The sequence below is a fragment of the Pyrus communis genome, chromosome 12 (genome assembly GCF_963583255.1).
Source record: "Pyrus communis chromosome 12, drPyrComm1.1, whole genome shotgun sequence".
NCBI classification, from domain to species: domain Eukaryota; kingdom Viridiplantae; phylum Streptophyta; class Magnoliopsida; order Rosales; family Rosaceae; genus Pyrus; species Pyrus communis.
In genome coordinates, this window is record NC_084814.1 from 20,606,232 (window position 1) to 20,748,791 (window position 142,560).

At 36.8% G+C, this 142,560-nt stretch overlaps 15 protein-coding genes and 1 pseudogene across 24 annotated transcripts in view; 8 read left to right on the plus strand and 8 right to left on the minus strand.

Annotated features, from left to right (window-relative positions):
- Window positions 1–12,236: 12,236 nt before the first annotated feature.
- LOC137710147 (uncharacterized) lies at window positions 12,237–12,929 on the plus strand. Its single transcript, XM_068449097.1, has one exon. It carries the CDS (start codon window positions 12,237–12,239, stop codon window positions 12,927–12,929), a length of 693 nt encoding a protein of 230 aa, XP_068305198.1.
- Window positions 12,930–24,050: 11,121 nt separating this feature from the next.
- Window positions 24,051–26,123, minus strand: LOC137711157 (cytochrome P450 CYP749A22-like). Its single transcript, XM_068450365.1, has 5 exons — window positions 25,835–26,123; window positions 25,509–25,738; window positions 25,199–25,431; window positions 24,739–25,117; window positions 24,051–24,637 (listed from the first exon to the last, which is right to left on the minus strand). Exons 1-5 carry the CDS (start codon window positions 26,115–26,117, stop codon window positions 24,209–24,211), a joined length of 1,554 nt encoding a protein of 517 aa, XP_068306466.1. The 5' UTR covers window positions 26,118–26,123; the 3' UTR covers window positions 24,051–24,208.
- A 3,593-nt stretch (window positions 26,124–29,716) lies between these two features.
- Window positions 29,717–32,903, plus strand: LOC137710149 (beta-glucosidase 13-like). Its single transcript, XM_068449098.1, has 10 exons — window positions 29,717–29,789; window positions 29,903–30,096; window positions 30,187–30,256; window positions 30,339–30,397; window positions 30,484–30,559; window positions 30,650–30,727; window positions 30,813–30,900; window positions 31,039–31,339; window positions 31,434–31,549; window positions 31,667–32,903. Exons 1-10 carry the CDS (start codon window positions 29,717–29,719, stop codon window positions 31,911–31,913), a joined length of 1,302 nt encoding a protein of 433 aa, XP_068305199.1. The 3' UTR covers window positions 31,914–32,903.
- Window positions 32,904–32,924: 21 nt separating this feature from the next.
- On the minus strand, window positions 32,925–33,359 carry LOC137710150 (cytochrome P450 CYP749A22-like). Its single transcript, XM_068449099.1, has one exon. It carries the CDS (start codon window positions 33,357–33,359, stop codon window positions 32,925–32,927), a length of 435 nt encoding a protein of 144 aa, XP_068305200.1.
- A 953-nt stretch (window positions 33,360–34,312) lies between these two features.
- Window positions 34,313–37,000, minus strand: LOC137711596 (cytochrome P450 CYP749A22-like). Its single transcript, XM_068450851.1, has 5 exons — window positions 36,699–37,000; window positions 36,373–36,602; window positions 36,063–36,295; window positions 35,603–35,981; window positions 34,313–35,501 (listed from the first exon to the last, which is right to left on the minus strand). Exons 1-5 carry the CDS (start codon window positions 36,979–36,981, stop codon window positions 35,073–35,075), a joined length of 1,554 nt encoding a protein of 517 aa, XP_068306952.1. The 5' UTR covers window positions 36,982–37,000; the 3' UTR covers window positions 34,313–35,072.
- Window positions 37,001–42,919: 5,919 nt separating this feature from the next.
- LOC137710988 (cytochrome P450 CYP749A22-like) lies at window positions 42,920–46,764 on the minus strand. The gene is made up of 6 exons (XM_068450176.1): window positions 46,443–46,764; window positions 46,117–46,346; window positions 45,807–46,039; window positions 45,347–45,725; window positions 44,838–45,245; window positions 42,920–43,210 (listed from the first exon to the last, which is right to left on the minus strand). Exons 1-6 carry the CDS (start codon window positions 46,723–46,725, stop codon window positions 43,160–43,162), a joined length of 1,584 nt encoding a protein of 527 aa, XP_068306277.1. The 5' UTR covers window positions 46,726–46,764; the 3' UTR covers window positions 42,920–43,159.
- Window positions 46,765–48,673: 1,909 nt separating this feature from the next.
- Window positions 48,674–50,744, minus strand: LOC137711171 (cytochrome P450 CYP749A22-like). Its single transcript, XM_068450379.1, has 5 exons — window positions 50,458–50,744; window positions 50,132–50,361; window positions 49,822–50,054; window positions 49,362–49,740; window positions 48,674–49,260 (listed from the first exon to the last, which is right to left on the minus strand). Exons 1-5 carry the CDS (start codon window positions 50,738–50,740, stop codon window positions 48,832–48,834), a joined length of 1,554 nt encoding a protein of 517 aa, XP_068306480.1. The 5' UTR covers window positions 50,741–50,744; the 3' UTR covers window positions 48,674–48,831.
- A 4,610-nt stretch (window positions 50,745–55,354) lies between these two features.
- LOC137710151 (beta-glucosidase 13-like) lies at window positions 55,355–57,890 on the plus strand. The gene is made up of 10 exons (XM_068449100.1): window positions 55,355–55,427; window positions 55,541–55,734; window positions 55,825–55,894; window positions 55,977–56,035; window positions 56,123–56,198; window positions 56,289–56,366; window positions 56,452–56,539; window positions 56,678–56,978; window positions 57,073–57,188; window positions 57,306–57,890. The coding sequence occupies exons 1-10, from the start codon at window positions 55,355–55,357 to the stop codon at window positions 57,550–57,552; spliced, it is 1,302 nt and encodes a 433-aa protein (XP_068305201.1). The 3' UTR covers window positions 57,553–57,890.
- LOC137710152 (beta-glucosidase 29-like) lies at window positions 57,756–58,308 on the plus strand. Its single transcript, XM_068449102.1, has 3 exons — window positions 57,756–57,855; window positions 57,963–58,047; window positions 58,146–58,308. The coding sequence occupies exons 1-3, from the start codon at window positions 57,756–57,758 to the stop codon at window positions 58,306–58,308; spliced, it is 348 nt and encodes a 115-aa protein (XP_068305203.1).
- Window positions 58,309–59,814: 1,506 nt separating this feature from the next.
- LOC137710639 (mitochondrial pyruvate carrier 1-like) lies at window positions 59,815–61,647 on the plus strand. Of its 2 annotated transcripts, none has more exons than XM_068449718.1 (5): window positions 59,815–59,987; window positions 60,821–60,925; window positions 61,031–61,085; window positions 61,177–61,312; window positions 61,448–61,647. In XM_068449718.1, the coding sequence occupies exons 2-5, from the start codon at window positions 60,833–60,835 to the stop codon at window positions 61,485–61,487; spliced, it is 324 nt and encodes a 107-aa protein (XP_068305819.1). In that variant the 5' UTR covers window positions 59,815–59,987; window positions 60,821–60,832; the 3' UTR covers window positions 61,488–61,647. The 2 variants fall into 2 exon arrangements, with proteins under 2 accessions (XP_068305819.1, XP_068305818.1); XM_068449717.1 differs by having other exon boundaries at window positions 59,818–59,987; window positions 60,808–60,925.
- Window positions 61,648–61,780: 133 nt separating this feature from the next.
- On the minus strand, window positions 61,781–67,171 carry LOC137710638 (uncharacterized). Its single transcript, XM_068449715.1, has 12 exons — window positions 66,998–67,171; window positions 66,772–66,890; window positions 66,189–66,218; window positions 65,938–66,074; window positions 65,261–65,440; window positions 65,066–65,129; window positions 64,829–64,936; window positions 64,382–64,535; window positions 63,644–63,733; window positions 63,430–63,485; window positions 62,511–62,565; window positions 61,781–62,420 (listed from the first exon to the last, which is right to left on the minus strand). Exons 1-12 carry the CDS (start codon window positions 67,077–67,079, stop codon window positions 62,044–62,046), a joined length of 1,452 nt encoding a protein of 483 aa, XP_068305816.1. The 5' UTR covers window positions 67,080–67,171; the 3' UTR covers window positions 61,781–62,043.
- Window positions 67,172–77,567: 10,396 nt separating this feature from the next.
- LOC137711545 (4-coumarate--CoA ligase-like 9) lies at window positions 77,568–80,698 on the plus strand (annotated as a pseudogene).
- Window positions 80,699–82,560: 1,862 nt separating this feature from the next.
- LOC137711543 (cyclin-dependent kinase G-2-like) lies at window positions 82,561–87,395 on the minus strand. Of its 9 annotated transcripts, none has more exons than XR_011065073.1 (4): window positions 85,055–87,395; window positions 84,228–84,934; window positions 83,524–83,606; window positions 82,561–82,960 (listed from the first exon to the last, which is right to left on the minus strand). XR_011065073.1 is itself a non-coding variant. In XM_068450792.1 (2 exons), exons 1-2 carry the CDS (start codon window positions 86,899–86,901, stop codon window positions 84,673–84,675), a joined length of 2,109 nt encoding a protein of 702 aa, XP_068306893.1. In that variant the 5' UTR covers window positions 86,902–87,395; the 3' UTR covers window positions 82,561–84,672. The 9 variants fall into 9 exon arrangements, 1 of the variants encoding a protein (XP_068306893.1); XR_011065072.1 differs by having other exon boundaries at window positions 82,561–82,992; XR_011065074.1 differs by having other exon boundaries at window positions 82,561–82,763; window positions 82,882–82,960; window positions 83,524–84,934.
- Window positions 87,396–89,110: 1,715 nt separating this feature from the next.
- Window positions 89,111–92,877, plus strand: LOC137709681 (malate synthase, glyoxysomal). The gene is made up of 4 exons (XM_068448667.1): window positions 89,111–89,551; window positions 90,239–90,567; window positions 91,059–91,389; window positions 91,914–92,877. The coding sequence occupies exons 1-4, from the start codon at window positions 89,153–89,155 to the stop codon at window positions 92,571–92,573; spliced, it is 1,719 nt and encodes a 572-aa protein (XP_068304768.1). The 5' UTR covers window positions 89,111–89,152; the 3' UTR covers window positions 92,574–92,877.
- A 7,081-nt stretch (window positions 92,878–99,958) lies between these two features.
- Window positions 99,959–100,882, minus strand: LOC137710153 (uncharacterized). The gene has a single exon (XM_068449103.1). The coding sequence runs from the start codon at window positions 100,880–100,882 to the stop codon at window positions 99,959–99,961; it is 924 nt and encodes a 307-aa protein (XP_068305204.1).
- A 40,336-nt stretch (window positions 100,883–141,218) lies between these two features.
- Window positions 141,219–142,560, plus strand: part of LOC137710441 (transcription factor GTE10-like) — a 6,177-nt gene continuing 4,835 nt past the window's right edge. Inside the window, exons 1-2 of the mRNA XM_068449463.1 lie at window positions 141,219–141,560; window positions 141,894–142,560. The exon at window positions 141,894–142,560 is cut by the window's right edge and continues 771 nt beyond it. Coding sequence (XP_068305564.1) covers window positions 142,006–142,560 — 555 coding nt within the window. The 5' untranslated portion in view covers window positions 141,219–141,560; window positions 141,894–142,005. The remainder of the gene's footprint in view (window positions 141,561–141,893) is intronic.

Here is a 142,560-nt window from a genome sequence, read left to right on the forward strand (position 1 = left end):
TTGGGCCGAGCAGCAGGATGTGCTCGACCCAAGGCTGTGTCAAATACTATGGGCCGAATGATAAATCCCGGGCCAGTTGGCAGGGTCGGTCAAGTCCTATCCTAAGAAGTAGTCCGGATAAATAGAAAAGGTCGAGGAAGTTCTGGAGCGACCAAGATTCCCGACCGGCAAAGAATAAAGCCTCGAAAAAGGGGAAAGTTCAAAGTCCTAGTGGGAGTAGGCTTGTTCGAGGTAGAGTTGAAACGGGACAAGGACTCCCAATCCAGATAAGGATGTAATTCGGTCTCAAGGAATGGGGTGCTATAAATACAAGAAATCATGCAACAGAAAGTGTTCAATTTCAGCATACAATTGCCCTGCGCAAAACCTCTCAAATACCTTGAGATTTTTCCTTCTCTTTTTTCTGCCGACATACCTTCAGTTTGGATAAACAGCACTGTGGAGGCACCCGGCGAGCACCTTCAGTTTGGATAAACAGCATTGCTGCCGCAGAATCAGCCGACTGAGAAGCATCTTCAGTTTGGATAAACAGCACTGCGTCGAGGCCGACCGATTACCTATCTAAGTCTCGGCCGAGAAGGGTTTTCGAACCCTTGTTGGTAGAGGTCACCTTGCTAGCCTTCTCGGCATAGTCAGGTGTTACGAATTGTGTTACTCGGCGTACTGGATGCCGAGTGATTTTATGATTGGATACTCGCAAGTAAGTTTCAGGGTTCGGCATTCCGACGGCCGAACTACATTTACCATAAAGACATACATCACGTTTGAGTACCTGTGCCTATACAGTTTGGTCTCGATTCGACGTGCTTATACTCTTACGAATATAATCACAGTGACCGAATCGGGCTCCGACGATTTGTGAACTCCGCAGAATTAGTAGCCTTGTCTTCAGGCTATAGAACCCAGAGACCGAAAGTGTTCCTTCCTCGGTCGCAATCGTAAGATAGAGAAGTCAACGACGCGCTCAACGCGACATCAACAAATTTTACTCCTCGGCCAAGCTCGGCCGACGAGTTGGCACGCCCCGCATTCAACCGAAGGACGTAGTTAGCTTATTAGTTACTCGACCTGCGCGCCACGTAGGTTTTGTAATTTTTAGAGCCAACAATATGCAGTCAACTTCCTTTCTTCTTTTTAACTTTTTATTTCCTTTATTATTGAATATTAATCTTGATTATTCAATGTATGGGTGGCTACACCTTATATTTCATGGGTACAACTTTATTTGACATGTTATTTCATTCAAATTTATCTATTGGTACAATATGTTTTGTGACTACAATTTCGTTATACATATTGATATGGGTACAATGTTTTTTGGAGAAAATTATGTTTTTTTTGGAGAAAGTTAGGTAAAATGGTTTTGGTTGTTGGATTTTTATGTACCCATGCATATGCATGCTTACAAAACAATGTGGTACATTCTTTTCCATGAGTTTTAACATGTACTGACACACCCCGACCCAGAAAGTCCACTTGGACCCTGAATCGAGTTGTGCTGGCCGACACCTGGAAGGTGACGAAGCCATAAAATGTGATAGTATATAAAAAGTGAATAAATTTGAATCTAAAAGTGTCTAAGTACCAGAGTGCGCTACGAGTGGGAGCGAACCCATCTCACACGCGATTTCAGAGCATAAGCAAGGTACAGTAGTGTGGGTAAGAATCATACCCTCAGAAATATCCGACAATACTAAGATTCGCCACAGATTCTTGTCGATACAAACTCAGCAACTAAAACCTGGAGGGCACCAAACAGAAGGTGTGAGTAAGCAATAAAACCAATCTTCCCAAAGTTATTACCTCTCTAAAAGTAATGCCCCTAAATGTAAAACCCGTATCGTTTTCCATAAGACAGTACAACATATATGCATATATCCAAACCATACTCAGAAATGACTAAAACCACGGTTTGCCATCAACTCCACCATACATTAATAAGTAGGCCAAATGAACTAAATCAATACAAGGTGATACATCAGTCAGAGTCATCTAAAATAACATGTACAACTTATCCATATCTCATCAATTCTGGCTAGCATATAAGTCGGAGTCACCTATAGTGACCTGTACGACTTATCCATATCTCATCAATCCTGGCTAGCATATAAGTCGGAGTCACCTATAGTGACCTGTACGACTTATCCATATCTCATCAATTCTGGCTAGCATATAAGTCGGAGTCACCTATAGTGACCTGTACGACTTATCCATATCTCATCAATCCTGGCTAGCCAATAGCTCAATAAGTATACCTGCACACGAGTCGGAACCACCTAAAGTGGTCTGTACGACAGGACTGGGTGTAAATAAGTCCTACGATCACGTGAAGACTGAGCGAATAATCGCGGGTCACCTACGAGTCGGAACCACCTAAAGTGGTCTGTACGACAGGACTGTGCACCTACCTTGAATCCAAGGTGAGCGTAAGGTGCGGGAGGTGAACATCACGTGAAGGACTATGCCCTGGCCACGGGCGGGAGCACTAACACCGGGGTGCAGGTTTATGAGCTATGCTATATCTCAACACAATCGTACTCACTACCATCACTAACATCAACATGTACTCACCTGAAGCTTACCTGGGTGTCCTGCGTCCACCTTTGCACTTGAAAGCATTCCCAATAATTATATGCAAGTAATATACATATGGATATACCATGATGCAATCTAACACTCAACCATGTTGTAGCATTTTCAATTATAAACTATACAGTGTGAAATGTACAATCAATAACGTTCTACTCCCGAACTACTTATTTTCAAGGATAATTATCCATAATAACCCAATTAACACTAATTAACTAACTAATTCACAAAACTAAAACTTGTCTTTATCAATTTCCTTCGCATTACTCAATTTCTCAAACAAGGCTTTTGTCTCAAATATTTTATGGATGCATCTAACGTCTCGTTAGACTGCCTACGTACCCTAAACAGGGATCAAGCCATTCGTAGTTCATATAGTACTTCAAGCATTCACAATAATTATATATGAAAGTAATATGCCTAATCAATTTAAAAGTGTCGATAGAACTCTCAACAATATGTACGATAAAAAGGAAAAGATCCACTCACCAGAAGTCCACGCTATGATTCTCTAGCGCACGCATCGAGGCATCCTGAATGATTGGTCCCTGCCACGAAGTCCAAAAGTGGACGGAAGATGGTCAATTTTGCCCACAAAGCCGGCGGGTGCCTAAAAATTCCCGACGTCAATTCGTCGTCTACGGTGGTCCAACGGGGTCAAGGTTGGTCGAGTTTTGCTCCTGGGATGATGGGCTACAAAGCCCAAGTGGTGGCATCGGCCATCGCTTTGCCGATTTGCCGGAAAATCGAAAAGGGTGGCCGGAGCACCATTGATTTTCGTCAACTTTCGTGGCCTCAAACCACCTCATACCATGGTTAATCAAGGTGGTTCTTGGGTGGGTTTTGTAGAGGGGAATGAGAGCTTCAAGATGGTGGTGGTGGCATTGAAAAACTCCACCGGAGTTGGCCGGAATCGGCCTTGGAAAATGGATGGTCGTGCATACGGGTCACGGTTTTGGGGGGGAGCTTTCCCTTCTTTTTTTTTTCTTTTTCTTTTCCTCTTTCTTTTTGATTGGCTGCCAACTTTACTTCCTCTTTCCTCCCTCCATTTTCTGATTGGGCTTCCCCCACAAAGTGGGGATTTAATTTAAATAAACATTAAATCTTAAATAACCAATTTCGAACGTCCATAACTATACCGTTATAATCCGGACTCGCAAACGGCTTTCGCCTATACGTTCGTACCAATGAGTACTACGAGGATATGCTAAAAGAATAAGTTCCACATCTCTCAAATCGATGGTCTACGGAAGTCAAAGTCCTTGTCTCTAGGGCAATTTCGTAAATTCACGTTTTTAAAATAAAATAAAAACGTAAAATTTGGAACGGGTTGTCACATGTACCCATAGTTTTTTTGCTCTTATATTTATTTTTATTTGGGTACAATGTTAATTATAATTTTCTTGTAAATTTAGTATATGGACCCATTGGTATTGTGTGTTTTGGGTACGTAAATTTTTCTATGTTCAATATTGGTACTTTTTTTTTGTCAAGTTCATGGGTACATTGTTCTTTTATGTACCCATAATAAATTTAATGGCGTACATAAATTTTGCAGAAGTATGTGGACGATTTTTTATTGTATGCATTTCTCATAATCCATGAAATTTGTAAGATCCATGAGATTTGTAAAATCCATAATCCCATAAATTTGGGGATTTTTTACAATTTCATAATTTTTTATATTTGATGATTGATTGAATTTCATGACTAGAATTTTGAATTACATTAATTCTTGAATTTAAATCCCTTGAACGTTGTTAATTAGAGTAATTTTGAAATGAAAAAGACAACAAGGCAGATTGTTTTAAATGCTAGACTGTAATCAACAATTTTAAATTTAAAAAAAAATGACATGGAAAGATAATAAATGGAAAAATTAGTATCCGGTCCTTAGTTTTAATGTTCATTGATTAAGACCTTATCAGTTTTCAAATTTTAATTAAAGTCCCTAGCATTAGTATATTTGACATACCCCAATCCGGAATGTCCACTAGGACCCCAAATCGAGCTGTGTTGGCCGACACCTAGAAGGTGACGAAGCCATAAAGTGTGATAGTGTATAAAATGTGAATAAATTTGAACCTAAAAGTGTCTAAATACCAGAGTGCACTATGAGTGGGAGCGAACCCATTTCACACGCGATGTCAGAGCATAAGTAAAGTGCAGTAGTTTGGGTAAGAATCATACCCTTAAAAGTAGCCACCAATACTAAGATTAGCCATAGATCCTCGTCAATACGGACTTAGCGGTTATAACCTGGAGGGGTGCAAAATAGAAAGTGTGAGTAAGTAGTAAAACCAAGTTTCCCAAAACTATTACCTTTCTAACAGTAATAACCCCTCACTGTAAATCCCTTATCGTTTTCTATAAAACAGTACTACATATATATATATATATATATATATCTATATATATATCTATATATCCACCCATGCTAAAAAAAAATGGCCAAAACCATGGGTATGCCATGTCCATAGACTCTACAATGCATTAACAAGTAGGCTAAATGAACTTAATCAATATAAAATGATACATCAGCCGGAATCACCTAACGTGACCTGTACAACTGTACTCATATCACATCAATCAATGCTAGCATATGGAGTCACCTCTAGTGACCTGTACGACTTATCCATATCTCATCAATCATCCACGCACACGAGTCGGAACCACCTCTAGTGGTCTGTACAATAGGACTGTGTGTAAATAAATACGCTCAAGTGCTACGATCACGTGAAGACTAGAGGAATAATCGCAGGTCACCTACGAGTCGGAACCACCTATAGTGGTCTGTACGACAGGCTTGTGCACCTACCTTGAGTCCAAGGTGAGCGTAAGGTGCGAAAGGTGAACATCATGTGAAGGACTGTGCCCTGACCACGAGCGGGAGCACTAACACCGGGGTGCAGGTATCCATATCTCATCAATCAATACTAGTATACAAGTCAGGAGTCACCTATAATGACCTATACGACTTAATCTATAGCTCATCAAACATCCCTGCACACGAGTCAGAACCACTTCTAGTAGTCTGTACGACAGGACTGGGTGTAATATGACACGCCCCGACCCCGATATTCCCCGAATACCAGGATAGGCACGTACTGACCGACACCCGAGGGTGACGAAGCCATTTATTGAGTGTAAATACTGAAAACAAAGGATAAATAAGGTTTATAAATATAAAAGAATAATGAATATGCAAATAAAGACCGTGTTCAGAGCACACCTCTAATCTAGAACACTAAAGAAAATAATATAAAATTGAATGAAACCAAGGAGTGGGTCCTACACCGAGAGAACTCGAAGATGCCGATGCGGAAGTGCCTGGATGTCGGGATTGTATGCCTCGATTCTAAGTCCTGAAGGGGGCGCAAAACAAACATGAGTGGACCAAGTTGATATATATATAATAAAACAGTTATCAACATACTAACCCCCAGGTTTTATGAAAACACATATATAATGATAAACATAGGTTTTCCGAACCTAGCATGTCGTGCAATGTCTCAAATCATAATTCGCATAAATAATAAACACTAGTGAATGTCCGATATAACTCTTCAGGCCCCATGCCGACTCCCCGTCTCTGAGCAGACAGTCAGAGGAAAATACACTTCAGGCCCTATGTCGGCTCCCCGTCTCTGAGCAGACAGTCAGAGGAAAACACACTCCAGGCCCTATGCCAACACCAAACCGTCGCCCGGGACGGACCGGATCTATCCCTACGTCCCGTAGCGGAAATGACCACTAGGTAAGTACAAAACCAGTGAACATACATATATTGAAAATCAACTTCATAGTATAAAGTCATCCATCATCTATACTATACAGAGGTGTTCTAAACATGTTCTAAATATCATATCGTCATCCATCAGATATTCTATAAGAACATGGGTTATAGGAAAAATAGTATAATTCAAACTAGCCTCACTAAGCATGTTATCTCGTAAAACGTTTCATAAAACATAATCATCAAATCATGCTTTTCATGTATGCATTTATACTATCAAAACATGCATTTTTAGAAGGGGTCCACTCACAGTACTTCGTCGTCGAAAAGCCAGGTCATCTAGCGAAGAAGGAAACGCCACAGATAATCGCCCCTAAGCACATAAAGGGTACACTTAGTCAAACTCTACTCAAACGATTAAATTTGGGAAAACGGACATCGGAAACGGGTTCAAGACGTCAAAATTAGCCTAGGAGGGGTCTCGCACGAAAACCCAAAAAGTCAACGGGTCAAAGTCAACGGGTCGGGGTCACAGGTCAACGGGTCACTGGTTTGGGCTTTAGGATTTTGAGGTTAGGGTAATTGGGTTAGGTTTTAGGTGGGTTGGGTTTGGGTTAGAAGGAAAATGGGTTTAGGTTTGAAACCTCACGGCCCAATGGCCTAATTAAAAGGGTAATGGGTTTGGGCTTGGCAGGAAAGGCCCAAAGGCCTTGGGTATTCGCTGGATTCCAAGAAGGGAGAAGGTCGGTTTTTGGCTAGAGAATTCCCAAGCTCCGATGGAGCTCAAAACTCAACCAAAACATGTCATTCAATATACCAAATTGAAGCCCCAAAGGTAAGGAATCGAAATATACCCTTGGTTCCCATCATCGTAGTCGGAGTTGGCCGGAAAACAGCCTGGAAGCCACGGGTGTCCGCCGGAAACTGGGTAAGATTCAAACGAGTATAACTTCTTCAATACTCAATGAAATTGGGTGAAACAAAATGAAATTGGGTGAAACAAAAAGGAAAGTTGTAGTACTCAGTGAGACGAAGAGATTGATACCTTGCACTCCGACCAACTCGCCGTGGTTTGGCCAGAAATTGCCTCAAAAGGGGGCGGTGCTCGCTGGAAAACTGGGAAATGTCTCCGAGGTGGTTTCTTCGTGATTTGACGTCCAAAACACAACGACGGGGTTAGAAAAGAGTTATAGGTGTGAGCATGGGTGTGTGTGTGTGTGTGTTCTTGTCGGAGAAAATAGCACCGAGATGGGGGATGAAGAAATCACAGAGGAAGAAAGAGAGAAGAGAGAAGAAAGACTTTTCAGAAAAAAAAAATAAAAGAAGAGGGAAAGGGAAAGGAACCAGGGAACAAAACAGGGGGTGGGCCCCTTGGGCTCACCAAATAAGGCTCAAACACAATTTTAAAAAGGAAGGTATCCCCCAAACTTAGTGAAAATACAAAAATACCCATTTTCTTCCGTAAATCCTAGGACGGGTTATTACATAATAAGTACGCTCAAGTGCTACGATCACGTGAAGACTGGGCGAATAATTACGGGTCACCTACGAGTCGGAACCACCTATAGTGGTCTGTATGACAGACATGTGCACCTACCTTGAGTCCAAGGTGAGCGTAAGGTGCGGGTGGTGAACATCACATGAAGGACGTGCCCTGGCCACGGGCTGGAGCACTAACACCGGGGTGCAGGTTTATGAGCTCTCAATGCATCTCAATATAACATTTACAACTTATGGGCAAACAGTACGACAGTATCGGAGTTGCTTAACACATAAATCTAGTCATGCTATAACTCCATCGATTCAACTAATATCATAAACTCACCTGAACTTACCTGGGTGTCCTGCGTTCACCTTTGCACTTCAAAGCATTCACAATAATTATGTGCAAGTAATATACATATGGATATACCATGATGCAACCAAATACTCAACCATGTCGTAGCATTTTAAATTATATACAATACGGTGTAAAATGTACAATCAATAACGCCCTACTCCCGAACTACTTATTTTCAGGGATAATTATCCGTGACAAGCCCAATTAACACTAATTTAACTAACTAATTCACAAAACTAAAACTTGCATTTACCAATTTCCTTCGCATTACTCAATTTCCCAAATAAGGCTTTTGTCTCAAATATATTATGGTTGCATCTAACGTCTCGTTAGACTGCCTACGTACCCTAAATAGGGATCAAGTCATTCGTAGTTCATATAGTACTTCAAGCATTCACAATAAACCATCCTGGGAGGTTCTCGTGTGAGTTCCCAGAAACAAAACCGTGAGGGCGTGGTCGGGGCCCAAAACGGACAATATCGTGCTACGGTGGCGAAGTGGGACGGGGAAGTGGTCCCCCCCCCCCCGGGCCGGGATGTGACAATATTAATGAATTACATGTCAGTTACATAATTTTTTAAAATAAAAATTAGTAATTGATTTAGAGTTTTAATACTCACACCCTTATTAAACTCCTAATTAATTTTCAATTCAAACATTTCCAAAATATAAAAAATAAAATTAGAATAAGTTTGTACCAATTAAATTTTTATCTTATATGTACCCATTCATATAAATTTTCAATTTTTTCTAATCTTAAATGCAGGGGTGGGCATGGTCCGGTTCAGCCCGGTTCCATCCTCAAAATGGAACTGGAACTGGAAAATTTCAACGATTCAGTTCAGTTGTTCCGCTTAAATTTATTACTAAAACCGTATAATTCGGTTCATGCTGGTTTACGGTTCTAACCAAAATTATATATATATTTTTTCTAATTTTCTACTTCTAATACCAAACACATATTTAAACCATAAATTCAAGTAAATTGGAGTTTCCACTATTAGATCTACAAGATTTATGACCAGAAGATGGAAAGTGTGCATAAAAATATAAATCAAAAGATAGAAAGGTTCATATCAAGACCAAAGTGTAGATATCAAACTAAAACTAAAATGTACATAATGCATAATATACTGGAAAAAAATGGAGAAAAATAATGTAGGGGGAGAAAAGTGATAAAACAACAAAGGAGGGGGAGAGAAGTGAAGAAAAATATTGGGTTTATGCACATGGTCTTCTTGGAAAAATGCCTTCTTTATATAAAAATAATAATAAAACAATAATTTATATTAAAAGCGGTTCGTTCGGTCCGGTTCCTCCAGTTCTTAATATTTCAAACCGGAATCATTTGTGTGGCATACCACATCGCCCAGGGGAGTGATCCTTAAATGTATATTCTCATCTCTACCTAGCACGAGGCTTTTTGGAAGCTCACTGGCTTCGGGTTTCGTAGGAACTCCGAAGTTAAGCGAGAAGGGGGCTACAGCAATCCCATGATGGGTGACCCACTGGGAAGTTGCTCGTGAGTTCCCAAAAACAAAACCGTGAGGGACTGGTAAGCCCAAAGCGGACAATATCGTGCTACGGTGGTGGAGCGGGCCCGGGAAGTGATCCGCCCCGAGCCGGGATGTGACAATTTGGTATCAAAGCCTAACCCTGGTCGCGTGTGTGTCGACGAGGACGTTGGGCCCCTAAGGGGGGTGGATTGTGGCATCCCACATCGGCCAGGGGAATGATCCTTAAATGTATATTTCCATCTCTACCTAGCACGAGGCCTTTTGGGAGCTCACTGGCTTCGGGTTCCGTAGGAACTCCGAAGTTAAGTGAGAAGGGGGCTAGAGCAATCCCATGATGGGTGACCCACTGGGAAGTTGCTTGTGAGTTCCCAAAAACAAAACCGTGAGGGAATGGTAAGCCCAAAGCGGACAATATCGTGCTACGGTGGTGGAGCGGGCTCGGGAAGTGATCTGCCCCGGGGCGGGATGTGACAGTTTGAAATGGTTCGGTTCGGTTTTTGTTTCGGTTTTGACTTTTTGGTCAACGTAGTTTTTTACGGTTTTTTTTTTTTTTGTCACAGTTCGATTCAATTTTTTGGTTTGGCGGTTTTTATGCCCACCCCTATTTAAATGTACCCATTCTTAAATATATCAATTTGTTATATGAAATATGTACCCTTTTTTAAATAAAATTCATTTAATCTTTTCTCTAATCTATTTTTTAAACTTATAAGGGTACATTCTATTTCGTTGATTTGAGAATGTATCCATGTCAAGTTTAATAGAAGAAATTTAATAATGTTATTAAGCCTAATATCATTTTTTTGTGTTTTTGAAAAATGTACCCATATTTTGGTACAATAATATTTTGGTTAGTTTTGATGAACATACCAATGTATATATATACCCAATATATTGGAGAGTATAATTTATCTTTAATATTTTTTAAATCCCATAAATTATGGGTTTTATATAAAATCTCATTAATATAAATAACTACAAAATTCATTTTAATTTAAAAATATTATAACCTACATAGAAATACATTATTACATTAATATCAGGGACTTCGATCAGAAAATGAAAACCACAAAGGTTTTAGTCAAAGAATATTGGTATTTAGGGACCGCATCCAAAGTATCCCATAATAAATATTAAAATGCTGAAGTGTACAAAGTCCAAGAACTTTGATCAAAAATTGAAAAACATTAAGGTTTCAATCTAACAATTGAGATGATCAGGGACCGCAACCAAAGTAACCGTTTTTTTTTACCTTTTATTTGTACCCATTTTTTTACAAAATGTACCATTTTGTTATATATAAAATGTATCCCTTTTTTTTTTTTTTTTTTTTTTTGTGTTGTTGTTGTAAGTACCATTTTTTATGTAAAATGTACCCATTTTTTAATGTAAAATTTATTTTAATCTAAAACGTACCATTGTTTTTTAAATATAAAATGTACCCATTATTTTTTATATAAAATGTACCATGTTTTTATGTAAATGTACCAATTATATATATATATATATATATGTATATATATATTGTTGAAAACATTGTCATTATTATGAATGCCCACACACACACACACATTTTCAATGCCTATACATATTGAAATTCACTTTAGGGATGCAGGAGATCATATTTTCCAAAAGGGTGCTATAAATTTTCAATTTATAATTAATGCATCAGTATTGGAGTTGCTCTATAAATAGAGCACTCCGTATGCTTTCAAAAACACAGACAAAAAGAAAGAATGATCAATAACATCATCTATTCCTCTGTCTTTTATTTTTTATCTTTTTGTGTTATAGTTTCAGTGTGACATTTTACACCTACTTCGCTCCATTTACTAAAAAGGTTATCTCTCTAACTTTTACATATTTATAACTCGTTATCAACACGACTCTCTAAAATCTAATCATTCTCTCATTTCTCTTCGCCGAACGAAAAAAATCTTTCCTCTAAGGTTTTTACTGCTCATCTTCTTCCTCTGCCTCAACTACGTGATATACCCTTGCGACGAACTGTTTGCTCCATGCCTGCTCTTAGTTCTTAACCTAACAGTTACATACATCTTTGATTTCTTGTTTGGTGTAGATCTTGATTACTAACCCAGTATTTATTTATGTTAATTTTACTGTAATCCAAGATGGTGAGGTACAATCACCTATCTTGAACTACAAATTTAATCTTACTGCGATCCAAGATGGTGCGGTATCATCGCCTATCTTGGACTGCAGATCTAATTTTACTGCAAATTTTAGGTGGAGCGGTATTATCGCCCATCTTAGTCTGCATATTTAAATTTGCCTGCTATTTAATTTCATTGCAATTTTAGGTGGAGCGGTACAATCGCCCACCTTGCTTTGCGTATTTAAATTTTCCTGCTACTTGAGTGGTGCAGAATAATCGCCCATTCTATGTTATATTATTTCAATAAGAATGGTGCGGTATAATCACCCTCCTCATTCACCCTGAAAATCTCGAGTCAGAAGTTTCAAGTGCTTATCATTTTAGCCTGAAAATCACTCATTCTGTCTTATATATCTCATTTTTCTTCAGAAAAGAAAATGGCGAACTTGGCAAAACTTGATTATGCTGCCTTGGACATTACCAGGAAGAATTACCTTACATGGGTACTGGATACCAAGATCCATTTAGAAGCAGAAAATCTTGGAAATACCAGTAGGGAAGAGAACAACTTATCCTCTCAAGAGCGGGCGAATGCCATGATCTTTATTCGTCGCCATCTTGATGAGGGACTAAAGAGTGAGTACTTAACAGTTGATGATCCGTTAGCTCTTTGGAAGGCCTTGAGAAACAAATACAATCACCAGACAACGGTGATTCTTCCAAGGGCTCGCTATGAGTGGACTCACCTAAGGATCCAGGATTTCAAGTCAGTGGCTGAGTACAATTCTGCGTTGTTCAGAATTACCTCTCAGATGAAGCTCTGTAAGGAAACTATTACTAATGAAGATTTGCTGGAAAAAACTTTCAGCACATTTTATGCCTCTAACGTGCTCCTGCCGCAGCAGTACAGAGCGCGATGCTTCATTGAATACAACCAGCTGATATCTGTGCTCCTGGTAGCTAAACAGAATAATGAGCTCCTGATGAAAAACCATCATTCCCGACCTATTGGATCTGCACCATTCCTAGAAGTGAATACTACTTCCCTCGAAGTGAACGCCACATCCTCTAGTGGCGATAATCATAAGCTAGATCAGTGGAACAGGAAAGGCAAGAACCATGGTGGTTAGTTTCACAACCAGGTTCCAAGGCATAATTCAGGCCCGAGCTTCAAAAATGTGAATCGCCACAAAGGCAAAGCTCATATGAACAATGCTCCTAGGAACTCTGAATGAGCTTGCCATAGGTGTGGTGGCAATGGGTATTGAGCGCGTACTTTTCGTACCCAAAACATCTGATGGATTTGTATCAAACCTTCCTCAAGGAGAAGGTTGTCGAGACCAATTTTCTCGACCAGGCTAAACCAATAGATATACCTGATCCAGTGTGTGACTTATCAGGGCAGTTGAACACAACCCACCTAAATGTTTCAAACTTTATTGTGGAAAGGGGAAATGAAGTATACCAGTCCGATTGAATCGTTTATATTTGATGTACTTTTATTATGCTGAACTTGTAGTTTAAAACTAGCATTTCAAATTCAATAAAAGTGGCATGTAAATTTCTTGTTATAACTTGCTTTTAACTCTGATTTCCTTACTCAGAGAGCATGGATAAAAAATATGGTCATTCTCAAAACATAAGAAATGGCGAAGATATTTGTCTTGTAGATTACGCAACTACGCATACAATCCTTCAAGATCGAAAGTATTTCTCAAGATTGATGCTTACAAAAGTAAAGGTAACAACAATATCAGGACCTTCAGATGTAATTGAAGGCTTAGGGAAAGCCCAGATAATGTTACCAAATGTTACAATATTGTCCATATAGAATGCATTGTATGCTACTCGATCTACTCAAAATTTGTTGAATTTGAAAGACATACGTTTAAATGGATACCACATTGAAACAAAAAGTGCAAAAAATGTGGAGTATCTATGCATTACCTCCAATGATACCCAGAAGTGTATATTGGAGAAGTTGCATGGTTTGTCGAGTGGATTGTATTATACATACATAAAGACAGTTGAATCATATAATGTCATGAACTAGAAGTTCATTGATTCAAAAGTTTACATGCTTTGGCATGACCATTTGGGTCACCCAGGATCTATCATGATACGTAGAATCATTACCAACTTTAATGGACATCCATTATTGAGTAAACATATTGTTATCTTAAATGATAACCCTTGCAAGGCTTGTTCTCAAGGGAAGTTGGTAATTAGACCATCACAACTAAAGGTTGATGCTAAATCCCCATCATTTCTGCAAAGAATTCAAGGGGATATTTGTGGGCCTATTCAACCATCTTGTGGACCATTTTGATATTTTATGGTTTTGGTTGATGCATCTACCCGATGGTCACATGTTTGTCTCTTGTTTACTCGAAATGTAGTTTTTGCGAGACTTCTTGCTCAGATAATTAAGTTACGAGCACAGTTCCCAAATTACCCCATTAAGTTAATCAAACTTGATGACGCTGGTGAATTTACATCTCAAACTTTTGATGATTACTGCATGACATTGGGCATCGATGTTGAACCCCTCATTCCTCATGTCCATACTCAAAATGGTTTAGCAAAAACATTGATTGAACAGCTTCAGTTAATAGCCCGCACTTTGCTTATGAAAACAAAATTGCCAGTTTCTACATGGGGACATGCCATCTTACATGTTGCATCATTGGTTCGATTGAGACCTATAGCCAACCACCAATACTCCTCAGTTCGTGTTTGGACATCAGCCAAACATTTCACATTTACGAGTTTTTGGTTGTGCTGTTTATGTACCTATTGCACCACCATAACGCACTAAAATGGGAACCCAGCGCCGACTGGGAATTTATGTGGGTTTTGATTCACCATCTATCATTAGATATTTGGAACCCCTGACAGGTGATATGTTTACAGCTCGTTTTGCTGATTGTCACTTTGATGAAACAGTCTTCCCGTCGTTAGAGAGAGAAAAGACCGTTCCAGAAAAACGGCAAGAGCTGCCATGGGTTGTACCCACCTTGTCTCATTTTGATCCTTGAAGCATTTAATGTGAAAATGAAGTGAAAATGATCGTTCATCTTCAAAGTATTGCCAATCAAATGCCAGATGCATTTAATGATGCTATGAAAGTGACAAAATCACATATACCAGCTGCAAATGCACCTGCAAGAATTGATGTCCCTGTTGGACAAAATAAAGTGGCAGCGAATGATTCATTTGGTGCACACCTGAAGCGTGGTAGACCCCCAGGTTCAAAAGATTAAGCCCCTCGAAAGAGAAAGTCGAGGGCATAACTAAATCCAAATGAAATCATTCACGAAGAAAAAATGAATGACAAATCCATAATTCATGATTCTGTACTTTCAGAAGAAAAAAAAATGTCTTTGATGAGACATATGTACCTGAAGAAACAGAGGTACATGAAAGCAAAGAAATCTCCATAAATTATGCTTGTTCTAATGAATTGTGGGATCAAAATAAAATAATTATCAATGACATGTTCGCATTTGCAGTTGCCACTGAAATCATATTAAGTGATGATATTGAGCCCCGCTCTGTTGATGAATGTAAACAGGGACAAAATTGGCCTAAGTGGAAAGATGCAATCCATATAGAATCAAATTCCTTGGAAAGGCGAAATGTTTTTGGACCAGTAGTCCAAACCCTACCTAGTGTAAATCCTGTGGGTTACAAATGGGTATTCACAAGGAAACGCAATAAGAAAAACGAGATTGCAAGATATAAAGTACGACTCATTGCACAAGGCTTTTCGCAAATACCTGGAATTGATTATGAGGAGACATACTCTCCTGTAATGGACGCAATTACGTTCCGTTACTTAATAAGTTTAGTGGTTTCAGAGAAACTTGACATGCGACTTATGAATGTCATCACCATGTATCTATATGGAGAATTAGATGCTGACATATACATGAAAGTCCCAAAAGGACTTAAGTTGCCTGAAACAACTAACAAACCACGAGGTATGCTTTCGATCAAATTAAGGCGATCATTGTATGGGCTACAACAATCTGGACGAATGTGGTATAATCGTCTCAGTAAATATTTGATCAAAGAAGGGTATATCAACAATGTTATTTGCCCTTGTGTGTTCATTAAGAAATCTAACTCTGGATTTATTATAGTAATAATATATGTTGATGATATGAACCTAGTTGGAACTCCTGAAGAGCTCAATAAAACTGTTGAATATCTGAAAAGCAAATTTGAAATGAAAGACCTTAGGAAAACAAAATATTGTCTCGGCCTACAGATCAAGTATTGTGCTAATGGAATTTTGGTCCACCAATCAGCTTACATTAAAAGAATTCTGAAGCGATTTGGCATGTACAAGGCTTATCCACTTAGCACGTCAATGGTCGTTCTTTCTTTGGACATTAAGAAAGATCTATTTCGTCCAAAAGAAGATGATGAACTGGTCATTGGTCTAGAAGTACCATATTTGAGTGCAATAGGTGCTTTATTGTATTTAGCACAATGTACTAGACCAAATATAGCTTTTTTAGTTAACTTGTTAGTAAGGTATAGCTTTGCTCCAACAATTCGTCATTGAAAGGGTATCAAAGATGTATTGCGAAACCTTCGTGGGACAACAGACATGGGTCTCTTTTACTCAAAGAACTCCATAAATGACCAGGTCCTTGTTGGATATGCAGATGCTGGTTTTCTCTCTGATCCGCATAAAGCCCGTTCACAAACTGTATATGTGTTTAAGAATGAAGATACAACAATCTAATGGCACTCAACCAAGAAAACATTAGTTGCTACATCTTCAAATCATTCAGAAATACTTGATTTACATGAAGCAAGTCGTGAATGTTCTTGGTTAAGATCAATGATCTATCATATCTGAAATTCATGTGGTCTAACTTCGAAGACAGATAATCCAACTGTCATTCACGAAGATAATGCAGCCTGTGTTGCCCAAATGAAGAAAGGATTTGGCGATAAAACTAAACATATATCTCCAAAGTTTTTCATTACACATGAGTTTCAGAAGGCTAAAGTTATTGAAGTCAGACAAATACGTTCCAATAAAAATCTGGCAGATTTGTTCACCGAATCTCTACCAAAATGCACGTTTCAGAAGTTAGTGCAAAGTATCGGATTACGTTGACTTACCAAACAACTAAATTTGGAGAATGCGGAATCAGGGTGAGCATCCATGATACATGCATGTTGTACTTTTTTTCCTTCGATTAGGATTTTTCCCACTGGGTTTTTCCTATCAAGGTTTTAACGGGGCAACACAAGCATAGTTAACACTATATTAACAATTTAGGAAAAGTTGTACTCTTTTTCCTTCGCTATGGTTTTTTTCCCACTGGGTTTTTCCAAGCAAGGTTTTAACGATGCAACTGATGTTGGTATGTGGGCATCCAAGGGGGAGTGTTGAAAACATTGGCATCATTATGAATGCCCACACACACACACATTTTCAATGCCCATACATATTGAAATTGACTTTGAGGATGCATGAGATCATATTTTCCAAAAGGGTGCTGTAAATTTTCAATGTATAATTAATGCATCAGTATTGGAGTTGCTCTATAAATAGAGCACTCTGTATGCTTTCAAAAACACAGACAGAAAGAAAGAAAGATCAATAACATTATCTATTCCTTGGTCTTTTATTTGTTATCGACTTGCGCTATAGTTTCAGTATGACATTTTACACCTACTTCGCTCCATTCACTAAAAATGTTATCTCTCTAGCTTTTACATATTTATAACATATATATATATATATATATAATGTAACCAAATTTTATTATATAAATGAACTCATTTTATAAAATTAAAATAAATAAAATAAAATCCCTTTTTTTTTTTAATAATCTAGAATGCACCCATAAGCAATTATTATTATTTTTATTTTTATCAAAACCCATAAGAAATTTTGAATAATTAAATTGGTACTGTAAATGAAAGAAAAAAAAAACAGTTGAGTCTTTAGTGGTATTATTGCATCTCTTTTATCATTATGTCATTTATGTAGCAGGAGAGGGATTTCAATAAAAAATCTAAAATGCATACGGTTTGAGTCTATAACAGTTAGGAATCAGGGACCACAACTAAACTATCCCATTTAAAGAAAAAAGAACATTAATCAACTAATTAAACTTACTTTAAAAATTAATTTGTTATGCTAAAAATAATAATTTATTATTTTAGAGATACGACAACCTACTAACAAGATTGTATGTTATTTTTTTATATTTTATTTTATGCCACAAGACTATTAATTAATCTCGCAAATGTGATCACAACTAAAAGTTGAAAAAAGGAAAACGCAATTTTTTTCCACAGTTGAAGAAGGGAAGAATCTCACATCTAAATATTATTTAAATATTATAAAATAGCCAACAAGGGTTGTTGAAGGAAGAGGATCCTTTCTCAGGATGGGGATCCTCCTGATCACGAAATTCAGACCGTTCAATTTTAATTCAACGGTTACAATTATTATAACTTTTAGAGGACCCTCCTATTTGGAACCGTTGAATTAATTTTGAACGGCCCGGATTTCGTGATCAGGAGGATTCTCATCCTGAGCTCAGGAGAGGATCCTCTTCCGTTGTTGAATTGATAAGGACAAAGATCTAGATTCTAGTTCTGCAGTCCGGCCATTTTAGTGGGCGATCTGTAAAAACAAAAACAAAAAAATGATGTTAAATTTTAATCATAAAATTTGAAATTGACAGCCTATGCTACATTTTGACATCTTTCAAAATTTTACTCTCTATCCTGTATGTCAAATTAAATATTATTTTATTACACTATTTTCTTTTCTTTTTATTTTATTACACTGTTTCTTCAACTCAATTCATAAAGTTTCAATCTTTGTGCAATTCTACGTCTGGGATTTGCTAAAATCCAACTTCTGATCCCAACCCTCAAATGTGGCGGCCGTGGAGCAAATCAATGGTTCAAATGTACGGCACGTCATCCCCATCCTCCCCTCCTCCTTCTCCTCCTTCAAAGACATCCAAACACTCTGCGCCGACGAAACCGACGACCACTCCCAGCATCCGACAACCGGAGCCGCCACCAAAAAAGCCTCCGCTATTTTCCATCGCGTCCGACTTGCCAACTCGCTCCTCCACGCCTGGTCAGCCACCCAGCCCTTCACATCCTCACACCTCAAACCTCAACTCGTTTGAAATTCGGAGCCTTTGGCGGGTCCTGGGCTTGGACCCAAGATGGTTGAGAGCTTAAGGACAGGGGCGAAATAGGAAGATGACGGCTTGGGAAAAGAGTGAGAGGGGTAGGGGGTGTTGACGAAAAGGGTGGCCATGGATGCCATTGAAGGAGGTGACCAAGGTCCAGAGGCCTTTGTTTTTAATCCGAGTTCCTCCAAACGCTTCATTTCAAGGATTCACATCTTTCGAAATGGAGTCTTACATTTGGGTTTTAGGTTGAGATCGTGAAGTTAGTTTCTGGGTTTGGTTTTGAGAAAAGGGAAGAAGAAGGACGAGCAGGGGGGAGAGGAGAGTTGTAGATCTGATAAGAAAAATTAATAAAAAAATATTTGACAATTTGACATGTCATGCCCCCATCAAATTTAATTTTTCGGTTAAAAAATATTGCATATGTCTACTTTTACTGTTATTACTGATTTGAACATTTTAACATCTTCTTTAGAAATTCTCTTATGGCCTTTAGAGAAGTTCTTATGGCCTCCTCACCCTAAACATTTTTGTACAAACAAAAAAAGTATAATAAAATATATAACAAATGGTTTGCTAATTACAATTAATAACACTTTTTGTGACACAACACCTAACACCTATTAACAAAGACTCCATTTACTGTAATTTTATAAGAAATGGTGGGTTGCTTTTCGGCTTTTAACGTCTTTCCATCTTCTGAGCTCCACGGCTCCCCTCCCAATTTGACTTAAAAATCCCGGCATTGAACTCGTGGTAGATGTATCCGCCATCCCGAGCTTTCCTCCAGTTTCGAGTGCCAAAGTCAATGCCATGGAGAAATCTGCCATTCGTTGTGAGCTCCTACCTCCTCTCCCATGAGCAACAATCTGACTCGAACCCTCTTGGATAATTCATAATTGGAGTTATGCCACCTCCTCTGGAGCCGATATATCTGCAGTAGTTGGAAAGATAAGAAAACATTTTGGACCCAATTAACGAAGTTAATTCAGTCCCGATTTCTCAAATTAACGAAGTTTATTCTTGGATTAAGTATCCAAAACTCCTCAATATTTTAGTGTATTCATGTCAAGTTTCATAGAAGAAATTTAATAATGTTATTAAGCCTAATATCTTCGGGTTTTTTTTTTTTTTAATTTTTTTTTTTTGTGCTTTTGAAAAATGTACCTATATTTTGGTACAATAATTTTTTGGTTAGTTTTGATGGACATACCCATGGTGTGTGTGTACAATATATTGGAGAGTATAATTCATCCTTAATATTTTTAATCCCATAATTATGGACTTTATTTAAAATCTCGTTAATATAAATAACTACAAATTTTATTTTTAATTTAAAAATATAATAACCTACATAGAAATACATTATTACTTTAATGTCAAGGACTTCGATAAAAAACTAAAAACCACAAAGTTTCAATCAAAGAACATTGGTAGTTATGGACCACATCCAAAGTGTCTCTATAAAAAAAATAAGCCAACTCCTCATGGGATTTTTTTTTTTTTTTTTTTTTGAAGGAGGATCATATATTATAAATTGGGCGATAAGAACGCCAAACATAATCATACTATAGTATGCCTAGGCAAGCTTAATGGAGCACCTCTGAAAAAGCCTGACCTGGATAGAACCACGTATTAAAAACTCAAGGGAAGGAAAAAAGGGCCGAGCATGCCAACATAGACCAAAACACAAACATTAGATCACTACAGTCTCCGAATTAATAACCTCTCCATAAGCCATGGGGGCCCTACGCCGGTCCAAAATCCAAAACCTTGTCCATGAATCCGTATCTCGCAGCACAATGCACACCATTCGCATTGCTGGAGCTTTCGTGCATGGACCTGAGGATGAATTTCACGAGCGAACTTTTAGTGTCTACGTTCTGCAAGGGAACCTTGTCATGTGCATGCTTTCTAATTACGAATTGTTTGTGAATCTGAAGGTGCGAAAAGCCGCCTGTCATGCGTTGAGGACGCCGGCCATACTCTCTGCCATGCTTGTTGGAGAAGCCTTAAACTTATTAATAGATGTACTGAATGACTCAATACTTGTTCGGTTACAAGCTTTTGAAACTATGCATCAAATGGCTACCCTTGACCATCTGAAGGTGCAAGAAACACACATGCATACATATGGTAATCTTTGAGTCCATTATTAATCATCTAACTATACATAATAAGTGACAAAACATATGATTCACCTACTGCTTATGGATGCAAAAGCATCTTATACTTTGAGGTGGCAGTGACATGGGCCATTTAAACACTTCTATGTATCAGATTAGTGTCTTCATGAAATCGACTTAAAAGAAACATGAGTTGACATTCATAAATCCTGAAAAATGACTTCTAGTTTAAAGTTTGGGTTATTTATAGAACTACAGCAAAAAAACGTACATTGTTTTAGGAAGAGAACAAAATAAACATTCTTTTTGAAACGACAGCAAAATACCCACATTATTTCTGAAACTAAACCAAAATAACCTACATTATTTATAGAACTACAGCAAAATAATACATACTATTTCTGAAACTAAACAAAAATAACCCACTACTTCTGGATACAGCAAAATTACACATTATTTCTGCAGAATCAAAATAACGCACAATATTTATGGAAAGGAACAAAATAAACACTATTTTGGAACTATTGCAAATAACTCACTCTTTCTGAAACTTAACCAAAATAACTCATACTATTTCTGAAACAACAGCAAAATAACTCATATTATTCTTGAAACTAAACCATATATAATAACTCACATTATTTCTAGAAGAGAACAAAATAAACATTATTTCTGAAACTAAACAAAATAACTAACACTATTTTTCAAATTGACCGAATTGGTTTGAGCATGATTTAAGTCTCAGTACAGTTGGATATTTGTTTGTTCACACAAATTTTTTGTGCATACCTTGATGCGGTTTTATATAGAAATTACTGGATTTATTCATCCTGAATTCACTTTTGTATAATTCCACCTACATGCCGTGTTTTAATGATTAGAAAAATGGATTTTGTTAAAAGTGTTACATATGTAAAGATTGAATACATTGAGGAGTCACTCTTCTGTATCTGGTGAAGAGGAATTACAATAACTCATGAAAGTGGCCATGACGTTTGAGGAAAATTTTTACTTCTGCCACAAGTCAAGTACTTTTCTAAAACATATTTAATTAACTTGATTGTCTATGTTGCCACTCTGTTTGCGTTATGAATATCAATGAATTCTAAGTTTAGCATGTTTTTTTTTTTTACTCCCACAGCTACAATTCTCTAAGCATGCTTACAATGGAAACCATGATTCAGAACAGTGTGTATATGCCTTTGCAAGTTGATCCTACCGGTAATAGAACTATGTCCTTTATCTCTGCTTGCATGCTTTTTAACATGGAGAAAAATTGAATTTGTATGTTAGAATTAGCATTCTTCTTGGTGTTCAACTGGTTGGAAAGGGTTCTTGAGATTGTATTTTGGAATTAGTGTTTTTGATTAAGAACAAAAGGTCAATAATTCCCTTCCTAAATTCCACATGTACGCAACTAGTATTGCTTATTGTACATAATTTTACAAATTTTACATGTTTTATATTGTTTTAAAAAGAATTACCCTATAACCTCCCCCACCCCTCTCCTCTTTCTGATCCTAGGCCTATGCTTACGTGGTTATTTATGAAAACTTTCTGATAGGCACTAAGTTCAGACATGCAAGATTGTGTGATCAGACCTCAAGAAGAGAGCTAGAGTAGGGATTTATACCAAGGCATAGTCTTGGGAGCTCCAAAGGAGCAACTTGAGGAATGTGACAATAAAAACTTTTGTATATAACAATCTACCAAATGTTTTCAATGTAAATAGTATTAATGTTGGGAAGTGTTATTGGCACTTCAAAATTCTCATTTTACACTCCTCACAAGTGTATTTTTCTTTCCTAATATAGAAAGTTTGGAGTGTGGAATGAGATTTTTGGAGTGCTAATAACAATTCCCTTAATGTTTTGCAACAAAATCTTTTATATCTTGCACACGTAATCTTTCATACAGTTTTCAATCTTACAGCAACGCATGGGTACAAATTTCTAGTCTTACTCTAAACCCTAAGGACGTATGGACGACAATCATAATTTCCACAGTAAAAGGATTCAAATTTTCACATTCACTAGTTCAATAACACGTATTGGATGGCGGCCCATCATAATCATATCTTACTCATGACGTGTTGGTGTGGCTTTGTTTGAGCCAAAATTGGAGTCCCACATCGGTGGGTGAGGAGAGCATCAAGTGCTTTATAAGGAATGGTTCCACACACGTACATTGCTAAGGCTTTTTGGCAAAAACCCATATCCGTTGCTTTCGGGTGGTTAAGTGACCGAAATATCGGCAATTCAACTTGTGTGTGTGTGTGTGGGGGACCCATTGGCAACCTGTTGATGTGCGTGCTTCTACACTACAATTGGCATTAGAGTCCAAAGAATTGGTGACACTCACGATATTTGAAGTTGGAGAGCTCATTTGGAATTTAGTATCGTGTAGCTCTATTTAAATTTGGATTGTGGACTTCAATTTGAAGATGGCTCGAATCACTCCAGTTGGAGTTTGTTGGTGTGGCTTTGATTGAGACATGAAATATAGTTTTATATAGGCTGTTTGTCGGCCAATTTCATATTCCACATAAACAATTCCTAATCATCGGTCGGTTACGTTTGCATTTTCTTGTTGGATTCTTTATAACAAACCAAAAGAAAAAACAAAAACTTGTCACAGATTATCCAAACAATTGGCATTAGAGTCCAAAGAATTGGTGACACTCACGATATTTGAAGTTGGAGAGCTCATTTGGAATTTAGTATCGTGTAGCTCTATTTAAATTTGGATTGTGGACGTCAATTTGGAGATGGCTCGAATCACTCCAGTTGGAGTTTGTTGGTGTGGCTTTGATTGAGACATCAAATATAGTTTTATATAGGCTGTTTGTCGGCCAATTTCATATTCCACATAAACAATTCCTAATCATCGGTCGGTTACGTTTGCATTTTCTTGTTGGATTCTTTATAACAAACCAAAAGAAAAAACAAAAACTTGTCACAGATTATCCAAAAGTGCTGCCAAAGTAAGCAGAATAATATCTTGAAAAAGATGAAATGATAATTGACTAATACATAAAATCAGTAGTTGATTAGATGATACTTTGCAAGATTCATGCACCACATTCGCCTTTGCAGTTCAAAGTGGGTGAAGCATTACCTGAACTCCGTGTTGTGGACGAACTGTCACATACTGAATGGGCGAGTGAACATAACCTGGGGATAGAGTGAAGGAGTAGCGTTGTAGAATCATTGACAGAGCAATCTTTGCTTCATTGATTGCAAAGTTTAAGCCCACACAACTTCGAGGTCCTATTCCAAACGGCACAAATGCACCTATGTTATTGTTAGTTGCTTTAGCAACCCCTTCAGCAAATCTCTCTGGTTTGAAAAGTTGTGCGTCCTGTCCCCAGATTCGAGGATCGTGGTGAAATGACAGATTTGAGATAACTAATGCAACATTAGCAGGAACAATGACATTTCCCAGTCTTACTTCCCTTCCAACTTTCCTTGCAAAACCAGCAACAGGGGGATACAACCTTAGAGACTCGTTGAAGATCATACTCATCTGCATGAACACGAAAAATGGATACCAAATCAAGATTACTTCCAATCTTAATTTTGCCACTTAAGATAAGTAGTTGATTAATTAGTGGTACACTTTCTTACTGTTTTCAGTTTTGTAATGCCATCGAGATTTGGAGTTTGTTTCCCAAATAATTCAATGACCTCCTTTCTTGCTTCCTCTTGCCAATCCGTATGGAGTGCTAGAAGAAAGACGGCCCAAGCAAGCAAAGTATTGGTGGTTTCTTGTCCAGCAATGTAAAAAGTCTTGCACTCGTCAACCAAATCATCCACCGAAATCCTCTGGCCGTCATTGGCATCATGACGAGCCTTCAAAAGTAATCCAAAAAAATCACTCCCAAAGCCGTCCTCATCTCCACTCATTGCCTTCTTTTCTCTTTTCTTAGCGATATCCATTATGGAGGCATACACACCTTTCTCAAGTTTTTCTGCTTCGATCTCGTCACTAGTTTTGAAAATTTTACTGCAACATTAAGCAAAAGACTAACAACCATGAGAACACAAGTAACACTCCAAGAATATTTGTGGCATGAACCGAGATTACCTGATGCCAGGAATCCTGACTGTGAGGGCGTTTTTAGAAAGTAGGAAGGCTAACTTCATTATCATCTCAAAAATGTTCTGTCCTTCTAAATAGCTGCTGCCAAATGCTGTTCTCGAAATCACTTCTGAAGTGAACAACCTGAACTCTTCAAACACCTCAATTTCTTTTTCTTCATAATTTCTCCACCTTTCAAGCATCGTCTCAGCACTAGCTACCATATCTGGAAACATACTCTAGACAAATAATACTGTCATGCTATCAACAAATTTAGCTTCAGCAATCTTTACCACAGTAACTGTAAAAAACTTACTTTTAAACATTCTCCATTGAAGGCATGGGTAGCAAGCTTTCTCATTTTTCCCCATTTTTCATCTTCAGTTGTTGTGATAAGGCCATCTCCTAATAGATTCTTCGCAAAGGTATCGGGCTCTCTTTTTGGATAAGCTTTATCCTTGTTACTCATTATCTCTTTGCATAACTCAGGTTCCTCCGTAATGACCAACTGTGCAAGAGAACCATGCCACTGAAGATATTTCTTCCCTACAATTTCGTACAAAAAAATGACCAAAATTTACGTCGGAACAATTTGAAAAACAACAATTAACTAAAAGTGAGACATAGCTTGTTAGTTGTTACCATATATCTGGGACCAAGAGTGTATGTGAGGTACAACTCCAGAAACTATGTCGTGAGATAAATTCTTGGGCCTGCGCATGACTTCCTTTTTCATGTCGGATATTTCTTTTGTGTTTCCATGGATAAGTCTGTAAGGAGGACCTTTGATCCCCTGCGCTTTCATCATCTTTTGTATCTGAGTCGGAGTCCACCATAGTTTGTGCAGGATCTTGATGAGGACAAAGACAAGAAACACACACACAACGCTTGAAAGAATGGCCACCATGCCTCCCAAAGAACTCATTTTTTATTAACTGATCAAATTTTCCAGTCCGGAGTCCAAAGTTGCCTCATCTTTATCCTCAAGACAAATGACCCCACACCTAAACGTGTTAGCTTCTGATTGTTAGCTTCCTTTTCTGACTACTTACTACAATCCAAAGACATTGCCGCAGTATTAGATTTAACAAAATGGCTACAGTGTCGCGTGCTATGACTGGAAAATGATGCGGAGAATCTCACGATCAACATCATTTACCGTATATCGTGCGGTCAGAAATTATTTGAAATTTAAAATTAAATATAAATAATACCTAAGGACAATTAACCGTACGATGTACGATGTACGATAAACGGTCATGATCACGGAATACCCCGAATTCCCAGGAAAAGGATATGGTCCTATTGAATACTCGGGATTTGTAGCCTTGTAATTTTTTTTAGTGTTAGAAAGATTAAATTTGCAAACTAAATGATGTATTACCAATAAAAATAAGCACGTGTATCAACGTGTAAATAATAAACCAATCATCAACTTCTATGTTTTTTAGTTTTCAAAATTTTATTTCCAAATTTAGTCTCTCTAGCATTACTCTTCTTCTTCTTTTTTATTTTATTTATTTATTTTTTTGTGTTATCAATTAGATTTAGTGATTAAATTTAGCCATTCATTTTTTTTTGGGAATAAGGTTTGGCCGTTGAAAGAAGAGCAACAAATCTTGCTAAAACGAATAAGTTCTCAATCACAAATGAACACGTGACCAAACAATTATTGAATTGAAAACTTGAACAAACATCACTCCAAATAAAAGAGCACACTCAGTTTTAATTGATTTTTCAACACATCTTACTATTCTTCTTCCAATAGCCAAAGATTCCTCAGCTTTATGCTCAAGACAAATGACCCATCTAGAACACCTAAACGTCGCGTGTTAGCTTACTTTTTTGACTACTTACTACAATCCAAAGATATTGTTATAGGAAAGTGTTATTGGCACTTTAAAAATCTCATTCTACATTTCTTACAAATGTATTTTTCTTTCAAAATATAGAAAGTTTAGAGTGTAAAATGAGATTTTTAGAGTGCCAATAACAATTCCCTTGCTATATTATTAGATTGATAAAATGGCTATAATGTTCCTTGCTATTGAATACCCGGGATTTGTAGCCGCATAATTTTTTATTTTTTGTTGTTGTAGCAGTTAGATTTATTGATTAAATCTAGCCATTCATTTTTTTAGGAATAATGATTGGTTATTGAAAGAAGAGTAGTAAGTCCTACTAAAATGAATAGTCCTCAATCACAAATGAACACGTGACCAAACAATTGAAAACTTAAACCAACATCATTTCAAACAAATGAACACATATTTACTTTGAACTATTTTTCAACATAATTTGATACTCGTGTTTCAACAACCAGGTATTGTTTTTTATTTTTATTTTTTAATGGTAATCAATGCTACACATTGTTAAAAATTGAACTTCCTTTACAAAAACAGAGAGCAATGAACTTCCCATATCTTTGTATCCGCAAACGGCACTACAAACTGTATCCACCCTTAAATATTATTAGAGATCTCGAATGGATAAGATTGTTATTATGACCGTTTGTGAATTTTAAAGGGACAAAGATTGTCTGCATTCTCACTTTCTGTGCTTTTTTGTTTGTGTAGTTACAGTTAAGTTACGTTAACATTTTATATTACTATTCATTTTTATCTTATTATTTCTATAAAAAAATAATATAAAATGTTGACCTGACTTAACCGTGACCACACAAAACAGAAGGGCACGAAAAGTGAAAGGGCGGACATTCCTTGTCCATTTTAAATGGCGTTGAGCTGACATGGCATTGACATAGCTTCCTTGGCTAGAGAGTAGGTACTCTTTCTACGCATGCAATTATTTTTATACAATAATATAATTGCATTAAGAGAGTGAGAATAAATTAATTTTGAACTCGTTATTTTTTTTGTCAAATGATAAATTTTATTAGATTCTAATAGATAAGTTTACATCTTTTGCAAAAATATTGAAAAAAAATTTCAGGTCCTATACAATTCCATTTATGGGCACCACCAACCATTGAGACGGAAGTTGCTACTTCATGTGCCGCACGGTTGTTCACCCTATGGGTAAAATCAAACAACAGACTCAACAGAATTAGCAAGGGACCATGTATCATAAATAAGCCCTCCCATTGCCGCGTCAACTTCAATTTCTCGATTAACCATTTGTATATAATTAAGATCTCTCACTTACAAAAAAAGAATAATATCACTAAACTGTAGTATTAAACGGTTCTAAGATATAATAACAACAATAATAATAATAATAATAATAATGGTTTTTATCCCAAACATTTATGATTTCAACAAAGGCAAATGCTAAGAATTATGACCACATTTTGTAGACTGTAAGGGTGCGTTTGTTGCACCGAACTATTTCGAACTGAACTAACTGTCTTGGCTTAAACTAAGCTGAATAAGAATAGTGAAGTGTTTGGTATACTATCGGACTAAATCACGGACTAAAATATTTTACAATTATTAATACACTGTTTAGATCTTAAAAAAAAAAAAAAAAAACAAATTACACCTATTTTTATTGGACTCTCTCTCCCCTGTCTCTTTATTTTCTTCATTCATTTACTTTGGTTCTTCACGCCTAGATTTGCTAAACTCAAACCAGAAAAAATAAAATCCATATCTTCTCTTCTTTTCATTTGCTTTCTCTTGAATTCAAACTCATATTTATCTTCTTTTAATTTACTTTTCTCTTCAAATCAAACCCAGAAAAATCCCCAATTTTTTTTTTTTCAATTTGCAGAGAAGGGAACGGCCAAGCTCATCAGACGAAGATCTGGGTTCTGGGTTCTGGGTTTTGGGTTCTCCGCGATTCGAAACGAGTAGAGGAAGATCTGGCGATTCTGGGTGCTCCATGATTCGAAACGAGATGACTTGATTCTGGATTCTAGGTTCTTTGCAGTTCTGGGTTGGTGGGTGTAGGTGATGTTGGCGAAGCGAGCAGGTGAGGTCTTAGCAATTCCATGGTATTTGGGGGTCTCGCTAAGACCTCCTAGTGACAGAGATAGTCCACGCGAGTCCGGCTTTATCCCATTAAAGTTAGTCCATGTAAGTAACAAACACAGGACTACACTAATGTGTAGTCCAGTCCAGTCCAATGAAGGCTAATGAGCCCAAAGAAACGCACCCTAGAAGAACAATACTAAACACTATTTGGTTTTTAAACATTACCACAATATTAGCTACAAATATTGGACCAGTCGTGAAATATTTATTAATCAAAGTATGAATATATATGGAGTTTGAGTTTTCCGCCCTTATTGCAATAAAATCTTCTAGAGTACTTTTTGTTGAAAAGAATTATCCCGGCCGGTATTCCTTCTTTCTGTTTTTGGGTTACTTCCGTATTTTTGGCAGGCTGAAACCGAGCATCTAAAAACAAATTCATACAGTTGAAGCTACTTTATGTTTAGCCTTCAAACTGTCCCCTGTCCAAACGAAAACTTGCTTCTGGTTAGTTTCTGAGCATCCTATTGCTTGCCAATATAAAAGGTGGCTATGGACATCTCAAATATCATCTTCTTCGTTGACAAAGATGGCTCGTGGTCTCATTGCCATTTGTCTCATCACTTTGCTAGCCTGTTCATCTGTGGAAGGTCGAGGCCTAGGTAAACATTCATCCCTAACCCTTGTCATTTTCTTCATCTTGTTCTACATTTTCGCAGGTTTTCGATTTATGGTCATTTAAAGTGGTTCATCGTGCAATGATATGTTGTTGCAGAACTAGCACATTTAAATGGAGCTGAACATCAGTCCGTGGGGGATCATGTTCACGGAGTTGTAGCAAATGTGACAGTGGGTGGGTTCAACTTTCAGTTAAATTTAAGCAACCCTAAACTTGTTGAAGAACTGAAAATTAAACGATCAGACTTTCCATCCGATTTTCTGTTTGGAGCCGCCACTTCTGCTGCACAGGTACATGTAAAATGAGTTATGCCTATATAGCCTCAAAATTTCTTTGTTAAAATAGATTTTGTTATATTAATCGATGTATGTTGAGCGCAGAGCGAAGGGTCAGCTAAAGAAGGAGGGAGAGGACCGAGTGGTTGGGATCATCGCATGGAAACACTCCCAGGTTTACATAACCTTAATAAGTTATCTTATCTTCATAATTTTTCCATTCGGAATAATGATCAGCCAACAAATTTCAATTACAGAAAAACTTCGAAACAGTACAAAATTCCCCATGGCAGTCGATGGATATAAACGATACAAGGCGAGTAGCAAAAGGTCAAAACATCCTTAAAAATCCAGTTTGTTCTTCAAAAAAATTAAGCTAATATACTCTAATCTGAATTTTAGGAGGATATTAAGCTTATCAAGGACGCTGGACTAAATTCTTACAGATTCTCCATGTCCTGGAGTAGGATTTTACCAAGTAAAAATCATTTTTTCTTTATTCTGTTCTTTTTAAAATTTGTTTGATCATTTATAAGAAACTGATGGGGTGTTGATGGATCCTACGCAGAGGGAAGCTTAAGTGGCGGAATTAACCAAGAGGGTATTGATTACTACAATAGCTTGATCGATGAGCTAATAAGAAATGGTGAGAAAGCTACCAGTTTTTATGTACTTGGATGGTTGAATTAAGTATGCGTTTGGCTTAATGTATTTTCTGCGTTCTAACGCAGGCATCACACCTTTCGTGACGATTTATCACTTTGACATGCCACTAGCCCTGGAAGAGAAGTATGGAGGCTTACTGAATCGCTCGTTCGTGTAAGCCTTTTTAAAAAACCATTTTGCACGCATATGTCATTTTGTAAACATGAATTGAAAAATATGAACTTGATAAGATAAATAAAGAACATAAGATCAATCTCATAATGTATAATAATGATATGGTCGATTTTCCAGGAATGACTTTAGAGACTATAGCGAGCTTTTATTCAAAAACTTTGGAGACAGAGTTAAACATTGGTTCACAATTAATGAGCCAAACATTCTTGCTCAATTTGGTTATGAACTTGGGATTTCCCCACCAGGGAGGTGTTCACTTCCATCAACCCTTTGTGCATTAGGGTCTCCTGTGAAATGTTTCGAGACTGTCGGTCCATGCAAGTTTGGTGGTAACTCGTCAACAGAGCCTTACACTGCAGCCCATAACATTATCCTTGCCCATGCCACTGTGGTTAAGCTCTACAAAGAAAAATATCAAGTGAGACTTGAAGACTCGAGGAAATTCATAAAAATTCAATTGTTTCAACTTTTTAATCTTATCACTAAAGATTAGTTTGAATGTCATCTTCTAGGAACAACAAAAGGGTGAATTGGGAATCGTCCTCGCTTCACAATATTTTTTGCCCTATACACAATCAGAGGAAGATAAAGCTGCAGCAGGACGACTTTTTGACTTCTACCTCGGATGGTAAGTAGAAGCATTCCATTTCATGATCACATGATCATTGATGATCATGAGAACTTGCATGTTTTAATCATTTTATGATAAGCTTTTTCGTTAGTAATGCTACTATTTGTGCATTAGGTTTATGGGACCATTAGTATTCGGAGATTATCCTCAAAGTATGAAGGAGAGGGTGAAGGATAGGCTTCCCACTTTTTCCGCAGAAGACAAAGTTCTGCTCAATGGGAGTTTAGGGTTGGTTGGTATCAATTATTATACATCAACATATGCCAAACATAAGGCTCCTCCTCAAGGTGAGGCGTTGCGTTATTCCTTCGATCAATGGGCCGAAACAATAGGTAAGATATCTTGCTCTCTAGAGCCATAAGGACAAACGAAAAATCAAACATCAAAGATAGTTTTAATATTCCGTCGTGTTGATCGTGTTTTGATTGTTTCAGCTATCAAAGATGAAGAAATTCTTGGTGTGGTAAGAAATTTTTTAAGATTCTATGTTCTTGCTAGTTTTGTAAGAAATGAAACATCGGTGTTGTCTTTGTTTGAGGAAAGTGTGTGGTTAAATTTTTCCTTATGGTGCAGACCGATAGTCATTGGCCGGAAGGGCTGCAGAAGCTGTTGGAGTACGTAAAGGATAATTATCAAAATCCAAAACTCTACATTTCTGAAAATGGTTCGATTTCTTATGCTTCGGTTAATGCTTGTATATATACTGTTAACCAAAATATGCATAACAAAAACAAAAAAGGATGACATAACTTCTACACCTTTTCTTTGTAGGACTTTCTGATCACAAGGACAATGGCTCTCCACTTGAAGTACTTCTAGAGGATCCATATCGAATTTCCTTTGTTACTCGTCACTTGTATCGAATCAATAAGGCAATTAAGTAAGGGATGATATATATTTTTATTTGAAACTGAAACAAATATATTGTCTCATTCTTAACAAAAATTATTGCAGGAATGGAGTGAATGTCAAAGGGTACTTCTATTGGGCTCTATTCGACGACATTGAATGGGGCATGGGGTTCAATCGAGTTGGTATTTACTTTGTTGATTTCAGTAACTACACGCGCTACCCCAAGCTCTCCGTTAAGTGGTTCCAAGCTTTCCTTCAAGGCTGAGATCCTGCTATAGCTGCCTGAGTAATCGGTTGTTCTTCCTAATCATCGGTCGGTTACGTTTGCATTTTCTTGTTGGATTCTTTATAACAAACCAAAAGAAAAAACAAAAACTTGGGACAGATTATCCAAAAGTGCTGCCAAAGTAAGCAGAATAATATCTTGAAAAAGATGAAATGATAATTGACTAGTACATAAAATCAGGAGCTGATTAGATGATACTTTGTAAGATTCATGCACCACATTCGCCTTTGCAGTTCAAAGCGGGTGAAGCATTACCTGAACTCCGTGTTGTGGACGAACTGTCACATACTGAATGGGCGAGTGAACATAACCTGGGGATAGAGTGAAGGAGTAGCGTTGTAGAATCATTGACAGAGCAATCTTTGCTTCATTGATTGCAAAGTTTAAGCCCACACAACTTCGAGGTCCTATTCCAAACGGCACAAATGCACCTATGTTATTGTTAGTTGCTTTAGCAACCCCTTCAGCAAATCTCTCTGGTTTGAAAAGTTGTGCGTCCTGTCCCCATATTCGAGGATCGTGGTGAAACGATAGATTTGAGATAACTAATGCAACATTAGCAGGAACAATGACATCTCCCAGTCTAACTTCCCTTTCAACTTTCCTTCCAAAACCAGCAAAAGGGGGATATAACCTTAGAGACTCGTTGAAGATCATACTCATCTGCATGAACACGAAAAATGGATACCAAATCAAGATTACTTCCAATCTTAGTTTTGCCACTTAAGATAAGCAGTTGATTAATTAGTGGTTGACTTTCTTTTTCTACCAATAAATTTGCAAACTAAATGATGTATCACTCTCTAGCATTACTCTTCTTCTTCTTCTTTTTTTTTTTTTTTTTTTTTTTTTTTTTTTTTTTTTTTTTTTTTTTTGGTTATCAATTAGATTTAGTGATTAAATTTAGCCATTCATTTTTTTTGGGAATAAGGCTTGGCCGTTGAAAGAAGAGCAACAAATCTTGCTAAAACGAATAAGTTCTCAATCACAAATGAACACGTAACCAAACAATTATTGAATTGAAAACTTGAACAAACATCACTCCAAATAAAAGAGCACATTCATTTTTAATTGATTTTTCAACACGTCTTACTATTCTTCTTCCAACAGCCAATCATTGTTCTTTTCTGGATCGTCAATACTCTGCATTTAAAAATTGAAAGAATGGCTATTATGCCTCCCAAAGAACTCATTTTTTGTTAACTCATCAAAATTTCAACGGTCCGGAGTCCAAAGATTCCTCAGCTTTATGCTCAAGACTGATGACCCATCTAGAACACCTAAACGTGTTAGCTTACTTTTGTGACGACTTACTACAATCCAAAGACATTGCCATAGGTAAGTGTTATTGGCACTCCAAAAATCTCATTATACATTCCTTATAAGTGTATTTTTCTTTCCAAATATAGAAAATTTAAGAGTGTAGAATGAGATTTTTGGAGTATCAATAACAATTCTCTTGCCATATTATTAGATTGATAAAATGGCTATAATGTCCCGTGCTATTGAATACCCAGGATTTGTAGCCGCATAATTTTTTATTTTTTGTTGTTGTAGCAGTTAGATTTATTGATTAAATCTAGCCATTCATTTTTTTTGGAATAATGATTGGTTATTGAAAAAAGAGTAGTAAGTCCTAGTAAAATGAATAGTCCCCAATCACAAATGAACACGTGACCAAACAATTGAAAACTTAAACCAACATCACTCCAAACAAATGAACACATATTTACTTTGAACTATTTTTCAACATAATTTGATACTCGTGTTTCAACAACCAGGTATTGTTTTTTATTTTTATTTTTTAATGGTAATCAATGCTACACATTGTTAAAAATTGAACTTCCTTTACAAAAACAGAGAGCAATGAACTTCCCGTATCTTTCTATCTGCAGACGGCACTGCAAACTGTATCCACCCTTAAATATTATTAGACATCTCGAATGGATAAGATTGTTATTATGACCATTTGTGAATTTTAAAGGGACAAAGATTGTCTGCATTCTCACTTTTCGTGCCTTTTTGTTTGTGTAGTCACAGTTAAGTTACGTCAACATTTTATATTACTATTCATTTTTATTTTATTAAACTGTATCCACCCTTAAATATTATTAAACATCTCGAATGATGTTTGTCGGCCCCTTTCATATTCCACATAAACAATTCCTAATCATCGGTCGGTTACGTTTGCATTTTCTTGTTGGATTCTTTATAACAAACCAAAAGAAAAAACAAAAACTTGGGACAGATTATCCAAAAGTGCTGCCAAAGTAAGCAGAATCATATCTTGAAAAAGATGAAATGATAATTGACTAATACATAAATCAGGAGCTGATTAGATGATACTTTGCAAGATTCATGCACCACATTCGCCTTTGCAGTTCAAAGCGGGTGAAGCATTACCTGAACTCCGTGTTGTGGACGAACTGTCACATACTGAATGGGCGAGTGAACATAACCTGGGGATAGAGTGAAGGAGTAGCGTTGTAGAATCATTGACAGAGCAATCTTTGCTTCATTGGTTGCAAAGTTTAAGCCCACACAACTTCGAGGTCCTATTCCAAACGGCACAAATGCACCTATGTTATTGTTAGTTGCTTTAGCAACCCCTTCAGCAAATCTCTCTGGTTTGAAAAGTTGTGCGTCCTGTCCCCAGATTCGAGGATCGTGGTGAAATGATAGATTTGAGATAACTAATGCAACATTAGCAGGAACAATGACATCTCCCAGTCTAACTTCCCTTTCAACTTTCCTTACAAAACCAGCAACAGGGGGATATAACCTTAGAGACTCGTTGAAGATCATACTCATCTGCATGAACACGAAAAATGGATACCAAATCAAGAGTACTTCCAATCTTAGTTTTGCCACTTAAGATAAGCAGTTGATTAATTAGTGGTTGACTTTCTTACTGTTTTCAGTTTGGTAATGCCATCGAGATTTGGAGTTTGTTTCCCAAATAATTCTATGACCTCCTTTCTTGCTTCCTCTTGCCAATTCGTATGGAGTGCTAGAAGAAAGACGGTCCAAGCAAGCAAAGTATTGGTGGTTTCTTGTCCAGCAAAGTAAAAAGTCTTGCACTCGTCAACCAAATCATCCACCGAAATCCTCTGGTCGCCATTGGCATCATGACGAGCCTTCAAAAGTAATCCAAAAAAATCACTCCCAAAGCCGTCCTCATCTCCACTCATTGCCGTCTTTTCTCTTTTCTTAGCGATATCCATTATGGAGGCATATACACCTTTCTCAAGTTTTTCTGCTTCGATCTCGTCACTAGTTTTGAAAATTTTACTGCAACATTAAGCAAAAGACTAACAACCATGAGAACACAAGTAACACTCCAAGAATATTTGTGGAATGAACCGAGATTACCTGATGCCAGGAATCCTGACTGTGAGGGCGTTTGTAAAAAGTAGGAAGGCTAATTTCATCAACATCTCAAAAATGTTCTGTCCTTCTAAATAGCTGCTGCCAAATGCTGTTCTCGAAATCACTTCTGAAGTGAACAACCTGAACTCTTCAAACACCTCAATTTCTTTTTCTTCATAATTTCTCCACCTTTCAAGCATCGTCTCAGCACTAGCTACCATATCTGGAAACATACTCTAGACAAATAATACCGTCATGCTATCAACAAATTTAGCTTCAGCAATCTTTACCACAGTAACTGTAAAAAACTTACTTTTAAACATTCTCCATTGAAGGCATGGGTAGCAATCTTTCTCATTTTTCCCCATTTTTCACCTTCAGTTGTTGTCACAAGGCCATCTCCTAATAGTTTCTTCACAAAGGTATCGGGCTCTCTTTTCGGATAAGCTTTATCCTTGTTACTCATTATCTCTTTGCATAACTCAGGTTCCTCCGTAATGACCAACTGTGCAAGAGAACCATGCCACTGAAGATATTTCTTCCCTACAATTTCGTACAAAAAAATGACCAAAATTTAAGTCGGAACAATTTGAAAAACAACAATTAACTAAAAGTGAGACATAGCTTGTTAGTTGTTACCATATATCTGTGACCAAGAGTGTATGTGAGGTACAACTCCAGAAACTATGTCGTGAGATAAATTCTTGGGCCTGCGCATGACTTCCTTTTTCATGTCGGATATTTCTTTTGTGTTTCCATGGATAAGTCTGTAAGGAGGACCTTTGATCCCCTGCGCTTTCATCATCTTTTGTATCCGAGTCGGAGTCCACCATAGTTTGTGCAGGATCTTGATGAGGACAAAGACAAGAAACACACACAGAAGGCTTGAAAGAATGGCCACCATGCCTCCCAAAGAACTCATTTTTTATTAACTGATCAAATTTTCCAGTCCGGAGTCCAAAGTTTCCTCATCTTTATCCTCAAGACAAATGACCCCACACCTAAACGTGTTAGCTTCTGATTGTTAGCTTCCTTTTCTGACTACTTACTACAATCCAAAGACATTGCCGCAGTATTAGATTTAACAAAATGGCTACAATGTCGCGTGCTATGACTGGAAAATGATGCGGAGAATCTCACGATCATCATCATTTACCGTATATCGTGCGGTCAGAAATTATTTGAAATTTAAAATTAAATATAAATAATACCTAAGGACAATTAACCACACGATGTACGATAAACGGTCAAGATCACGGAATACCCCGAATTCCCAGGAAAAGGATCTGGTCCTATTGAATACTCGGGATTTGTAGCCTTGTAATTTTTTTTAGTGTTAGAAAGACTAAATTTGCAAACTAAATGATGTATTACCAATAAAAATAAGCACGTGTATCAACGTGTAAGTAATAAACCAATCATCAACTTCTATATTTTTTAGTTTTCAAAATTTTATTTACAAATTTAGTCTCTCTAGCATTACTCTTCTTCTTCTTCTTTTTTTTTTTTTTTTTTTTTTTTTTTTTTTTTTTTTTTTTTTTGGTTATCAATTAGATTTAGTGATTAAATTTAGCCATTCATTTTTTTTGGGAATAAGGCTTGGCCGTTGAAAGAAGAGCAACAAATCTTGCTAAAACGAATAAGTTCTCAATCACAAATGAACACGTGACCAAACAATTATTGAATTGAAAACTTGAACAAACATCACTCCAAATAAAAGAGCACATTAATTTTTAATTGATTTTTCAACACATCTTACTATTCTTCTTCCAACAGCCAATCATTATTCTTTTTTGGGTCGTCAATACCCTGCATTTAAAATTTGAAAGAATGGCTAGTATGCCTCCCAAAGAACTCATTTTTTGTTAACTCATCAAAATTTCAGCCGTTCGGAGTCCAAAGATTCCTCAGCTTTATGCTCAAGACAGATGACCCATCTAGAACACCTAAATGTGTTAGCTTACTTTTGTGACGACTTACTACAATCCAAAGACATTGTCATAGGTAAGTGTTATTAGCACTCCAAAAATCTCATTATACACTCCTTATAAGTGTATTTTTCTTTCCAAATATAGAAAGTTTAGAGTGTAGAATGAGATTTTTGGAGTACCAATAACAATTCTCTTTCCATATTATTAGATTGATAAAATGGCTATAATGTCCCGTGCTATTGAATACCCAGGATTTGTAGCCGCATAATTTTTTATTTTTTGTTGTTGTAGCAGTTAGATTTATTGATTAAATTTAGCCATTCATTTTTTTTTTTTTTTGAGAATAAGGCTTGGCCGCTGAAAGAAGAGTAGCAAGTCTTGCTAAAATGAATAAGTTCTCAATCACAAATGAACACGTGACCAAACAATTATTGAATTGAAAACTTGAACTAACATCACACCAAATAAAAGAACACATTCATTTTTAATTGATTTTTCAACATGGCTTACTATTCTTCTTCCAACAGCCAGTCATTGTTCTTTTGTGGGCCGTCAATACTCTACATTTAAAAATTGAAAGAATGGCTATTATGCCTCCCAAAGAACTCATTTTTTGTTAACTCATCAAATTTTCAACCGTCCGGAGTCCAAAGTTTTCTCAGCTTTATGCTCAAGACAAATGACCCATCTAGAACACCTAAACGTGTTAGCTTACTTTTTTGACTACTTACTACATTCCAAAGACATTGTCATAGGACAGTGTTATTGGCACTCTAAAAATCTCATTCTACACTTCTTACAAATGTATTTTTCTTTCCAAATATAGAAAGTTTAGAGTGTAGAATGAGATTTTTAGAGTGCCAATAACAATTCTCTTGCTATATTATTAGATTGATAAAATGGCTATAATGTCCCTTGCTATTGAATACCCGGGATTTGTAGCCGCATAATTTTTTATTTTTTGTTGTTGTAGCAGTTAGATTTATTGATTAAATCTAGCCATTCATTTTTTTAGGAATAATGATTGGTTATTGAAAGAAGAGTAGTAAGTCCTACTAAAATGAATAGTCCCCAATCACAAATGAACATGTGACCAAACAATTGAAAACTTAAACCAACATCACTCCAAACAAATGAACACATATTTACTTTGAACTATTTTTCAACATAATTTGATACTCGTGTTTCAACAACCAGGTATTGTTTTTTATTTTTATTTTTTAATGGTAATCAATGCTACACATTGTTAAAAATTGAACTTCCTTTACAAAAACAGAGAGCAATGAACTTCCCATATCTTTCTATCTGCAGACGGCACTACAAACTGTATCCACTCTTAAATATTATTAGATATCTCGAATGGATAAGATTGTTATTATGACCGTTTGTGAATTTTAAAGGGACAAAGATTGTCTGCATTCTCATTTTCCGTGCCTTTTTGTTTGTGTAGTCACAGTTAAGTTACGTTAACATTTTATATTATTATTCATTTTTATCTTATTATCTCTATAAAAAAATAATATAAAATGTTGACCTGACTTAACCGTGACCACACAAAACAGAAAGACACGAAAAGTGAAAGGGCAGACATTTCTTGTCCATTTTAAATGGCGTTGAGCTGACATGGCATTGACATAGCTTCCTTGGGTAGAGAGTAGGTGCTCTTTCTACGTATGCAATTCTTTTTATACAATAATATAATTGCATAAAGAGAGTGAGAATAAATTAATTTTGAACTCGTTATTTTTTTTGTCAAATGATAAATTTTATTAGATTCTAATAGATAAGTTTACATCTTTTGCAAAAATATTGAAAAAAAATTTCGGGTCCTATACAATTCCATTTATGGGCACCACCAACCATTGAGACGGAAGTTGCTACTTCATGTGCCGCACGGTTGTTCACCCTATGGGTAAAATCAAACAACAGACTCAACAGAATTAGCAAGGGACCATGTATCATAAATAAGCCCTCCCATTGCCGCGTCAACTTCAATTTCTCGATTAACCATTTGTATATAATTAAGATCTCTCACTTACAAAAAAAAGAATAATATCACTAAATTGTAGTACTAAACGGTTCTAAGATATAATAATAATAATAATAATAATGATGGTTTTTATCCCAAACATTTATGATTTCAACAAAGGCAAATGCTAAGAATTATGACCACATTTTGTAGACTGTAAGGGTGCGTTTGTTGCACCGAACTATTTCAAACTGAACTAACTGTCTTGGCTTAGACTAAGCTGAATAAGAATAGTGAAGTGTTTGATATACTATCGGACTAAATCACGGACTAAAATATTTTACAATTATTAATACACTGTTTTTATCTTAAAAAAAAAAAAAACAAATTACACCTATTTTTATTGGACTCTCTCTCCCCTGTCTCTCTATTTTCTTCGTTCATTTACTTTGGTTCTTCACGCCTAGATTTGCTAAACTCAAACCAGAAAAAATAAAATCCATATCTTCTCTTCTTTTCATTTGCTTTCTCTTGAATTCAAACTCATATTTATCTTCTTTTAATTTACTTTTCTCTTCAAATCAAACCCAGAAAAATCCCCAATTTTTTTTTTCAGTTTGCAAAGGCTTCATCGATCATCGGATCTGCAAATCGACGAACTTGAGCTCCATTTGGTCCAAAGGGTCGAGCTTTGGCTCCTCCCTGGAACTGAAAACAACCCATTTCTTGAGCCTTAGAGGGAAATTTTGGGTTGTGCAAGAAAGTGAAGGAAGAAAACGAGTGCGAGTGAGAAAGAAAGGGGTAGTGTTGGTGGTGAGGGAGAGATAGAAACCGTCCATTTCTAGAGAGAGAAGGGAACAGCCAAGCTCATCAGATGAAGATTTGGGTTCTGGGTTTTGGGTTCTCTGCGATTCGAAACGAGTAGAGGAAGATCTGGCGATTCTGGGTCCTCTATGATTCGAAACGAGATGACTTGATTCTGGGTTCTAGGTTCTCTGCAGTTTTGGGTTGGTGGGTGTAGGTGATGTTGGCGAAGCGAGCAGGTGAGGTCTTAGCAATTCCATGGTATTTGGGGGTCTCGCTAAGACCTCCTAGTGACGGAGATAGTCCACGCGAGTCCGGCTTTATCCCATTATCCCATTAAAGTTAGTCCGTGTAAATAACAAACACAGGACTACACTAATGTGTTGTCCAGTCTAGTCCAATGAAGGCTAATGAGCCCAAACAAACGCATCCTAAAAGAACAATACTAAACACTATTTGGTTTTTAAACATTACCACAATATTAGCTACAAATATTGGACCAGTCGTGAAATATTTATTGATCAAAGTATGAATATATATGGAGTTTGAGTTTTCCGCCCTTATTGCAATAAAATCTTCTAGAGTACTTTTCGTTGAAAAGAATTTTCCCGGCCGGTATTCCTTCTTTCTGTTTTTGGGTTACTTCCGTATTTTTGGCAGGCTGGAACCGAGCATCTAAAAACAAATTCAAACGGTTGAAGCTACTTTATGTTTAGCCTTCAAACTATCCTCTGTCCAAACCAAAACTTGCTTCTGGTTAGTTTCTGAGCATCCTATTGCTTGCCAATATAAAAGGTGGCTATGGACATCTCAAATATCATCATCTTCTTCGTTGACAAAGATGGCTCGTGGTCTCATTGCCATTTGTCTCATCACTTTGCTAGCCTGTTCATCTGTGGAAGGTCGAGGCCTAGGTAAACATTCATCCCTAACCCTTGTCATTTTCTTCATCTTGTTCTACATTTTCGCAGGTTTTCGATTTATGGTCATTTTAAGTGGTTCATCGTGCAATGATATGTTGTTGCAGAACTAGCACATTTAAATGGAGCTGAACATCAGTCCGTGGGGGATCATGTTCACGGAGTTGTTGCAAATGTGACAGTGGGTGGGTTCAACTTTCAGTTAAATTTAAGCAACCCTAAACTTGTTGAAGAACTGAAAATTAAACGATCAGACTTTCCATCCGATTTTCTGTTTGGAGCCGCCACTTCTGCTGCACAGGTACATGTAAAATGAGTTATGCATATATAGCCTCAAAATTTCTTTGTTAAAATAGATTTTGTTATATTAATCGATGTATGTTGAGCGCAGAGCGAAGGGTCAGCTAAAGAAGGAGGGAGGGGACCGAGTGGTTGGGATCATCGCATGGAAACACTCCCAGGTTTACATAACCTTAATAAGTTATCTTATCTTCATAATTTTTCCATTCGGAAAAATGATCAGCCAACAAATTTCAATTACAGAAAAACTTCGAAACAGTACAAAATTCCCTATGGCAGTCGATGGATATAACCGATACAAGGCGAGTAGCTAAAGGTCAAAACATCCTTAAAAATCCAGTTTGTTCTTAAAAAAAAAATAAGCTAATATACTCTAATCTGAATTTTAGGAGGATATTAAGCTTATCAAGGACGCTGGACTAAATTCTTACAGATTTTCCATGTCCTGGAGTAGGATTTTACCAAGTAAAAATCATTTTTTCTTTATTCTGTTCTTTTTAAAATTTGTTTAATCATTTATAAGAAACTGATGGGGGTGTTGATGGATCCTACGCAGAGGGAAGCTTAAGTGGCGGAATTAACCAAGAGGGTATTGATTACTACAATAGCTTGATCGATGAGCTAATAAAAAATGGTGAGAAAGCTACCAGTTTTTATGTACTTGGATGGTTGAATTAAGTATGCGTTTGGCTTAATGTATTTTCTGCGTTCTAACGCAGGCATCACACCTTTCGTGACGATTTATCACTTTGACATGCCACTAGCCCTGGAAGAGAAGTATGGAGGCTTACTGAATCGCTCGTTCGTGTAAGCCTTTTTAAAAAACCATTTTGCACGCATATGTCATTTTGTAAACATGAATTGAAAAATATGAACTTGATAAGATAAATAAAGAACATAAGATCAATCTCATAATGTATAATAATGATATGGTCGATTTTCCAGGAATGACTTTAGAGACTATAGCGAGCTTTTATTCAAAAACTTTGGAGACAGAGTTAAACATTGGTTCACAATTAATGAGCCAAACATTCTTGCTCAATTTGGTTATGAACTTGGGATTTCCCCACCAGGGAGGTGTTCACTTCCATCAACCCTTTGTGCATTAGGGTCTCCTGTGAAATGTTTCGAGACTGTCGGTCCATGCAAGTTTGGTGGTAACTCGTCAACAGAGCCTTACACTGCAGCCCATAACATTATCCTTGCCCATGCCACTGTGGTTAAGCTCTACAAAGAAAAATATCAAGTGAGACTTGAAGACTCGAGGAAATTCATATAAATTCAATTGTTTCAACTTTTTAATCTTATCACTAAAGATTAGTTTGAATGTCATCTTCTAGGAACAACAAAAGGGTGAATTGGGAATCGTCCTCGCTTCACAATATTTTTTGCCCTATACACAATCAGAGGAAGATAAAGCTGCAGCAGGACGACTTTTTGACTTCTACCTCGGATGGTAAGTAGAAGCATTCCATTTCATGATCACATGATCATTGATGATCATGAGAACTTGCATGTTTTAATCATTTTATGATAAGCTTTTTCGTTAGTAATGCTACTATTTGTGCATTAGGTTTATGGGACCATTAGTATTCGGAGATTATCCTCAAAGTATGAAGGAGAGGGTGAAGGATAGGCTTCCCACTTTTTCCGCAGAAGACAAAGTTCTGCTCAATGGGAGTTTAGGGTTGGTTGGTATCAATTATTATACATCAACATATGCCAAACATAAGGCTCCTCCTCGAGGTGAGGCGTTGCGTTATTCCTTCGATCAATGGGCCGAAACAATAGGTAAGATATCTTGCTCTCTAGAGCCATAAGGACAAACGAAAAATCAAACATCAAGGATAGTTTTAATATTCCGTCGTGTTGATCGTGTTTTGATTGTTTCAGCTATCAAAGATGAAGAAATTCTTGGTGTGGTAAGAAATTTTTAAAGATTCTATGTTCTTGCTAGTTTTGTAAGAAACGAAACATCGGTGTTGTCTTTGTTTGAGGAAAGTGTGTGGTTAAATTTTTCCTTATGGTGCAGACCGATAGTCATTGGCCGGAAGGGCTGCAGAAGCTGTTGGAGTACGTAAAGGATAATTATCAAAATCCAAAACTCTACATTTCTGAAAATGGTTCGATTTCTTATGCTTCGGTTAATCCTTGTATATATACTGTTAACCAAAATATGCATAACAAAAACAAAAAAGGATGACATAACTTCTACACCTTTTCTTTGTAGGACTTTCTGATCACAAGGACAATGGCTCTCCACTTGAAGTACTTCTAGAGGATCCATATCGAATTTCCTTTGTTACTCGTCACTTGTATCGAATCAATAAGGCAATTAAGTAAGGGATGATATATATTTTTATTTGACACTGAAACAAATATATTGTCTCATTCTTAACAAAAATTATTGCAGGAATGGAGTGAATGTCAAAGGGTACTTCTATTGGGCTCTATTCGACGACATTGAATGGGGCATGGGGTTCAATCGAGTTGGTATTTACTTTGTTGATTTCAGTAACTACACGCGCTACCCCAAGCTCTCCGTTAAGTGGTTCCAAGCTTTCCTTCAAGGCTGAGATCCTGCTATAGCTGCCTGAGTCATCGGTTGTTCAATTCCTAATCATCGGTCGGTTACGTTTGCATTTTCTTGTTGGATTCTTTATAACAAACCAAAAGAAAAAACAAAAACTTGGGACAGATTATCCAAAAGTGCTGCCAAAGTAAGCAGAATAATATCTTGAAAAAGATGAAATGATAATTGACTAATAAATAAAATCAGGAGCTGATTAGATGATACTTTGTAAGATTCATGCACCACATTCGCCTTTGCAGTTCAAAGTGGGTGAAGCATTACCTGAACTCCGTGTTGTGGACGAACTGTCACATACTGAATGGGCGAGTGAACATAACCTGGGGATAGAGTGAAGGAGTAGCGTTGTAGAATCATTGACAGAGCAATCTTTGCTTCATTGATTGCAAAGTTTAAGCCCACACAACTTCGAGGTCCTATTCCAAACGGCACAAATGCACCTATGTTATTGTTAGTTGCTTTAGCAACCCCTTCAGCAAATCTCTCTGGTTTGAAAAGTTGTGCGTCCTGTCCCCGTATTCGAGGATCGTGGTGAAATGATAGATTTGAGATAACTAATGCAACATTAGCAGGAACAATGACATCTCCCAGTCTAACTTCCCTTTCAACTTTCCTTCCAAAACCAGCAAAAGGGGGATATAACCTTAGAGACTCGTTGAAGATCATACTCATCTGCATGAACACGAAAAATGGATACCAAATCAAGATTACTTCCAATCTTAGTTTTGCCACTTAAGATAAGCAGTTGATTAATTAGTGGTTGACTTTCTTACTGTTTTCAGTTTGGTAATGCCATCGAGATTTGGAGTTTGTTTCCCAAATAATTCTATGACCTCCTTTCTTGCTTCCTCTTGCCAATTCGTATGGAGTGCTAGAAGAAAGACGGTCCAAGCAAGCAAAGTATTGGTGGTTTCTTGTCCAGCAAAATAAAAAGTCTTGCACTCGTCAACCAAATCATCCACCGAAATCCTCTGGTCGTCATTGGCATCATGACGAGCCTTCAAAAGTAATCCAAAAAAATCACTCCCAAAGCCATCCTCATCTCCACTCATTGCCGTCTTTTCTCTTTTCTTAGCGATATCCATTATGGAGGCATATACACCTTTCTCAAGTTTTTCTGCTTCGATCTCGTCACTAGTTTTGAAAATTTTACTGCAACATTAAGCAAAAGACTAACAACCATGAGAACACAAGTAACACTCCAAGAATAGTTGTGGAATGAACCGAGATTACCTGATGCCAGGAATCCTGACTGTGAGGGCGTTTTTAGAAAATAGGAAGGCTAACTTCATCAACATCTCAAAAATGTTCTGTCCTTCTAAATAGCTGCTGCCAAATGCTGTTCTCGAAATCACTTCTGAAGTGAACAACCTGAACTCTTCAAACACCTCAATTTCTTTTTCTTCATAATTTCTCCACCTTTCAAGCATCGTCTCAGCACTAGCTACCATATCTGGAAACATACTCTAGACAAATAATACTGTCATGCTATCAACAAATTTAGCTTCAGCAATCTTTACCACAGTAACTGTAAAAAACTTACTTTTAAACATTCTCCATTGAAGGCATGGGTAGCAAGCTTTCTCATTTTTCCCCATTTTTCACCTTCAGTTGTTGTCACAAGGCCATCTCCTAATATTTTCTTCACAAAGGTATCGGGCTCTCTTTTCGGATAAGCTTTATCCTTGTTACTCATTATCTCTTTGCATAACTCAGGTTCCTCCGTAATGACCAACTGTGCAAGAGAACCATGCCACTGAAGATATTTCTTCCCTACAATTTCGTACAAAAAAATGACCAAAATTTAAGTCGGAACAATTTGAAAAACAACAATTAACTAAAAGTGAGACATAGCTTGTTAGTTGTTACCATATATCTGCGACCAAGAGTGTATGTGAGGTACAACTCCAGAAACTATGTCGTGAGATAAATTCTTGGGCCTGCGCATGACTTCCTTTTTCATGTCGGATATTTCTTTTGTGTTTCCATGGATAAGTCTGTAAGGAGGACCTTTGATCCCCTGCGCTTTCATCATCTTTTGTATCCGAGTCGGAGTCCACCATAGTTTGTGCAGGATCTTGATGAGGACAAAGACAAGAAACACACACAGAAGGCTTGAAAGAATGGCCACCATGCCTCCCAAAGAACTCATTTTTTATTAACCGATCAAATTTTCCAGTCCGGAGTCCAAAGTTTCCTCATCTTTATCCTCAAGACAAATGACCCCACACCTAAACGTGTTAGCTTCTGATTGTTAGCTTACTTCTCTGACTACTTACTACAATCCAAAGACATTGCCGCGGTATTAGATTTAACAAAATGGCTACAATGTGGCGTGCTATGACTGGAAAATGATGCGGAGAATCTCACGATCAACATCATTTACCGTATAGCGTGCGATCATAAATTATTTGAAATTTAAAATTAAATATAAATAATATCTAAGAACAATTAACCGCACGATGTACGATAAACGATCATGATCACGGAATACCCCGAATTCCCAGGAAAAAGATATGGTCCTATTGAATACCCGGGATTTGTAGCCTTGTAATTTTTTTTAGTGTTAGAATGACTAAATTTGCAAACTAAATGATGTATTACTAATAAAAATAATCACGTGTATCAACGTGTAAGTAATAAATCAATCATCAACTTCTATGTTTTTTAGTTTTCAAAATTTTATTTACAAATTTAGTCTCTCTAGCATTACTCTTCTTCTTTTTTTTTTTTTTTTTTTTTTTTTTTGGTGTTATCAATTAGATTTAGTGATTAAATTTAGCCATTCATTTTTTTTTGGGAATAAGGCTTGGCCGTTGAAAGAAGAGCAACAAATCTTGCTAAAACGAATAAGTTCTCAATAAAAAATGAACACGTAACCAAACAATTATTGAATTGAAAACTTGAACAAACATCACTCCAAATAAAAGAGCACATTCATTTTTAATTGATTTTTCAACACGTCTTACTATTCTTCTTCCAACAGCCAATCATTGTTCTTTTCTGGGTCGTCAATACTCTGCATTTAAAATTTGAAAGAATGGCTATTATGCCTCCCAAAGAACTCATTTTTTGTTAACTCATCAAAATTTCAACGGTCTGGAGTCCAAAGATTCCTCAGCTTTATGCTCAAGATTGATGACCCATCTAGAACACCTAAACGTGTTAGCTTACTTTTGTGACGACTTACTACAATCCAAAGACATTGCCATAGGTAAGTGTTATTGGCACTCCAAAAATCTCATTATACATTCCTTATAAGTGTATTTTTCTTTCCAAATATAGAAAGTTTAGAATGTAGAATGAGATTTTTGGAGTATCAATAACAATTCTCTTGCCCTATTATTAGATTGATAAAATGGCTATAATGTCCCGTGCTATTAAATACCCAGGATTTGTAGCCGCATAATTTTTTATTTTTTGTTGTTGTAGCAGTTAGATTTATTGATTAAATCTAGCCATTCATTTTTTTTGGAATAACGATTGGTTATTGAAAAAAGAGTAGTAAGTCCTAGTAAAATGAATAGTCCCCAATCACAAATGAACACGTGACCAAACAATTGAAAACTTAAACCAACATCACTCCAAACAAATGAACACATATTTACTTTGAACTATTTTTCAACATAATTTGATACTCGTGTTTCAACAACCAGGTATTGTTTTTTATTTTTATTTTTTAATGGTAATCAATGCTACACATTGTTAAAAATTGAACTTCCTTTACAAAAACAGAGAGCAATGAACTTCCCATATCTTTCTATCCGCAGACGGCACTACAAACTGTATCCACCCTTAAATATTATTAGACATTTCGAATGGATAAGATTGTTATTATGACCATTTGTGAATTTTAAAGGGACAAAGATTGTCTGCATTCTCACTTTTCGTGCCTTTTTGTTTGTGTAGTCACAGTTAAGTTACGTTAACATTTTATATTACTATTCATTTTTATTTTATTAAACTGTATCCACCCGTAAATATTATTAAACATCTCGAATGATGTTTGTCGGCCCCTTTCATATTCCACATAAACAATTCCTAATCATCGGTCGGTTACGTTTGCATTTTCTTGTTGGATTCTTTATAACAAACCAAAAGAAAAAACAAAAACTTGGGACAGATTATCCAAAAGTGCTGCCAAAGTAAGCAGAATCATATCTTGAAAAAGATGAAATGATAATTGACTAATACATAAAATCAGGAGCTGATTAGATGATACTTTGCAAGATTCATGCACCACATTCGCCTTTGCAGTTCAAAGTGGGTGAAGCATTACCTGAACTCCGTGTTGTGGACGAACTGTCACATACTGAATGGGCGAGTGAACATAACCTGGGGATAGAGTGAAGGAGTAGCGTTGTAGAATCATTGACAGAGCAATCTTTGCTTCATTGGTTGCAAAGTTTAAGCCCACACAACTTCGAGGTCCTATTCCAAACGGCACAAATGCACCTATGTTATTGTTAGTTGCTTTAGCAACCCCTTCAGCAAATCTCTCTGGTTTGAAAAGTTGTGCGTCCTGTCCCCAGATTTGTGGATCGTGGTGAAATGATAGATTTGAGATAACTAATGCAACATTAGCAGGAACAATGACATCTCCCAGTCTAACTTCCCTTTCAACTTTCCTTACAAAACCAGCAACAGGGGGATATAACCTTAGAGACTCGTTGAAGATCATACTCATCTGCATGAACACGAAAAATGGATACCAAATCAAGATTACTTCCAATCTTAGTTTTGCCACTTAAGATAAGCAGTTGATTAATTAGTGGTCGACTTTCTTACTGTTTTCAGTTTGGTAATGCCATCGAGATTTGGAGTTTGTTTCCCAAATAATTCTATGACCTCCTTTCTTGCTTCCTCTTGCCAATTCGTATGGAGTGCTAGAAGAAAGACGGTCCAAGCAAGCAAAGTATTGGTGGTTTCTTGTCCAGCAAAGTAAAAAGTCTTGCACTCGTCAACCAAATCATCCACCGAAATCCTCTGGTCGCCATTGGCATCATGACGAGCCTTCAAAAGTAATCCAAAAAAATCACTCCCAAAGCCATCCTCATCTCCACTCATTGCCGTCTTTTCTCTTTTCTTAGCGATATCCATTATGGAGGCATATACACCTTTCTCAAGTTTTTCTGCTTCGATCTCGTCACTAGTTTTGAAAATTTTACTGCAACATTAAGCAAAAGACTAACAACCATGAGAACACAAGTAACACTCCAAGAATATTTGTGGAATGAACCGAGATTACCTGATGCCAGGAATCCTGACTGTGAGGGCGTTTGTAAAAAGTAGGAAGGCTAACTTCATCAACATCTCAAAAATGTTCTGTCCTTCTAAATAGCTGCTGCCAAATGCTGTTCTCGAAATCACTTCTGAAGTGAACAACCTGAACTCTTCAAACACCTCAATTTCTTTTTCTTCATAATTTCTCCACCTTTCAAGCATCGTCTCAGCACTAGCTACCATATCTGGAAACATACTCTAGACAAATAATACCGTCATGCTATCAACAAATTTAGCGTCAGCAATCTTTACCACAGTAACTGTAAAAAACTTACTTTTAAACATTCTCCATTGAAGGCATGGGTAGCAATCTTTCTCATTTTTCCCCATTTTTCACCTTCAGTTGTTGTCACAAGGCCATCTCCTAATAGTTTCTTCACAAAGGTATCGGGCTCTCTTTTCGGATAAGCTTTATCCTTGTTACTCATTATCTCTTTGCATAACTCAGGTTCCTCCGTAATGACCAACTGTGCAAGAGAACCATGCCACTGAAGATATTTCTTCCCTACAATTTCGTACAAAAAAATGACCAAAATTTAAGTCGGAACAATTTGAAAAACAACAATTAACTAAAAGTGAGACATAGCTTGTTAGTTGTTACCATATATCTGTGACCAAGAGTGTATGTGAGGTACAACTCCAGAAACTATGTCGTGAGATAAATTCTTGGGCCTGCGCATGACTTCCTTTTTCATGTCGGATATTTCTTTTGTGTTTCCATGGATAAGTCTGTAAGGAGGACCTTTGATCCCCTGCGCTTTCATCATCTTTTGTATCCGAGTCGGAGTCCACCATAGTTTGTGCAGGATCTTGATGAGGACAAAGACAAGAAACACACACAGAAGGCTTGAAAGAATGGCCACCGTGCCTCCCAAAGAACTCATTTTTTATTAACTGATCAAATTTTCCAGTCCGGAGTCCAAAGTTTCCTCATCTTTATCCTCAAGACAAATGACCCCACACCTAAACGTGTTAGCTTCTGATTGTTAGCTTACTTTTCTGACTACTTACTACAATCCAAAGACATTGCCGCAGTATTAGATTTAACAAAATGGCTACAATGTCGCGTGCTATGACTGGAAAATGATGCGGAGAATCTCACGATCATCATCATTTACCGTATATCGTGCGGTCAGAAATTATTTGAAATTTAAAATTAAATATAAATAATACCTAAGGACAATTAACCGCACGATGTACGATAAACGGTCAAGATCACGGAATACCCCGAATTCCCAGGAAAAGGATCTGGTCCTATTGAATACTCGGGATTTGTAGCCTTGTAATTTTTTTTAGTGTTAGAAAGACTAAATTTGCAAACTAAATGATGTATTACCAATAAAAATAAGCACGTGTATCAACGTGTAAGTAATAAACCAATCATCAACTTCTATATTTTTTAGTTTTCAAAATTTTATTTACAAATTTAGTTTTTCTAGCATTACTCTTCTTCTTCTTCTTTTTTTTTTATTTTTTTATTTTTTTATTTTTTTTTGGTTATCAATTAGATTTAGTGATTAAATTTAGCCATTCATTTTTTTTGGGAATAAGGTTTGGCCGTTGAAAGAAGAGCAACAAATCTTGCTAAAACGAATAAGTTCTCAATCACAAATGAACACGTGACCAAACAATTATTGAATTGAAAACTTGAACAAACATCACTCCAAATAAAAGAGCACATTCATTTTTAATTGATTTTTCAACACATCTTACCATTCTTCTTCCAACAGCCAATCATTATTCTTTTTTGGGTCGTCAATACCCTGCATTTAAAATTTGAAAGAATGGCTAGTATGCCTCCCAAAGAACTCATTTTTTGTTAACTCATCAAAATTTCAGCCGTTCGGAGTCCAAAGATTCATCAGCTTTATGCTCAAGACAGATGACCCATCTAGAACACCTAAATGTGTTAGCTTACTTTTGTGACGACTTACTACAATCCAAAGACATTGTCATATGTAAGTGTTATTAGCACTCCAAAAATCTCATTATACACTCCTTATAAGTGTATTTTTCTTTCCAAATATAGAAAGTTTAGAGTGTAGAATGAGATTTTTGGAGTACCAATAACAATTCTCTTTCCATATTATTAGATTGATAAAATGGCTATAATGTCCCGTGCTATTGAATACCCAGGATTTGTAGCCGCATAATTTTTTATTTTTTGTTGTTGTAGCAATTAGATTTATTGATTAAATTTAGCCATTCATTTTTTTTTTTTTTTTTGAGAATAAGGCTTGGCCGCTGAAAGAAGAGTAGCAAGTCTTGCTAAAATGAATAAGTTCTCAATCACAAATGAACACGTGACCAAACAATTATTGAATTGAAAACTTGAACTAACATCACACCAAATAAAAGAACACATTCATTTTTAATTGATTTTTCAACATGGCTTACTATTCTTCTTCCAACAGCCAGTCATTGTTCTTTTGTGGGCCGTCAATACTCTACATTTAAAAATTGAAAGAATGGCTATTATGCCTCCCAAAGAACTCATTTTTTGTTAACTCATCAAATTTTCAACCGTCCGGAGTCCAAAGTTTCCTCAGCTTTATGCTCAAGACAAATGACCCATCTAGAACACCTAAACGTGTTAGCTTACTTTTTTGACTACTTACTACATTCCAAAGACATTGTCATAGGACAGTGTTATTGGCACTCTAAAAATCTCATTCTACACTTCTTACAAATGTATTTTTCTTTCCAAATATAAAAAGTTTAGAGTGTAGAATGAGATTTTTAGAGTGCCAATAACAATTCTCTTGCTATATTATTAGATTGATAAAATGGCTATAATGTCCCTTGCTATTGAATACCCGGGATTTGTAGCCGCATAATTTTTTATTTTTTGTTGTTGTAGCAGTTAGATTTATTGATTAAATCTAGCCATTCATTTTTTTAGGAATAATGATTGGTTATTGAAAGAAGAGTAGTAAGTCCTACTAAAATGAATAGTCCCCAATCACAAATGAACATGTGACCAAACAATTGAAAACTTAAACCAACATCACTCCAAACAAATGAACACATATTTACTTTGAACTATTTTTCAACATAATTTGATACTCGTGTTTCAACAACCAGGTATTGTTTTTTATTTTTATTTTTTAATGGTAATCAATGCTACACATTGTTAAAAATTGAACTTCCTTTACAAAAACAGGGAGCAATGAACTTCCCATATCTTTCTATCTGCAGACGGCACTACAAACTGTATCCACTCTTAAATATTATTAGATATCTCGAATGGATAAGATTGTTATTATGACCGTTTGTGAATTTTAAAGGGACAAAGATTGTCTGCATTCTCACTTTCCGTGCCTTTTTGTTTGTGTAGTCACAGTTAAGTTACGTTAACATTTTATATTATTATTCATTTTTATCTTATTATCTCTATAAAAAAATAATATAAAATGATGACCTGACTTAACCGTGACCACACAAAACAGAAAGACACGAAAAGTGAAAGGGCAGACATTTCTTGTCCATTTTAAATGGCGTTGAGCTGACATGGCATTGACATAGCTTCCTTGGGTAGAGAGTAGGTGCTCTTTCTACGTATGCAATTCTTTTTATACAATAATATAATTGCATAAAGAGAGTGAGAATAAATTAATTTTGAACTCGTTATTTTTTTTGTCAAATGATAAATTTTATTAGATTCTAATAGATAAGTTTACATCTTTTGCAAAAATATTGAAAAAAAATTTCGGGTCCTATACAATTCCATTTATGGGCACCACCAACCATTGAGACGGAAGTTGCTACTTCATGTGCCGCACGGTTGTTCACCCTATGGGTAAAATCAAACAACAGACTCAACAGAATTAGCAAGGGACCATGTATCATAAATAAGCCCTCCCATTGCCGCGTCAACTTCAATTTCTCGATTAACCATTTGTATATAATTAAGATCTCTCACTTACAAAAAAAAGAATAATATCACTAAATTGTAATACTAAACGGTTCTAAGATATAATAATAATAATAATAATAATGGTTTTTATCCCAAACATTTATGATTTCAACAAAGGCAAATGCTAAGAATTATGACCACATTTTGTAGACTGTAAGGGTGCGTTTGTTGCACCGAACTATTTCGAACTGAACTAACTGTCTTGGCTTAGACTAAGCTGAATAAGAATAGTGAAGTGTTTGATATACTATCGTACTAAATCACGGACTAAAATATTTTACAATTATTAATACACTGTTTTTATCTTAAAAAAAAAAAAAACAAATTACACCTATTTTTATTGGACTCTCTCTCCCATGTCTCTCTATTTTCTTCATTCATTTACTTTGGTTCTTCACGCCTAGATTTGCTAAACTCAAACCAGAAAAAATAAAATCCATATCTTCTCTTCTTTTCATTTGCTTTCTCTTGAATTCAAACTCATATTTATCTTCTTTTAATTTACTTTTCTCTTCAAATCAAACCCAGAAAAATCCCCAATTTTTTTTTTCAGTTTGCAAAGGCTTCATCGATCATCGGATCTGCAAATCGACGAACTTGAGCTCCATTTGGTCCAAAGGGTCGAGCTTTGGCTCCTCCCTGGAACTGAAAACAACCCGTTTCTTGAGCCTTAGAGGGAAATTTTGGGTTGTGCAAGAAAGTGAAGGAAGAAAACGAGTGCGAGTGAGAAAGAAAGGGGTAGTGTTGGTGGTGAGGGAGAGATAGAAACCGTCCATTTCTAGAGAGAGAAGGGAACAGCCAAGCTCATCAGATGAAGATTTGGGTTCTGGGTTTTGGGTTCTCTGCGATTCGAAACGAGTAAAGGAAGATCTGGCGATTCTGGGTCCTCTATGATTCGAAACGAGATGACTTGATTCTGGGTTCTAGGTTCTCTGCAGTTTTGGGTTGGTGGGTGTAGGTGATGTTGGCGAAGCGAGCAGGTGAGGTCTTAGCAATTCCATGGTATTTGGGGGTCTCGCTAAGACCTCCTAGTGACGGAGATAGTCCACGCGAGTCCGGCTTTATCCCATTATCCCATTAAAGTTAGTCCGTGTAAATAACAAACACAGGACTACACTAATGTGTTGTCCAGTCTAGTCCAATGAAGGCTAATGAGCCCAAACAAACGCACCCTAAAAGAACAATACTAAACACTATTTGGTTTTTAAACATTACCACAATATTAGCTACAAATATTGGACCAGTCGTGAAATATTTATTAATCAAAGTATGAATATATATGGAGTTTGAGTTTTCCGCCCTTATTGCAATAAAATCTTCTAGAGTACTTTTCGTTGAAAAGAATTTTCCCGGCCGGTATTCCTTCTTTCTGTTTTTGGGTTACTTCCGTATTTTTGGCAGGCTGGAACCGAGCATCTAAAAACAAATTCAAACGGTTGAAGCTACTTTATGTTTAGCCTTCAAACTATCCTCTGTCCAAACCAAAACTTGCTTCTGGTTAGTTTCTGAGCATCCTATTGCTTGCCAATATAAAAGGTGGCTATGGACATCTCAAATATCATCATCTTCTTCGTTGACAAAGATGGCTCGTGGTCTCATTGCCATTTGTCTCATCACTTTGCTAGCCTGTTCATCTGTGGAAGGTCGAGGCCTAGGTAAACATTCATCCCTAACCCTTGTCATTTTCTTCATCTTGTTCTACATTTTCGCAGGTTTTCGATTTATGGTCATTTTAAGTGGTTCATCGTGCAATGATATGTTGTTGCAGAACTAGCACATTTAAATGGAGCTGAACATCAGTCCGTGGGGGATCATGTTCACGGAGTTGTTGCAAATGTGACAGTGGGTGGGTTCAACTTTCAGTTAAATTTAAGCAACCCTAAACTTGTTGAAGAACTGAAAATTAAACGATCAGACTTTCCATCCGATTTTCTGTTTGGAGCCGCCACTTCTGCTGCACAGGTACATGTAAAATGAGTTATGCATATATAGCCTCAAAATTTCTTTGTTAAAATAGATTTTGTTATATTAATCGATGTATGTTGAGCGCAGAGCGAAGGGTCAGCTAAAGAAGGAGGGAGGGGACCGAGTGGTTGGGATCATCGCATGGAAACACTCCCAGGTTTACATAACCTTAATAAGTTATCTTATCTTCATAATTTTTCCATTCGGAATAATGATCAGCCAACAAATTTCAATTACAGAAAAACTTCGAAACAGTACAAAATTCCCTATGGCAGTCGATGGATATAACCGATACAAGGCGAGTAGCTAAAGGTCAAAACATCCTTAAAAATCCAGTTTGTTCTTAAAAAAAAAATAAGCTAATATACTCTAATCTGAATTTTAGGAGGATATTAAGCTTATCAAGGACGCTGGACTAAATTCTTACAGATTTTCCATGTCCTGGAGTAGGATTTTACCAAGTAAAAATCATTTTTTCTTTATTCTGTTCTTTTTAAAATTTGTTTAATCATTTATAAGAAACTGATGGGGTGTTGATGGATCCTACGCAGAGGGAAGCTTAAGTGGCGGAATTAACCAAGAGGGTATTGATTACTACAATAGCTTGATCGATGAGCTAATAAAAAATGGTGAGAAAGCTACCAGTTTTTATGTACTTGGATGGTTGAATTAAGTATGCGTTTGGCTTAATGTATTTTCTGCGTTCTAACGCAGGCATCACACCTTTCGTGACGATTTATCACTTTGACATGCCACTAGCCCTGGAAGAGAAGTATGGAGGCTTACTGAATCGCTCGTTCGTGTAAGCCATTTTAAAAAACCATTTTGCACGCATATGTCATTTTGTAAACATGAATTGAAAAATATGAACTTCATAAGATAAATAAAGAATATAAGATCAATCTCATAATGTATAATAATGATATGGTCGATTTTCCAGGAATGACTTTAGAGACTATAGCGAGCTTCTATTCAAAAAGTTTGGAGACAGAGTTAAACATTGGTTCACAATTAATGAGCCAAACATTCTTGCTCAATTTGGTTATGAACTTGGGATTTCCCCACCAGGGAGGTGTTCACTTCCATCAACCCTTTGTGCATTAGGGTCTCCTGTGAAATGTTTCGAGACTGTCGGTCCATGCAAGTTTGGTGGTAACTCGTCAACAGAGCCTTACACTGCAGCCCATAACATTATCCTTGCCCATGCCACTGTGGTTAAGCTCTACAAAGAAAAATATCAAGTGAGACTTGAAGACTCGAGGAAATTCATAAAAATTCAATTGTTTCAATTTTTTAATCTTATCACTAAAGATTAGTTTGAATGTCATCTTCTAGCAACAACAAAAGGGTGAATTGGGAATCGTCCTCGCTTCACAATATTTTTTGCCCTATACACAATCAGAGGAAGATAAAGCTGCAGCAGGACGACTTTTTGACTTCTACCTCGGATGGTAAGTAGAAGCATTCCATTTCATGATCACATGATCATTGATGATCATGAGAACTTGCATGTTTTAATCATTTTATGATAAGCTTTTTCGTTAGTAATGCTACTATTTGTGCATTAGGTTTATGGGACCATTAGTATTCGGAGATTATCCTCAAAGTATGAAGGAGAGGGTGAAGGATAGGCTTCCCACTTTTTCCGCAGAAGACAAAGTTCTCCTCAATGGGAGTTTAGGGTTGGTTGGTATCAATTATTATACATCAACATATGCCAAACATAAGGCTCCTCCTCAAGGTGAGGCGTTGCGTTATTCCTTCGATCAATGGGCCGAAACAATAGGTAAGATATCTTGCTCTCTAGAGCCATAAGGACAAACGAAAAATCAAACATCAAGGATAGTTTTAATATTCCGTCGTGTTGATCGTGTTTTGATTGTTTCAGCTATCAAAGATGAAGAAATTCTTGGTGTGGTAAGAAATTTTTTAAGATTCTATGTTCTTGCTAGTTTTGTAAGAAACGAAACATCGGTGTTGTCTTTGTTTGAGGAAAGTGTGTGGTTAAATTTTTCCTTATGGTGCAGACCGATAGTCATTGGCCGGAAGGGCTGCAGAAGCTGTTGGAGTACGTAAAGGATAATTATCAAAATCCAAAACTCTACATTTCTGAAAATGGTTCGATTTCTTATGCTTCGGTTAATCCTTGTATATATACTGTTAACCAAAATATGCATAACAAAAACAAAAAAGGATGACATAACTTCTACACCTTTTCTTTGTAGGACTTTCTGATCACAAGGACAATGGCTCTCCACTTGAAGTACTTCTAGAGGATCCATATCGAATTTCCTTTGTTATTCGTCACTTGTATCGAATCAATAAGGCAATTAAGTAAGGGATGATATATATTTTTATTTGATACTGAAACAAATATATTGTCTCATTCTTAACAAAAATTATTGCAGGAATGGAGTGAATGTCAAAGGGTACTTCTATTGGGCTCTATTCGACGACATTGAATGGGGCATGGGGTTCAATCGAGTTGGTATTTACTTTGTTGATTTCAGTAGGTACACGCGCTACCCCAAGCTCTCCGTTAAGTGGTTCCGAGCTTTCCTTCAAGGCTGAGATCCTGCGATAGCTGCCTGAGTAATCAGTTGTTCAAACTTAATATTTAGCAATGTAAAGCCATTATCCCTTCGGTTTTCTTGTTGTAATCCATGTTTCCCTATAAAAATAAGGCTCTTCATTTGTGCTTCAAATAAACCATGTATGCTACGAATAATTTAATCAGTACTGCAAAGGGCACACAAACTTTCATTTTACGTCGAGAAATACAAAGGTTCATTTGATTCTACTTCTTTTGCCCATAAATCATCTGCTGCTATGCCTAACTGCATATAAATGGAGAATCGGTCATGTAAATTCTGGCTTGAGCACGCAGTCGAATCAAACAGCTAGGGTCTTCTGACCAAACAATCTCCAGTAACTAGATATTAAAACACGAATAAAGCAGGACTAATTATCACAAACCCCCCAACCTACTGATCAATGTCACTGCAATCTGGTACAACGATAATGAAAGCCTTGTGAAAGATAATGTGCGACACAATACTATCTGTGCTTCCCAATCTTACATCTCTTCTCTAATTACTACCCTAAATTTCAGTAAGTGCACAGTTGTTACTTAGCTGTTGGTTTTCACTATTCTATGCTATTGGAAACGCCATATCTTGGCGCGCCATGGCTGTAATCGGTATTATGTTTGTATCTATTCCACCTCCAGTACAAATTATTGGTTTGTTTTTCGTTTCAGACGTTAAGTCTAGGTTTGAATTTCCTTGAACAAGCATGTATCTTTATACCTCTATCTCACCAAGCTCAATCTAGGATTAGGTAGGTGACAGGTTGCAGGTGAAGTTTCTAAGATGATGAAGACTCAAGCCATAACACATCACACAGGTTTGGATCATGCATTGCATATTACACTGCATCTTTGTGGTTCCTGTCGAGTGAAGTTCTGCCTAGTCATGTCTCTGTACGTGCACTATTAACATCTACAAATGCCCTTTACCACTAGTGAAGTTTAGCCACGAAGTTTGAACCCACACCGTCATGCAAGGGCTCAACTTCTTTCTCCATCCCCCTCCCCAGTCCCCTGTGGTAAAGGACCACTTGCCAATATTCTTTCATTTGGACATTAACTAATTTGTTCGTGAATATAATTTCGTAGTTGGAGCTAATTCCTTGGTGTGCACTTGCCAATATTCTTTCATTTGGACATTAACTAATTGTCTTCGTGAATATAATTTCGTAGTTGGAGCTAATTCCTTGCTGATCACACGAGTCAATGAAACTTGATCCAAACCCTTTATCTGCCAAGATAAATTAATCAAACTTGATGAGAATGGGCCGAGGGGAAACCCAGCCCACAATAACCACAACTACAGTCTATCAAAGTTGTAATGGGCCCAAAAAATACAACTCTGTTTACCACTTGTGAAGTCAAGGGACACTTGTCAACACAGAAATGCAGGAAGAGGGTGGGTACAGTGGTTTTCGGTACAGTAGAGTTGGACCCAATAGTTTGACCAATCTTCCTCTCCATCTTGACACGTGTTCAAATAGCAGTGAGGAAAATATCGTTGGTCCGCCGCCGATCCGAGTTCACTCACCTACTTCTACTTGGGTAGCTTCCCGGGAGCTGGTACTGTCCCACAAACGCAGCCCCTCCGAGAAAGTCAGAGACTTTCCCTGTAAATTAAACGCCGATCGTCCCCAATTGTGCCGTCGAGTTCTCCGATAAGGTACGTCTCTCATGCATGATGGCATACATACATACATACATACATACATACATCATATATTGACTCGTCTGAATTTGGGCGTTTTAGAATTAGGGCTTAGGGGAAAGGTCTGGATTTGATCAAATTTATTATCAGAAAATTGAATTAATTTTTATTTTTGTGTATTTAATTTTGGACCAAATCACAATTCGATTCTGAAAATGCACACTGACAATTATAAATTGGAATTTATTGTGTTTTTAATATAGCAGAAAGAGTTTTTAGTGAAAATGTTTTTGAAACCAAACCTTGTAAATAGCACTTGAAGTGATCGGCAAGTGATTTTGAAATCCAAAAATATTTTTTCTAAAAGCGCTTTCAGTCATTTGAAAAAGACTTCCAAATGAGTCCTAATAATTGGACTTTTGATAAGTTAATTGAGCTATTGCTAATCAGTAATTAATCTAATCTGTGAAGGATTATTGATAATTAACTAGTTTATCTTGTTTTATTCTTGTTATTCCACAGTTATATGTTTGTTACTGCTGTCGGGTAATGTCGTGGTGAGTTTGAGGAGCAAGTTTGATCATTTAAAACGATTTTGCGAGAGCCATTGACGATAAGAACATGATAAGTGCGTTAAATCGTGTAAAGGGGGGTTTACAATGAAAAGTTTTTCGTTGCCAATTGACAAGTTTGTTAGTAGGTTTGGCAGATTGACATTTAGTGGGATAAGGCTTTGTTGTTGTTGGTTTTTTGTTGTCGTTGCATCTTGTTGCATCCTGTCGTTGTTGAGTTGTCTTTCTTCTTTCTATTCTCTTATTGTTTTCTGACTTAACAGAGATTCTAAGCAGTAGATATCACATATGGCTTCATTCCGAGCATTCTTGAACAGTCCAGTTGGTCCGAAAACAACTCACTTTTGGGGACCTGTTGCAAACTGGGGATTCGTTGCCGCTGTATGTTTCTCTGCCGTGATTTCTAATATATAAAAATTTATTTGAATTCAAATGCAGTTTCATGCTTTTTGACTAATTTTGATCATAACGGGTTTGATTTAACAGGGATTGGCGGATATGAACAAACCTCCAGAAATGATTTCTGGCAATATGACAGCAGGTCCAACATAACTGTATATGAAGGATGTAAATTAGTTTTAGTATATACTATGTGGCAGGATTATAACCGTGTTTTGAATCTGTTTCTGCAGCAATGTGCGTTTATTCAGCGTTGTTTATGAGATTCGCGTGGATGGTACAGCCTCGCAACTATCTGCTTTTGGCATGCCATGTCTCAAATGAGACTGTCCAACTCTATCAGCTCTCTCGCTGGGCGAGGGGTCAGGGGTAAGCGATCTGTTTTCAGCAACAATTTCAGAAAACTAAAAGTAAATAGTAAATTTAGTTGAGTTGTCAGTTTTCATAACTGACCTTCGTCAAAGTGAGCGAGCTGAAAACATTTAATCGTGCAATTTGTCATAGGTACTTAGCCCCGAAGAAAGATGAAGCTGCAACCGAGTAACGTGCTACTTCTTTTCATTCCCTGCTGGTTGATTGTTTTAGTTGCGAATTTTACCGAAAACAGTGTTGATCTTGTGTTAAGGCGCATGTGATAGAATTTGCTTTTGATATTAACTGAGCTATCAATCTCAGCAGAACAAGTTCGCTTGTCATCCATTTCATTCAATTGCACGCACTTCTTTTTGTTCGTAAATGTTAGTTTTTCGTCAATTGTGTAGAAGAGGTAAATCTGGAACGAGATTGGGCGAGGACGCTCGAGAGTAATTCGGAATGTATCCGATTTCCGAAAGAGACTGAAAACTTGCACTTCCATTTCCCCAAGATGTGTTAAAGCAATAATCTTTGGATTACAAATACTGATTTCACTTTCAGTTCAACACCAATCTGATTAAATAGCACAGCTATCCGATTTCCGAAAGAGACAATTTACAATGTTGCTTAAGTTTTCCTATCAAAAATTTGTCAGGGAGCAATTGCCTTTCCCCATCGGCATGTTTGGCCCTGGGTCTCTGCCGGGTTGCTTGAGCATATGCTCCATCCTTTTGGCCCCGTCGGGATCACGATAAGTCATCAACATCTGCCCGTTTTAACCTTTTGCTACTTTTTTTGGATTTCAGTTTCTTGCCTCCATCTTCATCACAAGCTTCATTGTTTCCACTTTTTGCTTTAGCTTCCTTCTTGCTTCCTTTCTTTTCCTTGGATTTCTTCCTTTTCAAGGGTGGTGTTTCGCCCTCATCTCTCTCGGCTACAATATGCTGCTCATTATCTTGACAAGGTTCCCCGTTTCCAGTTTTTTCTTTAGCTTCCGTCTTGCTTCCTTTCTTTTCCTTGGATTTCTTCCTTTTCACGGGTGGTGTATCGTCCTCATCCCTCTCAGCCGCAACATGCTCTCCATGCAGCAGCCGATTGGCTGGGGGATTCACAACTTCTGCTTCTGCAGAATAGAAAGGAAAACTTGCAGCTATAGTTTTGGGGAATGATTACATGATAGCACATCTTGCAGAAATAGGAAAGAAAAACTGACCATCGGTGAAATTGGAATCAAAAAGAACGTTTGACAGAGGCTGCTTCAGGTAAACCTGCAACATTTCAACGAGAACAATTGATCTAAAAGAATGGGAAAGTTGCAGCATACATCATTGTTACTCCACTACACATGAAACCATGAAAATTAGGGAATTTTAGCCAACATTTTTCACTTTTGACAATCCGGCAAAAGCTAAGGTGAATGCACTAAAATACCCTAGACATCCAAATCCAGACCTAACCACATCTCTCCCACTTCATATGGGGCAAGCTTCAACCAATCATAAGTTCAGAAGTCTTTGAGAAGCCGTGCTTCCCTAGTACAAGTCGTGATCCCAACCAAACTTTTATACAAGTCTGAAAAACAAGAACTGTTATTAGTCCTTGAAAATTCAGCTCCATTGTTCACGAAGTTACAGGTAGTGTTCCAGATCTGGGGAATTTCACTTGATAATAAAATGATTCGCTACTTATTGTATTTCTGTATATTTTGAGTTATGTCAGGCACTGAGGTTTGAGAAGTGACCAATCTAAGTGCCATGACCCAATTGTATACGAAAGTATTGGATCCGAACAAATCAATAATCCACATCTATGGTCAGAATTTTTCCATGCCTCCCTCTTCTCTGGCATAGGAGATGGCAAATGGGGAAAGGATTCTTAAGTTATAAGAGAGTTCAAAGAGCGATGAGGGGGAGCTGACACCGGACTGATGAGAAACTACGTTTGAGTTATTAAGGATACTATGTTATTTCCACATACATTCTTCGCTATAATTATCATAAGTACAAAAGATTAGCTAAAATTTTATATAGAGCCAAATTTGGGCTTCTCGCTCGATGTAACTCTAAACAATCAGGCCGGCTGGTCAATAGCCTGCTTATATAACTCATAAACAATAAACTGCAATAACATACCGCAGAGAGTAGTTGCCGAGTCTTCACATTCCAAAGCCGTAGATAGCTATCCAATCCTAGAAGGAAAGAACTTAAGGTCAGTGATACATAGAGAATAAATTTGGTTTCCAACCCCTACTAACTTTACCAATAAAGCTTTAGAGAGAGAGAGAGAGAGAGAGAACTAGTATTGAACAAAAATTTTAAATATTGAAAACAGAAAGCATGCACTCACCACATGATGCTATCACCGGATAGTCTGGGTGCCTTGCTATGGATCTTATGCTACCAGAACACTTCCCCAAAAAGCATCCTAACAATTTCCCTGTTGTAAAACACAGAATTAAAGTAAAGAAAGCACCACCAATAGTCGAAAAGGCAGATTACAAAGTAACATAAACAACGTCATACTATCATTATCTGGTTCAAGAGGGACAATACACAACCACTTTATCCCTATCGATAACATGAATAGTGTTCTCGAATCTTGCAAAGGGACCTCCATAGTGGACATGCCTGACACCAGCCGTTGATACACCAGTCGTTCCATAACTTAGGTAACAGGCATCATGCTCAACAGATGGCTTTTTCTTCCCTAAGTAAGCTCTACAAATGGCTTTTAAATTTTTAATCATGCCTACATACATACCTCAGCTACTTTTTTCTATTCTATAGAAAAAAGAATTTGGTAACATACAAATTTTCAAAGAAATGATGAACAATTATAAGTGAGACTCAAGTCAGAAGTTCTTCGGCAGAACCAATGCCAGCCCAAGCATGGTGAACTCAGCTTCAAGCATTATTAAATCTCAAAGCTCAGTCCATAGAAAATGTATCCCCGAGTTCTTTTTTTTCACATATACACAATTTTACCCGGCTTAAACTATTTCAACCCTAACTGAAGTTTCAAATTCCAGTTTAATCCCCATTGACCCCACCACTTATGAAAATGTGCTAATAAAGCTCAACGCACCTGTGCGTATGTCAAAAGAAGCTAGGTCGCCAGATCCATTCCCTACATAGATTGTATAGCCATCTAGATCTTCCGCTACAGATTTAATAGCGGTCTCTCGGAACTCAAATGATATGACAGGTCTTCGCTGTGTAGAAATGTCATAGAGATGAACCTGTCAAATAAAACCAGTCATAAGGTGTCAACAGAATCTTTTTCGGTTGTGCTACTAAGAGTATTCAAGAAACTGAACTTCTACAACAGCAAACATTATAGAAATCCAAGAACTCAAAGTTGTATTCGGTTTTTATAAAACCTATACTATATTCTTAGTTTGCGCAGAAGTTTATCATCCTAAGTACATTAAAAAATAAATAAATAAATACAAAGAGGACTATTCTCCAGAAGTAGCTTATTTCCAACTGAAAACAACAAGACAAAATCAGTCCTACTGTAAGCGAATATTACCTCATGGCTGTTGGTGCCAGTAACAAATTTCCGATGATCATCTTTACTTAAAAATGTGGCAGATGTAAACCAAGTTGGGGTAAAGATACCAAGGGTGTTTTTAGGAGGCTGCTCAGGGTAAAAAAAAATTAGAATAAATGCAGATCATACTGTTTGCAAAAGAAAATGCATGTGTGTGCGCGCGTGCGTGCGTGTTAATTTCCTCAAGTCATAATTGTGGAAGATAGAAATGCTCACAGGTTTTGCTGTCCAAATCTTGGCACAGCTGTCAAGATCCCAGACATTCATCTCAACACGCTTCCTGAGTTTGAGAATAATAACGTCACCACTTGTAAGACAAATATCCTAGTGATGATACTCTTTGTTTAATGAAACGTTAAGTAGATTTTGAAGCTCCTATGGTAAGTCCTTGTCCTTATTATGAGAACTCACCCTCCAAATAAAAAGTAGTTTTCACTTCCATCTACTTCCGAACATAAGATATTTCCACCAGCACCCACACTCCATGTTCTTGAAGATCCAGTCGAAGTAACATCTGATGCTGGTTTAGTCAATTCAAAGGATCTTATGCTTGCATTTCCTTTTGCTGTACATGTAAGCAAAGTGCAAGACCTAACAGCATATAACAATTTAAAAAAATATTAGTACCTGTATGCACAGAGGGAACAATGCCATTGTTTTTAAACAAAAAACTTATGCAAGAATTAACATTGTCAAAAGAATATAGAAATACTTGAGGCACCTCTCAAAGGTTTAAGCTTAAGACAACTTGGTTTTCAGGGGCCACTTATCTAAGTTGGTATACATGCTAGCAATTAAACTTTAGACTGTAAATAAATAACTAAAGCATGCAAGGCGAATACACTCTGCATGTATGCACTCCACAAAATGTGCACTAGAAAACACATTCTATACGATCTTAGTAATTGTACTGCAATAAAAACTGGTGAAAAAAGAGTTATAAAAGAATAAGTGAACCTAAAATTGAACACCCAAGCATACCAAATCCTATGCATCATAAGATGATTAAGTACCTAACTTTATTAGAAATTGCAGTGATCAAAATTCGGTTTAGATGGTAAAATATGAAAGCACAGAAGGCATCTTACCTTGAAGCCAGTTCCAAATTCTTTTTGGCAAGCAAATGTAATCCAGCAACGGGGTCATCTTCAGGTTGAACCCCGTTATTACTAGAATTGGTAACAGAGAAACGGAGATCCCCATTAAGAGGATTAAGAACTTCAATCTGTAAGACGTGCAAGCACCTAATAGTTAGCAGCTGCAACAGGATTAAGAACTTCATCCTGTAATTATAAAACAAAAGGAAACAGGAATTGCTCCCACTTAATAATGTACTCACCGTCCCATTTCTCCTTGCAACAGCTAGCAGCTGCAACATTGAAATAATGGAAAGTTTAATCGTTCAATCGTTTTACACTTTAAACTCATAAAACAGAGCCAGACATACCCAGTTGAAACTACATTCCCAGAACACACATGACATAATGGAAAGTTTAATCGTTCAATCGTTTTGACAAGTATTAGCAGCGAAGTGAGAGCCGCTGCCTGTCATTTCTTACAGGCGGCAGCAGCACTATTGCAGTTGGGATGGGGATGATGATGATTCTACCCTCCTCCTCACCCTCCTTTTTTTTCTTCTTTTTTTTTCTTTCTGTTTTGGAACAAACGAATAAAAAAGAAATTTCAAGGGTGTATCCCCCCCTCTCTCTCATCCACCAAGGGGAAGAACATCCGCCTCCACCGCTTAATGTACCCAACGGACTTCACTGGGTACATGAATCAGCGGTGAACAATCAGAAGAAAGAGAACTGCTTTCAGCTCCGTCGAGGAACTGAGAAAAAACCCATTAAACTTATAACATTGCGATTAACCCTTTAGAATTATAACACAAAGAAACCATAAATCACAGAGAAAACTCATACCGGATCAGATTTTCGGTCATCCAAAGAGGCGGCAAGCACGCTTTTCGACGAATCTAGGTCGCCCCACCTCTCAACCAACTTTGGTTCTGCCCTTCCTTGCTTACCCCGAGCTTCAATAACTGCAAACAACCAACGGTATAACCGAATTTTAGACTTTTATCAAAAGAATTAGCAGTTGATTCTTGTTTGGCCGAGAAATGGACAGTATAAGACAAGACAGAGATACCTTTAATGAGACCGAGCTCGTCGAAGGTTAGAGCTCGAAGTGGAGGACAACCTGGGCACTCGAGTGTGGTCGTACGAGGCATATTTTGCTCAACTCTCACTCGCAGAGATCGGGGAAGGAGAAAAACCCTTAAACCCTAGCTCCCTCAAAAAGTTATGAGCTGCGAGAAGTTCATTAGGTCCCTTGTTTTTAGGTAATTATACTTATTTCCTATGTTTTAACCTCTTTTTGTAATTTACTCCCTCGTGGCTAGTTTACTATTTTACCCTTTCTTGGTTGTGCACCGAGTGCAAGTTCAAGACTTCAAGTTGGAATGAAATTTCCGATTCCGTCGTTAATTTTCAATCTAAACTTGGAAATTTCTGAATAACTGGAATAAAATTGGAAAACAATTAAAGAATTGTTTATAGAGTAATACTAAGAAGATTAAATTTTGCAAACTAAAAGAGATGAAAGTTGATGATATGATTATGACTTAAGCGTTAATAAACGTACTCATTTCTATTGATGACACATCATTTAGTTTGCAAATTTTGTGTACAAATTTAATCTTCCTAGCATTAACTAAATTTGTAGACTAAATGTGTAAACTAAATAACATGAAAGTCGATGATTGTATTATTACATAAGTGTTGGATAACATGTTTATTTCTTATTGGTGACACATGATTTTGTTTTGCAAATTTATCAACAGATTTAGTCTCCCTAGCATTACCCCCTTGTTTATATTTAGAGTAATACTAGATAGACTAAGTGCCTGTTTGGATAGAGAAAATGTTTTTGGATTCCAAAAACATTTGAAGTGCTTTTGGCAAGAAGCATCAGTTATGTGTTTCTTCCAGGAAGCACTTTAAAGGCTCGTTTACTAATCCGTAATCAAAATAGGTGGAATTGGATTGAGGGGGAACTGAATTGAGGATGAATTAACTTGAGGAGAATTGAAATCCAGATTTTCATTAAAGCTATTTACTACAATTTTCTGGAATCGGAGTATTAATGGTTATGTTTGAATATAAGTTGTATGATTACTAGAATTCACTTGAATGGAAATGAAAATTTGTATGATTACTAAAATGCCCTTTATTATAAATAAATATTTTATAAGAACTTATAGGAAATCAAGTCAATTGATATAAAAGTAAAAATAAAAAACTAACCAACCAAACCCCAACCCAACCGTTCTCTCTATCTCTGCCTCAATCATCTTTCAACAATTTGAAATTCATGGTGGGTTTGAGGCCTTTGGGAAGTGTTGGTTGTGGTGATGTAATTTCTTTGAAGTTTAGTTTACGGGGTATTTCGTGTTGATTTGAATGTGAGGAGTTTGGTTTTTAACATTGTGTTAAAAAGAAAATAACTAAAATGGGTTCTTCTTCAACTTTCGCTTGATCTTGTTTTCTGGTTACCGTTGTTGTCGAGGAAGATGATGGTGGGTATGTAGCCTTGGGAAGACAGGAAAGGGACGGTAGTGAGGAAGAAGGAGACATACTAACGCTGGGCACCGGTGCTGGTTTATCATTGGAATTTCAGCAATTATGTAAGGGCATTATGGGTATGAAAAATGGATTGCCCATTCCCTCATTCTTCCAGAACTCAAATACCACTTACTATCAAGGGATCCAATTCCTCCAAAGTGAGGAATTGAATTCCAAACTTTGTGTAGGTCCCACCATATTTTTGATTCTTTGAAATTTAGTAAATTGTTGACCCTAAAAATTACAAAGCCTACATGGCGCATAAGCCGAGTAACTAATAAGCTAACTACATCCTTCGCTTGAATGTGGGGAGTGCCAACTCGTCGGCCGAGCTCGGCCGAGGAGTAAAATTTGTTGATGTTGCGTTGAGCGCGTTACTGACTTCTTTATCTTGCGACTGCGACCGAGGAAAGAACAAATGTCGACCTCTGGATTCTCAAGCCTGAAGACAAGGCTGCTAGTTCTGCGAAGTTCACAAATCGTCGGTGCCCGATTTGGTCACAATGATTATATTCGTAAGAGTATAAGCACGTCGAATCGACACCAGACTATACGGACACAAGTACTCAAAGTTGATGTATGTCTTGATGGTGAATGTGGTTTGGCCGTCAGAATGACGAACTTTGAAATTCACTTGTGAGTATCCAATCATAAAATCACTCAGTGTCCAATACGCCGAATGTCGTAACTCGTAACACCTTACTTCGCCGAGAAGGCTAATAAGATGACATCTACCAATAAGGATTCAAAAACCCTTCTCAACCCAGACTTGGATAGGTAACCAGTCGGCCTCGTCGCACTGCTGTTTATCTAAATTGAAGGAGCTCCTCGGTCGGCTGATTCTACGGTAATAGTGTTGTTTATCCAAATTAAAGGTGTTCACCGGTTGCCTTCATAGTGCTGTTTATCCAAACTGAAGATGTGTCGGCGGGAAAAAGAAAATAAAAAATCTCAAGATGTTTGTGAGGTTTTGCACGGGGCAATTGTGTGTTGAATTGAAGGTCCTTCTTCCGTTGCACCGAGTCTTGTATTTATAGGCAAATGTTGTGTGGCGCGACCAAATAATTTTGTAGAGTACCAATGCAATCCTAATTTGCGGAGCTGAAGCATATCCTTCAAATTAATCCGTGGGATTTGTTCCTTGACTTTTCAAACTCGTCAGTTAGATAAGCAACAACCTATCTAGGTTTTACCATACCACATCAGAAACCTAGCCCACCTAGGCTTCTGATCTCACTAAAAACCTTCAGGAGAAACTCTTACTTCCATCACCATGCAAAAAACAAGAAAAGCTTAGCCTACCTAGGTTTCCTAGGTCATCATTACACCACCACCAAAAAAAAAAACCTAGCTTTTCTAGGCTTGTCTCATCATCACCCAAAGCCATCATCTTTAATATCATCTTGCAACATATCCAATCCACACGTCCACACACATCCCAACTTAATTTAAATTGTACCACTTGTTTCGGGATATAATTCGCACCTTATTTATCTAGTTGAAGAAGATGCTAGGATAATTCATATTAAAAGATAATTATTATGATAAAATCCATAATATTATCCTTTAATAATGACAAAAATTATCTCTATTTTTCCATCCGACGATTGAGAGTTATGCTCACTCAACGGCCTTGATTGCACAGGCCAATGGTGAATATTTGGATCCAAACATTGCCCCCCAGTTTCCTTAAGTTTCGGCCCGTAAGCCGAATGGTTAAGGAAATTAGCGCAGTCGAATAAATATATGTTCGAGGAATTCACTCCATAGCCTGCCACGTCTTGAAAGAAACCTCGATGCATTGGCCGAGCTCGGCCTAACATAATTCTAGCCCGGATCAAGTAAGGACACAGATAAACAGAACACCTTTACACATCCATTGTCATGAGTTGCAATAAACATGTGCCTGCCAACGACGAGACACAGGCCACGGCTCCAAATGTGTCTTCGCCTAATACTGTCAAGGGACTGTGATCGCCAAGATCCCATAATCTGATGGTTCCACCCCACCAGCCGCTATAAAGAACACATAGGGATATGGCAAAAGTGAGGATGCAGCATGCATGTTGGAGACTAATGCTCAGTTGTCCTCTCGGCTCGAGAAAAACTTAGTCGAGGAAAGCCAAATAGGGTCGAGGGCCGAGAAACCAAATGAGGTTGAAGGCTCGGGGACTCTCACCTACCACTTACTCCTTGAAAGAAAGTTGTACCTGCTGTGTCGAGGAAAAACAAATGGGGTCAAGGCCGAGAAAAACCAAATAGTCGAAGGCCTGCCACCAAGTAGCCTACTTGTCTTCAAGAAACAATCACATGTGGACAGCCGTTCGACATGTCATTCAACTATCCACGCTTCGGCATTTAAAATTCGATAATGGTATCTCGACGTGATACTACTAAATATATATATATATTAAACTCATGCCTCTGAGCACGTTCTGCAACCATGATTTGTTCGTTAGTACTGCATGTATGCACCAAATAGAACACAACCATCAAACCTTGTGGCCTTTGTTGAATTAAACATGCAACAACGCAAACATAATTCTCTCGGCGAGGCTTAAAATGAAAACGGCCGATTATACGACACAACTATATATATATATATTAAACTCAGAAAAATTGTATTCGGCCATATAGTTTTGTAAAGTGGGCTGAGGTCAAGAAGAATTGGGTGTAGAGTCTATATATACATATATATAAATACACACACACACACACATATATATGAATAGCCTGATGTATGTTGACTTTAACACCAAGGTAATAATGATGTTGGATTGACATTTCAAACATATTGCACGCTGTTCCAGGCATATATATATATTCGAAAAGGGGGTTGAAATGTTAGAAGGGTCCTGTCTTCCATTATCTGAAAGGATGATGCATGTATGCATAGAATGACCACCAAAAGTAGGTGATTTTCTATACCTCATATCTCATTGTTGACGTCCTAGCCGAGTGATTGCAATACTTAATTAATGCTGAGCCATATGGTCGAGGATGATAAAACCCAGATTCGGCCAAGTTTGCTAAGCTCGGCCTAAATAAAAACTTTTGTCTTCCCAATTGTATTCTGCCATGACAAGAAAGCAAACCATGACTCCTCACTAGCCTGGTACCTTGAAGAAAATCATGATTCCACACACCACAATCATGTCCATAGGCTAAAGCCTAGTACCTCTTTTGTCTTAATCACATCACATCACTACCTCACAATTTCACCTTTATCTCATGGATTAATTGCACGAAATTAATCTAGTAGTGGTTGTATTGGCACGTGAATTTGCCAACGCCTTTGTGTCAAATATGACCATTTAATTTGGATTGTAGGTATAGATTTCTACATTGAGTAGCAGTCTCACCAAGCATCTATTTTAATTCACTCATTCTCAGTGAGATTAAAATAATTTTAACCGCCGAAATGTACCACCTATGCCTCCCAGTTTTCTTGAACTTCGGCTTGCAAGTCGAATGGTTAAGGAAATTAGCGCAGTAAAAAAACCCCTCGTATTGCCGAAAACGAAGTGATGCGGTTAAGCAAAGAACTATCCTATGTACATTCCCTGATCGCTGAGAAAAAATAAGCATTCACCACCGAATAAAAATTCACTCGGCAGGATGTTGTCCCGAATTCACCCCGTGTGGTGTATCCACTATGTAGCCTCCTTAATTTCTTATGCATCAGCTAAGGAGCCGAATTATTAAGAAAATAATTTATTCATCATTTTTTTTTTTTAGCAAAAGAAAACAAAAGTGGCCAAACCATAATCAGGAGGAGGCCAACGATGCTTTATTCCAAGTCGAGATCTTTTGATATCAACATTTTCAAATTGATTTCGCTCTAAGCCGAATAAAGGATTTTCTCCAAATATTTGTAACTTGGCAAAAAAAATTTCATGTTCGGCCGCCGAATGTGTTGAACAATTATTATGCCCCCTAGGCATAATTTCCGCTTTTAATTCAAACAACTTAGCCGAATGGGATTTCTCTATATTGGCTTTATCAACAATAACCATGTCAATTGGCGTAGTTTCGGCATCTAAAACCATGAATTGGTCTTGTTCGTCATTGGAACACTTTTCTGACGAATTATTTTCTGAGCCAATTTTTGGCTCAGAAGCTTGAACATTTTCTTCTAGGCCTACCACACTTTTAGCCTCGACCGAAAAAATAGGTGGCCTAGGTTTTTCTTCTTGGCCGACCATATTTTCAGTCTCGACAGAAAAAATAGGTGGCTTTTTTTTTTCGGCCAAAGTAACAATTTTCTTAGGCTGATGTCTGATTACGGCCGAAGCGAAAAATTGTCCCCTGGTATTTTCAACCAACCATTCCTCAAATGAAATCGATTTGTAGTCGAAAACGTAAGGAAAATATTTTCCATCTAGCCATGTATTAAATCGAGTCATGTCTTCATTTACCCATTGCTCTTGCAAGGTAACAGGAGCTTTTATTCTCAACATGTAAGCGAATGACTTTTGCATCTCTGTATGCCCACAAAGAATTTTTTCCACTTCCAAAGATCTTTTTCGTTCTTCATTGTGTTTTTTCAATTCCTCTAGGAGCTCGTACAATGTGACATCCCGTCCCGGAAATATCGAAACGCACGTGTGAATTATCAACTTTACCCCTAGTTCGTTTCTTTGACATTATTGGTTGTTTTGTGTGTTGTGGCATGTGCTGGGCCACACACACACACATTCACACTCACTGTCTCTCTCTGCCTTTTCTCTGTCTCTGTCTCTCATCTCCCTCTCCCTTCCCGTTCACCTTAATACGTACAGACACACACACAACTCCTCAAACATTTGCAGATCGAGGAAACCAAGGGCACAGTTGAACTCGTGAAGCTCGTGCGAGTGCAACCATACCATTTTCAGGTGAGAAATACATCGTTTTCACGTCGATTCGACAATGGCAGTTTTGTGTACTGTTCATGCAAACCTTAATCTAGCATGTTTTTGGAATTTTGAAGCTCGTAGGTGTCTTAGTGAGGTCCCAAGGAGCCTCGGAGTACTTCGTTGGACGAATTTGAACGTCAGGATCGTCCTGTTCGAAGTTGGCCGGTTTTGGATAGTTTGCACAGGTATGATTCCGTGAGTTTTAGCCCTCAAAACTTGTTTGGATGTGTTCTACTAGTCTAGGACTTCATTTTGGTTCAAAAATCACGAAAAACGGCTGAGAAACGAGTGAGAAAACTCGAGTTGCAGGTTTCCCAGTTTTCCGGTGCCGGCGACGGCACCGGAGATTGAACGGAGAAGGTGACGGAATATTCCGTCAGAGTTGACGGAATATTCCTGACGTCGTTGACGGAATCCGTTAGAAATAACGGAATATTCCTCACGGCGTCAGTTGACGCCGTCCGTGTGCGTCGCACATGCCTGCGCGTGGGGGCGCGTGCGGCGGAGGAAATTTTTTCTAAAAGTATGGTTGTGATCCTGAGGTTGTGTAGAGCACGTTAGTGTATTCATTTGTCCATTTTGAGCAATGTATGAGAAGTTATTACGAAAGTTAGGTTATGTGCTTTAAAACGAAAGTTAGGTTATGTGCTTTAAAGTTAACGTTTTTATAGTTATTTCGCATATAGGTGACACGTACCCCGAGGACGAGCGTTCGCATTCGAGGCAGGGGGGCTACGACCCTTCCACATACCAGTGAGTGGGCTTTTGTTTTCCGTATATACCTATATACAATTATATTCCCAGAAATTGATTAAAAATGATTATTTGATTTATGCCATGCACCACTTCATTATTGTTTATGCATCATCACATGCATTAGTAGTGGTATACATATAATTATGCATATTGGGTGCTGTGGACGCACAGGTAAGTGCCAGGTAAATGTTATTCATATTTACATTCAGTAGTAGTTGAGATGCTTAGAGAGCTCATAACCTGTACCCCTGGTGTTAATGCTCCCGCCCAGAGTAGGGCACAGTCCTTCACGTGATGTTCACCTCCCGCACCACACGCTCAGCTTGGATCCAAGTTAGGTGCACAGTCCTGTCGTACAGACCACTTTAGGTGGTTCCGACTCGTAGGTGACCCGCGATTATTCGCACAGCCTTCACGTGATCGTAGCACTAGAGCGTATATATATATATTACACCCAGGCCTGTCGTACATACCACTTTAGGTGGTTCCGACTCGTGGGCAGGTTCAGTTATTGATTTTGAGATTTGAGCTCTATATGCAGCCGTACAGGTCACGTTAGGTGACTCCGGCTGCCAGATTATATGTTATTGACATGCTTTATACCTGAGTACTTACATTTCATCATGAGGTTTCGACATGGCATATATTGAGCATGATTGGCATACCCTTGAGCATGTTGGGCATATCTATACATACGTATATATGTTATTTTCTGAGAAGTATACAGGTTTTACGGCGAGGGGTTAGAAAGTATTTTACTAAATGATTTTCAAAGAGCTTTGTTTTTGCCCACTCACGCTTTTGTTTTGCGCCCCTCCAGGTTCTAGTTGCTTAGCAGTTTCGGTGGTCTCCCAGAGGGTTCTTCCGGCTTTTCTGACAGATACTCACCAGCGTAGGGTCACCTTCGTGTGTACTTATGTCGTAACTTTTCTTTTGGACTGCTGTAGTCTTGCTCTGAATTTGTATCTCACTTTTACTAGCAATTGTCTTAGTACTTTGTATGCTAGTTTTTAATTATTCGTACTCTTTATACTACTATCTTATTAGCTTCCGCACGTGCACATGGCTGCGTCACCTTCGTGTGACGGCCAGCACGCTCCGATCTCGGTCGGGGTGTGTCATACAATCTGCTACATGTAGCCGGATTGGAATCTTGATATATCATATGAACTTCGTAGTTTTAGCACTGAGTCCCACTGGGCGTGCCAAAATGTTGACCCTAAAAATTACAAAGTACACGTGACGTGCAGGCCAAGTAACTAATAAGTTAACTACGTCATTCGGTTGAATGCGGAGCGTGCCAACTCGTCGGCCGAGTTCGGCTGAGGAGTAAAATTTGTTGATGTTGCGTTGAGCGCGTTGCTGACTTCTTTATCTTGCGACTGCGGCCGAGGAAGGAACAAATTTCGGCCTCTGGATTCTCAAGCCTGAAGACAAGGCTGCTAGTTCTGCGAAGTTCACAAATCGTTGGCGCCCGATTCGGTCACAGTGATTATATTCGTAAGAGTATAAGCATGTCAAATCGACACCAGACTATACGAACACAAGTACTCAAAGGTGATGTACGTTTTGATAGTGAATGTGGTTCAGCCGTCAGAATGCTGAACTCTGAAAATCACTTGTGAGTATCCAATCATAAAATCACTCGGTGTCCAATACGCCAAATGTTGTAACTCGTAACACCTTACTTCGCCAAGAAGGTTAATAAGATGACCTCTGCCAATAAGGATTCGAAAACCCTTCTCAACCGAGACTTGGATAGGTAACCAGTCGCCCTCGACGCAGTGCTGTTTATCCAAACTGAAGGTGCTCTTCGGTCGGCTGATTCTACGGCAACAGTGCTGTTTATCCAAACTGAAGGTCTTCGCTGGTTGCCTTCACAGTGCTGTTTATCCAAATTGAAGATGTGTCGACGGGAAAAAGAAAATAAAAAATCTCAAGATATTTGAGAGGTTTTGCGCAGGACAGTTGTGTGTTGAATTGAAGGTCCTTCTTCCGTTGCACTAAGTCTTATATTTATAGGCAAATGTTGTGTGGTGCGACCAAATAATTTTGTAGAATCCCACTGCAATCCTAATTTGTGGAGCTGAAGCATATCCTTCAAATTGATTCATGGGATTTATTCCTTGACTTTTCAAACTCATCAGTTAAATAAGCAACAACCTATCTAGGTTTTACCATACCACATCAAAAACCTAGCCCACTTAGGTTTCTAATCTCATTAAAAACCTTCAGCAGAAACTCTTACTACCATCACCATGCAAAAAACAAGAAAAGCCTAGCCTACCTAGGTTTCCTAGGTCATCATTACACCACCACCAAAAAAAAAAACTTAGCTTTTCTAGCCTTGTCTCATCATCGCCCAAAGCCATCATCTTTAATATCATCTTGTAGCATATCCAATCCACACGTCTACACACCTACACACATCCCAACTCAATTTAAATTGTACCACTTGTTTTGGGATATAATTCGCACTTTATTTATCTGGTTGAAGAAGATGCTAGGATAATTCATATTAAAAGATAATTATTATGATAAAAACTATAATACTATCCTTTAATAATGACAAAAATTATCTTCACTTTTTCATCCGACGATTGAGAGCTATGATCACTCAACGGCCTTGATTGCACGGGCCAATGATGAATATTTGGATCCAAACATAAACAAAGGAATGGTCCGTAGTCGGAATGTGATTCCATGTTTTGATTCCCATTACGTGTACGTAAACGCGCTCTAAGTGTTTTTCCAGGATTTACTTGCATTTTTACTAAGAATTAGGTCCAAAAACATTTTCACTAAAAGCGCTTTCAATCATTTTAAAATCACATCCAAACAAACTCTAAATTTGCTAAACTAAATGATATATAGAAGTTGATGATTGACTCATTAATTAAGCATTGACAAACATGATTATTCTTATTGATAACACATCATTTCATTTGTAAATTTTATCTATAAATTTAAGCACCCTAACATTTCTCTTATAGTTATATGGCAACCCCAAAAGAGTCAACGTCGGGATTTAATTTCGCTTAAAATCCATGCAAACTCAAACATTTTACAACCACAAAAGCACCCAACTAGGAAAAAATTAAGAGGAATGTTATACATACCATATTTTTATACCATATTTTCATAATACCTTAGGTAGCATTTAATATGGACAATCACATTATTTGAATTAATCAGATTTTTAAATTTAATTCATTATTTAATAAACTAATAATTAAAAAAACTAGTTAATTAAATTATGATTGTGGTATAAGAGGAGTTTTTCTCCTCATTTTTTTTTATCTTGTAAATTTTTCAAATGATGTGATTGTCCACGTCAGATATCACCTAAAATAGTATAAAAATATAGTATAAAAACATGATTGTGATTCAAAAATCAGTCTCCTTTCGTCGCCCGTCTCTTCGTCTTCGTCTTCGTCTTACAACTTATAAGCACTTTCAACTTTCAAGTAGCACGTCCAAACCATGGCGGACGAATCCACACCAAATGCCAAGAGCGGCTACTGCCTACAAACCAAGACCTTCCACACTCTCCGGCCTCCGGTCCCACTCCCACCACTCTCCCAACCCCTCTCCCTCACCCAGTTCACCCTCTCCCTCCTCCAATCCTCTACCGCCGCACCCACCACCTCCGACCTCATCGACGCCGCCTCCGACCGCCATGTCTCCTACCAAACTTTCCTCGGCCAAATCCATTCCCTCACTATCTCCCTCCAATCCCTTGCCCCCTTTCTATCCAAAGGTCACGTGGCCTTCATTCTCTCCCCTCCTTCCCTCCACGTCCCCGTCCTCTATTTCTCTCTCCTCGCCTTAGGCGTCGTCGTTTCGCCTGCTAATCCAGTCGGGTCCGATTCCGAGATCGCTTACCAGGTCCGGCTAACCCGACCAGTCATCGCCTTCGCCACGTCAGCAACAGCTCAGAAGCTCCCCAAGGGTAACGGCAAAATCCGCAACGTTATACTCCTCGACTCGCCCGAATTCCTCTCCATGCTCGACCGGGTCGGTTCATCCGAAACACGACCCGACCTCCGGTTTGCAGTCAACCAGACCGACCCGGCTACGATTCTCTTCTCCTCCGGCACCACCGGCTGAGTCAAAGGCGTTCTCTTATCTCACCGCAACTTCATCGCCGTCATAGCTGGGCTCCACGCCCTTCACGAACCCGACGCGGACCTACCCAACGGCCAAGAGGTGTCGCTGTTCACGCTACCTCTGTTCCACTTGTTCGGGTTCGTCATGGTGGTTCGGGCGGTGGCAATGGGCGGGACCTTGGTTTTGATGGAGAGGTTCGATTTCGAATCAATGCTGAGGGCCGTGGAGAGGCACAAAATCTCGTACATGCCGGTATCGCCGCCGCTGGTCGTTGCAATGGCGAAGTCGGAGCTGGTTAAGAAATACGATCTTAGCTCGCTTCGGCATCTCGGCTGTGGCGGTGCGCCGCTGGGAAAGGACGTTGTTGACAGATTCCGTGAGAAATTTCCCACTGTTGAAATTGCACAGGTCAGAGAATTAACGTTGTCGCATTACCTTCCTCATTACCTTCCTAATTTTAATTCTTGACTGTTAATTAAAAATGGCATCTACAGTACATAATTCAAGTTCGAATCTTGCACTCAAATTCGAATCTTTTTCGTCAAATTAAAGTAGTTTAGAATATTATCGGGTAAAGGAAAAACAGTTAGGCACACGTTTAATACACTCATTGCTCTCGTCTGTCACATGTCTGAATATTGTGGCTGTTTAGGGATATGGTTTGACGGAGACCGGAGGAGGGGGGACGAGGATGATAGATTCCGAAGAGACTAAGTTGCATGCTTCTGTGGGCCGCCTATCGGAAAATATGGAAGCCAAGATTGTCGACCCTGAAACATGAGAGGCATTGCCTCCCGGCAAGAGGGGTGAGCTATGGCTGCGAGGTCCATCGGTCATGAAGGGTAATGAACACTTGCCATGTCTCAGATGTCCCACATTGCAAACGTAAAACGTGTTAAGATGATTTTAAGTTTTTCGGCACCCCGTTCTTACAGTGTGATTTTGCAGTGATGACAATGTAGTTCCATATCCAAATGACCTTTTCGAAACCTTTATAATATGTGCAGGTTATGTAGGAGATGACAAGGCAACTTCTGAGACCTTGGACAAAGACGGGTGGCTGAAGACCGGTGATCTTTGTTATTTCGATGACGAGGGGTTCCTCTACATTGTTGACAGGTTGAAGGAATTGATAAAGTACAAGGCATATCAGGTGACTGAAACTGAGACCCCTTGAAAGTTCACTCATGACAAAGATCACTGTAAATATCATTGGATCAGTCCCTTTACGTAATGTGTTATTTTCGGTGTCTCGTTTCTGGAACGAATTGCAGGTACCTCCAGCTGAGCTGGAACATATACTTCTATCCCATCCTGACATTGCCGATGCTGCTGTGATTCCGTATGTATCTAGTACGATGTCATTCTTAGAAGTTTAGCTTTATTTGTAAACAAGAAATTGGTGCATTTAAAGGAAAAAAAAGGTATAGAGAAAATTTTCCGTTTAAACGGATATTTTGCTGATAAGATGGCCTTTACGAAATCTTGTTTTATGCCGTCCCACCCTCATCCCAGAAGGCTAAAAGAAAACGAGTGGCATGTGTTCGCGCAGATAGTCGAAAGATCACAGTTTTTGTGTATTTTTTTCCCTCAAGGTTTACGAGTTCTTTGTTCTTCCCATTTGTGTTCGTAAAACAGGTATCCGGATGAAGATGCAGGGGAGATTCCCATGGCCTATGTGGTTAGAAAGCCCGGAAGCAACATCACCGAGGTTCTAGTTATGGATTTCGTTGCAAAACAAGTATGCTCCTGAATAGAAAATCTGTAACTGAATGTGCATACAAGTTTTCTTCACAGCTTTCGAATTAAAATTGCTCATATACATAGGTTTACATGCATATTTAGGGAAAAAGAGAACAATTCTCATCATGAATATTAGGGTTCAAATGCAGATTTGAGGAGCAACTTTGTATGTTATAGGCTTTCACATTGGTGTTGGTGTGTTCTTATTGCAGGTTTCACCGTACAAGAAGATACGGCGGGTAGCGTTTATCAACTCCATTCCAAAATCTCCAGCAGGGAAGATCTTGAGGAGGGAGCTAGTCAATCATGCTTTATCTAGTAGTTCATCTAAATTATGATTCGTTCGTCCAAAGCAAAGGAAGAACAAAGCCTTCTCAGCATCACATTCCGTCCGGTGTTCATCATATCAGCTCATTCATTGTATGCAATCTTTGAATTTTCCGGTGGTGAGGATCGGATCATAGTTGGGTGCCCACTTTGTTTGGGTTTACTTGTATATGTACACCATTTTTCTGTGATATTTTAAAACCCTAAACCCTTCAAGACCCTTTTTTTGTTTCTTTGTATGTACTGTGCCGTGTAAGTTGCTCCCTATCTTATAGCCTTCATACAACATTTTTGAGTAAGGCTATTTATATCATATTTTTATACCACATTTCTATACCATCTTAGGTGGCATCTGATGTAGACAGTCATATCATTTGAAAATTTGCAAAACCCAAGGAAATGTTGGAGAAAAACTCCTCGTATACTACAATCATCATTTAATTAACTAATTTTTCTTAATTATTAGTTTATTAAATAATGAACTAAATTTAAAAATCTGATTAATTCAAATGATATGGCTATCGACATCAAATGCCACCAAAGGTAGTATGAAAATGTAGTACAAAAATATGGTATGAATAGCATTACTCGACATTTTTATCATATGGACCCTATCTCTATTATTTATCGCTCTTAGAGAAGCAATTTGGACACTTCCAACCTTTGTACACACTCACACGAGTTTAGAGACTTCCAACCGTTTGTGCACACTCGCAATACTTGGGTTAGTAGACCGCACACTTGTGAGTGTGAGGTTTCAGACGTTGATCCGACTAGCCCTAGCAAAATCCATGACATGTTCGTACACCACTTGACAATTGCAAATGCATCTTACATGATCAATATTGGGCCTATAAATACCAATTTACTTGTTCGCTAATCTCAACTACTTTAGCCACTTAGTACTATAGTATAGTCGTATTTGAACTACATAGAGTGGTCACTTAACAATTTCGCACATTAATATATAGTGGCGGAACCACATAGAGGCCAGCATAAACCCAGACCTATCCTGGAATTTCACGCTTTTTATATGTACTATGTGCAAATTTTCACTACATTGCACATGTGGCTCATCAGAGTATCTCCAAAAGAGATGCCAAAATGTACACATTAGCTATAACAATAAAAAAAAGACCATACTAATATTCTCCAACCAAAGTGCCAAATCATATGCCACGATGACATAGATTGGCAACAAAAGAGGTTGCTGTCAAATTTGACAACAGCTTTAAATGTTTTTTTTATTAATTATTAAATGTATTTTATTAATTTTAATTAGTTTAATCATTTATTATAATTAATGTTGAGTTGACCGATGCAATTATTCTACTTTTTTCTTCTTTTTAATAAATGAAAGTAAACAGATTAATGATTAAACTTTAAATATGCTTTATTAAATTTTAATTAGTTTAATAATTATTTTATAAAATAATAAAATTATAATTTAATTTGACATATCGATTGAAGAACAAAATTTTGAAAAATATCAATGCCACATAAGCTGTCAAAATTTGACGTCTCCTTCGAATATGGGCTTAGTTATGCTTGTTGCAACTCCAGCAATATGTTGCAATCGAGAATCTATAACGGCTCCGGAAACTTGGGCATCACCAACAGTTCCGGGAACCTCGGGAGGTTTCTACTCAGAAAGTGATCTTGAAGCAGTTGAATACGTTCTAATGCCTACAAATACACAATTGGCTTCATACATGTCCCTCTATCAGAAAAGACCTTTTTGGTGTGTCCACTTACAACTTCCTCATGCTCTGCAACTTTATTAAATGATTTCATTATTTACCATACAAGAAACCGAATAAAGGGCCGTCTAACAACTACTTTGTTTTTCCGAACTTTTTTGTTTCGAACACTCGTCATTCCTCCTACTGTTTACCCTTCATCATCCCTCTCGCCCATTGTGTTTTGATTTTGGAGTGTAACAAAGTTTGCTATTGTTTTCAGTGACCTACACGCAACCCTAGTGGAATTACCCTATGGACGGACGATTGGTCGGGGGCTCGTTAGCACTATCCGCTTCTTTGAGGTGACACTAGCTGTTTTCGTGCTTGGGAAGACGATAACGTTCACGACTCGATGATTTATGTTCGGGGTTCCGATGATTTCTGCTGTGCTTTTGAGATAGTTGCAGCTCACCTGTTAAGACTTCTGCTGCATTCTGTTTCGTCAAGCACAACATTTACAACACCCAGTGAAATATACGAAAAAAATCATTCATGTTCGGCTAGAATTATCGAAGAAAAAAGAAATCTACTGCAGCTTTCGTATTAAGTAATCTGCATTACAAATGATACTTATATACTGCCGCGATTCGCACGATGAATTACAGAATTTTGACATGATTACCTTTCAAAAATCTTACTGTGACTTCACAAATGCGGAGAAGAGAATATATCCATCACGGTAACTCTTTGCATGGGTAAAAGTTACATATGCATCCTGCATAAAAGGGGTTCAGAGAAAAAGAAGACGTGAAAGTACCAAACCGGATCTTCGTTACTCTAAAGAGTAACAAACGAAAAGAAAAACACGAACATCATAAGCAACATTACGCAACTTTCCCTCTGATGCTCGGTATAAAGCTTTGATATTATCCTGTCTGTACAAAAAAATGGTTCCCACCGCGGCTGATAAAGCTGCTAATGAAAGAACAGGATATGAGGAAGGCCTGGCATGTAAATTTCAGACAACTCATTTACACAACATTGAGCTCATAGGGCATATATACATGACATGAATTCATATCATCCAACATTGTGACGATACCAATTCAATCAGCATACCTTTTAACTAGATACAATTTCAGAAAATTAAGGCTTACTTCATATATCTTTATTTTCTTCATTTTTTAAAATCATTCTACATCTTCCATTACACTTCTGAGTCCCCAGCATTCTCTCTACTTCAGAAAAATCAGAGCTAAATTTTTTAAAATTTCAACTATTTCCACTGGGGACACGATGTGATATCAAACATTTCTCGATCCAAATAGTTGCAAGTTGAGTAGATATGCTAGCAATTTATATTTTAAAAATACTCATTACCAAAAACTCTACAGCATCACAATTTTCTACTGATTCGGCATAAGATTGATGTAAAATAGAGACTGTAAATATCCTATGCACACTACACATGGCGAAAAAAATATAACAGCTGCACCTAGATTCACAAATCGATAAGGAAAAATGAAAACCCTTACCAGCTGAGTGATCTAGCTGCAGGCAAGCAAATTCTCCATTGCCATAGCAAGCTAATTCCCAACCGAATAATGCACATAGGAATCTACATCTCAAAAATTAATCAAATGAAGTAATAGGCAGATGAAGGAGAAGACAAAAAGGAATTACAACAAGACAGAGAAAAAATAAAATATAAGTTTAAACCACATTGCAGCTCCTGGCTCTATGAGATAAAACCTCAACCAAAAAACATCCACAGAATGCAGAAGCAATCGAACCCGACAAGGAACTGAATACCACTGCACGTATCAATAGAACTCAAGCACCTAACAAAACAACACTACTTAGACAACGAGAAATAGCAGTGGAAGAGACTGGCAACACTGTCAACTTATAGTGCACACACTATATCTTGTTTATTTTATGTGTATTAGAAGTGGTCTGGACAGAACTTACATTTGGGTAATAAAAATAAACCAATATAATGCCTCGTTTACTATGAACTTGACAAAAAAGGAAACATTTCCAACAAATTATCAATCGAGGATTTGCCACATGAAGTATTAACACACTGGCCTAACATAGCATAACCATAAGCTAGGCATTGGAGGGAGCATCATGATTTAGGAAAACATGGAAGACCGAACAGACCTCAATACATGAACCAGCAATGCATATGACTGGATACACCTCAAAAGACCTTGTGTGTGGTAAAATAACTTACGATTGCCGAACTTCCAGTCTCCAAGTGTGAAAAGCGAATAATGCACCCTCCCATTCTTTTAAAGCCCAGAATCACTTGCAAACAAAGTTTTAAGCGTGAATAAAGTGAAAGCAAAAGGTTCTAACTTACAAATAATGAGGAGGACATTGATAAAAATAATATCATTCCAATGTGAACATATATATACACAGGTTCAAGAATGTGGAAAAAAAACAATAAGTTCTCTTTTCTTCTCAACATTTTGCCACACCTTCATATAGGAAGACTGTGCAGCACTATTAAGCTGCTCTTAACAGGACAAACCATTAGTGCCGACTGACACACCTTGCAACTCCTTTGCTCCAGCTATCCTAAAGGACCCTACAGTAGAGGTCTTTGTTGTACTTTTTAGCTGCCATCAGGTTAGCAAAATATAAAGAACTGCAAAAAGAACAGGCTAAGATGATTATTGCTGTAAAATTTTCTCACGCCGCCTGCTGTTAAGGTGCCGGTCTTGAACATGTCGATCAGGAGTAATTGGCTTGAAATCCCTTCTTGGTTCAGGGGACTCGCGAAACCAGTTATGGTTGAGGGCATCCTTCGCTGTTATTCGCTCCGCAGGGTTATAACATAAGAGCCTCTTCAGCAAATCAAACCCAGATTCAGAGAGCACTGGGCATGATCCAGTGAAAGATGCGGCAGGAAATTTCTTGCGCAGAAGATTGTACCTGAAAGAGTTTCAGAAACTATTAGAAAGATATTAAACGGTGAAAACAAGTAACCACAAAAATCAGCAGGAAGGAATGAACTTGTAATCGCTAAAATTATAATGGAAAAAAGAAACTTACGGTTGCTTAACAAAATTAGCTTTGAAGCCTGGCAATTTGGACAAACCACTTTTCTCATCTGGTGTACCAAGAGTTTTGAAGATCTTGTCCAGCTGCTCAATTTCATCTTTCCCGCTAAAGAGAGGTGCCTTCGCCAATAATTCAGCCATTATGCAACCTACTGACCACATATCAATTGCTGTAGAGTACTGTTTTGTGCCTAACAGAATTTCAGGTGCCCGGTACCACAAAGTGACAACTAAAGAAGTATATGGCTTTAGTGGACTCCCATATTGTCGTGACAACCCAAAGTCGCATATTTTCAACTCACCCTCGTTATTCAATAGAATATTTGATGTTTTCAGATCTCTGTGAAGGATCCAATTGTCATGAAGATACTCTACACCCTCCAAAAGTTGTTTCATCAAGTACTTAACTTCACCAATACTAAATGGCTGCTTCATCGACTCCATTAGCCCCTTCAAGTCATGGTCCATATGCTCCATAACCATATAAACACCATCAAAGTCATCCATAACAACTTCCTTAACACCAACAATAGAAGGGTGATTAAAAGACAAGAGAATGTTTATTTCTCTCAATGCCGACATAGGGAAACCATCACATCCCTTATCCACATCCATCTTCATCTTCTTCAATGCGACAATTTCTCCGGTCTTTTTATCTCTGGCTCTAAAGACAACACCATAAGTGCCTTCACTTATATGGTTGAGCCTTTCATACTCAAACACACTTCTGCAACCTTGAAGCATGTTTATACTTTTTTGTGTAGGCACTTCTGGCTCTTCAATCTGAGAAAGATCAGAATCATCCTCTGAATCAGAGTAGAACCGGCTATCTTCAGCATTCCCACCATAATTATCAGCATCCATAAGCGCATCATCACATAACTCGTCTCCATAAAGTGTGTCTCCACTGCCAGGCTTTTCAAAGCTGTCTTCTTTGTCAGAGCCAGAAGTTCTAGCCCGACTCAACCTGGAGCTTTCTATTCGAATCTCCCCACTTTCAGGCGAGCTGTCATCAGAGATATCCCTTGGGGAATCACTATCGGATGACCATTTTGACAATGAGATGTCACGTTGATAGAAAAATTCTTTGTCTTCCTTGTTCTTTTGCACCTGTTCATCTTCCCCAACCTTCTGAGGATGTAGTGGTGCAGAAAGATCGGCTGGTGCCTCAAATTGAGAAACATCAGAAATTTCGGAAACCTCCGCTTCCAGAGACTCCACCACTCTAGCCGGAGACTTGGAAAGAACTCCAACAGAAACAACATCCTCAACCTTAGCAATAGCAGGTAATCTTGCTACATCTGGATGAGGGGAGGGCAGAGGAATAACGGGAACAACTCTATTCTTCGATGAGACTCTCACTTCCTTCTCTTCTTTGTCCCATATAATAGGAGAAAACTTCCTCTTCTTCTCAGGAGGTGATTGATAAGCATCTTCACTCCTTCGGGTTTTGCAATTCTTAACCACTAGTTCTGGGGCATTTGGAAGCCGCGGTCCAGATCCTCGTGAATCACACATTTTGGAAGAACGATGGAGTCCATTCCTATGTTTGACATCATCGCCAAACTCTTTCTTCTCGGCAGGTAATTGAGCCGCATCTTCACTCCTTCGGGTTTTTCCATTCTTAACCAATGGCTCTGGGGCATTTGGAAGCCGTCCATATCCCCGTGAATAGCGCACATTGGAAGATTGATGGAATCCATTCCTATGTTTGAGCTCATCACTGCGACCATGACCTACATCACCACGAGAAACCCCATTCCTATAATACTCAAATTCTCTTTTCGAGTAATTATAAGAATCACTCCTCCTCAAAACATCAACTCGCCCTGTCGCCATATGATTAACAAGCACAGCTCTTCTTAATCAGTGGTCAAACTCAACAATTGAAATCAAAACACAATAACCCCTAGAAAATTTCAAATCCCTGAATTCCCAAAAAGTCAAAATCACTTTCAACTTTATCAAATTCAAATTTTATTCAAACACTAACCAATCCTCAATCCCAAAAAAATAAATTCAGCCTTTTTTCCCTTGCAGACCCCAATTCAATCAACACAGACAGACAGAGAATACAATTCACAAAAACTTCAATTACAAATGAACACAGACGCACAGACCAAAGAACATCAATCAGATGGCAAATCGGCGAATAACAGAAACCCTAGAACCTCGATTTCTGTGGGAACCCGCGAGAAATTCACAGGTATCGGAAGGCCTTACCGGCAAGAGGAATCGAGATCGATTAACAGGAAATCGATACGAGAGCGTCGGCGCCGATGAGAGGATCGCAAGAAATCGATCAGCCTCCAAATGGTTCTTCTAGCTTTTACGCGTTTTGATAATCTGGTCTTCGCCACCGCGTGGAATCATATATATAGAGTCCTGGTCCGGTTTGGAAGCGCGTGACACGTGTATTTTGGCACCTTTTTCTTGTGGGATTCCATATTTCGTTTGGGTTTTTTGTTTGTGGGCCTACAAATTATTTAACAAGATTTATTCAATGGGCCTGCCAAGACACAAATAGTAGGCCTATTGGGCCTATTGTTGGGCAACATATCGATAACCTGTACGGCCTCTTGGGCCCACTAGTACTCTGCCCAAACACATGGCATGTGGATGAACGGAGGCGACAATGTTAGACTCGAAAAGATAACATGACGCGGACTCGATACGGAGTTTTTTTCTTTATTTTGAACTCATTATTTATTAGATTTAATTTAAAACCTCTCACTATAACTATAAGCATAAGTGGCAACTGACAAAGAGTTAGCATGTTTTTTTTTTTAAGCATTAATAGATTAAGTAGTTAGTATTCATTCTTATGTGAATGGGAATGAAAAAACAATAGATATTTTTCTCGAAATATGGACAAATGGAAGTTTAACTCCTAAAGAAGCATTTCATGAAGCCTCCCGGAATTTGATTAATTTATTTTTCATTTTTTACATGCAGAAGAAGAAAACTGACATTTAGAAAATAATCAACACAAAGTGACTTTATCCCTCTTTACTTATCATGATAGATTGGCTTAACATAGGAAAAATAAAAAAGAGATCGCATTGAAATATATTTTTATTGACCAATCAGAATTGCTTCCCAGGGTAATTACAGTAAAACGCCATCTACAAGAGTTAGCATGTTTTTTTTTTTTTTTTTGTCAAACAATAGATTTGTTTGATTAGAGAACCGACGAGGTTCGAACCCACACCGTAATGCAAGGGCAACATTTCTTTCTTCTACTGTGGTAGAGGGTCACTTACAAGAGTTAGCATGCTTTGAGTACTCATTGTTTTTATTTTTTTTACTCATTGTTTGACACAAATTATATATGTTAAATCTCACAAACACCAATAGCAAACGGGTTGGTTTAATATCAATCACAATATCTCCATTTTGACAAGTGAAAAAAACTTGTACTAAAAGAAGAATTCGAATCAATTAGTCAAGTTGTACAAGTAATGACATGATTGTGGAATTTTTTAATAGATTCTCAGTTGAGAATATATGCGAGCCAATTCAAATATTTTAGATTTCTTAGTAATTAGATCGAACAAATTGAAAAAATGGTACGTGTAAAAATGCTGTTAAAATCACTCTCCAATATTAAAGCTGATTATATACATACAACCCTGAAAATACCTTCAAACAAGAAAAAATTGCAATAAAAAGAAAACTAAAGTGTGAAAAATGTAACTTCTCTTTTTAACACACCTTATGGCAAAGATCAAAGAAGTATTTTTGCTCACCGTCATCACATGAGAGGTGAGAAAAATGCAACCAGGGCCCAATGAAACCATACCGCGATGGTAAAACCCCCCAATCCTCAGTATCCTAATTGACACCACCCCCAAGGTAGGCACAAACTTCAAAGAAACCGCCCCTCCTTATCCTCCTCCTCTTCCATGCACAACTTGCATCACCACCTGCTCACCTTACGCACATAACGCCATGCACCGCCCCATAACGATAATGCTCATCCGCTACATTATATACCCCTTTTCGGTCACGCCTCTATATATACTCTATCACTACACCTCCCCTTACAACCATATCATAGTTTTTGCTAGCCAAAGGGAGAAAAAAATTGATGGGAGTTGGCACATATGGCTATCCTGAAGAGGCCACCATGAGGAGCGGTGGTGGCGGCGGAGGATATGACGTTCCCGATGGTGTCGACATTCGGGGACGGTACGACGGAGAGTTTGCGAGGATTCTGACCAAGGATGCTTTGCAGTTTGTGGTGGAGTTGCAGAGGGAGTTTAGGAACAGAATCAAGTATGCGTTGGAGTGTCGGAAGGAGGCTAAGAGGAGGTACAATGAGGGGGCTTTGCCAGGGTTTGATCCTGCTACCAAGTTCATTAGGGAGGGGAATTGGGTTTGTGCTCCGGTACCGGAAGCGGTGGCGGATCGGAAGGTGGAGATTACGGGACCTGTCGAGAGGAAGATGATCATCAATGCTCTCAATTCTGGAGCCAAAGTTTTCATGGTCAGTAGTATTCATTCATACATATTGGTTCTCCAAATGATCAGTTCTTGCCTTTTTCCGTTTTGCTTGGTAGCATGTTTTGATCGGTGGGAAGAAAAATTTGGTTATGACCATAACACCACATATTATGATGGTTATGGCCATAACACCACATGTTGTGATCCACCCGAATTATAACATAACGAATCATATTTATCAATTACTCTCACTGTCTAGTATAAATATTTGAGTATCACGGTCAAATTGTGACGTAGTGTTAGTATTAATTTGTTATGATACGTCATAAACTAAAGTACAATGCTAATTTGACAAAAAAGGTTACAATAGTAATAGATTAATCCACTTGTTATAAACGATAAAGTTGATATGCCATTGTCTAAAGTACAATGATAATTTGACTAGTTTAGTAATACAATGCTACAGTGTGACAGTTATCCAAAATACATTCTTTAGAGGACAATTTTTGTAAAGTCACGAGACCTCGTTTATAAAAATGAGTCTAGCGTCAATAAAATTGGAGATGTGATCTACAAGTTTGATACAAAATAGTTTTGTTGAGTGCATTCACAAGCATGAATAAAAATGGTACTTAGCTCCCCTTTAACGTAGCAAATAAGTTAAGATTAGGCTAATGTCTGGTTTGATTATCTCCATTGTAATCTAAAAAGGCTGTTCTTATTTTTGTAGGCGGACTTTGAAGATGCACTGTCACCAACTTGGGAGAACTTGATGAGAGGGCAAGTGAATCTGAAGGATGCTGTGGATGGGAGCATAACATTCCATGACAAGGCCAGGAATAGGGTTTACAAGCTGAACGACAGAAACACAGCCAAGCTTTTTGTTCGTCCGAGAGGTTGGCACTTGCCTGAGGCTCACATTTTCATTGATGGTGAGCCTGCAACTGGTTGCCTTGTGGACTTCGGCCTTTACTTTTACCACAACTATAAAGCATTCAGGCAAACCCAAGGGGCTGGATTTGGACCTTTCTTCTATCTCCCTAAAATGGAGACCTCAAGGTAAGTAATTACTAATTATATACCTTATTAATTTGTTCAAACATGTTAAAGATGTTTCGATCAATCGTTTTTGCAAAGGAAGAGTGTAATTTGTATGCTAAAATTTATGTTATATTTAGAATTTCATGTCATGTGATGCAGTTTGAACATTGGTGAAGTCAATTTTATATATTGTTGTGTGGGGAAGAAAAAGGATTTTTTGTAATGAAATGTCACTATGACGATTCTCAAACCAATCCACACTTCTATGTGAAAAAATTAAAACACATATCAGTACGTGATTGACTTAAGATTTTGTCATAGGTACTGTAGATAAGTTTCTTTCATCGCGGCATTGCCTAAAACCTCAATTGCTATATATAACAAAAAATTCATGATGAGAGTCGGGGAATTTTTATTTTTATCCGAAAGTTGCATGGATATTAGCCAGATTATTTAGTATTGTGCCCAAATGATGTACTAGTGTGACAGAAGCTGGATAATTTTTGCAGGGAAGCTAAGATATGGAACTGTGTGTTTGAGAGGGCAGAGAAGATGGCAGGGATAGAGAGAGGAAGCATCAGGGCAACTGTGCTGATTGAAACACTTCCAGCTGTGTTTCAAATGGATGAGATCCTCTATGAGCTGAGGGACCACTCTGTTGGCTTGAACTGTGGAAGATGGGATTACATTTTCAGCTATGTCAAAACCTTCCAGGCTCACCCCGACCGCCTCTTGCCAGACCGTGTTCTGGTGGGCATGACTCAACATTTCATGAGGAGCTACTCTGACCTCCTCATCCGGACGTGCCATAGACGCGGCGTGCATGCCATGGGTGGAATGGTATGCAATTCTTCTTCACTATTAGTTAATGTGCTTATAACTATAAGCATTTCTATCGCCTGTCTAGTTTGCAGCCGTAGACAAATTTTGTGCATCACTGCTATCTTTATGACACAGTAGGTGTCTGATTTATTATTTGATATGCATGTTGTAGGATTCTTATGCAAAATGTTCTAATCTTTTTGAAGGGAAATGTTCTAATCTACCACTGTTAAGAGTGTTCCCAGATTAGCAGTGGTAGATTGGAGCGTTCCTCAATTTTTAATCAAACATAGAACTACTTGGACACTAACAGACAATAAACTGTACAAAACCTGTTTTATATACGACTTATTTGCCCGTCTACTGTCTCCTCAGTTAAATTTTCGAATTAAAAGTTTGCAACCAATGATATAAGTAGTTCTCAAATTACTTGCATATTCATGTAAAACATGGATATAAAGAACTTGGGAGATTGAGAACTTGTAAATTAGAGATGACAAATATGAAAAGACTTTCATTAATCCAATTTTTGAAATGAGCAGGCAGCTCAGATTCCAATCAGAGATGATCCAAAAGCAAATGAAGCAGCCTTGGACTTGGTGAGGAAAGACAAGCTAAGGGAGGTGAAAGCAGGACATGATGGAACATGGGCAGCTCACCCAGGGCTAATCCCAGCCTGCATGGATATCTTCACAAACAACATGCCACCCAACACCCCTAACCAAATCCAATCCATGAGAAGAGAAGATGCATCCACCATAACAGAAGAAGACCTCCTCCAGAGGCCTCGCGGCGTCCGAACCCTAGAAGGTCTCCGGCTCAACACCCGGGTAGGTATCCAGTACGTGGCAGCATGGCTCACTGGGACAGGCTCAGTGCCACTCTACAACCTCATGGAGGATGCAGCCACTGCGGAAATAAGCAGGGTGCAGAACTGGCAGTGGATCAAGTATGGAGTGGAGTTGGACGGTGACGGGCTCGGAGTGAGGGTTGGGAAGGAGCTGTTTGGGAGAGTGGTGGAGGAAGAAATGGAGAGGATTGAGAGGGAAGTTGGGAAGGAGAAGTTTAAGAAGGGAATGTATAAGGAGGCTTGCAGGATTTTCACCAGGCAATGCACTGCTCAAACACTAGATGATTTTCTCACTCTGGATGCCTACAATCGCATTGTGCTACACTACCCAAAGGGATCATCCAGGCTCTGATTACATTCACTTCTTCATCATCCACTTTTCTATGTTTACTACTTAAGGACTCTTGCCGAATCAATAAGAATGTTCTCCAATAACTGGAATTGATCAGTTTATCGATCGACTTATGATAAATGACCAAATGGGCCGCTGCAATTATATGTTCGACTCATGCAATCCGTAAGTACTTTTGTGTAACTGGGTGAGTAATTTTTCGGATTATTCACACTGTGATATGGAGCCTGCAGATCACTTCCTCAGCTACTTGTATAGTTTCCAAATGTTGTGATATAGTTTTTGTTATTGTAGGAAGTGCTTAGTGTAAACAATTTAATAACTTGAGTTCACACAATCAAGAGAATTTTCAGCATGCTCAGAACTCAAGATAGAATTTCACATGTCATTATATAATTGGAGGGACACAAAAAAAAACTTTCCTCCAATTGTATAATAACAAGTGGTAGCCGCTCCATGTTCCAGACACATTGTAAATCTTTCCACAAAATGCATGAGTTTCTACTCATGCGAACACGCTTCACCCCTAAAATATGTTTATAGTTCACAGAATCAAGGATAAAGTACTTCAAACATTTGCCAGATTGAAAGGAAGAACTGGATATGTGAATAATGATTTTTGGTCTGCAGGCATCGGTGCAAATAAAATAATTTGTATGCACTGATCGGTGTATAAGCTCACCCGTTAATTTGATAGCCAGGTAACTTACATATGTGTTTTTTCTTTTCTTTTCTTTTTTTTTCAACAAAGAGGAATGGATGATGATTTTTTAGGAAGATAGGAATGCAAAGTGTTAATTAGCACTCAAAAATTCATCATTGTTTCAGGTGCTTTTTTCTCCCTTATATTATTATAAGTTTAGAGTGCATAAAAACTTTTTTTTAATGCTAATAACAACTTCACTCTAACTTTATATATATATATATATATATATATATATATGTATATATATATGTATGTATATATATATATTAACAAACATTCTAACTTTATATTTTAATAATTTAATATTATACAATACTTGCATTCCTCTTTAGGGGATGAGTTCATTCCCCTTATGAATAACATATTTTAACAGTACAAATATATAATCAGAATCGTTTAATTTCTTAATCTTCATTTAAAGATCACCCCTGCTAAAATCATTTCACTTGGAGATCATATAGTCAAATGTATATAACAAATGATGATGTAGGTATCAAGTAATATATTCAGGTGAATTGCACATTTATTTGATATGTTTAGATCATTAAACGACCTCCAATTCGAATGATTTGTTGCAAGATTGGTCTTCAAATAAAGATTAAAAATTTGAACTGTTCCAATTATTAAATTTTATTTAGTTAATGACACATCCCAACCCGGAATGTCCACTAGGACCCCAAATTGAGCTGTGCTGACCGACACCTGGATGGTGACGAAGTCATAAAGTGTGATGGTGTATAAAATGTGAATAAATTAAAACCTAAAATGCTTAAGTACATGAGTGCGCGGTGAGCGGTTATGGACCCCTTTCACACGTGATACAGAGCATAAGTAAAGTACAGTAAGGTAAGATAATAATTATACCATCATAAGAGCCACCTGAACTAGGGAGTGCCACAAGTCCTCGTCGATACGGAAATTTGCTATCAGAACCTGAACGGGTGCAAAGTAGAAAGTGTGAGTGGGCAACACAAAGATTTTCAAAATCATTTCAATTATCAAAGGTAGTAACCCTTCGTCGCAAAACCTGTATAGTTTCCAGAAAATCATACTACTTATAAGTATGAAATCAAATGTATAACAATAGTAAATCCAAAAGTATACCACGACATAGCATCTCGTTAGCAACATAAATAATCAAGTGTTTGATAACCAATAATAGCACGCAAGTCGGAAGTCACCTATGGTGACATGTACGATTGCACCCATATCTCCTCAATCAATGCTAGCAAATAGCTCAATAACATACTAGTCAATAGCTCATCAACATGCTAGCCAATAGCTCATCAACATGTTACCCAATAGTTTAATAACATGCTAGTCAATAAGTTCAATAACATGCTAGCCAATAGCTCATCAACATGTTAGCCAACAACCCAATAACATACTAGCCAATAGCTCATCAATATGCTAGCCAATAAGCTCAATAACATGCTAGCCAATAGCTCATCAACATGCTAGCCAATAAGCTCAATAACATGCTAGCCAATGCTCAATAACATGCTAGCCAATAGTTCATCAATATGTAAACCTGCATACGAGTCGGAACCACCTAAAGTGGTTTGTACGACAGGCTGGGTGTAAATAAGTATGCTCAAGTGCTATGATCACGTGAAGGCTGTGCGACGAATCGCAGGTCACCTACGAGTCGAAACCACCTAATGTGGTATGTACGACAGGCTGGCAAATTTGGATCTAAGGTGAGCATGTGGTGCGAGAAGTGAACGATCACGTAAAGGTGCCCTGTCCTTGGGCGAGAGCACTAACACCGAGGTGCAAGTTAATGAGCTCTAACACATCTCAACACAACATGTACAATTCATAGGCAACCAGTAGGATAATGTTGGAGTTGCCTAGAACATCAATATAGTCATACCATAACTCAATCATTTCTGCTAATATCATAAATTCACTTGAACTTACCTGGGTGTCATGCGTTCACCTTTGCCCTTCAAACCATTCACAATAATTATGTGCAAGTAATATACATATGGATATACTGTGATGCAATCTAATACTCAACCATGTCATAACATTTTAAATTATATACATATATATAATATGGCATAAAATGCATAAGCTGTAACTCCTTACTCCCAAACTATTTATTTTCGGGGTAATCATCGGTGACAAGCCCAACTAGACACTAGTTTAATTAACTATCAATACTTATGATTCCTTACTTAAATTTCTTGATTCTTCACATATTGATTTATAACCAGCATTTAACCACCAACACATAAGGTTAAAACTCACATTTTACACTAATGTCCCTCACATTGTTCAATTCCCCAAACAAAGCTATTGTCTCAATTATTTAATCTCACATCTTGTATGGCTGCATCTAACGTCTCGTTAGATTGCCTACGTACCCTAAACAGTGATCAAGTCATTCGTAGTTCACGTCAGTCCCCCAAAGCATTAACAGAAATTATATGAAATTCAATTTATAAATGTTTGTGGAATTACTAGTCATTCATACACACACACACACACACACGATAAAAGGAAAAGACCCACTCACCTGGAGTCCACGCTATGATTCTCTAGCATGCACATCGAGACGTCCTGAACGATTGACGCCTAGAACAATTATCGAGTCACATCTCAGAATTCATATCAATAGGATACGTAATTCACATAAAGCAGATCATCAAGGACATTCTAAAATAGTTGGAGACCCATGGACCACAAGTCAGCTGTTGATCAAAGATCGACGGTAAGGTCTACAACCATGTATAATTCGATCCGGAAGATCCGCATATTGGATTTTTGATCCATAACTTCCAAAGATTCACATTGTGCTTCTAAAACATCATACTAAAGTTTCATTATGATCAAACGGGTGGATCTCCGCCAATTGCCAAATCAAGTGACGGTCAACGTTTTATTTTACGAACTTACAAATCTAATTCAGGAAGGTCCGTACGTCAGATTCCTAATTCATAAATTTATAATATCCTCAAATATTACATACTATAATGTATTAAAGTTTGGTGACGATCTAACTGTCGAATCGTCAATTCATGCAAGGACTTCTTAATGGCCAACTAGGTGGTCAACTATGAAACTATATTAAACATCATAATTTCACTAAACGAATGTCAAATATGGAATCAGGGCTTCAAAATTAGCCTAGGAAGGTCAGGTGGAGTCTCAGCCCATGCGCTGCCACACGCGCCGCCGCGTGTGGTGGCCGGTCGCCACGGTTCGTCGGAGAATTCCACTATTTCCAAAAATTCTCAAATTTCACAGAAGTGAAGATCTCAAAGAGAGGAACAACTTTTATACCTGCCATGAAGTCCAAAAGTGGACGGAAGATGGTTAATTTTGCCCACGAAGCCGGCGGGTGCTTAAAGCTTCCCGATGTCGATTCGTCTTCTACGGTGGTCCAACGGGATCAAGGTTGGTTGGGTTTTGCTCCTCGGATGATGGGCTACAAAGCCCAAGTGGTGGCATTGGCCATCGCTTTGCCGATTTACTGGAAAATCGAAAAGAGTGGTGGGAGCATTGTTGATTTCGTCGACATTCGTGGCCTCCATCGCCATATACCATGGTTAATCAAGGTGGTTCTCGGGTAAGTTTTGTAGAAGGGAATGAGAGCTTCAAGATGGTGGTAGCGGCGTCGAAAAACTCCACCAGAGTTGGCCGGAATCGGCCTTGGAAATTAGGTGGTCGCTGTGGTGGCGTGCACAGGAAACCTGGGAGCTTTCTCCCTTTTTTTTTTTTTTTTTTTTTTTTCTTCTTCTTCTCCCCTCATTTCTGATTGGTCAACCCTTCTTTTATTTTGATTGGTCCCTTTTCTTCCCTTAAAAACCAATTGGCTTCCTTCCCACAAAATGGGAGCACAAATTATTTAACTAACTTTAAATAATAAATTTCAAACATCTGTAACTATACCATTATAATCCGGACTCGTAAACGGTTTTCGCCTATACCTTCGTACCAACGAGTGCTATGAGGATATGCTAAAAGAATAAGTCTCACATCTCTCAAACCGATGGTCAACGGAAGTCAAAGTCCTTACCTCTAGGGCATTTTCGTAAATTCATGCTTTTAAAATTAATAAAAAAGTAAAATTAGGGATGGGTTGTCACAGTTAAGATATGTTATTTGCAACTAGAAAATATGTACATCCCGCACATGAGATGCAATGTCACATCCAAGTCTCGACTCCACGGTTTTGGGCCCCTGTCACGCCCTTATGGTTTTGTTTTTGGGAACTCACATGAGAACTTCCCAGTGGGTTATCCATCTTGGGATTGCTCTCGCTCGAACTCGCGTAACTTTGGAGTTTCGATATAACTCGAAGCCAATGAGCTCCCAAAAGGCCTCGTGCTATATGAAGGTGGGCATGTACATATAAGGCACATCATCCCCTCTCCGTTGATCGATGTGGGATGTTATAATCCACCCCCCTTAGGGGCCCAACGTCTTCGTCGGCACACTCGCACCACACGGCAGAATGGCTCTGATACCATTCTATCACATCTCGGTCTCGACTTCGCCATAGCATGATGTTGTCCGTTTTGGGCCCTGACCATGCCCTCACAGTTTTGTTTCTGAGAACTAACACGAGAACTTCTCAGTGGGTCACCCATCTTGGGATTGCTCTCGCCCGAACTCGCTTAACTTCAAAGTTCTAATGGAACCCGAAGCTAGTGAGCTCCCAAAAGGTCTCGTGCTATATGGAGGTGGGTATGTACATATAAGGCACATCACCTCCTCTCCGTTGGTCGATATGAGATGTTGCAAGTTCATATTTCATATCTAGAACATACATTATAACTTAAATAAATAAAACTTGTGTAATTTAAAAAGCATATGTACGTTAGCTCAATAATTTAAGATGCTCTTGCACCCAAAACCAGAGCTCGGATAGTAATATATTCTTCGATAGGTATATATAGTGAGCAGTATGACTGTGAATAATTTTCGCGTTTATAGGATATTTGACCCCATCTAAACTGTGATCAACCGTTCTTGAATTCTAAGGCAGTGTCTTAGTCAATTGACCCAACACGTTTAATAATAATTAAAAGAAATGCTATAATCTATCACTATTACTGTTCAAAGTAGCCAACTTAACCATATTTTATTCACTTTTAAGTAATAATAATAGTGGTCGATTAGCAGACTTCTCATGAATTAATTAGATTAACTGCGTTAGCTAACCGTGTTAGCTCAAACTCAAATAATAAGACTCACATTTCCATATATCTGTGTATGCTAATTGTCATATCATGCTATACAATTAAATAGCAATATTGTATTTGAAGCTTAAAAATTGTTAAGATTATTTAATCTATTCACTTCCACTTGCGTGCCCCCCCAATCATCGATTGGATCAAATTCTCGAAAGTTCATATACAATGTATTCGTTTTAGACCAATCACTAAGGTACTATGTCTACTTGCAACACGACACCCCCACTGGTACGTGGTGCAATAAACCGAGAGAAAAGAGGATGAACAGATCGACTTTCAATTTCCAAGTTCCAATCAAAGATGGATCAAAACTTTCAAACTAAACACATGAACATCCAGCTCAACCCCCTCCACCTGTCCCCCAACCAGAGCCACATGCTACTACTGTCTCTCTCCCTCTCCAACTTCGACAAATTAAAGCATCAGCTTTGAGAGATTTTACTGTGTTATTGGAAACAACTTTACATCTACATCTATTAATACGTGTACTTATTGTGTCGTGAGAGTATGAAATTGAGGCATGAGGAGACGAGAGTTTCTACTGTGTTATTAGAAATATCTTTCTATCTTTTTAACACGTGTACTCATCTTATCAAAATCTATCGTTTAACATGTGTACTTATTGAGTCACGACAATGAGCGATTGAGACATGAGAAGACAAGAGATTCTACTGTGTAATTGAAAACATATTTTTATCTACATCTTAACGTGTACTCGTGTCAAAAGAGTAAGAGATTGATACCCGAGGAGATTATTTTATAATCTATACCTCTCAACTCAAACACAAACCTACCAAAGGCACTTCCTTTCTTCCATACATGTTCTATTTTAACAAACGAGAGATTCTATTGTAAGCGAAGGCACATCCTTATATTTACGTCTCTTAATATTCGTATTCATTGTCTATCTCGACACATGCGTTCATAGCAAAAAGAAATTTTTCAATACACAAAATGGTACACCTTGTGTCATAATACAAATGATCGGATATGTATGCTAAAATGTTAATAATTTAAAAAATAAAATTTTTTACCACCTTCTATTAAAACACGTGATGTACCACTTGTTTTTCTGTCATAATTAAAAATTTCTCTAAAATTTCTCCTCATGAGGAGTTTCCTAAGTAAGAACGATACCACACACAAGATATTATTTCTGGTTGTACCGTGCAGCAACATAATTAATGAAACTACAAACAGAAATCAAAACCAAACTTCAACACTACTTGTGCATAAAGTGATATTCTTTGATTGCATCCAAAAAAAAAAAAAAAGAGGACAAATTCTAACATTCAAATTAGGTTCTCACAACCTGTTCTATTTAATAAAAAAAGCACCCAGATGACAGAGAGCTTCGAATAAGGATTTCAAACCATCAGGTGCCCAAAATATTCACAATTCTTAATTAAAAGTAACTAATTAATTAAAACGGAAAACAAACTTAAGTTAATTAGTTAATCTGTATCACTTACTCATACGGCACTGATAAAATTACCATAAGCACCCAAACAAAGAGCAGCCTTCACATCCAGCCTCCACGCAAACCCACCCCCCTCCATCCTCCACACGTCACACGGCAGCGTCAACGAGCACCAATCCCCTGCCGAAGTCCCACCACTACACCCACTGTACTGAACCCTCACCCTGCACGTGAACGCCGCCGTATAACTACTCATCACTCCCACCGCCCTCGCTGCTTTCTCCTTCATCACCAGCCACACCATCATCTCCCCCTCCTTTTGCCCTACCATGCTCCGGTAGGCCCCATTCGTCCACACCACCTTCCCCATCCAGTCGGAAATTAACCCTGGACACGTGTCCCTCTCCAGGTTCATCCTCCTCTCTCCGTCCGTACACCCTAGCCCCTCCGCTTCCACCCACGTGTCCTTCACGCAGTCCACCGTGATGCACGACTTCCCCATCGCCGCCGCCGCCACCATTTTGCCTCTACGACTTGTCGGGGAAGTCGTAGAGGTACAATTATTATTCTCGAAACTCATCCACGTAGTGGACGAGTAACTCGAGTGACTAGAGTAGGAGTTCCTTTCTCTCTCCACAGAAGACTCCTTCGGCTCCGGAGTCTCCGGCAACAGAGGCAAGGTCACAACCATCTTTTCCTCCTCCGCCTTCGACGGTCTCTTTCTCTTATTATTATTTTTGTTATTAGGGTAAACCACCGCTCTGCGTTTTGACTTCACACACCGAGATCTCTTCCCTCTCCCCCTCCCACTCTTAACGTACACGTCACCCCTCTCCGCCGTTGATCCTCCATCATTGACCGGCCTCGGCGCGATCGGTCTGAACTTTAACATGATCCTGTCCACCTTCGACATGTCATATTCTCCTCCGCCACCATATCCGTAACTCGTTATGCAACAGCCTCCTCTCCCGTCCATCTCTCTTTCTCTCTCTCCTCTCTTTGTCTCTCTAAAACTCCAGCGTCTCTTTTACTTTCAGGATTTTCTTGCACTCAAATGCTGATAGCTGAAGAATGGAGGTGATGGGATTTATAGTTGACACGTATGGATGAAAACAGGTGTGTCAATAGTTACCCTAACAGCGCGGGCGGGTGATTGGTTGAGCTGAGACGTGGCGTCAGGGTGCGGCGGGGCTGCGTGAGAGATTTTTAAATACAGGGTAGTGTCTTATGTGTTATTACACCAATAGAAAGAATTTAAAAAAACTTCTCTATAATGGTATAATAACATGTGACATACCCTTATATGTCCTCGTACTACAAAATCTTTGACCACTTGAATCACAAATAGAGTAATACTAAAGTAGATTAATTTTTTAAATCAAATTTGTAAACTATGTTATATGTAGCCAATAGGATTTTAATCATCAACAATCATGTAGTTTTCAAATTTTGATCTAAATAGATAGTTTTCCTAGACAAATATTTATGTATTAAAACAGTACTAAGCAATATTACTTTATGGCACGTAGAGTGATCATTTAAATATCAGAAGGATCAGTTTTTGCTCATTGCTATAACTATGGTATATGCTTATCATACATCTCATCGTTTGACATGTGTTATTTCTATTAACTTTGGTTAACTTTAATATTATATGTTCCTTTTTTTTATTTTGAAAAAGAAAATTATAGTTAAGTGAAATAACACATGTCCAATAAATGTACGAGAACTTTAATGAAAAACTCCAGGTACTGTTTATTTTAACGAAAAATCACATTTTTACACTAAAATGTTTATCTTGATACTATTTATTTTACCCTTTATTTTATTTTTATCGTTAAAACTTAAAATTTTCACATCCTTTTTATTAATTTTCCTTAAATGTATTATGAACATACACTATAATTTATTATGCCCGCAAAAATGCATCCTATATTCCTATATCATACACTTCGAAAATTTTTCTCACTCAAGAGCAGCTGCAAAGGGTTGTGATTGGGCCCCGTTGACGAATCAATCGGAGAGAGAGACGTGTCTCGCGACAGAAGAGAGTAATTTTGGTGACAGAACAGAGAAATTTTTCATTGTAACTGGAAAACAAGTAATACATTACGTGTTTTAATAAAAATGGTAAGAAATTTTATTTTTTAAATTATTAACATTTTATCATACATATCTTACTATTTTTATAGTATCACGTGATTTACCATTTTGTGCATGGATCACAGTGAAGAATCTCTCGGGTTCGAGAAGGTGGACACGACGCCCCATGCGTTTAGGGTTTTATAATTGGCATTGAAGGTCTCAGCCAGCTGAACGGTCAAGTGACGAGGTAGATGTGAGATCAAATCTGGGACGTTGGATTTTGTCTGCTGTTATTGTTTTGTCTCACGTGGTTGATGTAAAGATAATTTGACTTAAACACCCTCTTGTTTAGTGAGATGAATATGGAAAGTGACTTGTGGTTTGTTTGCCAAAAAAACAAAAAAAAGTGACTTGTGGTTTTGTTTCGGGAAATTCTAACAAAAAGGTTTTGGTATTATTTATTTTAACGAAGAATTATATTTTTACACTAAACAGTCAATCCTAGTATTATTTACTTTACCCTTTATATTGTCCTTATCATTAAAACTCAAAATTTTCAAATTATTTTCATTAGCTTTCTTTTATTTTAACCAATCAAAACACATCAGGGAACCCAATTTAAGCAAAAACCCAAAACAAAGGAAATATCAAAAGTAGCCCAACAAAATGGTGTTTAACTTGATTCTTTATGCTGTTTTAAGGAGAACTATGGGTAATATGGGGATTTCGTTTACTTTGTAAGTTTCGAGGGTTGGAACGTGGCAAAGTATTTCTAGAGATTGATTGTAACATCACAAATCTGACCAAACAATGGAAACAAATATGAATCACTAGTGTATTTTCATATATTCACTCTTGAGATTTTCTTTGGCTGTCAAGAATCTAAAGATGATCCTCATCAACTTTGACTCCCACCATAAATAGTTTTTACAATTAATTTGATGCTTTGTAAAAGGAAAAAGGAAATGATGAGTAACATCAAGTTATACACTTAAAAGTTATTGCAAATGTGGTGCTCTAAGTAAAAAAGTTAACAAACTTTTGATGCAAGTATAAATTTAAGGAACTTAGTATAAACCCTAGGTTCTTAACAATTACGTACAATTATAGCTCGGACCACTTCTAATCTTTCTAGGTGTATTTGGTACTGTTTCCTAGATTATAGTAACAATGACGTCACCAATGTGATTTTTTATGCAAGTATAAATTTAAGGAACTTATTATAAACCCTAGGTTCTTAACAATTATGTACAATTACAGCTCAGACCACTTCTAATTTTTCTAGGTGTATTTGGTACTATTTCTTGGATTACAGCAACAATAACGTCACTGATTTGAGCATATCATTGATTATAGTTTCCATGATTCGAATACACACATCAATTCTCAAGCCGACCCCATTATTATCCGTTACGTTTAAATTTATATTTCATATAGTGATGTATATATTTGACAAGTTATAATATAGATCAATAAGATCAGCATTAAAAGCGATTTCAAAAAAACATGTAATTGGTTTGCATAGCATCATTACGTTTTTCTCCTATTTTAATCTAAATATAAACTTTCCGCTACCAGTACTAGCATGGGTTGGTATAAAAATAATCTTGTTAATGTTGTTCTTATGGTTATCATCATGTTACTTTACTCTATAAATTTTGAAGCTGCCACTAATACTTTCTATGCATGCAAGTTCTAGTAAGAACATGATGCTTTTTAACTTTGATAATCGTGACGCATTCTTCCCACAACTTTATATTCTAATTGGGACAAATTTTAGAGGCATAATCCACCCCCACTTAATTATATTAGAATCAAACATAGGAGGCCAAAGAAGGTGAAAAGCTATCTCCTAGATCTTTTGCACTCCAAGGTGCATGAGAAAATGAAGATTGGAGAAGACCAATGTGCTTTCTCGTGTGTGCGCACCATCCTTGCAAAGTGTACGATCCACTTCTTCATTTGAACACATAGGATCAATATAATTAGCACTTGAAAAGCTAGATTAATTAGGAAAACAAGATTCCCTTCCACACTGTACCAAAACGAACTAGCCAACCATATATAGTTAGGGCAAGGTCACGTCAATAATATATTACTAATAATAGATGATGGGAACAAACTTAGGCTTGTAATTATAAGCCACATGTCCAAGGTTTTAGTAGGAGAGAGAGAGAGAGAGAGACTTGGCTTTTTCTTGAATCCCTTGGAAAGAGCCTAATCCTTCCAAGCTTTCCTCAAACTTATAGGTTTGTGTTTTGAATCTGAAGAGCCTTAGAGACCAACCGTTCAATAATTTCGGCATGGCCTACATTTATCTTGTTTAGTTTATAGGATCAACAATCGTGAGTATATTTAATTGGAGTGGTGGAAAATTAGGCGAGATATAACTAGAGTTGTTTTTCAAGTACTTTCGAATGTTTAATAATTTATCACGACTCTTAATTATATTGATCGTATAGATAAATAACTAATAATTGTTGATTAATATGAGTTCATAAGTATGCGTAAACATTATTATTTTTTAATTGCAGAATTTACCCATAAACACCTTTTGGGTATACTAGCTAACCATCTAATAGTTTTTTATTCTCAATATTAGAAGGGGTCTGAAGTTGGAATGCCATGTCCTATAAAATAACGTTTTGCACTTTAGTCCGGAATCATTCAGGCTACTCCTCTAGTCTTCACAGAAATATTATTTGATGATCTTATTCCTATAGAAGGTGATGATGAACCTAACTTGGTGCCATGCATGTGCTCATTGTGGTCCATATCTTCTTTAGTTGAATTGATCCATTTTTTAAATCATGACTCAGGCATCGCATACGTACGATTATTGCATAAATTTAGATGAATGTAATAATTATTTTAGGTAAATATTAAACAAGCGCACACAAAAAAAATTAAAAATAAAAATAAAAATAAATGAAAAAAAAGAGAGGCCAAATTGGTTGAAATAATTCATATGAAATTGAGTGCAGGTTCACGGGCGAAGCCACATTAAGGGCTACTCTGGCTGTAGCACAGGTAGCTTACGGTAGGAAACAAAATTTTACATGTAATTTTTATTAATTTTCGAATGTAGTCCACCATATATTTAGTCACTGATTCAAATTTTTTCGGTTTAATTATATAATACATTTTACAAACTGTCTCTTTTTCTTACATCATTTTTCTCATCGCTTCTTGTACATATACAAGTTTGAATTTGTTTGAATAACAGAAGTTCTTGGCTCACCTTGTGAAAATTTCTTAAGCCAGCTGATATAGTAAAAAATATAGTATCAATTTTCTTTGTTTATAAAGATCTAAATCTATAAGCTAGCCCACCTGGTGAAAAATTTCTAACTCCGCCATTGTGCAGGTTGTGCAAGATACTATAAAGAAAGTTGGGCTTTCACTATATATCAGAGTATTTTGTCTCTCATGTGAAGCTCAACAGTCACACGAGCTTCACGTCATCCGATTTGTATTGTCTACATGCTAGACTTGAAAATTCACCATACGTGAAAGAGTGTGTTGAGAGTATTAGTCCCACATCAGGAAAATGAGAGACTTTACACGTGCTTATAAGTAATTGAGCTACTCTTTATATTACTAATTGTAACTATAGTTGAATCTCAACTTTCTTCACGAGCATGATATCGAAATACTTGTAGAAAGACTGTAGAGAAATATCAGGGCTTTACATGCAAACTAATTAAGTGTGGAGACAAATACATAATTATGTGAGTATAATACTAATACGACAGTGACATATTTCCTAGTTTAGGTATGAATATACAGATATATATCAGCGTCGTCATGACTCATGTGCTGGGGAACAACGATACGTATGTTTACAATGTCATCGATAAACAAATATTCCATCAATCAATAGATTGCCAATAATATATATGCTTGGTGCATCGAAACAACTTATTCGTGCTGAATAAGCATATATATCAATATTAGCTTAGCGATTAATTATATATAGGTTGATGAAAATGAATTGAGCAATTCATAATTTTGATCTCTGACTGACACTCCTTCTTTCTCCCATTTTTTATGTTCGTCAACAACCAACTATAGTTTTTTATAGTTCTTCACTACTTGTACAAGAAGGTAAGAACTTAAGACATAAATGGTTTCAAAACAAAATAGTTGGAATTTTTTTAGATATAAAACACTCATGTTGGGTATTCTCCAACTCCGGATGAGTTTAAGAGCATCTCCAAATGAGATGTCAAATTGTACACATCAGATACGTACAACAGTAAAGACCACACTAATATTCTTCAACTGAAGTGTCAAATCCTATGTGGCGATGACATGGATTGGCAGCAAAAGAGGTTGCTGTCAAATTTGATAGCAGCTTCAAATGTTTTTTTTTTATTAATTATTAAATGTATTTTATTAATTTTTAATTACTTTAATAATTTATTATAATTAATGTTGACTTGACCGATGCAATTATCCTATTTTTTTCTTCTTTTCATTCAAGGATAGATTTTTCAGTGTGACCGTCACACGAGGTGGTACACCACATGTTCCTATATAAATGGTGGGTTATGTGTGTTAAAGGGTTAATAACTCAAAAATTAAAATTTTTCATCACTTGCATAAAAACACGTGATGTATCATCCATATTCCCGTCATAACTAAAAATTTCTCTCAATCAAGGAAGGTAAACATATTATTGATTAAACTTTAAATGTCCTTTATTAAATTTTAATTAATTTAATAATTTATTTTATAAAATAATAAAATAATAATTTAATTTGACATATCGGTTGGAGAGAAAAACTTTAAAAGATATCAAAGTGTCACATAAGCTGTCAAAATTTAAATTTTATACACTTTGTCCTCCTTCCCTTTGATCACAAAACCATCAGGTTGCTTTACGTAAACTTCCTTTTCTAAAACACCATTTAGGAAGGCAGATTTGACATCAAGTTGATAGAGCTTCCAACTCTTTTGTGCAGCCAAAGCAATAAGAGTTCTAATTGTATCAAATCTGGCAACTGGGGCAAAGGTCTCATTATAGTCTATTCCTAGTTTCTAAGCATATCCCTTTGCAACAAGCCTTGCCTTGTTCTTTTGCACAGTTCCATCAAGGTTGAGTTTGGTCTTGAACACCCACTTCACACCAATTATAGGCTTGTTAGTTGGTCTGTCTACCAATTCCCAGGTTGCATTTTTTTCAATCATGGAAAGCTCATCTTTCATGGCTTTCATCCAAGACTCATCCTTAGCAGCATCTTCATACTTCTCTAGTTCCATAAGGCATAAGTTGCACTAAGCAAGGACATCATCCAATTTCCTTTATTTTAATAGAGTATGGTTAAAAGCTTGAGTATCTCTCACACCTACGCATGTTCTGCTAGAGGATTCACTTGAATGTGTCTGTGGAGTAATTTATGCATCATCAACATCACAGGGAGTTTCTTTCAATATGGCAGGTGACAAGCTACTTGGGGCTTGAGTTTCATCTTATGTAACCGCATTTCCTGGTATCTTAATAGACTTCCACTCACACTTAGGTAATGATATATATTTCTCTGTGCTTCCTTGCCAATCCCAAGGTGAGTTTTTATTTAATACAGTATCTCTTGACAGAATCAACCTTTTAGATATTGGATCAAAGACTCTGTATCACTTCTCACACTTTGCATAACAAAAACTCCCTTAACACTATTAGCTTCTAGTTTATGTTTTAGCTCAGATGGTGTGTGAACATAACAAATTGAGCCAAAAACCTTCAAATGGGCAATACCTGGTTTCCTTCCACTATAGGCTTCAAAAGGAGTTATGTTGTCAAAAGATTTGGTAGGGCATCGATTCAATATATAGACTATAGTGTGCACTGCATCTGCCCACAGAAAGTAAAGCATCCTTTTATGTTGTAGCATGGACTTAGCCATCTCAACCGCAATTCTATTTTTCCTCTCTACCATTCCATTTTGATGTGGAGTGTATGCAAGAGAAAGTTGTATTTGAATACCTTATGTGTCATAGAATTGATTGAATTCAACAGATAGAAACTCCCCTCCTCTATCACTCCTTAAACATTTCACCTTCGATTCACTCTGTAACTCTGTCATTACTTTGAATTTCTTGAAGCAAGTGAAGGCATCATATTTATATCGAAGGAAATATACCCATACCATTCTAGTTGCATCATCTATTAGCGACATAAAATACTTATTTCCTCTTGTAGATTCATTTCTCATTGGCCCACACAAATCAACATAAACCAATTCGAGTGGAGCACTAGTCATTTGTGCTTGACCATTTGGAAAACTTTCCCTGTGTTGTTTGCCATAGTGGCAACCCTCACAAACTCCATCATACACTTCTAGATATGGTAGACCATGAACCATGTCTTTATTCTTCAACTATTTGATTCAACCAAAGTTTAAATGGCCTAATCTTCTGTGCCAAGTCCAAGGACAGTGAGCAAAACTAATTTTCAACATAAGCTGTTTCTCAGGCATTAGAGATAAGGGATAACACCTATTTCCTTTCATTTTCACACTGATAATTTGACAATCAAGAGAGGGACCATAAAAAACATTGCACATTCTTCCACCAAACACAAGGTAATACCCATGCTCATCCATTTGTCCATGATGTAGTAAAAACTAACACACAAATTGAACCCTTTTTAGACAATTGTAGTAAAAACTCAAGTAATTCGTTTGTTTAGTTACAGACTACAATTATATAATATGCATGGTTTATCTTTGAAGAAAATATATGTATCTAATATCTAACATACATTCATTCTACTTATACTTCATATCAAATATTATATGAGCAATAGTGCTCTTGTTCTGTCATTCAAACCGAAAAATCCCTCTCCCGCCTATCATGTACTTATATTTTTCTCATCACTTTGCCACTTTCCACTACTATATTGAAATTTTCATAACATTGGAATTGTGATACATCCTTATTTGAAACCATCCTTAATATCATATTACGTATAACCATACTATAATAAGGTTTTTCTAGTTGTTTTCGGTTGCCCCCACTAGAGGAAAATTCTGGCTCTGTCCTTGGACACAATGGCGGGGGGTTTGGTTTGGAAGAAATTTAAAAGTAAAACTAAGTAACTTGCAGAAAACAAACTAATTGATACTAAATTGGGGTGAATGAATGGGGTAAAAGGCTAGCTAGAGGGTCATTCTCCACAAATGACACATATGCAACACAAATCGATTTCCAGTTATTATTCCTATAAACCATGAATGACAATGCCCCAAGTTACCCCTTGAACTGCACAAATTAACCATCAGATTTTCCTAAATTGATTAAATTGGACTTAGTGATGCAATCAAATTATTTTTATCAAGTTCCCTATATGAACTGCATGATAGGGATACATATCAAAGATCATTAAGTTCTATGAAAATCATAAGCATTGACATGACATTCGTAACTATGAAAATCATGATACTCCTGCCAGGAATTTACTTAACACAATCATGACTAGTGATTTCCACTATTTATAAATATAAGTTCATAACTATTAGGTGAAATTCCCTTATATTTTAGCATCAAATACATGCATGCAAACTAAGTAGGCATCTTTAATCAACATACAAAAATAAGTTATCAATCAAATAGAAAAGTAAATTGCATTCACGATTTATGAAACAGTAACTGGATGTAATCAATTCATATCATAAATATGTTTATGGCTTTGAATTGACCTTTATCTAAAACAAAATTAGTTCCACATGTCTATCATAATTGAAAACCAAATTAAAACAAACATTGAACTAAAAACTAAAGACAGAGTACACCTAGAAACGCTACAGCAATCCAAAGGCCTTGGAGGGCAGACATGGCTCCAAGCTCTCCTTCCTTGCAAGTTGTGGCACATTTCTGTTTATTCCTCTATATTTTTATCTCTAAAACACCCCCTGAGTTCTGGGGCAAGGGTGTGCATTTATATGCATTGTTAAAACATGATAAAGACTCCTAAATTCAGATGGGAAGGATTTAGAATAGGATAATGACTCATTTTGCAGCTAGAGATGAGTTTAGAAAATGTTGGATTAAATAGGATAATGTTTGGATAATATAGAATAAGATCAGATAAGACTGGATAAGATAAGATAAAGTTGGATAAGATTTCTTTGTTTTCAGCTGATTCCTTGTCTTCCAAGCCTTAATTTAATTATTCCAGATTTGTAGCACATTTTTAGCATCATTTGTCACCAAAAACGTCCATCCATTATGCTACATACACATGTTATCCAATCCAAGTCCAAAACTGCTCCAAATTGCTCATTTTGACCATTTATTGTCATCTTCACCAATTGAACCTACAATAATATGAAAATAAACTAAATCATTCTAATAAATGGAAATTAACTAAGTAAATGCAAAGAAATAAGATAACAAAGTCGCATAAATATGCTCCTATTAGTCCAACACTGAACAAATTGTCCTTTAAACCAGGTAAGTACATGACTTCTCTGATGTATTTTCTCCCTTTGTTGGTTTCAATTGCTAGTGATCTCATTCCTGTCACATCCACTAAAACACCTGATGGCATTTGAACTTTCCCTGCAACATTAGTCTTCACATCAACAAGGAGATTAACATTCCTTGTCATATGATTGTTGCAACCACTGTCTATATACCATTCCCCATTAACTTTAGTTTCAACAATAGCACAATTTGCATAAAACAAGTTTCCAGTCACCTCCATTTGATTTGCACAGTTTGCTTTCTGAACAGCTTTTACCACAGTACATTCCCTGGTCCGATGACCAAACCTATCACAGTTGTGGCACTTAGATTTTCCTTTATACCTACATTCACCATAATGGAACTTGGAGCACACTTTGCACTGAGGTTTTACATCCTTTTGACCCATGATTTGAGAAGGAGTACAATTCTGTGCAGCATTAGTAGATGACTTTTTCTGAAACTTGGGTTTTGAGTCCTACTTCTTACCCTTATGATTCCAATTTCTCTATGGCTTAAATGTACTAGACTGAGCATAATCTCGACTCTGTCTTTTTGGATTAACAGTAAGAGAAGAGAATGCTCTTTCAGTTGCATCAGAAGAATGCAAATCAAACCTCTGCTATTGACTCTTCAATATAACTATGACCTCTTGCAATTTTACGGATTCCAGACTCTTTGTATTTTCTATCACTTATCATATAAGATCATACATCTTAGTGAGACTAATTAGCACTGTATGAACTAATCTCTCATTTGAAAGAGTCTATCTAAATGTCTTCATTTAATTAATCAGATCATTTAAACGAGTAAGATACCCAGACAATGATTCATCATCATGCATTCTAGTGTATTCAAATTCTCATTTAAGGTTTTGAAGTTTCACAGACTTTACCTGATCCCCACCATGGTATTTTCCATATAACAGATCCCACGCAGCTTTTGCTGAGTCTGCATTTGTGATTCGAGGGAAGATCTAATCGGAGACTGTGATTTGAATGATGCCAAGGACTTTTGCATCTTTCATGAAGATTGCAACCATTTTCTCATCATCTTCATCATCAATGTCAGTGTCGTCATCTGTCTTCATCTTCTTCTTCTTCGAATCGGGAATCGTAATCCCTTTTTCCACTAGATTCCATAGCCCATGCGACTTGAAAATGGTGACCATTTTGATTCTCCAGAACTCGTAGTTCTCACTGGAGAAGATCGGAGTCCGAACTTCAGCACTCCCAGATCCAGCCATTGCGAGCTTTTGAGTGCCTAGAAACACGTAGTTCTTAGATCACAAACAAACTCCAGCGAACTTCACCTGACCCTGAGTGAACCCAGAAAACCCAACGTTGGTGATGTTCGAATTCACAGTGCACGCCCGGTTCTAATCGGAACCTAGCTCTAAGGCCATGTTAGAATGAATAGAGATCTGGTTGATTTGCTTTAATGAATTCGAAGAAGGATGAATACACACACAGAGGAGGAATGGAAATGGTTGCTTCTCTCTGCAAGTCACAAAGGAGCGTTTTTTATTTCTTATTAGATTGCTTTCACACACCTCTCACACACAAGTCGTGCAATGGGGGAATATTACCGTTAGAGAGTGTTGGATCATTTTTCTCTCTAAACTTAGATCACAGCCACTCATCTAACAAATAACAAAAGTCAAAATCCACATGGCGCTCATGGCCTTTACATGTTAGAATTTTACACTTAACATTCCTTGTCCAAGTGGATACACCATTTAAATCATAAAACTTATTCTGATGTTATCAACTCACAACTTATAGTTCAACAAATGAGTCAAATTAGTTAATTGATTTGGTTCACCCAAAAAAAAAAAAAGTTAATTGATTTGATGAATATGAGGGCCTTTTGTTGTTGGATGTTGAAACTGCAATTGCATCTATATAATTGAAATAATGTAAGAAGGATTAAGATAAACTTAAAGCAAATGGATCATGCCCCATTGTCTTTACTTTTGATAATGAAGCTCGATCTAGAAGAAGAAATATAAACAAACGAAAAGGAGAAGTGCCCCAAAAGTTGCATGCCATGAATAGATTGGCTGCTGACATTGATGTCCCCAAAGCCCTAATTCTTTAAGGCTCTGTTTGTTATGGTGGAATATCTTGGATTAGGTTAGGTTCAGGAACTATGATATATAGATTGGCTTGACGAGAATTAAGCAGTACAAAAATAATGAATTGTATGATGTAATGTTGGATTAAGTCATAGATTACATTTTATTTTATTTTTTTCTAAATTTATTTTCGCATTAAAAACATAAAATTAAAACTCAACCCTCGCCCTGCCAACCACCACGATCACTTCTGTCTCACACGAATCATGACCACAATGTTATGAAAATGGCTGGGTTTTTTTTTGTGGCTCAATTAGAGGAATTCATGGCTTTCTACCGAAAATCATACCTGAGTGACAGAGAAACGGAAAACTCCAAAAAGACAAAAAAAAAATTAATTCCCAATGATGGTGAGATCAGTAACGACGCGCTTCAAATTGAATACGAGCTCCAACACGACTAACTCGTAAAGTCGCACGATTTTCTGTGTGCTTGGAGGCAATGACGACGATAAGATGACGACAAGAAGACAACCACAAGACGATGACAGGAAGACGACAGAGACATAGAGAAATTCGTTGAGATTTGAATTAAAAACCTGACGAGGAAAATTGACTAGTTTGGAGACTGGAGAAGGGGAGCAGCCTCTGCTGGTGACGTGCGAAGGAGAAACCAGGTTGGAGGGCTCCTTAGCAATCCCACACCGACGAACGAGATTGCTAGTACCACGTTAACGATGACCGTAGTCTACGTGACTCCCGCCTAATATAATTAATTGTTAGTCCTTGCTACACTAAAATGGAACGCTATTCTTAGCTAAGTTAGTCCCACTTAAGGGGGTGTAACAAACAGAGTTTAAGAGCATTACTAAGAGAAACTCTAGATTTTCGATAAACTAGCAAGTGAACCGTGTCAAAGCTATTTTAACCACTTAGTTTAAGTTTTCATCTCCAACAATACTCTCTATTTTAACAAACTTTGAACATTTTATTATTAACAATTCAAACTCAATGCACTCATTTTCTAAAACAATCTTCTTTCTCTTCCTTTTCTTCTTGCTCAATGATCCACCCTTGAGTTTTATTATTTTTAATATTTAGCAAGTGAATAGTTACATTATAAATTTAAAGAGTGGCTGTTCATTTTGCTATAATAGAGACTATTTTCGAGCATATCTTGCAAATTAAATTTTTTTTTAAATAGAATTTATTATTTTAGAGAATTTTTTGGAGATGCCCAAAGGGACAAAATACAAAAGCACGGTTCGAGCTAGGTGAATCATATTCTGCATTTGATTTGCCCTAATTAAGAGTGTTGGCCACCAGCCATGATTTCAGCTGCAATATCCAATCAGGTTTCCACACATCAATGTCATCCTAGAAACTTCAAAAATTAAATATTTGATCAACTAAAGCCAAACTATTTTATAAAACACATTCTCAATGACCTAAATAATTTGGGTTTTAGCTTAAGTTGGAGGGTAGTGTAACACGTATGCTAGCTAGGGTTTGGTGTTTGGGTCAAGCTATATATAGGCTAAGCAGGATTAGTGACTTAGTTTTACCTAATCCACGAAAGAAATGCAGCATTGCATGCCTTTAGGTCAACAGAAGAAAAAAAAAATATTAGGCTTTGATATTAGCATTGCACCACAAAATCTAGCTCAAAGTTTATATTTAAGTGTGGTTAAATTTTAGTCTTAAGGAAGATAAATAATTTTTCTCTCAATGTGACATCTCATCGTCAAAACGGCCTACTTCTTGGTAACGAAATTCAATTGAAACAATCGGAAGAAATTACTTCTACACCTTTTCAGGCCAACAATTATGCGCTTGGACTCAATGCTTTGGAGATTCAATATTTATATATAAGTCCCTGACCAAAATGAGATCCAAATTTGAGATTTGAGTATGAGGTGGAACCCATGCTAACAAGAAAAAAATATTATTAACCAACAAAAATAAGATTTCAGTTTTGAGTACAATCATCTTAATTAATGCATATACCTAAATTGTTAAAACTCGAAATTTGAATGCACCGGACTCATTTGTAAGTACTTTTAAAATGACTAAAAGCGATTTTGGTGAAATATTTTTTAAACCAATTATTGGTAAAAATCCAATTAGATATTGAAAAAGCACTTGGAATGTTTCCTGCAATAAGCACATGTTTTTGGAACCCAAAATCACTTTCACCAAAAGTGCTTTTAGTCATTTAAAAATAGTTACAAACGAGACTCAAAATCATACATTAGGTGCTAAAACGCGCAAAACTCAGTTTATTATTATTAACACGCCCCTAAACACTTGAACTCATGGTGTTACTATTCAAACGCCCCTAAACCCTAAACCTCATGGGCTTCCACTACTTCTGCTGCGCTTGGGCCTTCCCAAGGTCATGAGTTTAGGTTTGGGCGTGAGTTTGAGCTGTGTCTCCTTGTGCCTAAACCATTAATTTCATTAATTTTATGTTTTATTTTTTTTAAATTATCATTTTTCCCATACCATAACACCAAACTATGATCTTCATGTTATATAATTTATGTAAAAAAATTTGAAAATAAGGATATAAATATAAATCTAAAGGTATTTGAACGTAGGAAGAAAAAAAAAATTCAATGGCAAAAAGAAAAAATGTGAAAAAAAAATAAAAAATAGAAAAGGATACGATCTGTGTACTTTGCTACCGATTTTTCGTCATTTCCGTCGCTAGTTAGATCGCGACTATTAACCCATTAAGTCGTTACTGATTTTTCCACACGTCGCTAGTTAGATTGCGACTATTTGCCCATTAAGTCGCTACCGATTTTTCTAAAATTAATCGCTAGTTATATTGCGACTATTTAACCATTATGTCGCTACCATCCTACCGATCTCTCGTTTTCAATTTTTTTTTCTTTTACACTTTTTTTTTTGTTATTTTTTCTTTTATTTATTTTATCATAACAACAAACTATCATATTCATGTTCTTCAAAATATACTTTTTCGTGATAAATCTATTATAATTCATATTTAAACACTTGAAATCAACGTCAACTAATATGGTGGGTTTCTAAATTGTTCCATTGACTCTTCCATACCAAATTGTATATCTGCTTTTTATTTGTTATTGTTACAATTTTTTTCTTTTCATCCATGTGTGTTTCTATTATCTTTGAGTCAAAATGAGGTGTACAATTCAGCCAGCATGGAATTTAGGGATTTGGGTGTAAGAAAATTTTAGTTTGTATTGATGAACATTGGTTATGAACTTAGATGAACTTTGAAACAAATTCCGCTAATCTTTAAAGCTACCGAGATGAGTTACAATGGCTTCAATTTTGCTCATCTTACTGATGCTTTCTTCAAAATTATGTGTACGATACAAAAAGCTTTTGCCAACTGAATCTAAACAAAAGTTTAACAAATTACAAGTGACAAAAAGCTCTGTAATATGAAATTAGACTACTACATAACATTATTTGATCAAACTATAATACATTTTTGTACAAGAACTTTTACGATTGAGCTTTATGATTGGTCTTTTCAATGAGATATAAGTCGATTTGATGTGGTTTGAGTTACGATTTTTCTTCGTTGTAATCGGCTTAAAAAATCGGATATTAAAATGTGTTATATGATGGACATGTAATTCTTGGTTGGCTTTACCAGTGTTTTAATTGTTTTGTTGTTAATTTTGATTGAGTAGTATGAAGAGTAAGGGGGAATTCTTGTGTATGATGGAGTAAGCAATGAAGACTCTAAATCTTTTTCCCATGCATATCATCTTTTGTTTATAGATTGTATCAATCAAATCTTTCGTATATAAAAATTTATCCAGTATTGTCAATGCAAATAGCATTAATCTCTTTTATACATTTAAAATAAACAAATTCACTTAATTTTTAATCTCGCAACAACAAAGGGGTAAAACTTTCTAGTTTAAGACTAAATATGAGTCCAAACCCTTCCATTACACTTGAGACTTAAAACTCATGTATAAATATCAGCCTAAATAAGATTTCAGTTTTGAGTACAATCATCTTAATTAATGCATATACCTAAATTGTTAAAACTCGAAATTTGAATGCACCAGACTCATTTGTAAGTACTTTTAAAATGACTAAAAACATTTTTGGTGAAATATTTTTTAAACCAATTCTTGGTAAAAATCCAATTAGATCTTGAAAAAGCACTTGGAATGTTTCCTGCAATAAGCACATGTTTTTGGAACCCAAAATCACTTTCACCAAAAGTGCTTTTAGTCATTTAAAAATAGTTACAAACGAGACTCAAAATCATACATTAGGTGCTAAAACGCGCAAAACTCAGTTTATTATTATTAACACGCCCCTAAACACTTGAACTCATGGTGTTACTATTCACCCATTACTATTCAAACGCCCCTAAACCCTAAACCTCATGGGCTTCCACTACTTCTGCTGCGCTTGGGCCTTCCCAAGGTCATGAGTTTGGGTTTGGGCGTGAGTTTGAGTTGTGTCTCCTTGTGCCTAAACCATTAATTTCATTCATTTTATGTTTTATTTTTGTTAAATTATCATTTTTCCCGTACCACAACATCAAACTATGATCTTCATGTTATATAATTGATGTAACAAAATTTGAAAACAAGGATATAAATATAAGTCTAAAGGTATTTGAACGTAGGAAGAAAAAAAAATTCAATGGAAAAAGGAAAAAATGTGAAAAAAAAATAAAAAATAGAAAAGGATACGATCGGTAATTTGATACCGATTTTTCGTGAAAATAGTCGCTAGTTATATTGCGACGATTAACCCATTAAGTCGCTACCGAATTTTCCTAAAATTGTCGCTAGTTATCTGCGACTACTAATCCATTAAGTCGCTACCACATTATCGATCCCCTGTTTTCAATTTTTTTTCTTTTACACTTTTTTTTTGGTTATTTTTTCTTTTATTTATCTTATCATAACAACAAACTATCATATTCATGTTCTTAAAAATATACTATTTCGTGATAAATCTATTATAATTCATATTTAAACACTTGAATCAACGTCAACTAATATGGTGGGTTTCTAAATTGTTCCATTGACTCTTCCATAAGAAATTGTATATCTGCTTTTTATTTGTTATTGTTACAATTTTTTCTTTTCATTCATGTGCGTTTCTGTTATCTTTGAGTCAAAATGAGGTGTACAATTCAGCCAGCATGGAATTTAGGGATTTGGGTGTAAGAAAATTTTAGTTTGTATTGATGAACATTGGTTATGAACTTAGATGAACTTTGAAACAAATTCCGCTAATCTTTGAAGCTACCGACATGAGTAACAATGGCTTCAATTTTGCTCATCTTACTGATGCTTTCTTCAAAATTATGTGTACGATATGAAAAGCTTTTGCCAACTGAATCTAAACAAAAGTTTAACAAATTACAAGTGACAAAAAGCTCTGTAATATGAAATTAGACTACTACATATCATTATTTGATCAAACTATAATACATTGTACAAGAACCTTTACTATTGAGCTTTATGATTGGTCTTTTCAATGAGATATAAGTCGATTTGATGTGGGTTGAGTTACGATTTTTCTTCGTTGTAATCGGCTTAAACAATCGGATATTAAAATGTGTTATATGATGGACATGTAATTCTTGGTTTGCTTTACCAATGTTTTAATTGTTTTGTTGTTAATTTTGTTTGAGTAGTATGAAGAGTAAAAGGGAATTCTTGTGTATGATGGATTAAGCAATGAAGACTCTAAATATTTTTCACATGCATATCATCTTTTGTTTATAGATTGTATCAATAAAATCTTTCGTAAATAAAAATTTATCCAGTATTGTCAATGCAAATAGCATTAATCTTCTTTTATACATTTAAAATAAAAAAATTCACTTAAATTTTAAGACTACATATGAGTCCAAACCTCTCCATTACACTTGAGACTTAAAACTCATATATAAATATCAACCTAAAGTGAGACCTTAATTTGGGTTATTTTTTTGTTGAACATAGTCAACAACTAATTAAAGGGGACAATAGGTGGCAAGCCACTGTTATTCACTTCTTTCGAGCATGAAAAGGTTATGAGGAATTTCATCGTGCCAGTGTTCACAGTCAAGCAAACTCACTAACTTAGAGTATAGAACTCGGGACCTCCCACATTTTTTTTTTGTTTGCTGGAGCCTATGTTAACAAGGCAAAATGCTATTCAACCAAGATAAATAAGATTTGAGTTTTAACTTCAACTATTTACAATGCACATACCCAAATTTTTGAGTTTTGACTTCAATTTTTTCACCTCAAATGCAAATATTCAAATCTTAAAAAGGAAAACTAATGAAAATGACTTGAAAACTTTGAGTTTTAACGATAAGGACAAAATAAAAGGTAAAGTGAATAGTACTAAGATTGATTTTTTTAGTGTAAAAATATGGTTTTTCGTTAAAATGAACAGTACCATAAATTTTTTGTTAAAATTCCTAAAACTATAAATCTAAGGATATATGCCTTTGTTTTTTAGGAAAAAAAACCAAAAAACTCATCTTGTTCCGGGTGCATATATTGCGTATTTCTGTCTTATCACCTGTCAATTATCAAGGTAGTGCACCTGGAATCGACAAGTTATTCTCTAACTACTGAATTTTCTTTTCTTAAAATTATGAATATCATAAAATTCTGATTGTGTTATTGTTATGAATCAATTATAATTAAGAATCAAACTCAACATAAATATTAACGTTCCCACCATCTCTATAAGTCAAACATGTGACATCTCATTTTCAAGTAAAAGAAAAACGCCACTGAATTAGAATACTAGTTGATAATTGGACAATTGGATGTTAGTTGGGTGGAAGGGAAGATTAGAGAATAAAAGATGGGAAATTTAGTAGTGTCCTAATTATTAGCTTATACTTTGTAAAGCTTGTTAATTGCTACGACCAACACATGTGACAACTGTGACTACTATTTCTACGTCAAGTCTATTCAAGGTAACTAGTAATTCCACACACTTGTTACATGTGTACATGGATAAATTTTTATAACAACCCAATATTCAATTTTGTATTCTACGTGTCCTAATGCAAGTGGAGGGGCCGCGTACGAAAAATATATCTTTTTTTTACTTGTATTATAACACTTGAAGTACCAGGTTGATTATTAGGCATTGAAAAAAGGTTCTCATGCATGTGGGAGAAAAATGTGGAAGAGAGATAGAAGTGGGAGACAAATATGAAAGAATTATTTTACTGTTGAAAATACTAGTGGGTAATGAATGCCCACAGTATTGAATACCTGCCACAACATTGAAAACATTGCCAAAGGGTTGAAAACCTTGGCAGAATATTGATATGTGGAGATTGTAATGTCAAAGATGTGTGCTTGGAGTTGCTCTATAAATAGAGCACTCCGTATACTTTGAAGAGAGAGCACAGAGAGAAAAAGAGACGAGGGAAGAGAAAGAGAGGAAGAGGAGAGGAGAGAATTAATAGAGTTATCTTTGTACTCTTATTATTCCAATTATAATGAAAGCATCACTACTGCCCGAGGACGTACTCCAGTCACACTGACTGTAGAGGAACCTCGTAAAATTTGTGTCTTGTTTTATTTATTCCACTGCACACACACCATCGATTTTACAACACGTTATCAGCACGAAAAGCTCTCATGTCAGTGGAAAGCATAACGCCATAAATCCGGTAAAGCACTATCCACCTCTCACCTCAGTCATCTAAAATCTCACAGAATAAAAGGTATGTCCATTTTTCGTCTCTCCCACTGCGCCAGAAGCGCCCCACCGAATTCCGGTGAAAAATTGAAATTTACGACCTGAAGTCGTCACGAGATGAGAAAACTCGTACTTGACAACTGGTTTCCAGAGATCCAGAAGAATCTCATCAGACTTGGAAACCCAGATCACGTTGTTTTCGACGGATCTTGAGAACTCCCATGAATACTTGGTTGTTTGAGATGGTGATGGCAAGAATGAATCTACACAGACCTCCCTCTCTTGTGCCTTCGTCAACCCCACTGTCATATATGTCTCTGTAAAGAGGTTCTTGCTTAACGATGACATGTTCCCTGGGTCATGCAAGAACCACGCCAGCCTCTGGTAGCGTTTTTTGGAGTGAATTGAATTTTGAGCAACCTCCATAACTACCCAGCAGGTCCTGCGTTTCGAGATTGGCAGAGACAGAAAAGAAAAAAAAAGGGAGATGTTGACTGCAACCTAACAAAATATATATATATATATATATATATATATATATTGGATTTGAATGGTGCAGAATGGTGCATGACACCATTTAGTCAAAATGACATAAATGGTTTCTGTTGGTGCATGGCACCATGCTACAGAAATAAAAAAAGTAAGGTTTGAATAAGTGCTGACAAAAAGAAAGAAAAATAATAAATAAAATGAGGTATGATACTTCTTGTTACTTATGTGAATTGGTGTTGGTTTAAAACCCTTTCACAAGTTCTATTTCCTTTAAAGCAATTTATTTATCATGGACGGTTTTACCGCCTACTGCTTTAAGTTTTGATTTATGTGAATGGTGCTAAATTAAAGCCATTGTCCCAAGCTTTATTTACTTAAATGCAATTTATTCATTATGGCTGGAATTACCGCATATTGCTTTAATTTATTTATTGTACTTCTTTTTGTTACGATGAGTACATACTGGACCCGAAGTTCCTTGATCAGATCAGAACCTGCAGTTTCTTGATCCTCACCAAATAAAAATGATTGGACCTGAAGTTCCATCAAACAAAAAGATCAGGACATGAAGTTCCTTGATAAGTACCTTAAGTTTGAAGTGCCGCAGTGCCTCAACTTAATTGCAATAAAAGTCATAAGAGTCTCAGTCTGCAGACTATTAAATAAGGACCAGAAGTTCCTTATGTCCATCCTCAAAAATGGTTTAGCAGAAGCATTTATTAAGCGGATGAAATTGATTACCCGCGTTCTGCTGATGAAAATAAAATTGCCAGTTTTTACATGGGTACATGTCATTTTACATGATACATTATTGATTTGGTTGAGACCTGTTGATAACCATCAATACTTCTTAGTACAACTCGTGTTTGGGAACCAGCCAAACATTATACATTTACGAGTTTTTGGTTGTGTTATCTATGTGCCTATTGCACTGCCACAACATACTGAAATGAAGCATCATTGCGGATTAGGCATTGATGTTAAACATCATCTATTATTCAATATTTAAAACCTTTGACTAGGGATATATTTACCGCGTGGTTTGCGGACTGTCATTTTGATAAGACAATTTTCCCGCCGTTAGGGGGAGAAAATAACTTTGTTTCAGAAGAACGATGAGCAAATATCATTCCAGAAGAATGATGAGAAAAAAACCGTTCCAGAAGAACGAAGAGAATTTGTCGTATTTTGATTCATGAAGCAATCAATATACAAACAAAGTGAGAATAATTGAATGATGCAACGATATGCAAATCAAATGCTAGATGCATTTAATGATGCAACGAAAGTGATAAAATCACATATGCTTGCTGCAAATTTGCCTACAAGAATTAATGTCCCTGTTGGACAAAATAATATGGCAGCAAATGATTTATCTGTTGCACGCCTGAAGCGTGGCAACCCCTAAGACTCAAAAGGTTCAGTCCTTCGAAAGAAGAAGAATATGGCACTACTGAACTATTGCATTCCCGAAGCGTAACTGTCGCATGCCAGACGCATGACAGTTGCCGTAAGGATACTTGTCCCGAAAAGGTCAATCCGCGGACATGAGAATATTGATGTCTCATGCATGAAGCATGATAGACGTATAGGTTCTAATGACTCAACTCCCGAAGTGGAGATTAAAATCCAAGCTCTATAACTCTCAAAATGAGGTTATGATCCGCATTCTCTAAATTATAACTATCCTGGAAGAGATAGTGTAATGCCCTTGAAGAGGCAATGGATATCCCAAAAGAAATGAAAAGCTTTTATGCATGCGCATGCACATGAGAATGTGGGATCACAGATTGATGATAACCAATGGTAATTTTGGTTTTTACCAGTAGCTACTAAATTCATCAATGAGCTGTGGTGATATTGAGTCCCGTTTTTTTCCATCAACAAAATTATGGGCTAAAGATGGAGAAAGGCAAATTCCATTATAATTTTGTAAGAACGTAGAAAAATAGACCTATATACTTGGATACAATACAAATAGCCAAAAGATGTTGAACCTAGAAGGTTACATATGGGCATTTGTAATACCGTGAAATACACTCATATGATAAGACACAGGGTTGGAAATGAGTTCATATGAATGGAGAATTATATATGAAGGGTTATGAGTCGCCCACATAATATCTCCATAAATAAATCCTTCAAATATACATGGAAGCAAATTGCTCTGTATAAATTCTAGAGGAAAATGTGTCATGAAATGTAGAAAATCCCTGAAGGATTCAAATTGCTTGAAGAAAGCCCCGGAAGGGTAAAGCATGAAATATGTACTCAATACCAATGAATGGTATAAATTGCCTTAGTGAGTACTTCCATTATGGTATTGTTGCAACATACTAAAATCTCTTGCAAGAGTTGATGATATTAAATTGGGACTCCTGAAGAGTCAAGAAAGATTATAAAGTGTTGAGAGAAATATTGTCTCGAACTGCAGAATCGAACAATATGCCAACACGAATCTTATCCATGATGTTTACGACATTAAAGAATCATATGGATTGAAGATTATGAGTTGAATACTCAAATGATTTAGACACTGAGAATAATCATTTATCTTCGCGAGGGGTAAAGATAAATTGATATTTGGTCCAGAAGTACCACATCTTAGTGAAATATATGCTTTATTGTATTTAATACAATACACTGAATGAAATAAAGCTTATATATTAATATCTCCGAGAAATTACATACACATGAGTTAAAACAAACAAACAGAAAGGAACCTTCACAAAGGTTACTCATGTGAAGCCTCAGTACTCGGAAGTACCCCAGAAGGGGAAGACACCAGAAGTTGATTATTTGGAGTCTCAATACTTGGTGGAACTCCAGACAGTTAAGACAATGGATGTCTTTGGAATAAAGACTCGAACCCCCGATTGTCATTTTGAGTCCGACCTTCGGATTCTAGTAGCTGGTCGAGTTTTCTTTTCATGCTCGTAGAGTAATTATTTGCAAGCATGTGTAACACTTTATTCTCATGCTTAAGCCCTCTAATCTCTTGTTTAAGACTTGCCACCTCAGCCATTAATGATTCAACTTGGTGAGTTCGAGCAAGTAAGCGCTGGCCCATATTGGATACAGAGCCCGCACATTGAACACTGAGTGCCAATGAGTCTTGAACGGCCGCTTCATCAGACCGGTTTGAAAGGATTATGTTGTCCTTTGGAGTGAGAAGATTCCTGGCTACCACTGTAGCAGTTATGTTATCCTTCATCACAGAGTCCCCAACCGTAAGAGGACCATTAGAAGATGAGAAGGACGGGCGCCATATGTTATCCTGACGCTGCTCGTTTGTATCAATCCTGAGACTCAAATCTAAGCAAATGTTAGATGGGCAAGCCATTTTAAAAAAATGATGAAGGAAGTCAGATAAAATCTCAGAAGTGCAAGAAAGGGAAATTTCTGCAGGTAACAATTTTCTGAGTGTTTCTGAACAAAATTGATATCTCTATAAAAGGAGGGGCAACATGACCACTTATTCAAAAATCGAAGAGACACCGATTTTCGAATTTCAAAAGCCGGATTTCCCTGCATGACGTCTGTCAACATTTCTCAGACACAATCTCAGCTCTTGGACATCACGTGCAACTTTGTCAAAGATCTCTGATAAAGTTGAAAACGCGTGAATCTTACTGTTCTAATTACACCACAGTTGCTGACAAGAGTAAAGGCACAGCACTACTACCTGCTATTGGGAAATCCATATATATGTCAACCTCTGTTCTCCATGGCAAGGCAGAACTGAAAAATATCTAACTCTTCCTCATCTCCGAGAATGCATCTTTCACAAAGTATCTCGAAATACTCAGTTTTCTTCCTCTCTGAGAATACCTCTACAAACAAGTCACACCAGAGTAAGAGTATCTCATATCATGCAATCTCCCTGTCCTTTCCTTTGTCCTTGTTCTTACCTGCCAAGACAAGGACAAAGAAAGCAATATGTCGGAACCTCCACTCAAACTTGCGTTGCCACCAAGAAGTGATGGTCCATTCAAATACCAGGTTTGCATCCCACTCCTGTATCAGAGGACAAATACTACACGAGAAGATGCCAAACCTGCATAAGGAAAATACCACTTCTGCAAGGGGAGCAAGTAAGGCAAGTGAAAATGATACATTGAAGCCTGTGGAGACAACCACAACAAACACATGTCAGTTCATCCCCGACAAAGTCTAAGATCACTTGTCACATGAAGCTCCTCATGGTCCAATTTCATTCAAGATCAAGCCTAGACGGCCTTTGAAGAAATCACAAGTCCGATTCAAGATTAAGTGTCCACCACCCTTGAATCAAATTCAGCTCCAGATAAAATAGGTAAATTCAGACCTTTGGAAGAAGTCTAGCAGAAGACCCTCTAACCCAGTTCAAGAACAAGTCTGTGGAAAGTTAACAACAAGTGAAACACCTCATTCGACAACTATCACCGCTAAGAGACTAAAGTAGCAGGATCAATGATCAGCCTAAAGAATGTGAAATCAGGGGGAGAAACTCATCAAGGGGGAGCATCCAAAAATAGATCAAGATTTTAACGAGGCAACTAATGTTGATATGTGGGCATCCAAGGGGGAGTGTTGAAAATACTAGTGGGTAATGAATGCCCACAGTATTGAATACCTGCCACAACATTGAAAACATTGCCAAAGGGTTGAAAACCTTGGCAGAATATTGATATGTGGAGATTGTAATGTCAAAGATGTGTGCTTGGAGTTGCTCTATAAATAGAGCACTCCGTATACTTTGAAGAGAGAGCACAGAGAGAAAAAGAGACGAGGGAAGAGAAAGAGAGGAAGAGGAGAGGAGAGAATTAATAGAGTTATCTTTGTACTCTTATTATTCCAATTATAATGAAAGCATCACTACTGCCCGAGGACGTACTCCAGTCACACTGACTGTAGAGGAACCTCGTAAAATTTGTGTCTTGTTTTATTTATTCCACTGCACACACACCATCGATTTTACAACATTTACATTGTTTTTAGAGAGAGAAGGGTTATTTCTTCCTTATTTTTCATGTAATTTTTTTTTTTCTGTATTATAAGGGATAAGATTCATGTCTCCTTGATAAGTGTAATTTTTTTTTCTTATCAAGAAGGTTTCCCTCGTACAATCAGGATTTTTTTAAATATATATAAACGTAGTTCATTGTAGTAGGTAAATGTAAAACAAAAAAATGGAAACATAATTAGTTTTTTAGGAAATAGGTTGAAAATCCCTATTCTCTCATTTAATTGTATATTTATAAATTAGAAATAAGTACCTATTATTAGGAGTCAACTAGAAACTTTTGCCCGTGCATTGCTGCGGGATTAAAAATTGTAAGAAATATCATATTTCTAGGATGTGAAGACTACACCATAGAAGATTAAAACTACTTATATTAAAAATGCTGGGAAGTTTTCAGAATAACAAAAATATGACAAAAGTTGCTTATTGCAACACTAAAAGTTTTCCTCTGGTAGTGTTGATTGTCAAGGAAGCATCCTGGGCAAGGAAAAAAAAAATTGAAACACATGAAATAAATTTATATGACAACATAATTACATCATAAACAAAATAAGGATAAAGTATGGTTACCTAGTGTTTTTATGCGTGGAAAGGAATGCGGTTTTGCACGAATTGGAAAGGACCTTGTTCCGGCAATTTTATAGGAACTTATCAAACTTTTGTGTGTTTGCCTCTGTGATTTTATAGGACCTTACAAAACGTAATAACTTCCATCAATTAGGGTAGCGAAAGTTGTAAGCTCCATATGATCACTTGTGTGCCTAAAAACCGTTCGACTCTTGACAGCAGCACATAAAAAATACTTGGAAAAATGAAGTTGTGTGCCTAAAGGCTTCGTTTTAAAAGACGGAGAAGGGCAGAGGAACTTTACCTTAGGAATTTTCCTGCCTCCGCTCAACCTTTTTACCCACCCTAAAAAATACTTGAAATCCGATCCACCTGCTAAAACACACCCCACAACAAAAAAAAAAAAAAAAAAAAAAAAAGAAAAAAAAAAGGAAACTAATAAACTTAATTATATATGATCATTTCACCACATAATTTCAAATTAATTGGTGAAAAAATAATTAATTAAAATGAGTTAAAAATTAAATATAAAAACCAATAATAATTGTGATTGTGCATTTTCTGCTCCTTGGGCTTTCCAATTGGAGTTCAAGAGATAGCACGAAACCACCAAAAAAAACAAACTACTCAGCTTCTAAGACCAGAGGACAAAACCAATGAGGGAAAAGACATCGCTTAGAAGCAAACAGGCGCGTGGGTACCAATGAGGGAAAAGACTGGGAAGGCTGAACAACACAAACAAAAAAGGGACAAACACGTAATTCCACAGTCCAACAAAGGAAGAAAGCTGAAAATTGAGGAATTGGATCCTCTCTGAGGCAAACCCTCGGATCCTCCTGACCCACTAATACGGGCCGAATGGTTATAAACAAGGGATCCCTCTAAAGTTATAATAATTATAGCCATTTGATCAAAATCCAATTGTCTGTGTTATTGGGTCAGGAGGATCCCGAGGGTTTCCCACTGAAAGGATCCAATTCCGAAAATTGAGGGGCAGTGCACTATCTCATACGATGAACAGTAAGTTTCTGCTGGCTTTTAGTAGATAGTAATGTGCACCTTAGTTAGGACACTCTTCGAAAGCTTCTAATGAAATTAAGATAAAAAAGAGTAGTAGTTCATAGAAAGTAGCAGTTCATAGAAATTTGAACACGTATGTTTTGTGGGTCCACTACATGACATAGATCAGAGCCCATAAAGATGTGCATCCTAGAAGGCCCAGCCCAAATTATTCACTCCATTTCAAGGGAGCCCAAAGGAGTCGTGGGGTTGCAAGGTATGAATTGTAATGTGGGCAACCCAAACACACGCACATTCCAATGAGTTTTTACATTTTTATCCAATTATTTTTGTACGTGAAATTTGAATTCAAGACCTGTTGTAACATTATGTAGATTTTGTGCCATCAAACCTAATGATCGTCGACACATACTAAACTGAGATTGATCATATTTTGTGGCGATTAATACGTACTTGTTACCTCAATTATTAGAATTAATTATAATTGCATGGCAACTAACAAAAAAAAAAAAAAAAAGGTTTCGTTCTAATCTTTAAATCGATTTATCCATTTGGTTTGTAAAATCACTTAAAAACAAAACACAAAAAATCCTATTCGGTTTGTAAAATAGATTTGGCCCATTTAACACAAGTCCATTGAGATCTACGTCCAAATCCAACTTCGGTTGTGCTCCAAAATTGGGGTCGGTGAAAAGAGAAAAAAAAAAAAAAAAAAAAACCTCTCTAACACAAATAAAAATCTAAACTACATATTAATAAAATATTTATTGTCAACCAAAACACTATAAAATTATCAATTTAACCCTTTAATAAAAATTGAACATGAATAAGTAATATGGGCAGAAATATAATTTTACACAACCAAATTTGATTGTTCTTTTTTTCTTCAAAACATCACCTACATGTAATCCTAATATATCTCTAATTAAAAACTAAAAGAAAAAGAAAAAAAAAAAAACGAAAGCTTCCCGCTTCCCACTCCCACATCCTCTACCACTCTTTTCCTCTCTCCTTCTACTTCAAAAACAAAAATAAAAAATGCCCCTAAACCCTAAACCTCATGGGCTTCCACTACTTCTGCTGCGCTTGGGCCTTCCCAAGGTCATGAGTTTGGGTTTGGGTGTGAGTTTGAGCTTGTCTCCTTGTGCCTAAACCATTAATTTCATTCATTTTATGTTTTATTTTTGTTAAATTATCATTTTTCCCGTACCACAACATCAAACTATGATCTTCATGTTATATAATTTATGTAAAAAAATTTGAAAACAAGGATATAAATATAAATCTAGAGGTATTTGAACGTAGGAAGAAAAAAAAAATTCAATGGAAAAAGGAAAAAATGTAAAAAAATAAAATAAAAAATAGAAAATGATACGATCGGTAATTTACTACCGATTTTTCGCAATAATGGTTGCTAGTTAGCATGCGACTATTGACCATTACGTCGGTACCGATTTTTCCTATAGATGTCGCTAGTTATTTGCGACTACTAACACAATAAGTCGCTACCATCATATTGATCCCCCGTTTTCAATTTTTTTTCTTTTACACTTTTTTTTTTGTTATTTTTTCTTTCATTTATCTTATCATAACAACAAACTATCATATTCATGTTCTTAAAAATATACTTTTTCGTGATAAATCTATTATAATGCATATTTAAACACTTGAATCAACATCAACTAATATGGTGGCTTTCTAAATTGTTCCATTGACTCTTCCATACCAAATTGTATATCTGCTTTTTATTTGTTATTGTTACAATTTTTTCTTTTCATCCATGTGTGTTTTTCTTATCTTTGAGTCAAAATGAGGTGTACAATTCAACCAGCATGGAATTTAGGGATTTGGGTGTAAGAAAATTTTAGTTTGTATTGATGAACATTGGTTATGAACTTAGAAGAACTTTGAAACAAATTCCGCTAATCTTTGAAGCTACCGAGATGAGTAACAATGGCTTCAATTTTGCTCATCTTACTGATGCTTTCTTCAAAATTATGTGTACGATACAAAAAGCTTTGCCAACTGAATCTAAACAAAAGTTTAACAAATTACAAGTGACAAAAAGCTCTGTAATATGAAATTAGACTACTACATATCATTATTTGATCAAACTATAATACATTGTACAAGAACCTTTACGATTGAGCTTTATGATTGGTCTTTTCAATGAGATATAAGTCGATTTGATGTGGTTTGAGTTACGATTTTTCTTCGTTGTAATCGGCTTAAAAAATCGGATATTAAAATGTGTTATATGATGGACATGTAATTCTTGGTTTGCTTTACCAATGTTTTAATTGTTTTGTTGTTAATTTTGTTTGAGTAGTATGAAGAGTAAGGGGGAATTCTTGTGTATGATGGATTAAGCAATGAAGACTCTAAATCTTTTTCACATGCATATCATCTTTTGTTTATAGATTGTATCAATCAAATCTTTCGTATATAAAAATTTATCCAGTATTGTCAATGCAAATAGCATTAATCTTCTTTTATACATTTAAAATAAAAAAATTCACTTAATTTTTAAGAATAAATATGAGTCCAAACCTCTCCATTACACTTGAGACTTAAAACGCATATATAAATATCAGCCTAAAGTGAGACCTTAATTTGGGTTATTTTTTTGTTGAACATAGTCAACAACTAATTAAAGGGGACAACAGGTGGCAAGCCACTGTTATTCACTTCTTTCGAGCATGAAAAGGTTATGAGGAATTTCATCGTGCCAGTGTTCACAGTCAAGCAAACTCACTAACTTAGAGCATAGAACCTGGGACCTCCCACATTTTTTTTTTGTTTGCTGGAGCCTATGTTAACAAGGCAAAATGCTATTCAACCAAGTTAAATAAGATTTGAGTTTTAACTTCAACTATTTACAATGCACATACCCAAATTTTTGAGTTTTGACTTCAATTTTTTCACCTCAAATGCAAATATTCAAATCTTAAAAAGGAAAACTAATGAAAATGACTTGAAAACTTTGAGTTTTAACGATAAAGACAAAATAAAAGGTAAAGTGAATAGTACTAGGATTGATTTTTTTAGTGTAAAAATATGATTTTTCGTTAAAATGAACAGTATCAGAAATTTTTCGTTAAAATTCCTAAAACTATAAATCTAAGGATATATGCCTTTGCATTTTAGGAAAAAAACCAAAAAACTCATCTTGCATTGAAAATGGCCTAATTGTTCAAAACTTTTCTTATTCCAGGTGCATATATTACGTATTTCTGTTTTCTCACCTGTCAATTATCAAGGTAGCGGACCTGGAATAGATAAGTTATTCTCTAACTACTGAATTTTCTTTTCTTAAAATTATGACTATCATAAAACTCTAATTGCGTCATTGTTATGAGTCAATTATAATTAAGAATCAAACTCAACATAAATATTAACGTTCCCACTATCTCTATAAGTCAAACATGTGACATCTCATTTTCAAGTAAAAGAAAAACGCCACTGAATTAGAATACTAGTTGATAATTGGACAATTGGATGTTAGTTGGGTGGAAGGGAAGATTAGAGAATAAAAGATGGGAAGTTTAGTAGTGTCCTAATTATTAGCTTATACTTTGTAAAGCTTGTTAATTGCTACGACCAACACATGTGACAACTGTGACTACTATTTCTATGTCAAGTCTATTCAAAGTAACTAGTAATTCCACACACTTGTTACATATGTACATGGATAAATTTTTATAACAACCCAATATTCAATTTTGTATTCTACGTGTCCTAATGTAAGTGGAGGGGCTGGGTACGAAAAATATATCTTTTTTTTACTTGTATTATAACACTTGAAGTACCAGGTTGATTATTAGGCACTGAAAAAAAAGTTCTCATGCATTTGGGAGAAAAATGTGGAAGAGAGATAGAAGTGGGAGACAAATATGAAAGAATTATTTTAAATTGTTTTTAGAGAGAGAAGGGTTATGTCTTCCTTATTTTTCATGTAATTTTTTTTTTTCTGTATTATAAGGGATAAGATTCATGTCCCCTTGATTAAGTGTAATCTTTTTTTCTTATCAAGAAGGTTTCCCTCGTACCATCAGGATTTCTTTAAATATAAATAAATGTAGTTCATTGTAGTAGGTAAATGTAAAACAAAAAAATGGAAACATAATTAGTTTTTTTGAAAATAGGTTGAAAAGCCCTCTTCTCTCATTTAATTGTATATTTATAAATTAGATCATAATTACATCATAAACACATGAAATAAATTGAAACACATGAAATAAATTTTAAGGAAAAAAATTGAAACACATGAAATAAATTTGTATGACAGCATAATTACATCATAAACAAAATAAGGATGAAGTATGGTTACCTAGTGTTTTTATGTGTGGAAAGGAATGCGGTTTTGCACGAATTGGAAAGGACCTTGTTCCGTCAAATTTATAGGAACTTATCAAACTTTTGTGTGTTTGCCTCTGTGATTTTATAGGACCTTACAAAACGTAATAACTTCCATCAATTAGGGTAGCGAAAGTTGTAAGCTCCATATGATCACTTGTGTGCCTCAAAACCGTTCGACTCTTGACAGCAGCACATAAAAAATACTTGGAAAAATGAAGTTGTGTGCCTAAAGGCTTCGTTTTAAAAGACGGAGAAGGGCAGAGGAACTTTACCTTAGGAATTTTCCTGCCTCCGCTCAACCTTTTTACCCGCTCTAAAACATGAGTTGAAATCCGATCCACCTGCTAAAACACACCCCCCAACAAAAAAAAAAAAAAAGGAAACTAATAAACTTAATTATATATGATCATTTCACCACATAATTTCAAATTAATTGGTGAAAAATTATTAATTAAAATGAGTTAAAAATTAAATATAAAAACCAATAATAATTGTGATTGTGCATTTTCTGCTCCCTGGGCCTTTCCAATTGGAGTTCAAGAGATGGCACGAAACCACCAAAAAAAAAAAAAAAACCTACTCAGCTTCTAAGACCAGAGGACAAAACCAATGAGGGAAAATACGTCGCTTAGAAGCAAACAGGCGCGTGGGTACCAATGTGGGAAAAGAATGGAAAGGCTGAACAACACAAACAAAAAAGGGACAAACACGTAATTCCACAGTCCAACAAAGGACGAAAGCTGAAAATTGAGGAATTGGATCCTCTCCGAGGCAAACCCTCGGGATCCTCCTGACCCACTAATACGGGCCGTTGGATTTTATCCAACGGTTATAAACAAGGGATCCTTCTAAAGTTATAATAATTATAGCCGTTTGATCAAAATTGAACGGTCTGTGTTATTGGGTCAGGAGGATCCCGAGGGTTTGCCTCTGAAAGGATCCAATTCCGAAAATTGAGGGGCAGTGCACTCTCTCACACGATGAACAGTAAATTTCTGCTGGCTTTTAGTAGATAGTAATGTGTACCTTAGTTAGGACACTCTTCAAAAGCTTCTAATGAAATTAAGATAAAAAAGAGTAGTAGTTCATAGAAATTTGAACATGTATGTTTTGTGGGTCCACTACATGACATAGATCAGAGCCCATAAAGATGTGCATCCTAGAAGGCCCAGCCCAAATTATTCACTCGACTTCAAGGGAGCCCAAAGGAGTCGTGGGGTTGCAAGGTATGAATTGTAATGTGGGCAACCCAAACACACGCACATTCCAATGAGTTTTTACATTTTTATCCAATTATTTTTGTACGTGAAATTTGAATTCAAGACCTGTTGTAACATTATGTAGATTTTGTGCCATCAAACCTAATGATCGTCGACACATACTAACTGAGATTGGTCATATTTTGTGGCGATTAATACGTACTTGTGACCTCAATTATTAGAATTAATTATAATTGCATGACAACTAACAAAAAAAAAAAAAAAAAAGGTTTCGTTCTAATCTTTAAATCGATTTATCCATTTGGTTTGTAAAATCACTTAAAAACAAAACACAAAAAATCCTATTCGATTTGTAAAATAGATTTGGCCCATTTAACACAAGTCCATTCAGATCTACGTCCAAATTCTAATATATCTCTAATTAAAAACTAAAACAAAAAAAACAAAAAAAACGAAAGCTTCCCACTTCCCACTCCCACATCCTCTACTAGGGGTGGTTCGGTATGGGATACCATACCGAAACTAGTATCCGGAATCCCAAACCAAAATTTTTTGGGACGGGAATTTGAAGACCAATCCCAAACCAAATTTTCGGGAATCCCGAAATATTTTCGGGATTTTGGGACAAATTGGGAATCCCAAATTGAAATATGAAATTATGAATTGTTCTTCAAATATATAATTCAAGAACACATTCATGAACTAGGAATTTCATTTCATTCACACTACCATTTAATTGAACACTGGTATGTCTGACTGTTTTTATCATAGTCAAAATTCAAATTAATTAAACCCTTTTTGCAATTTGTTGAGAGACAAAAGAATCAAGTCTTCTGAAATCATCAACCATGGCAGCAGCAATAATAAAATCCACATGAATATCAAACAGAACATGAAAAATATGCAAGGTGTAGGGCATTCCAGGTTGCAGAACATGAATTAGAAACTACTAGCATCAATTATAAAAGAATAATATATATATATATATATATATGTATAAACATATATATAATAATTAACATTATATATTTTCGGAAACATATATATAATAATTAACATTATATATTTTCGGTTCGGTATGGGATTCCCGAAATATTGAGAAGCCAATCCCGAATCCCATACCGAAATTTTGGGATCGATTCGGGATAGCATCCCAAAAATTTCGGGAATTTCGGTTTGGGAATTTTTTGGTTTGGGATCAGGATTTTTTCGGTTCGGTTCGGGATTTTTGGGAATTTTTTCCACCCCTATCCTCTACCACTCTTTTCCTCTCTCCTTCTACTTCAAAAACAAAAATAAAAAATGCCCCTAAACCCTAAACCTCATGGGCTTCCACTACTTCTGCTGCGCTTGGGCCTTCCCAAGGTCATGAGTTTGGGTTTGGGTGTGAGTTTGAGCTTGTCTCCTTGTGCCTAAACCATTAATTTCATTCATTTTATGTTTTATTTTTGTTAAATTATCATTTTTCCCATACCACAACATCAAACTATGATCTTCATGTTATATAATTTATGTAAAAAAATTTGAAAACAAGGATATAAATATAAATATAGAGGTATTTAAACGTAGGAAGAAAAAAAAATTCAATGGAAAAAGGAAAAAATGTGAAAATAAAAATAAAAAATAGAAAATGATACGATCGGTAATTTACTGCCGATTTTACATATAAAAAGTCGCTAGTAATCTTGCGACTGTTAGGACATTACGTCGGTACCGATTTTTTGTGTATCAGTCGCTAGTAATTTGCGACTACTAACACAATAAGTCGCTACCATCATATCGATCCCCCGTTTTCAATTTTTTTTCTTTTACCCTTTTTTTTTTTTTTTTTTTTTCTTTTCTTTATCTTATCATAACAACAAACTATTATATTCATGTTCTCAAAAACATACTTTTTCGTGATAAATCTATTATAATTCATATTTAAACACTTGAATCAACGTCAACTAATATGGTGGGTTTCTAAATTGTTCCATTGACTCTTCCATACCAAATTGTATATCTGCTTTTTATTTGTTATTGTTACAATTTTTTCTTTTCATTCATGTGTGTTTCTGTTATCTTTGAGTCAAAATGAGGTGTACAATTCAGCCAGCATGGAATTTAGGGATTTGGGTGTAAGAAAATTTTAGTTTGTATTGATGAACATTGGTTATGAACTTAGAAGAACTTTGAAACAAATTCCGCTAATCTTTGAAGCTACCGAGATGAGTAACAATGGCTTCAATTTTGCTCATCTTACTGATGCTTTCTTCAAAATTATGTGTACGATACAAAAAGCTTTTGCCAACTGAATCTAAACAAAAGTTTAACAAATTACAAGTGACAAAAAGCTCTGTAATATGAAATTAGACTACTACATATCATTATTTGATCAAACTATAATACATTGTACAAGAACCTTTACGATTGAGCTTTATGATTGGTCTTTTCAATGAGATATAAGTCGATTTGATGTGGTTTGAGTTACGATTTTTCTTCGTTGTAATCGGCTTAAAAAATCGGATATTAAAATGTGTTATATGATGGACATGTAATTCTTGGTTTGCTTTACCAATGTTTTAATTGTTTTGTTGTTAATTTTGTTTGAGTAGTATGAAGAGTAAGGGGGAATTCTTGTGTATGATGGATTAAGCAATGAAGACTCTAAATCTTTTTCACATGCATATCATCTTTTGTTTATAGATTGTATCAATCAAATCTTTCGTATATAAAAATTTATCCAGTATTGTCAATGCAAATAGCATTAATCTTCTTTTATACATTTAAAATAAAAAAATTCACCTAATTTTTAAGACTACATATGAGTCCAAACCTCTCCATTACACTTGAGACTTAAAACTCATATATAAATATCAGCCTAAAGTGAGACCTTATTTTGGGTTATTTTTTTGTTGAACATAGTCAACAACTAATTAAAGGGGACAACAGGTGGCAAGCCACTGTTTTCGAGCATGAAAAGGTTATGAGGAATTTCATCGTGTCAGTGTTCACAGTCAAGCAAACTCACTAACTTAGAGTATAGAACTCGGGACCTCCCACATTTTTTTTTGTTTGTTGGAGCCTATGTTAACAAGGCAAAATGCTATTCAACCAAGATAAATAAGATTTGAGTTTTAACTTCAACTATTTACAAAGCACATACCCAAATTTTTGAGTTTTGACTTCAATTTTTTCACCTCAAATGCAAATATTCAAATCTTAAAAAGGAAAACTAATGAAAATGACTTGAAAACTTTGAGTTTTAACGATAAGGATAAATAAAAGGTAAAGTGAATAGTACTAAAATTGATTTTTTTAGTGTAAAAATATGATTTTTCGTTAAAATGAACAGTACCAGAAATTTTTCGTTAATATTCCTAAAACTATAAATCTAAGGATATATGCCTTTGCCTTTTAGGAAAAAAAACCAAAAAACTCATCTTGCATTGAAAATGGCCTAATTGTTCAAAACTTTTCTTCTTCCGGGTGCATATATTGCGTATTTCTGTCTTATCACCTGTCAATTATCAAGGTAGTGCACCTGGAATCGACAAGTTATTCTCTAACCACTGAATTTTCTTTTCTTAAAATTATGACTATCATAAAATTCTGATTGTGTCATTGTTATGAATCAATTATAATTAAGAATCAAACTCAACATAAATATTAACGTTACCACCATCTCTATAAGTCAAACATGTGACATCTCATTTTCAAGTAAAAGAAAAACGCCACTGAATTAGAATACTAGTTGATAATTGGACAATTGGATGTTAGTTGCGTGGAAGGGAAGATTAGAGAATAAAAGATGGGAAGTTTAGTAGTGTCCTAATTATTAGCTTATACTTTGTAAAGCTTGTTAATTGCTACGACCAACACATGTGACAACTGTGACTACTATTTCTATGCCAAGTCTATTCAAAGTAACTAGTAATTCCACACACTTGTTACATATGTACATGGATAAATTTTTATAACAACCCAATATTCAATTTTGTATTCTACGTGTCCTAATGCAAGTGGAGGGGCTGGGTACGAAAAATATATCTTTTTTTACTTGTATTATAACACTTGAAGTACCAGGTTGATTATTAGGCACAGAAAAAAAGTTCTCATGCATGTGGGAGAAAAATGTGGAAGAGAGATAGAAGTGGGAGACAAATATGAAAGAATTATTTTACATTGTTTAATTTAGTATAATTACCACCTTACTTTTCATATCCTCCTCTTTTTATATATCTTTCTTGTTTTCGTTTCTAGAGAGAGAAGGGTTATGTCTCCCTTATTTTTCATGTAATTTTTTTTTCTGTATTATAAGGGATAAGATTCATGTCCCCTTGATTAAGTGTAATTTTTTTTTTCTTATCAAGAAGGTCCCTCGTACCATCAGGATTTCTTTAAATATATATAAACGTAGTTCATTGTAGTAGGTAAATGTAAAACAAAAAAATGGAAACATAATTAGTTTTTTAGAAAATAGGTTGAAAAGCCCTCTTCTCTCATTTAATTGTATATTTATAAATTAGAAATAAGTACCTAGTATTAGGAGTCAACTATAAACTTTTGCCCGTGCATTGCTGCGATATTAAAAGTTGTAAGAAATATCATATTTCAAGGATGTGAAGACTACACCATAGAAGATTAAAACTACTTACATTAAAAATGCTGGGAAGTTTTCGGAATAACAAAAATATGACAAAAGTTGCTTATTGCAACACTAAAAGTTTTCCTCTGGTAGTGTTGATTGTCAAGGAAGCATCCTGGGCAAGGAAAAAAAAAATTGAAACACATGAAATAAATTTATATGACAACATAATTACATCATAAACAAAATAAGGATAAAGTATGGTTACCTAGTGTTTTTATGCGAAATGAATGCGGTTTTGCACGAATTGGAAAGGACCTTGTTCCGGCAATTTTATAGGAACTTATCATACTTTTGTGTGTTTGCCTCTGTGATTTTATAGGACCTTACAAAACGTAATAACTTCCATCAATTAGGGTAGCGAAAGTTGTAAGCTCCATATGATCACTTGTGTGCCTAAAAACCGTTCGACTCTTGACAGCAGCACATAAAAAATACTTGGAAAACCGTTCGACTCTTGATAGCAGCACATAAAAAATACTTGGAAAAATGAAGTTGTGTGCCTAAAGGCTTCGTTTTAAAAGACGGAGAAGGGCAGAGGAACTTTACCTTAGGAATTTTCCTGCCTCCGCTCAACCTTTTTACCCACCTTAAAAAATACTTGAAATCCGATCCACCTGCTAAAACACACCCCTCGACCAAAAAAAAAAAGAAAAAGAAAAAGGAAACTAATAAACTTAATTATATATGATCATTTCACCACATAATTTCAAATTAATTGGTGAAAAAATAATTAATTAAAATGAGTTAAAAATTAAATATAAAAACCAATAATAATTGTGATTGTGCATTTTCTGCTCCCTGGGCTTTCCAATTGGAGTTCAAGAGATAGCACGAAACCACCAAAAAAAAAAAAACTACTCAGCTTCTAAGACCAGAGGACAAAACCAATGAGGGAAAAGACGTCGCTTAGAAGCAAACAGGCGCGTGGGTACCAATGAGGGAAAAGAATGGGAAGGCTGAACAACACAAACAAAAAAGGGACAAACACGTAATTCCACAGTCCAACAAAGGAAGAAAGCTGAAAATTGAGGAATTGGATCCTCTGCGAGGCAAACCCTCGGGATCCTCGTGACCCATTAATACGGGCCATTGAATTTTATCCAACAGTTATAAACAAGGGATCCCTCTAAAGTTATAATAATTATAGTCGTTTGATCAAAATCCAACGGTCTGTATTATTGGGTCAGGAGGATCCCGAGGGTTTGCCTCTGAAAGGACCCAATTCCGAAAATTGAGGGGCAGTGCACTATCTCACACGATGAACAGTAAGTTTCTGCTGGCTTTTAGTAGATAGTAATGTGTACCTTAGTTAGACCTGGTTTGGTACTGAGGTGATTCTGAAAAAAGCTGGTATCAAAAAAAGCTGGGAGCTGTTTTTGTGTTTGGTAAACATTCAGCTTCAGCTTTTTTTTCACAGTTTTGGGTGAAAAAAGCCAAAAACAAGAAGCTGCAAAACCCAGCTTTGAAAAACTGGCTTTTTTTCACATCTGTTTTACATAAAAGTTTACCAAACACTATAATACTGTTTTTTTTCTTTCAAAAGCACTTTTACAAAAAAGTTTACCAAACACTCTGCTGCTTTATTTCACAGCTGCTTATTCTCACAGCACAGCAAAAGCAGTTTTTTTTCAAAGCACAGCAATACCAAACCAACCCTAAGACACTCTTCAAAAGCTTCTAACGAAATTAAGATAAAAAAGAGTAGTAGTTCATAGAAATTTGAACACGTATGTTTTGTGGGTCCACTACATGACATAGATCAGAGCCCATAAAGAAGTGCATCATAGAAGGCCCAGCCCAAATTATTCACTCCATTTCAAGGGAGCCCAAAGGAGTCGTGGGGTTGCAAGGTATGAATTGTAATGTGGGCAACCCAAACGCACGCACATTCCAATGAGTTTTTACATTTTTATCCAATTATTTTTGTACGTGAAATTTGAATTCAAGACCTTTTGTAACATTATGTAGATTTTGTGCCATCAAACCTAATGATCGTCGACACATACTAACTGAGATTGATCATATTTTGTGGCGATTAATGCGTACTTGTTACCTCAATTATTAGAATTAATTATAATTGCATGATAAGTAACAAAAAAAAAAAAAAAAAAGGGTTTCGTTTCTAATCTTTAAATCGATTCATCCATTTGGTTTGTAAAATCACTTAAAACAAAACACAAAAAATCCTATTCGGTTTGTAAAATAGATTTGGCCCATTTAACACAAGTCCATTGAGATCTACGTCCAAATCCAACTTCGGTTGTGCTCCAAAATTGGGGTCGGTGAAAAGAAAAAAAAAAAAAAAAAAAAAAAAACCTCTCTAACACAAATAAAAATCTAAATTACATATTAATAAAATATTTATTGTCAACCAAAACATTATAAAATTATCAATTTAACCCTTTAATAAAAATTGAACATGAATAAGTAATATGGGCAGAAATATAATTTTACACAACCAAATTTGATTGTTTTTTTTTTCTTCAAAACATCACCTACATGTAATCCTAATATATCTCTAATTAAAAACTAAAAGAAAAAAAACAAAAAAAACGAAAGCTTCCCGCTTCCCACTCCCACATCCTCTACCACTTTTTTCCTCTCTCCTTCTACTTCAAAAACAAAAATAAAAAATTTTCACACACATTTTGTGTGTGCCTATATGCTAGTAAAAACGAAGATAACGAAAACAAGCTATGAAAAAATTCCCTCATAAAAAATTTTACATGTGTACAAATAAATAAAACTCTATACTTCATCAAACACAAATGTCCACATCTTGCCAAGTAACTAATCTGTAAAATACATAAGTTAGGAGTAAGTAACAATCATCTTCATCGGTAAGTTGAAGGACTAGCAATATGTCATATGTTATTATGCAAGTGGAGAATAATTTTCTTTCAAATGTTTTTCTACTTATATAATAACATATGACGTACGTGTTCGTGTTCTGGGTACACGAATAAATCTCGAATAAATCTCGATTGTTGACAAGGTTGAAGAAATAAAGAAATGGATTTTTTTTTTCTTCAAAGAATCTTTGTCAAGTTAACAGATTTAATTTGTATCTAAATGAGAAGCTAGGTGTCGATTGTCGAAGAGAGGTTGCTGGCGCAGGGTGGGCAGAGGGTTTTTGAACACAGAAGACCTGCGCTCCCACCGCAGTGATCTAGATAGTCTGAGCTGGCAAGTCGGAATCTACCACGTGTGGACTTAATGGATCGCTTCCTACGTCATCTGGCGGTAAAAAGTCAAACACCTCACATGGTTGACACCGCCAGTAACTTTCCTGTTTTCTCCGAAATAGTCCTCTCAACGCCACATATTTGTCTCACTACTCGCCTCCACGAATGGCCACGTGTCAGACTACAATTTCCTGAACAAATCTGGCCAATGAATGGCGAGTGTGAGTTTTTGGTACTCGAGAGAGTAGTATGGAGTTGTGTTCTCAATAATTGGATTTTTTAATGGGCTCCTGGGCTGCACGTTTAATTAATGAACATGATCTACACGGTAAAACAAAGCCGTCAGATCTGAATCTTGCGTTTGAGAGATGATTCAATCCTGAACCGTTGGATCGTCCGAGTCGGTGATCAACGGCTAAGATTCCTTTTTTGGCGGCGGGCAACGAGGCCTCGCGGGCCTTTAAATACAGGCATCGAGGGAGGGGAAGAGCCCATACTCATCCAAGGCTTGAGATCCTCCTCTCGATCTCTCTCTCTTCGTTTTTTTTCTTCCTGTTTCTCTCTCTACTGTTTTTTCTTCCTGTCTCTCTCCTCCCTCTCTTTTTCTCTCTCTACTCGACGAAAGGGCTTTCTAAGGTTTCTGAGGCGCGCGCTTCAACGGCTCCCTCGACGAGATCCAGGTTTTGAATTGGGGTTCCTCCGAAGCAGTATCTAGGGTTTGGTTTGACCAATCGCATTCAATTTCTCCTCCCACGCATTTGTTTTAGCTTCGATTTTGCCCTAATCATTTGCGATCTAGGGTTTTCAACTTTGGGGGTTTATAGGGAGAGACCCGAGTATAGGTTTTTGCTCGTGTAAGTGTTTGAATTCCTTTTATCCTTCCTTGCATTTTTATTGGGCTCTCTATTTCTTGAAGGAGCTATCGATCTGAGCAATTGGGGAAAAAGTTGCTTTCTTTTGGGGTTAGTGGGTGGAATTCGAGTGTTTGAACATTCCAATTTGCTTAGATTTTCAGATTATTGTCAGAAATTGTTTGTTGATTTTGCACATTGGCAACTTATACAACTGCGAATTTTGAATTTCGAGCATTTGCTTGGACATCAAATAAACTGAAATTTTTTGACGTTTGACAATAGAAAAGGATAGCATCAACAATTTGGTTAATGATGGAAAATTTTGGGTTTTAGGTTTCGATCCCGAAGCAAAAATTGGGACGTATTGTTTCGGTGTAATAGGAATAACGCTGAGGGACTAAACCTAAGCTACAGCTGATATGTGCAGTAATTGGGAGCGTATCTTATGGCACCAGCTGTTCCAATAGATTTCACTGGACAGAAAGAAAAGAAGTGTTTTCTTTCGCAGATGATGGGGAAGTCACGGAAGTACTCTAAAGGGCAGTTGTCTGGTTTTGTTCCGGATAACCGGCATGCTGTCGAGACAATGGCTGAATCGGAGGGGTTTGGAAGCTCAGGACGCGTCGACACAGAAATGACGGCTTCAGAGGATTCATGTGCGCCTAAAAGGAAATCCATTAGTTTGAATGTGGATGGTTATGATGGTTTTGGGGTGCCAATGCAAGTACTGCCATTGTCACGGATGTCGCGGTCAGAAAGGAAGGATTTGGAATTGAGGCTGCAATTGGAACTTGAACAGGTCCGGGTTCTTCAGAAGAGAATTGCTACTATGAATTCCATTGTTGCTGTACTATCCCCATCTAGTGATATTCGGAGTTGCAGTGATGGGAAAAAGAGACCTCCACCTGATAGATATCAAAGATCATCCGAATTTTCTGCGCCTCAAGGTAAGAGAAAGGCTCCTCCGGGGCGTAATGGTGGCCGCACGAAGAAAAGCACG

What these genes read in the sequence shown, in the direction of transcription:
- LOC137710147 (XM_068449097.1), top strand. Translation starts at nt 12,237, where the DNA reads ATGGCGAACTTGGCAAAACTTGATTATGCTGCCTTGGACATTACCAGG.
- LOC137711157 (XM_068450365.1), bottom strand. Translation starts at nt 26,117, where the DNA reads ATGAGTTCTTTGGGAGGCATGGTGGCCATTCTTTCAAGCGTTGTGTGT. An exon ending in TCAATGGAGAATGTTTAAAA is followed by an intron (nt 25,432 to 25,508) that starts GTAAGTTTTTTA and finishes TTATTTGTCTAG; the next exon opens with AGTATGTTTCCAGATATGGT. An exon ending in GTCAGGATTCCTGGCATCAG is followed by an intron (nt 25,118 to 25,198) that starts GTAATCTCGGTT and finishes TTAATGTTGCAG; the next exon opens with TAAAATTTTCAAAACTAGTG.
- LOC137710149 (XM_068449098.1), top strand. Translation starts at nt 29,717, where the DNA reads ATGGCTCGTGGTCTCATTGCCATTTGTCTCATCACTTTGCTAGCCTGT. An exon ending in TGTGGAAGGTCGAGGCCTAG is followed by an intron (nt 29,790 to 29,902) that starts GTAAACATTCAT and finishes ATGTTGTTGCAG; the next exon opens with AACTAGCACATTTAAATGGA. An exon ending in CGATGAGCTAATAAGAAATG is followed by an intron (nt 30,728 to 30,812) that starts GTGAGAAAGCTA and finishes GTTCTAACGCAG; the next exon opens with GCATCACACCTTTCGTGACG.
- LOC137710150 (XM_068449099.1), bottom strand. Translation starts at nt 33,359, where the DNA reads ATGCAGATGAGTATGATCTTCAACGAGTCTCTAAGGTTATATCCCCCT.
- LOC137711596 (XM_068450851.1), bottom strand. Translation starts at nt 36,981, where the DNA reads ATGAGTTCTTTGGGAGGCATGGTGGCCATTCTTTCAAGCCTTCTGTGT. An exon ending in TCAATGGAGAATGTTTAAAA is followed by an intron (nt 36,296 to 36,372) that starts GTAAGTTTTTTA and finishes TTATTTGTCTAG; the next exon opens with AGTATGTTTCCAGATATGGT. An exon ending in GTCAGGATTCCTGGCATCAG is followed by an intron (nt 35,982 to 36,062) that starts GTAATCTCGGTT and finishes TTAATGTTGCAG; the next exon opens with TAAAATTTTCAAAACTAGTG.
- LOC137710988 (XM_068450176.1), bottom strand. Translation starts at nt 46,725, where the DNA reads ATGAGTTCTTTGGGAGGCATGGTGGCCATTCTTTCAAGCCTTCTGTGT. An exon ending in CTCTTGGTCGCAGATATATG is followed by an intron (nt 46,347 to 46,442) that starts GTAACAACTAAC and finishes ACGAAATTGTAG; the next exon opens with GGAAGAAATATCTTCAGTGG. An exon ending in GTCCACAACACGGAGTTCAG is followed by an intron (nt 43,211 to 44,837) that starts GTAATGCTTCAC and finishes TTTTCTTTGTAG; the next exon opens with AGCTTAACCACAGTGGCATG.
- LOC137711171 (XM_068450379.1), bottom strand. Translation starts at nt 50,740, where the DNA reads ATGAGTTCTTTGGGAGGCACGGTGGCCATTCTTTCAAGCCTTCTGTGT. An exon ending in TCAATGGAGAATGTTTAAAA is followed by an intron (nt 50,055 to 50,131) that starts GTAAGTTTTTTA and finishes TTATTTGTCTAG; the next exon opens with AGTATGTTTCCAGATATGGT. An exon ending in GCATTACCAAACTGAAAACA is followed by an intron (nt 49,261 to 49,361) that starts GTAAGAAAGTCG and finishes GTGTTCATGCAG; the next exon opens with ATGAGTATGATCTTCAACGA.
- LOC137710151 (XM_068449100.1), top strand. Translation starts at nt 55,355, where the DNA reads ATGGCTCGTGGTCTCATTGCCATTTGTCTCATCACTTTGCTAGCCTGT. An exon ending in CCGCCACTTCTGCTGCACAG is followed by an intron (nt 55,735 to 55,824) that starts GTACATGTAAAA and finishes TGTTGAGCGCAG; the next exon opens with AGCGAAGGGTCAGCTAAAGA. An exon ending in TTACTGAATCGCTCGTTCGT is followed by an intron (nt 56,540 to 56,677) that starts GTAAGCCATTTT and finishes TCGATTTTCCAG; the next exon opens with GAATGACTTTAGAGACTATA.
- LOC137710152 (XM_068449102.1), top strand. Translation starts at nt 57,756, where the DNA reads ATGGTGCAGACCGATAGTCATTGGCCGGAAGGGCTGCAGAAGCTGTTG. An exon ending in ACTCTACATTTCTGAAAATG is followed by an intron (nt 57,856 to 57,962) that starts GTTCGATTTCTT and finishes TTTTCTTTGTAG; the next exon opens with GACTTTCTGATCACAAGGAC. An exon ending in TCCTTTGTTATTCGTCACTT is followed by an intron (nt 58,048 to 58,145) that starts GTATCGAATCAA and finishes AAATTATTGCAG; the next exon opens with GAATGGAGTGAATGTCAAAG.
- LOC137710639 (XM_068449718.1), top strand. Translation starts at nt 60,833, where the DNA reads ATGGCTTCATTCCGAGCATTCTTGAACAGTCCAGTTGGTCCGAAAACA. An exon ending in ACTGGGGATTCGTTGCCGCT is followed by an intron (nt 60,926 to 61,030) that starts GTATGTTTCTCT and finishes TTGATTTAACAG; the next exon opens with GGATTGGCGGATATGAACAA. An exon ending in CGCTGGGCGAGGGGTCAGGG is followed by an intron (nt 61,313 to 61,447) that starts GTAAGCGATCTG and finishes AATTTGTCATAG; the next exon opens with GTACTTAGCCCCGAAGAAAG.
- LOC137710638 (XM_068449715.1), bottom strand. Translation starts at nt 67,079, where the DNA reads ATGCCTCGTACGACCACACTCGAGTGCCCAGGTTGTCCTCCACTTCGA. An exon ending in TTGCAAGGAGAAATGGGACG is followed by an intron (nt 66,075 to 66,188) that starts GTGAGTACATTA and finishes CACGTCTTACAG; the next exon opens with ATTGAAGTTCTTAATCCTCT. An exon ending in CTGGCACCAACAGCCATGAG is followed by an intron (nt 64,536 to 64,828) that starts GTAATATTCGCT and finishes TTTATTTGACAG; the next exon opens with GTTCATCTCTATGACATTTC.
- LOC137711543 (XM_068450792.1), bottom strand. Translation starts at nt 86,901, where the DNA reads ATGGCGACAGGGCGAGTTGATGTTTTGAGGAGGAGTGATTCTTATAAT. An exon ending in GCTAATTTTGTTAAGCAACC is followed by an intron (nt 84,935 to 85,054) that starts GTAAGTTTCTTT and finishes AAACTCTTTCAG; the next exon opens with GTACAATCTTCTGCGCAAGA.
- LOC137709681 (XM_068448667.1), top strand. Translation starts at nt 89,153, where the DNA reads ATGGGAGTTGGCACATATGGCTATCCTGAAGAGGCCACCATGAGGAGC. An exon ending in CTGGAGCCAAAGTTTTCATG is followed by an intron (nt 89,552 to 90,238) that starts GTCAGTAGTATT and finishes TTATTTTTGTAG; the next exon opens with GCGGACTTTGAAGATGCACT. An exon ending in CCTAAAATGGAGACCTCAAG is followed by an intron (nt 90,568 to 91,058) that starts GTAAGTAATTAC and finishes TAATTTTTGCAG; the next exon opens with GGAAGCTAAGATATGGAACT.
- LOC137710153 (XM_068449103.1), bottom strand. Translation starts at nt 100,882, where the DNA reads ATGGACGGGAGAGGAGGCTGTTGCATAACGAGTTACGGATATGGTGGC.